The 113,594-nt window shown below is 40.0% G+C and overlaps 4 protein-coding genes across 4 annotated transcripts; all 4 read left to right on the forward strand.

The window, feature by feature from the left end:
* The first annotated feature begins 15,284 nt into the window (after positions 1-15,284).
* LOC144034019 (contactin-3-like) lies at positions 15,285-84,976 on the forward strand. The gene is made up of 23 exons (XM_077542532.1): positions 15,285-15,785; positions 21,304-21,440; positions 25,860-25,995; positions 33,359-33,534; positions 36,891-36,986; positions 37,063-37,266; positions 37,896-37,998; positions 38,272-38,456; positions 39,671-39,807; positions 42,710-42,839; positions 43,333-43,483; positions 43,749-43,876; positions 53,363-53,532; positions 55,815-55,932; positions 60,053-60,211; positions 68,508-68,657; positions 69,911-69,981; positions 71,011-71,245; positions 71,604-71,713; positions 73,201-73,387; positions 77,632-77,744; positions 78,925-79,093; positions 80,761-84,976. The coding sequence occupies exons 2-23, from the start codon at positions 21,386-21,388 to the stop codon at positions 80,856-80,858; spliced, it is 3,081 nt and encodes a 1,026-aa protein (XP_077398658.1). The 5' UTR covers positions 15,285-15,785; positions 21,304-21,385; the 3' UTR covers positions 80,859-84,976.
* A 3,316-nt stretch (positions 84,977-88,292) lies between these two features.
* exosc10 (exosome component 10) lies at positions 88,293-97,693 on the forward strand. The gene is made up of 25 exons (XM_077551434.1): positions 88,293-88,482; positions 89,254-89,390; positions 89,884-90,007; positions 90,105-90,209; positions 90,281-90,440; positions 90,567-90,675; positions 90,785-90,860; positions 91,733-91,843; positions 91,932-92,075; positions 92,611-92,801; positions 92,883-93,039; positions 93,169-93,317; positions 93,439-93,489; positions 93,615-93,726; positions 93,793-93,840; positions 93,932-94,007; positions 94,559-94,668; positions 94,748-94,840; positions 94,938-95,006; positions 95,088-95,193; positions 95,577-95,650; positions 96,948-97,122; positions 97,215-97,279; positions 97,378-97,445; positions 97,524-97,693. Exons 1-25 carry the CDS (start codon positions 88,360-88,362, stop codon positions 97,552-97,554), a joined length of 2,664 nt encoding a protein of 887 aa, XP_077407560.1. The 5' UTR covers positions 88,293-88,359; the 3' UTR covers positions 97,555-97,693.
* Positions 97,694-98,871: 1,178 nt separating this feature from the next.
* srm (spermidine synthase) lies at positions 98,872-103,986 on the forward strand. Its single transcript, XM_077555281.1, has 8 exons — positions 98,872-99,136; positions 99,449-99,569; positions 99,676-99,768; positions 100,139-100,292; positions 100,512-100,595; positions 102,584-102,729; positions 102,830-102,952; positions 103,177-103,986. The coding sequence occupies exons 1-8, from the start codon at positions 99,006-99,008 to the stop codon at positions 103,192-103,194; spliced, it is 870 nt and encodes a 289-aa protein (XP_077411407.1). The 5' UTR covers positions 98,872-99,005; the 3' UTR covers positions 103,195-103,986.
* Positions 103,987-107,954: 3,968 nt separating this feature from the next.
* Positions 107,955-109,645, forward strand: LOC144059757 (somatostatin-1B-like). Its single transcript, XM_077579002.1, has 2 exons — positions 107,955-108,179; positions 109,118-109,645. The coding sequence occupies exons 1-2, from the start codon at positions 108,072-108,074 to the stop codon at positions 109,349-109,351; spliced, it is 342 nt and encodes a 113-aa protein (XP_077435128.1). The 5' UTR covers positions 107,955-108,071; the 3' UTR covers positions 109,352-109,645.
* The last annotated feature ends 3,949 nt before the right edge of the window (positions 109,646-113,594 follow it).

Genomic DNA, 113,594 nt, shown 5'->3' on the forward strand with positions numbered 1-113,594 from the left:
AATACGCTTGTAGCTTTAAAGTGCAAGAGATCATTGCATCATCGACGAGAGCACAGAGAAAACATTCATTAGGAAGAGACTATTGAAAATCGATAGAGGTCTGCACCTTGGTCCTATACATATCTAAAACCCACTCACTGGCTATAGATTATTTTTATTGAACACATGAGAACAATGTGCAAAAACAAATGCCGGCAGCACGGATCTGAACTTCTCTCGCTTGCACTTGTGTGTGCACACGAAAAGAACACTGGAAAACAACTGCATTGCTTGTTCCATTAGACTTTAGAGATCACTCACATATATGCTTTGAATGCTCTCAAATGGAAATAAAGACAACACTAAAATGCTTGGTTATCTCACTCAGGAGGAAAACATCTCACTTATAGCTTGACAGCACTTGCTGTTCTCAAGAGGAGGGCTTCATAATAGGATTTATTTTCTTAGATTTCTTATAACAAAAAAGGGGGCTGCTTTTAGTGTGAAGATGCTGAAAAGATTTTTCATGTTGCTTAAAATAAAATCTAATCTATATCTGTGAATATTAAGAAAAGATCAGGCAGTCAGCCTAAAATGAGGCACAAGTGGATATGTGGAGCTTTTTGAAAGACAAAATGTGCCCAGTGAATGCATGAGACAGACAGACGGGTAGTCTTGGGTCAGCACCCTCATCGATGATCTGACATGTAAGACAACCTAATATTGACTTTTTAGCATTTATTTATTTACTTTTTTACTATGTGTGATATAGCCTATTTTGTGTTTAGTTTGTCGTACTTTTTTGGTGAATGGTGGTTGTTGTTTTTTGCTTGGTGTGAAGTGAAGGAGCTTTGTTTGTTTGGCTGCATGCGGCTGGCAGACGCCGCCGCGGGAGAGGTTGAACAGCGGACAGACCACAGCGTCATGCCATCAAACTGGTCCCAGCGGTGCAGTGCCCTGCTGATGAATGACGGTTAGCAGTTGGAAAGGTGGTGGGCTAAGGCAGCGTGATGTCTGCCTGCGCATGAGCAGCGCAGTAATCATCTTCCGGGATAGCAACGCTCACGTCAGCAAAGTGGTGGGGAATTGTACAGTGTTTCAATGTACTTTCACTCCTTTTTCTCCTGCTGATTAGCTATGCTTGAGGATTACTACAGTAACTTGAATGCTCCTCGGTTTATTAAAAACAATTTACTGGCTAATAAGTTTTTCCCATATGGCCAGCTGGTCTCAAAGATAAAAACAGTGTCTTTGGGCTGCAAATTCCCAAAGCTGTAACATGTGTGTCACCGGAGAACACAACAAAACAGGCGACCTCAACCTGCCATGTGAGGCTGGATGTTGTTTCAGTGGGAAACATTATTGAACAAACCTTAAGAAAGAGGACAGTGGCTGTTGAAAAACACCAGATGAGTGGCAAAGGGACATTTGTGTTTGCCTTAGGAGTTTTTTTTTTAGGCTTGGCTGGTTGATAGTAGATAGTTGTTAGTGACCCCCTGCATCTTGGGTCCAGACTATTCGAAAGCAACAAAATGTGTGGTACATCTGAAGCTGAATACAACTTCTGGACAGATTGCTGCTGTAGTGGGGGCGATGGTTAGCTCACTGTGTTGAGCACCCGCATCACATGTAGAGGCTCGTCTTCAGAGCAGGCGACCCCGGTCTGATTCTTGTACCCCCCCCCCCCCATTTTTCGTCAATTCTTCAGATGTCCTATCAATTAAAAGGCTAAAAAAAAGAAGGCAAAAAATATATACTGTTTTTTTTTGTTTGTTTGTTTTGATGCAGTAGTGTCCATCAACATTGCATTAGCAGGTGGAGTTGACTCCATCCAAGCCACGCAGGTTGGTGATGTCATCGACCCCATAGCAGTGGTCAGTGTAATGCCCACAGTTAGCTCGATGAACAGTCCACTGCGGATAAGCAACGTCATCAGGCGGAATCATTAAGAACCTCTGTAGAAGACCTCAGGAAAAACCCTTTAACAGTCTGAGGGTGAAAACCCTATACAGGCCCTTGCACTAACTAGACCTGAGATCCCATTCTCAGTGAAGAAAGGTTTTACTGTAAATTAACCACCAAGGAAACAAAATGGAGACTTACAGTAAAGGCTAGATTTTTGTGTCCAGGATCAATGACTCTATGGCTCAAAAAAGACAAATATTCACTGTTTTAAGCATCAGGTGAATTATTTTTCCTAGCCTTGCCAGTATAGTTTCTCTTGTTTCACCGCATGAGGATTAATATGCCATTTCCCATTTGCCTTTCAAAAGTTCACATGAATGACTTCATTTCCATGCTATTTAATAATAATTTATTAGGCAATTGAATGCCTAAAAAAATTATTTTGAATCTCTCTCTCTCTCTCTCTCTCTCGCGGAACAAGAGATAAAATATTTATTAGTAATGAATATTTAGGTGATAGTACATTTGCTTCATCATCAGCGACACTTTTGCTGTTTAAATATTTATATGTGCTTACATAAAGGGTGCAAACACACCACCTACATGTTTTGGATGTTGTAAACTACACTTGCCAGTCTCTCTGGGAGATCTCAGCCTGTTAAAAACATGAGGCAAACTGGAACGGCACCTAGTAGAGCACAGACCTCCGCTAAAGACAAATAATCCCAATTTGGACCCAGTACCACTCAGTCACAAAAGTCAGTATGGCATATTCGCGTATAGTGATTTACACATACAGGTAAAAAAAAAAAAAGTTGTTTGTTCCCCCTCTTAGACAGCTGAAATGGTTGTTTCAGTATTAAAGGGTGAAACCGCTAAGCTAAACAATCAAACTACAGTTAAATGCCTGCCTATTATAATTCACGTAATCACTTTTTTTCCCCTTTGGAACATAATACAGAAAAACTGAGCGATTCACATTTTCTGTAATGCCATAAGATGCCAACTAAACGCCCTGCTCCATCTTAAAGGTGCTGTGCTGGCGACGAAGAAGCTAGCTTAGCCATCAACTGATAACCAGCTAGCTTGACAGTGAATAGTGTGATGGAAGATTCTAGTAGCGGTATTACAAACTGGAGATGATGCAGAAAAAGTCTGGATCGTTATATTGGCAGTGGTGGTTAACACCTGATTAGCTGGGACTGGTTAGCTGCTGAATGTAAGATAAAAAGTCATTTGCGATATATGTATTTCAAAAATAAGCATATCTGTATATCACTGGAACAAACGCATAATAATTTGGCTAAAAGGAAAGTAGTTATTGGTATTTGTACAGGTTGCAAAGCAGTGAGATACAAACCAGCATCTCATCAAGACACAAATTCACAACCTGTCATAGATATAATTTGAGAAAGAAATATGATTGGTAAAAACAATTATCTTTCATGCATAACTGATATTAAAGACCCTCTGGCATTACCTGGAAATGGGCCAATAATTAATGCATAATCTAATGATGATTGTTTCATCCTCTGTTGTGTCTGAACTCTCATCAAGGCGCTGACAATTATTGGACAAATCTTACGATATTGTGATTTTAAACATGTGTCACACACAAATGCAAAATCTTCTACCTTTTAAACATAACATCGACTGCACTTTGCACTTGAGTTGCACTGGGCAACTTTTCATTTTTACAATAAAGAGGTTAGTTATTGACTACTGTTTGTCTTTGTTTCATCATATTGGGAATTCTGTGAATTTGCTGATGGCTGAAATGAGGATTTAAGCCGCTTGTAACCCAGCGTTAGCGGATGTCTATTCAGATGGGAGTGCATTCAATATATTTGAGAATAGGCAAGGCAGCTTTATTTATGAGGCACATTTCATACACAGGGCAACTGTATGTGCTTCACTTAATTAAAAAATGCACAATTTAAAGGCACAAGCAAACCAAAGCGTTTACTGTGTAAGGCATTTAAAAGCAAAGTAAAGAAAATAAGTAGTTTACTAAAATTATTAAAAGAATGTAAGAACAAGATTTTGGAAAAACTGATTATACAAATGCTTTTAAAGATGTTAATAATAGGTATGGGAAAAAGCGTTGTTTTTTAAATTTTGATTTAAAAGTTTTTACCACTTGGGACTGACCTACATTCTGTTGGCAGCTTACTACATTTGTGTTTACATTAACAGCTAAATGTTGCATCACCATTTTTGTTTTGAAATCTGGACTCCACTAATTGACCTAAATTTGCTGACCTCAGAAACCTTATATATATATTATTATATGTATTCAAGGATCTTTTGTCGCTGCGTCTTCCGGGTGGATCATCTTAATGATTCTCGAGCCCGTCAATCAATCTGCCGTAACGACGCTGTGCGAGCTCGTCCGTAGCTGCACATGCGCACTTCGAGTGTTTGTAGCATGAAGCCGCTGAGCTTCGGATTCAGCGATTCATCGGTGGAGCTCCACCGATCTCACCTCTTAGCCTATTTTGAAAATGGCTACCGCAAGAGGACATCCGTCTATGAAGTGAGTTGCGCAAACCTACAACCTGGTGATTTCTAGCCTAGCAAGCCACACAACTATCTTGAAAGAAACAAAGTGGGCCTGGACAAGCGGCCATTTATTTGGCCGCTTTTCGGCCCAGTTCAAAATGAATTGTGCAATCAAATTTGTTTATTTGCTATGGCATTCTTCATGAGCAACGTCACTCTTCAGCGGCGGTAATCCGTCCTCATAACACTCAAAATGGTGCACGCGAGAGGCTATTCAGCATTAATCTCAGTTTGAAATGACCAGAAACACAGAGTCATTAAAACCCCACCAACTGACGCCACTGGACGCATTTATTTAAAAAGAAGGCATGTGTCAAGACCAGGGACTAACAATGCCACTTACATGCCACAAGAATTAAAGCCATTGGCGGCCATCTTACGTTGCCACTCGCTAAAACCGCATAACTTAAACACAGTGATTTATCCGTGGCGTTTTCATGTTATTTTCTTTTTATAGGGTGAAAATGACACCGTTTATGGCATACGGTACATGGTTGTATTGTGCTGACTGGGAGAAGTGCTACATGCGCATTTCATCGGTAAGAATGTGATTAAACGGTCTGAGGCAGGCATGCACAGAAGGTTGGCCATATTTGTTCGCCAACTATGACAACTAGGTCAAAATAAGTACAAAGCCCCCACAAGTCGTTTTTCTAATGTCACACCTGCTCTTTGCTGATTGGTTCTTTCCCCTGTCTGGTCAGATTTGCCCTGCCTTAAAAATGCAATTGATGGTGACTGTGACCAGACTCATTTGCTGGTACAGCGATGAGTCTGGTTTCAGGCTAGCTGATTTCAATGTGATGTCCATGTTATTAAGACCAAAACATAGGAGTAGCAATTAATCGACTTTGAGCTATAAATGTCATTATGGAGTGGTAAAAATTGAACCTACTCTGTGCTTAAAAAATCTGATTCTGAACAAAAATCTGATTCTGAACAAAAACACATATCTCTTGAATCCTATTGGGGAAGATGTACACCGTGTTTGAAAATGGACAACCCATTGTGAGTTATTGCATGTCATAAGCTTTTATTTCCACCACTGCGCCGCACTTAACATCACCCCAACTCTATCCTGGAAGTGTTAAAGCCATTTTGATTTGCTTATCAAGTATGTGTTGTCACGAGCACAATCACTTCTGAAAGTGTGTGTTCAGATGGGAGGGGCGGGGGCGGGATTCACCAGCAATGTCACCTCCTTTGTGCAACAAGGCCACAGGCAGCATGGCACCTCATTCTGCACAATTTAAAGAGCTCTTTACGGCACGGCAAAGGCCTTGAAAGATTATGATGCCACAACAGTTTATTTTTTTAGACCCTCTATGCTGGCCTCAGATTTGCTACAAGCTATGAAGCTCCACTAGCTTGATTTCTGGTGCTGCACTGAAGGCCATTAAAGTGGCACACTATCAGGCGTGATGTAGCTGTTGATACGCACCATGAACACAGCTAAAGAGTCCTTAAGTCAGACACTAAACACCCAAATTACTGCCAGGGCAATGCAATCCTGCGAGGAATAAGAGCCTCTACTTTGTCTTTTTTGTGCCTCCTTCTGTGAACTTGAAGGACTCGACATTTAATTTGGTGGCTTCAGAAACGTGTTAAAGTGAAGATGAGGCACGTTGCTATTCAACTTTAAATGACTCACTTGTGTGAAGTTGCCTTTTTTGTGTAGCAGGTGTCACCGCAGAAATGACAAGTACTCCTCACACACCGGGGTGTATAATTGTATAATGCAGCCAAAGAAGCTTCTCAATCAGTGCATTTCACAAACAGCAATGGAGCAATGGGGTGGGACGGGGGATTGGAGGGTGGCGTGGGCCCTCACCAACTGCGACTAACAACTCCAAACTGTGACATTTGCTCAATAACACCACAAATGAAAGCCGCTGAATGGCCATTGAGCATCTCCTGCACAACATTTGTCTCTTTTGTCATTGAGTGCATTTTTTTAAAGGACAAGTTCAAGCCTCAGTCTAGTTTGTGTATTGTCTTTTTCGCAGTGTGTGGCCGGGATGCATGCATTGTTCTTAAATGTGGAATTACAGGATATTTAATTCTATAGTAAAATCACAGCATAAATATAAAGGAATCAATATGCAATACATGCCAAACGTTTGGACACACCTTCTCATGCAATGCATTTTCTTTATTTTTATCACTTTTTACATTGTATATTCTCACTGAAGGCATCCAAACTATGAATGAACACATGTGGAGTTATGTGCTTATGTACTACTAAAAAAAAAAAGTGGAATAATTGTAAACATGTTTTAGATTGTAGTTTCTTCAAAAAAGACACACTTTGCTCTGATTACTGCTTGGCATTCCCTCGATGAAAGGGTTTTCCGACAGTATTGAAAGAGTTCCCAGGGATGAGAATGCCAAGAGTGTGCAAAGCAGTAATCAGAGCAACGTGTGGCTAATTTGAAGAAATTACAATCTAAAACAGTTATTTTCAGTTATTTCATCTTTTTAGTACAGTACATAACTCCACATGTGTTCATTCTAAGTTCTGTTGCCTTCAGTGAGAATCTACAATGTAAATAGTAATGAGAATTATACTCTGGGGACTCATTAAACCAGTCAGTATTTTCTGAGTCTAATAAACAAAACTGCACTTTTCAAAGTGGCCTTTTACTGTGGGCAGTCTAAGGCACACCTGTGCACTAATCATGGTGTCTAATCAGTATATTGATATGGAACACCTTTGAGGTGGGATGGATTATCTCGGCAAAGGAGAAGTGCTCACTATCACGGATGTAGACTGGTTTATGAGCAATATTTGAGAGAAATTGTGATATTGTGTATGTGGAAGAAGTTTTATATCTTTGAGTTCATCTCATAAAAAAATGGGAGCAAAAACACAAGTGTTGTGTTTATATTTTGTTGAGTGTATATTAGGTCATGACTTGATGGATGAATGGAAGAGTCGATTGACGGGTTCTATATTGACAGACAGGAAGGCAGATAGATAGGCAGAGAAATACAGTATATACCACTACATTTTATTCAAGAGTGACCAAAGTGTCTACTGCAGAGAACAGTGGGCATTTATTCGTAGTAGGTACGATGACTATAAGAGGAGGATTTTTATTTGTGTAAATGTTTATGAATGGTGGAGCTATAAACACTAATGTCTGTTGATTGGTCGAGAATTGTCGCTTCCCTGTTACAAGGCGAACGGAACGCATAAGTGCCTCACATTATCAGTCCCTAAACCCTTGTTCTTTTACTCTTGGTTCATATCAATAATGTAGAGCATTCAAAAGCACAGTGCAGACCGTTCCCCTGGCTTCTGACTGAAAGAAAAGAAAGAAAAAAAAAAATATATATATATATATATATATATATATATATATATATATATATATATATATATATATAATGTTAAAGCTTTGTCAGACTTAGCAACAGTGACTAAAAGGAATGAGTGCGGGTGCTATGTGGTAGTTAGTGACACAATAAATTCAAATTCAATATATTGTAACCCCTCCTTGTATCCTCCACACTGAAATGCACTATGCAATATACGGTACGTTGGCTCATTAGTCCTCTCAGAGAGCCTTTCCAAAGCAGTCTGGCTAATGAGCTAATGTCCCCAGAACAGGGTAAGCGAGAACGGCAAGAAGAAAAACAAGAAGGAAAACACAAGTAACCCCATGAGCTCTTGAACATAAAATGAACATACATGATTTAATTTGACAGTCATTGATGTTATGAAAGTTATGCTTTATGCTGTGTGAAATCATAGCAGCAATAGGATTTAAGGTTTAGTGAAGCAGGATTTCAATGGAAGTGAACGCAATTTAGGTTTACCTGTTTGAAGCATGGCTGTTAAATATTTTATGACATCATAAAGTAGGTTATATATTGTCTGTCTACCAATAGATTCGATAAAGATTTCATTTCAGGACTCAATAATTTATGGCTCCATTAACTGTGCGGTTGAAATGTGTGTCAAAGGGCTCAGGGGATCAAATGCAGCGCTTGCGAGTCTGCAAAAACAAACAGTGTGGTTGGAAATGTATTTTCAATAAGTGTTCGCTTCATGTTAGTTAAAAAAAGAATGAAAAAGATTGTGAATCCTGATTAAAGTGAAGAAATGTCATTACAGTTGTACGAGTCTACTGATCAGAAACATCATAATTAAAATCTTAAGGGCCACCTGACTTGTGCTCAATCATGATTGTGTGACTCCTTCGCTTACTTTGTGCAAAATTGTTGTATGTTGCTGTCTGCGAACCAATCTGCAAAGTGAGCAATTTAGGTGCCGGCATCTCCCTCTGCAAAACTGGGTTAAATATGGGAACGCTGCCTTCTTGCAGATCTTGCAAACATTTGCACTTTTCTTCTCTCGCTCTTTCTAAATGGAACAAGCTGCTATTGCAGAACAATTCAAAATAGTCTAATGGCAATAATTTATAAAAAAAAGAAAGAAAGAAAGAAAACAGTGTGCCTTTTACGGCACATAACATGAATCAAAGGAACAATATGTAATATGTTTATCTTAAAATAACAGCTGGTGAATTGGGGTTTAAAAGGGGAAATTGGGTCTATCATTGCCATGGCAACCCCACATCACCTACTTTAGTGGTCTATAACACAAGTGGACCATCTTTATATTTTTTCATTAGTAGAATAGACTGGTAGTACGTGTGCCCACCATTGCTCAAATGAGGTCCTCTAAGTTGTTTTTTGTTGGTGGTGTTATTGATAATAGCAAAAGTTGCATCAGACATCAGTTCATCACATGTGAAGTTGATGTCAAAAATTGGAAAAACATTGCGGCAATATTTTTCCTCTAAATTCTGGGTGAGATATCTCTGTAGAGTACCATGATATTGTATTGAATTTATTCCCAACCGTCAAGTCTATTCATTTTGTAGCATTCTTGGAAACACGTCCAGTGCATGTATGTGGAAGTTAGTTTTTTTTTTTTTTTGGTCCCGTCAGTTTTCAACCTCACTCGTGTCACTGATCTGCCCAGGTCCCTCAGAATCAATATTGCTGGCCGAAGGACGGTAACTTAAACAATGATTGTTTCTTTAACGAATCAGATTCTCTTTGGAGGGCCAGCTCGCTGACGTAAAGAAATGAAATAAATGTAAAAATTTGCATTTTACTTCCGCTGATTGGTTAGTCAAAGCAAGCCATACAGGACTGCAGCAAAATACGTCCATAGCGATCTGTGCACATTTACACATTTAATATTTAGCTTCTCTGGCATGATGGATTTTATTTCAAGGTTTTCTGTTTTGTCATGTTGGTAGTTACATATTTATTGTGAACTGCACGCCAGATGATATACAGTATCTTACAAAAGTGGGATACTGGGACAACACTGAAAAAATGACACTTTAACATGAAAAGCAGAGAGTGTATACATCTTACAGTGTAAAAAACACAGCAATTAATAGCTGAACTTCTGTCAACAAATGTGAGTACACCCCTTAGTGAAAATGTGAAGAAATATGAGGGGTGTACTGACTTTTGTGAAATGCTGTACATGGCATAACTATCTGCTGTTACATTGCAGTTTTGTAACGTAGTGTTGGTTTCTGAAATTGTGACATGATTGCGATTGATTCAATCAAGTACACCCCCGCTGAAGACCAACCAGCCGCTGTTTTTTAAGCATGTGAGCATGTAGTTATACCGTCATATTTCATGTCATCATGTTGTTAAGACGTAAGGGCAACGCGTAGGAACATGACACAACTACAAAATACTCCTGAAAGCTAAAACGTCCTACAGCATTTCTTGAAGATCTTCTAACCATTTCTTTACCACTGTACATTCTTATTTATGGCAAAATACATTTCATAACTGTATGAGGGATCTATGAAGAAAAAAATCCTTGTTCCTTCTTTGAAGGCGCTGCATCCATTGGCAGTAAACACAACAGCACAGATAGTGGCGCACTTAGGGAAGGAAATGATTCCTTCAGGAGCTGCTATTAAGATGGTTACTCCGCGGGGCTCGGGACGAGAGTGATAAAATATTCTGGGAGGAAGATTTTCACAACAAGCGTCCAGGCTCAAGGGCATGAATAAATTACAGGTATAATTAAAGGAAATGTCAGCTGGCTTCTGTATGGAGCTATAATAACAGCACTACGCTCACATAAAAGCATCTTGAGTCTGAGATGAAGATGATCAATGCAAGTTGAGTCGGGGTCACATGAGGGACTGTGGGACATACAGCAACACAGTTACTGCAAATCCAACAACTGATGCTGACTTGTGTTGGTGGCAACAGTGATATAGAAAAGGGCAACAAGGCTGGTGATAGTAAAAAAAAGAGATTTAAGGATGTGTCTTTGAGAAGCTCAGACAAGGATGAGCAGGACAGTTGTATACGGCAGATTGTTAATAAAGGGAGGGACAAAGGGATGGAGTGCTTCCTTTTTATTTTCTCTCTTTTTTTTTAGTCATGGGAAATAAGTTGTTTCACCCAAAGCTGTCAGTGGATGCTTATCAAGAACAGCGAACCGTGAGTTTTCTGCAACTCACTGTTTCTTTAGGGCAGAGACTTTGAAACTGCAATCAATTGAGGTGAAGTACTGTATATTTTCCTTGCACCGTGCAGAATCCAGGTATATATTCTGTAAGGGATACAGAATCTACACAGCAAACAACACCCTCCATTCATCTTCAGATCCTCTATTCCGATACAGGGAGAAAAAATGGATTCAAAGTAACAAGGGAAAATATAGAGAAATCTCAGGACAAGAGCAAGCGTAAGAATATTGCAGGAAGAAAAGACGAGATACCGATAACGCTATCTATTCAGAATGTTGACGCCGTAAATAAACCACTTTCACAGCAGTTTTTTTTTCTTTTTTCAAACTTTCTGGCACATAACAAGCGTCAGTGTTACAGTAAGTGCGCTCGTAACATTAGGTACACTAGCACGAGCCAATAAAATCCTACACAAGAGTTGCACCAAGAATAACACAGATAATAACGCTCAGTTTCAATCAACATTGTCTAAGAGGTATTGAATTAACGTTGTTTAATTTAATGCCTAATAATAAAACCAAATATTTATTATTAAATCAACTGCAGAAAGTATGAGGCATCGTGGTAAGATGAAACAATAGTAAAAGTTTCAATCTAATATGTAGTCAATACCTCGTCCTTTGTGTATGTTTTTGTTTTTTCAATTCCCAAATTCAGCCTTCTCTAATCTCCACTGTAAATCCGCTTTACAGTTGCCATGTCTGCTTTGGTGGCTGAAAGTACACTAATTTTTAGAATAGCTAAAAGCAGGTCTAAGTTGTGGCGTAGGTAAATTTGAGTTAGACAGATATAGCGCTCCTTGGTGGATGTCATTGTATTTAATTCATAACAACAGCGTGCGTCAAACTGTCTGAATCATCATAGAAATAAATTCATTAAATGCATTGTATTTATCATATTTGTAAAACCACCTTCTTGGCCTTCCTGGATGGGGGGTGTCACACATGGACACGAACGATCTGGTTGGAAGGCGGAATTAAGTGGCCGCTTCATAGTGGTCGCCCTGGCCAATCTTAACATGATTCACCCATAGAGATCTTCTTGCAGTTCCTTATAAGGGTATCCTACCTTGTGCAAAAGAAAACTCCAAGCCACACGCACAATTAGATAGCACTGCGCATGAAACTAGAGCCCATCTTGGCAATACCTGTCCTGGGAAAAAATAAATAAAAATAGGTTTACTTGAGCTACAGAGCTTTTTTTTATTCTAGTGGGCAGCTAACCCAAGAATCACTATATAGGATATAGTGTTTATTGCAGTGGAGCATTATTGTGCAACTCTACACCACTGAAAACTACAATCATACAATAATAAACATAGAGTTGAATGAATAGGCCTACCTCTTGGACCTTCAAAACTGTGCACTCTGATTTTAGAAAAGGGGACTCATCCACAACACAAGTTGTGGAGGTGTACTTTTTATGGTGGCTTTTGAGTGAATATGTCCCATTCAGGCGTGACATTCATGATACCAGAAAAATAAGGCAAATAGTGTCTGAATTCCGCATGGAAAGCCTATTAAAACACAATTTCACACAAGCTCTTTGTTTTTACCATTCTGCATATTGCTTGTTATATTTTCACCTTGTCCAGATGGTCATACATGGAAGTGAAGAGAATAGGTCCTTCATTCTCCGCTAAAGAGAAACTAGATTTGGTGAAGTCCCTCGCCCCCTCCTATTCAAAATATGCTCTGCTTGCACACAAAGACACACACACACATTGTCTGAGTAATTTTATCACCCACTCTGCCGCTTTTGTGTTTTTAGTCACTTGCAGCTCATTATATTGGATTGCCGATACATGTACTGTGTGTGTACTCAGGTCCCGGTGGCTCCGTCTGACCTCCCACATTATATCTGGTGGCTGGCTACTCACATCTCATAAACTCACACAGACTCATTTCATGTCACATGGCATGTGCGAAATGAAAGCTTGTTTTGAGTAAAGAAGTGTGAAGAAACTTGATGAAATCCAGACAGTAAGAACAAATCATGGTCAGAGATGACCTTAAATTACCCCATAGAAAATTTTCTTGAAACAAGTTGATTTTATTCAGTGGAGAAGTTGTTAAATTAGTTGCTTTAACCCTGTGAGAAAAGAGGATTTTTATTATCATTTTTAGCTATTCAGTTTGCATCTTAGTTGATCTGTTAGTATTTATTAATTTTAGAACATCCGTTTTGGACTGTATTAATCTGATGAAACTTCTTTGGAATTTGGGAAAACTACCTTTGACCCACACTTATAACCACTATACAGACGCTCCCCTACTTACGAACATTCGAGTTACGAACAACGGTACATACGAACATTTCTGCGCGTACAGTATGTCGAAAAATGTTCGGAAAGAAATGCTGTAAGTTCGATTTTGTATTGCGCGTAGTGCTTCTTTCCGCCGCTAATACCGACGATTGGCGCTGTGAGAGCTCATTGGAGGCTGAGCAACGTGGCGAGGAGGAGGAGGAAGAAATGCCGGTCCCCATGAAGCAGGAAATAACTTTTGAAGCCGATTCCAGCGACGACAAAGAATCTCTCATGATATAAAATCCTCCTCTTCCTCCTCCTCCATCATCTCCTTAAGCATCGAGTACATCTTCCAAAAGTAAGTTAAACTTCATTTTATTTATCTTATTACGTACATGTACATACTGTGTGTGTGTCTTTCGCTCTCTCTCTCTAACATACGTAGTACAGTACAGTACTGTACGTATTCTCTCCATTTTATTAAAAGTTTTTTTCAGTACAAACCAATGCAGGTTACTTGTACAAGCCTTAAACATACTTATATAAACCTTCAATATACTTATATAGGCTTTAAACATAAATTATAATACAAAATATAGCACTGAAGCAACTTACGAACAAATTCACCTTACGAACGATCATCCGGAACGTAACTCGTTCGTAAGGTGGGGAGCGTCTGTACATATAATACCAAAGCTCAATGAATACCTCTTTGAAAACGTAAAAAAATAAAAATAAAATATATATATTTTTAAAAATCATGTTATGTCACATGTTTAAAAGCTACGAGCATTGGCTCGACATTTATTCTGTCAAAACAATGTACTGTACTGTAATGTGACATTTGAACTGAGGAAGAACAAATGCCAAATTAGCCAATGATAACAAGTTTACCCCCCCCCCCCACACACACACACACGCACACACATTTAATTATTGAACATCAAACGCTTGTACTTTTTAGGTTGGCACAAGTCACTTAACATTCACAACAAATTATTATCAACAATCCTCTTATATAAGGTTGTGGATATGTTGCTTCTCCAAATTTGTTGCCGTATTCATTAATGCACCGTGGATCATGTTCCTCCATTTTGCTTATGACCCTGTTTTTTTTTTCCTGCCTTAAAAGACCCCACTTTACATCTCCCCGTTTGGTACTATTTTCTAATGTCATGATTTGCAGAGGTTGTAACAAGCTTATTTTGACAAAGTAAAAGTATCAATATCCTTTTATTTTTATTTTTTATGTAGGGAGTAATAGTAAAAAAAAAAAAAAAAAAAAAAAAGAGAATAATAATAATAATAATCTGAAAACAAAATAATCCAGCCACTGTGCAAATTTACACAATGCCACATGCTGGACTTCCACTGGGCACGAAAATGGAGCGTTAGACAACGTTGGCTGGGAAAGAACTCACTGTTGCGTGATACTTCCAGCTAGTGGAAAATCCTCTCACTCGGTTTGAATGCAGCTGAGACAGCCAAGTAAGATTTGCAGAACTTGTCCAAATGGGAAAGACTGTCCTATTATAGGCCCACCACAGCAGTGGATTCTGCATGGTGGGAATTTGCGGAGTTTGCAAATAAGAACAATAACAGACCTCTTTGTGTGCGGTGGAAGAATTTCCCGCTCTCCTTCCATCTTCCACTTTGAAAAATTGTTCAAACTCCTGCGTGAGCCTTTTTTCCCCCCTTTTACTGGTTCTCCCTCACCAAGACATTCGGAAATAGAAAATAGTTTAAATGAGTTAATGGGATCATGCAATTGTTTAATTCAGTCCACTTTTGCATGGAAGCAGCTCAGTCTCCACCCCCAACCAAAAACATGTGATTAACAACTGGTGATGTCAGGGTTTAAACCTGAAAAATCTACCTATCCCACCACTCAGACCGCTGTCTGACTGACAAGCAACCACGTGGCGTGGTCTTGATGTGATGTGACGCAAGGTGGCGCAGCTCCCTGCCAGGTGCCTTTCTCACGAGCACCTTTAAGTGCGTGCACGTACACTCATGCTGCTGCTGCTACTGGTGCTGCTACATTGCCTCGTTGCCGTGCTGCCCACTTCTCCTTCCTGCTCTTCCTCCTCCTCCTCGCAAGGGGAGTTGACTTGATGCGCATAATAAATCACCTCTGCAAGATTGCCCCCCACCCCTCCTCTTTTTTCTTTTTTTGGTCCAAGCCCGATTTGAAAGCTGCGCGCGTTGGATCGGAGACCGTGGAATGATTTCAATGTGATTCAGCGCCACAAGCAACGTGGGTGTTGTGCGTGCATTTGAGCTGTGCATTTGCGCGCTCACGTGTGTGCGTGTGTGTGTGTGCGGTGTTTTCTTTTTCCTTGTTCAGTATTCATTTTTGTGTGTATGTGATGAGGAGCGGAGGAAGAGGCGGGAGCACTAGCTATGAAGCGCGTGTCATCTCGACTCAATTTCACCTGTATGAACGACCTTGCCATTGTGACCGAAATGTTCCTAAAAGGCTTTCCATGGAGGATACATGTGTCGCCCATTCCCTGAGAGCTGAATCTGCTCGCTGTTGGCCTCAGGACACTCAAAGATAAGAGGTAAGACACACGTACACATGCACGCGAACGCACAGCACACAGAGAAAAGGCGAGAAAACAGTCAAACCTGTGCGCGTGCATGGCTATTGTAAACGTGCATGTGCGCTAAATTATTTACACTGTGCCATTTGTCTTTTAATATTTATTGCACCTAATAAGTCTCACCAGCTCTTGTCTACCTTCTCAATTTGTCTCAATCAAGCAAGTCACACTCAAATGTATTGCATCATAACTATACTAATACTTTATTATAGGCTAGAAGATGATGATGCCCTCCTAACTGCAGACAATTCCATCACATGGAGTTCAGTTTTATTTTTGGTTTGGAAGGGCATGTTTAAAACCCTATCAAATATGCATTGATTACTATTATTTTCTTCTGGGTCAGAGAGTGATGCATGGAGTTATATTAGTAACGGCGTGGTTCAGGCTAATGGGGGTGCCTACCTGGCATGATGCTACACTGACTGCAGCCTCACTTGTGATCACTCTGTCAAATATGTGGCAGGAACCCAACAGCAACACATTTCACGCCCAACTCAGTCTCAGTGGATTGCATTACAAATGATTTTATGTTTGCTACAATGAAGGCCCACCTACTGCACAATCTAATGCAAGTGTTGGATATCTAAAAGTCTGCTTTTACAAAGATAATATACAGTTTTGATTGACACTGTCAGACGTCCTCAATGATATGTAACACATGCGATCAGAGGAGGCAGTAAACAAATATAATTATTTTCAATTTTAGTCCTTTGCTCAATACTCTTTTTGAATGGTAAAATGTCAATGGCTCCATTGTCAATATCAGTAAATTTCCTGTTCAAATCCCCAGGCGAGATGCGAAGTGCGGCAGCCAGTGGCATCATTCACCTCAGATTGCACAATACCTCACTAAATGGGTTGAGGAGGCTTGTAATTGCAAGTGCCTGTTTCTGTCGCTCTTCACAGCTCCAATATTGTTGTGTGTAATGTACACTTTCTATATGCTCTTATTCAGGCTAATGCATTTCATGTAGGGTTCACAAGATGCTAATCACACTTTTCGTATTATGTCAGCCAGATATCACTAAGTGCAGGACCATAGCATCATTTGGGGCCCAAGGTAAACACAACTAACCAGCAGCCCACACACACACACACACACACACACACACGCACACACACACACACACACACACACACACACACACACACACACGCACACACACACACACACACACACGCACACACACACACACACACACACACACACACACACACACAACTGTACTTAGCCTGCTAATAGTTACGATCAAAGATTATTCATATTAATGTTTTTCCTCATGAACTGAAAAGTGTGAATTGGAGAAAAATATCCCATTTCCTGAGCTAGATAAAGTCCTTAAAATCTTACTTTAAGAATATTATCTAACAAGTGAATCATGTAATCACTTTTACTATAATTGATAAAAACATTAATCAACTTTTACAATTTTAACTGTCTACTGTAAAGGTGTTTTCATTTTCTATTGAACACTTTCAAAACTTATCATAGTATAAGAATGGATACAAAAAAGGTGTAACGTATAAATTTGTTTGAAATTGCTCCCCCTGAAAATGTTTCTAAATAGCAAAATACATTTTTCTGCTATGCAGTGTGAATTTAAGAACAGTTTATTATATAAAAAAGGAAACCAACTGGTTAAGTTAAGTGAAATCTATTAAATAAAAACTGTAGTTTTCACAGAATACACGATTATTCCATAGAATTTTCAGCGGCATAGTCTAATACTGAAATATTTGTCAGTTGCAGCCCTACATTCAGCCTTGTTTTATTGTTTAATAAAACCCTTGCTTCAGGTCCCTGCAAAAAATTGCTCCTCAAAATGTGTAAATTGAAATCATTGATGTTGCCCATCAATGATTTCAAAGAAATAAGTTATTTCGAGCCTTGCAGTCAACTAAATTCTACCCACTTCCAAATCATCACTCACATATTTTTGCAACTATAGTGAACATTTGATCAAAAGTGATTTTTCAAGATGTTAATTCCTCTCCCAGTTTAAGTTTGCTGACAAACTAAATAGAAAATCAAGACTTACACAACGTGTATTTTAGACAAGCAAACAAAGTTGCCTTAACTGAGTGTCCTCCTAGCTTAATGCTAACATGAATGGAAAATGCCACTGACTTTCTAACATTAGTGACAATTTTCACAACCCTTTAGCAATGGTTCTTTAAATACATATGGTAGAACATCACAGTTGTAGACAGATAATATAATAATATTCACAGGCATATATACTTCATCCTCAATATAAAATGGCTAATATTACAGCAAATTACCGAGTAATAGGATAGTAGAAGAAGTGTATTTTTTTGTCTAATATATATATATATATATATATATATATATATATATATATATATATATATATATATTATATATGGCCTCCCTTCATTATTTAAAAAACAAAACAACAACACTTTTTTTTGGTGGGGACTGGTATGGATGTATGACATTTTCATTCATTTCAGTGTGGAGATATTAATATTGAGATACTGCATGTCCTTTGAGTAAAGCTAATATTTCAAGGCATCACTGTATTTTAATCTTAAATTTGAATTCTGTATCTCAAATTTCAATGAGGACCACATTAGCACCTCTCTGACATTTATTGAATTTGATAAGTCTCATTATACTGTGCAGATGTGCCTGTCTGATATGTGTTTCTTTAAATGGACCAAGGAGTGATGTGGGTGGGGTGAGCCAAAAAAACAACAACCTCACATCAGCTTAATTTATAGAGTGCTGTAGTTTTGACTGGCACTATGCATTTAGAAATGCATTTGGTAAACACACACACACACACACACACACACACACACACATGTTCAGTAGGTAATTGCAGACTGGTATGCCACCATGTCAGCTGAAATAGCTGTGATGAATGCAGTTTAGGCCTTCAAAGTAAGTAGACTCCCACTCTTCCAGCTGCACTGCTTGTTCAAGCATCACCCTACCTGGATGCTGGCAGAGTATGATGGAGGCGCTGGATGTCACCATCTTCTTTCTTTATGTCATTTAAATACTGAGAGGAAGGTATACACTCCTTGGTGGAGAGTGATTCACACAGCGAAGCTTTCACACCACCTTTCATCGCCATCATCGTTAGCGACATTATTCAGTGCAAGCTGAGAATGTGCGTGGTGTGTGGTAAGCATTGGCAACGGTGCACAGGCGACATGTGAATCGCTAGTCTGCTAATTTCAGTAGCTGGGTTTGACATGCACATTGGTATTTAGTAGAGGTGCATGTAAAGAGAGGCCCACGTGGCTATCCTTATCAAAAAGCCTCTCCGAGTGCACATGCAAAGTTGGCATGGAGGGTATTACCCAGTGTGCCCTCCACACATCACTCCTCAGTCTCTAGGTGCCAACTGACTGTACATTGTGCTCCCATCACTGAGTTACGGTGTGCAGGAAGGAAGGAAGGAAGCATAAAAATCCAATTTGGCCGACTTTGAAGGAGGGGGGAAAAAAGGCCGGAGCACACATGAAAGGTGGTGAAGAAAATCCTGGCTGAGACTCCACGTGTCTGACTTGACATCCAAGGCAGCTGACAAACAATTAGACCCTCTATAAGTAGTGCTGTGAACCAGGCTCTCTCGGGATTAGACCACAAATGAGCCACACATCACGGCTTATGTCTCCTAAATGGAAAGTGAGTGCATGTGTGGAGTCACGGTGTTGTTGAGCGTGTGTCTGCGTACGCGTGGTTGTGTGCGTGTATTCGTTTGTGTGTGTTCCCTGACATTTTAGCAGATTGCTGTTGATATCTATCTGTGGGCCTTAATATATCATGAACCTCTCCCAAAGAGTTTTTATTTTGTCAAATGCATGTTTGACAGTATGTCATGCTCAATAAACAGCTTACATGTGAGGGCAGACAGTACTAGTGCATTAATATGTTTCAGTATACTTAAAATATATTTAACATTTACTTGGTGGAGTATACTTCCAATAAGTGCAAGAAAAGTAAACTAGAGGTATACTTTCCTAATGTTGAGTACAGTAGACTTCAGGTATACCTAAATATACTTCTTTTTGGTAAGGGAAATCAGTCAAAATCCAGCAAAACAGCCAGGAGTGAAGGGGATTGCTTCTGTGAAAATGGCTGGGAGTTAATGATGCCAATTTGATGCCTTTATGCTCCTTGTTTTAGTATTTTGTGAATACATGCATTTTGAGACTCCTCCACTTCTGCCTTGCCTCCCTATGCATTGGGTCCTCCATTTTTGATAGCACCAATAACAAAAAATCTCACTTGTCACAGGAACAGGTGGCTAGCATACACAGGTTAATCGTACCTTCTGACATTTTGTGGAAGAGCATATCATTGTTCTGCCTGTCACAATATGTCACTGGTATAGATTTATGAACAAAATTACATTATTTGTGGTAATTCTCTGACGTGGTCAGTGAAATTGGATCATTCCACATTAGCTGGCACAGTGGTTGGTAATCACACAGAAAATTCCAATGTGTGGCAAATTAGGCACAACATTCAGGTTAACACGGCCTCCTACTGCAAAGGCAGAGTTCATAAGCCTATGAAAATGTTGCCATATGCCAGCCATGCCCGCTAGGCTGTTTGAATGACGCTCATGGCTGTACGCCCCTGGAACAGGCACAGGGAACTCAGACAGGGAAACACTCCAAAGGCATTACTATAATATTTACAATGTTTTGCTCGCACACATTAATTTTACAAGTAAATCATTACTTTGCGTCGAATGTAAAATACATATTGGTGAAGCTGGCGGGCTCCTTAATGCAGTCGGCAATGTGCAAAAACAGAATTTCATATCTGTGTGTACACCCCTCTCACTCACTCACTCACTCACCTTAATACAGTGTTCAGGATTTTTTGTTTTGTGTGTGTGTGTGTGTGTGTGTGTGTTTGACATTTTGTAATTGCATCATTACTCACTCCATCTGCCCCCACTCCCCTTCTGCCATAAGCAAGCGCATGGCAATTTGCAAACACATGCTCCAAGCAGACAGACACTTGTCGTTGATTACGGACCCGGGTGGAATGGCTTCCTCATGGGGCTGTCCAGGTCCACAGCAGAATGTGGGGAAGACACATTCTGCCACTGCGGGTAGATCTAATTGATTGGATAGCACCCCATTGTAAGGGCCAAGTCTCCTCAGGCTGCCAGAAAGTGAATCCGTCCGAGTGACAGATGAGTTGTGTTGTGGGTCGCTCCCCTAATAGTCTAACATTACCTCAGGTCCCATATACTGTACCTGTGGTATCACCCTATATGACACCTCTGTGTGCAATGTGATCACAAGTAAGAGCAGGAATGCAATGCGATGCATCTCTTATCGTATTTGAAGTTCCATTTCATTTTGTCATTGTCTGCGCTTCCAGATTAGGTTATGGAAACACGTGAAACTGCAAGCATCACATAAAAATGATTGGCTGCTGAATTTGGCATTTTAAAGCAAAATTATCTTTTTGAAACAGGTCAAGAGCTGTCTCGCCAGGATCACAAGTGCCAATTCAACGCTTATTGGATGAAAGTGTCATTTGCCCTTGGTTGCCAAAGATGTCGTTGCCATGGAAACAGATTCTACTGTTATCGATCATCGAGTGTTTGGCAGGTAAGCCACACTTGTATTTATTTTTTTTATAGGCGTAATGATTCTCTCCCATTTAGACATTTACAGGTGCAGGATGCTCACTGAAGCGATGGAAATCATGTGATTGTTGGAGAGGATGAGCTGACGGTGGTTTGAACTGGGAGGGGGGGGGGGCTCTGTGTTGACATGTACTCATAAACACTCACTGCTCTTCATCCTCCTCTTCGTTTCATTTAGCTGATGAGCAGACTTTTACCATTGTACAGTAGTTCTGTTTAGACCCACTCTGAGGAATGACATTTTTTTCTTTTGCTCAATACTAATATATACGTATAACACCAACAACTATTTTCACTGTGAGACAATGAGCTCTATTTTTGTGCCCAGCGCATATAGCATGAGGCGTGGTCTAACTGTGCTGAGGCGGCGAGACCTTGTTTTGGTATTTTTGGATACCTGTGCAAATTGGCACAGCGTGGCACATTTAAAAAAGGGTGTTTTGCCCCTTTGTGGGCTTCTTTTATTCCTTTAAAAAGGGATTACACCACGGTATCGTAAGCCCTTCCACAGTTAACTTTAGGCATATAATGATTAAATCTTACCTTTGACACCATGGCGGTCATTTTTAATGAAATATTAGGTGTTTTGCGGGTTAGTATTCTAATGTGAAAATAAAATGCCCGGTTCAGTAAAACCCCGCCTCTCCCCATGTGCTTGGCACGCCCCTGGCGAGCTGGCTGCTGCAGTCAACTGTTGAGGCTCTGCGTTTGAAAACTCCTCTGGATGGCCACGCAACGTAAGCCATCAATTCTTCAATAAGCATTTGAAACAAAATGGCTCCTTGCCACAAGAAAACGTGGAGGAGAGGAAAGAAAGAAACCCCCACCAAAGCGGGTCACGAACCCACAACTTGCTGCTTAGAGGGCAAGCGCACTAACCACTACTCGATTTATTCTGTGAGGTTCAACAGCGCAAAAGTTATACTTGTAGTTTACAGAAGTATCAGCCAAAACCTTTTCTGGGATTTTAAGACGGCCAATGGGCTCTTTGCACAAATCCACTACTTCCTGAACTCAGTACCACTCCTTCGTTTCCTGTCTTTGGTGGTATTGAGTTCAGGAAGTAGTGGATTTGTGCAAAGAGCCCATTGTCATTAAACTTTGGCATTGCAAATGTGAAGGATAATCCATTGCTTTGAATTCATTTGGACAGGATGTTTACTGATAAAGGCTACTTTTGTCACTGTCCCATGGAGGTCTCAAAGAAAGTGGGCGTGTGCTTAGTCCGCAGAGGTGGTGCGGGGGTTGATGACGTCAAAAAGTTCCAACAGCTCGTTTTCTCAGGTTGGGAGGGGCTGGTGCTTGGAGAGCAGAATGACCTAGAACTTCGCATAGAGAGGCGAATGGAGGAAAACACCACTTTGGTGATGTTTTCGGTGAGGAATTAGCATTTTAACATGGCTAAAAGCTCTAAGAAGTTGATTTTACACCTTGCTGTCCCGGAAGAGGAAACTGATTTGCTCGAGTCCATGCAGGAAGTCGAAGCACGCAATTGTTTATAAGAAATTGCCAGCAGACCTCTACGAGCAGATGATGTGAATTGGTATTGGAGACCACCTTCCAATCCAATCGTTCATGTGTATAGTCAGGTTTCCATCCAATTGTTTCTGAATTTTTAAGCAAATTTACTGAAAATGCGCAAGACGGACATGTGACTTTACGTTTCCATCTGTTTTTCTTTTGCGAATATTGAAAGGTGACTCCACCACCTACGACCATTAAGAGATTCTGTTTCTGTTTCGTCGTCTCCTCAAACATACCTTACTTTATCGTCCGACATTACGTTCGGACTACAAACATACGTGTGACGTACTATCCGGTTAAAACGTGCGACGTGTATCCGATCTCGCCAGCAGTTATTCGCAAAACCTGTTTCCCTTGCCAAATTTAGCGTTTTCCTTTTTTCGATACGCTTCAAAATCTACCCCCTCCTTTTTGCGAATTTTGGGCCCTTTTTCGATTTTCTGGCGTTTCCATTCAGTTTTATTTTCGCATTTTTTGAACATTCGAATTATGATGGGTGGATAGAAACACAACTTGTGTCACGGGCCAAGAGGGGTAATTTTGAAAATATAATGGGCGACACGGTGGCTGACTGGCTAGCACATCCGGCTTCCAGTGCAGAGGACATGAGATTGAGTTACTGGGTGGAGTTTGCATGTTCTCCCCGTTGCTGTGTGGGTTTTCTCCGGGTACTCCGGTTTCCTCCCACATTCCAAAGACATGCATGGCAGGTTAATTGAACACTGCAAATGGTCCCTAGGCGTGATTGTGAGTGTGAGTGGTTGTTTGTCTCTGATGCTCGGGATTGGTTGGCAACCAGTTTGGGGTGTACCCCGCCTACTGCCCGAAGCTTGCTGGGATAGGCTCCAGCACTCCCACGACCCTTGTGAGGAACAAGCAGTTGAGAAAATGGATGGATGGATGGATGGAAATGGATAATAATGTGTAGTTTTACAATGATTCAAAGCGTTTGATGCATGCCACTGTCATATTTACAAATGATATACAATGACATTTCAAAATCTGCACCTATAGTTGGACATGGTTCCAGCAGGCATAACCTTTGTGCAACTTTTAGCCACCAAATTGTCAGGTCTACCGGGTCTAGGTTAAAGGTAAACCTTAGTACACGAGAACGGTCATGGTGCAGAGTTGTCTGCCAAATTCCCAAACAGGCAAAACACTTTTGGACTGGCACGGAAATTTACGCTACGCCGTCAAGTATAGAGCCCAATGTTGATTATTGTGGTTGTAATTTGTAGTTGTGTTAAGTGCTCTGTAAGGCAAGGCGCGTTTATTTGTATGGCACCATTCAGAGTGCTTTACAGAAGCAAAGATAACCTGATGAAAAACAAGATTGCATTGAAATATGAAAATAAGATAAAAATCCATCAGAAAAGCAGGATAAATGACGATAAAGCAAAACACGACAATGAAAAATTGCATGCATTATCAAGTTAAAATCACTAAATAAAAGTGAGCTGGTGAAAAAGCAGCAGAGAACAATAACATTTTGAGGCCAGATTGGGTATCAAGTTTGTTCCATAGCTAAGAGAAACAGAGGGAACAGAATGCTGCTTCCCTTGTTTGGTTCTGGTCCTCAAAAACTCAATAAGCCTGTACTCAACGATCCACAGGGTCTGGAGGTCTCATGGGGGACTTAAAGCTATTGAATACTGCATATTTACAGTAGAAATTATGTATACTGAAAGGTGTTTTCAATATTGTTCCCATCCAATGTAGCCAAAGAAGGTAACCAAAACTATCTCTCAGTATGCAGTACAAAACCAAATAACTCTCTAACAGTGACAATCAAACAACATTATTGTCTTTCTCAAGGCACATTTTTTCATACAGCTCTTGGATGAGATATTGGATTTTGTTGCCAGCCTCATTATGAATTAACACACAATCAATGATGCTTTTAGATATCAACACGAATATGATTGTATTTATCAGGGAGCGAACTAGTATTTGAACCTCAGGGATGCTCAGCCACCCGTCGGAATGTTAATCATATAGCAATTTGCAATTAGAATCTTACCACAACAAAACAGCAATGCGGAAAGGTCAAACTAGTTTGAATACACAAAATATTTTCAAGAAAAATCAATCATGAAAACATAGCCAGACTTTGCACCTCTTCAAACCTCAATTCCACTACACATATTTCATTATAATGCATGATTTAGACTGAAGCATTTAGTTAATGAAACACTCCTTTGGTCATGAAGATTACAATAATATTCACCTCAAACTCTACTGACAGTATTTAATACTACAGTTGAAATGCTGATTCTATTAATGATGACTGAGCTCAATGCTTTTTGCACAATTTAAAGGTTTTCACATTCACATATTCAGAGATAGGCCCACATTTCGTGTATATATATATATATATGTGTGTGTGTGTGTGTGTGTGTGTGTGTGTGTGTGTGTGTGTGTGAATGAGTGTGTTTGGGACACGGTGTTACACATTTAAATATGTTGTATTAAACAATATATTATACACAATTAACGGTTCATCGAATTAATCCACCGATTATTTCATGATTTTTGAATTATGTGCCGAAAATTTTCAAGTGGGGCTATCGCCACGGCCAAAACGGATATGATAAGACATCATCAACTCATATCTTTTACCCTTCTGGCTTTGCGTGTGCATGTGTGTGCAGCTCTGAAGATGGTAAAGCTCACTACTCACTTGTGTCACTACATTTCAATATGATCTTGCGACTGCTGCTTCAAATGAACAATAAAAACAGAGCAACTGACTTACTGACAGCTTGTCATTAATAGCTTCAGCATGAAGCAAAAAAAAAAAAAAAAAAACCTCCTGCAGATTTTCTTTAATATACAGTCTTCCTGAACCTTCCAGATTGTTTGGACAGTGGGTTGTACCATGGCCCAAGATGGCGGATGGAGCCAGGTGATCTGTTTATTCCAGTGGACTCTATTGAAGAAGAGGCTACTCTGACTTGTGACGCCAAGAGTACCCCACCTCCCCAGTACAGGTAGAAGTGCATTCTATCATTTGTGTCAAATTGCATCACTAAAGTCATCGTCCTGTGTTAAAGACGGGATTAGAACATTTTCATTTGCACAGCACTCCGGGCTGTCAGTGCCACAAGAGGCTCTAGTTGAATGCTTCCTCACTCGAAGCGCTATCGCGCCACATCATGGAAACGGTTCATCTACACTCGGCCGAGCGCGCCCTGAACTTAATTTGTGCTCTGTGCACCCAGGAATAATTTACAAGATAAACTCAAATCACAGATTCAATGTTTCGATATTTCACACAGAAATGTAATTATTCTAGACTGAAAGAAGACACTCCTGAGTCTTCTTTCGTTGTGCCACATGTAATTGTTCTCAATTAAGGCATTTTATTTCCTATGTGTTTTTCCTTTCACTTTATACCACAGACGGAATTTATTCTTGTACTTTATGTCACAATATCACTTTTAAATGCTGGGTGCCAAATTGTTCATATTTTAGATAATCATTGTTATATAAAACCTTTTTAAGCAGACAGGTCTTAATTCTGATTAAATACACACTTGAAGAATGTTAAAAAAAACAACAACATAATTTATTAGTATTAGTTAATACCAAACTTTTGCCTCTCCAATTATATCACAGAAGAAGAAAAAAAAAGTGGGTTTATATCCGGAAGGGAACCACTGTAGCAAACTCGCAAACAGCATTAACATGCATTTCATTAATATTGCAATTCAACCACTTCTCTGTATTAAATATAAATGATATTGTATAGATTGGTGTCCCTTAAAAGAGGTCATGATTGGGTTGATTTACAGTAGCTACATTCACCTGACTTTGGTGCAGGGTGGGTTGAATTCCCACTCAGTGACAGCGTGAATGGTTGTCTGCCTCTATATGTGCCGTTTGACTGTGTTTGTGACCAGTCAAGTGTGCAGTCCGACTTTCTCCTGAAATCAGCTGAGATAGGATCAAACTCACCTGCAACCTTGGTGGATGGATGGAAAAAAAGCAGTATGGAAACATATTAAGACTTTGTTTTGAAAAATACGGCTTCATTCTTGTAAGAGTTCAACTTTTTATCCTGACAGCAAAAGAATGTCTGTACTTGTAGAAAAAAAATAAAAATAAGAAAATGTGCATAATTAATCTCAAAAGAATACAACTTTTCCACTCAAAACATGCATTTCTTACTGAAACATTAAGAAAAAAACTTTCCTCGAAATTAGGCGACTTTTTAATTCCTATGGCATTTATGAGTAGATATGGTAGCGACAAATTTGTGTTAGGATTATGAGGGCGTTCCTGAAGAAATTTCTCCCTCATAAGGGATCACTGGACCCAAAATACTTGAAAACCACTGCGCTGGACTATAAATGTCACCTGCGCTGTGCATTGAATTACTGCAGCACAGATGAGCTGAATGATAGTGGAGCACATTATGTAGGCTCATTATTTCTCACTGTGTGCTCGAGACCAGGTATCTCCATGTAGTGATTAAAGGTGTATGGAGCACGTTTCGGCGTAGTGTCTTGTCAAGCTGGCTGTGCAGGATTCTGCATGCCCTCAGCACCTCTCCACTTCTTCGCTTGAAGTGTAAATGGGCTCCTATTGCTCCGTCGCACCGCTTTCCTTCCCACCCCTTCTCTCTCTCTTCCTTTCCATCTGACAGTCGTGTCACTCAGGCAGCAAGTTGAAGTTTCCACAATATGAATATTGCACAGCAATCCATTTTTTTGGGGGGGGGAACACAACTTGCACAAAAAGCCATCTTGTACTAGGTCTAGAAGTCATTCAAGATTAATTCATTAATAGAAAGGGACTACATTGATCTTAAATTGATCTTCTTCTAGTGAAACTTTAGCTAGTCAGATGTCAATAAAATAAATAATAAAAGCATAGATTGGGCCAATGTGCACCGGCTGAGAAGGTTTAATCTACAAATGACTCATATCATCAGATCCATGCTCCTCAATGTTGCCCAGTTACATAAATGTAAAACGGAATATTTGCTGTTATGCATAAAATATTGAGACTAATCTCTTAGAAGCAAGTTATTATCTTAACAGTACACTCTGCTAAATGGCAGAGGCTTTGTTTCATTACTGTATCTTATTTGGAATGGTATTATCATTTGTATTAACACTAATTGGGCATTTCTCTACATGCAAATCCATCTTAGCATTTCAGTTGTCAGAGTTAATTGAAGTACTAACTTTTTTTAATATAATAATGCTGAAGGTGATTTCCCACACCACCACTGCCGCCATTTTGTGATGTCTGCCAGGTTGGGGAATGGCGTAGAGGACCCAAAAGCAGGGAGCAAAAGCAGCAAGGCAGGGAAGCAGTCAAAAAGGGGATTTAATTAAAGGGCCTACACTATGGTATTTTAAGCCCTTGCACAGTTAACTATAGGCATATAATGATGAAATCTTACCTTTGACACAAGCGCGATTTCTTATAAAATATGAGTTATTTCGGTGGCTATTTTTCTTACTCGGAAGTCAAACGGTCGGTTCAGTAAAACCCCGCCTCTCCCCCTGTGGCTGCCGCGCCTCCTCATGACGTCGTCCGAGCCAGCTGCTTCGCGCAATGCCCACGAAACATACAGATAGGTTTTAAACCGATTTTTAAAATGGACTCTAAATTTCACGGGCTGCTAGAGCTCTGCGTTTGGTCACGCAAGCCATCAATCTTGAATAAACATTTGAAACAAAACGGGTCCTTGCCGCAAGAAATCGATGCTCATGGGGCAAGCACACTATTCACTACACCATCCATTCATTTAAATCCATCTGCGCAAATGTTTTACCTTTAGTTTACACCAGTGCCAGATTTTAAGAGCCAATTGTCATTTCATTGCAATTTGGCATTGCAAATGTGAAGAATAATTGATTGCTTTGAATTCATTTGGACAGAATGTTTACTGATAAAGGCTACTTTTGTCATTATTCCATGGAGGGAGGTCTCAGAGAAAGTGGCCGTGCGTTTAGTCCGCAGAGGTGGTGCGGGGGTTGATGACGTCAAAAAGTTCCAACAGCTCGTTTTCTCAGGTTGGGAGGGGCTGGTGCTTGGAGAGCAGAATGACCTAGAACTTCGCATAGAGAGGCGAATGGAGGAAAACACCACTTTGGTGATGTTTTCGGTGAGGAATTAGCATTTTAACATGGCTAAAAGCTCTAAGAAGTTGATTTTACACCTTGCTGTCCCGGAAGAGGAAACTGATTTGCTCGAGTCCATGCAGGAAGTCGAAGCACGCATTTGTTTATAAGAAATTGCCAGCAGACCTCTACGAGCAGGGGTGGGGCCGCACGCAATGACGTCAAACCGTGCCAACAGCTCGTTTTCTCAGGTTGGGAGGGGCTGGTGCTTGGAGAGCAGAATAACCTTCACATACAGGGGCGAATGGAGGAAAACACAACTTTGGTCATGTTTTTGGTGTGGAATTAGCATTTTAACATAGCTAAAAGCTCCAAAAAGTAGATTTTTCATGTTGCAGTCCCTTTAAGAAAAGGACAAGGTACTTGGGAACGATAACAAAAGCAACAATGTCCAAAAACATAAGTCAAAGCAACTAACCAAACAGTAGTGATGGCAAAATCAAAACTGCGTTTCGTTTCATACCGGAACCCAGGCGGAACTTGTGATTCAAATCGCGTTCCTAAATCTGTCTCAGAATCAGGATGTCACGTGACAGTTGCCTTTTACGTTCCATTACATCTCCAAACGTCACATTGTTTCAGTAAGTGCCTTTTCTAAAATTAAATAAAATCTGACCATTGCACTATATTTAAAATGTGTTAAATCTGAAATAAATACAACCTAAGTATACTTCGTATGTAAAATTGCCCTGCTGATTCATCCCCCTACATGATAAAATGTCAACATCCTCTTGAACGCTTTAAACGCACCTGCACAATGGGCAGAGGCAAAGGTTAGTTATGCAAGTAACCCAGGTTCAATTACGGGTGTCATGTTTTTGCAGGTCATTCTTTTTTTTCCCTCTCTAATACTTTCTGTCAAAACTTGATGCCCTGTTGCAAAAAAAAGCCTTTGAAATATAGTTTTTGATTAAATGTGATAGTACTAGGGGTTTCATCAAAGCATTAAAGTCATGTTGAAAGGCAAAATTAAAAATAAACCAAGTATCAGCAACAAAAAGCTCATTTGTACTTCTATACTTATTTTGACGGGGTGGGGGTTATTCAGTTTTTGTTTCCCATGATATTGTTTCTCTCTCTTATGGCGTCCATTATAATTATACCCCGATTGCCAGTTGTGTAAATTAGGTGATAATAGACAGCCAATAGTTAGTTTCCTTACTGGGAAGCTGGCAACACTGATCTACTGTTTGATTTTAATATTTTAATACCAGATGTCGCTGTGGGGAGATGTTACAAACATTCTAAAAGATCGATTATTTTGGTGAATCAATCGTTTCAAATGATTTGATCGTTTCAATGTTCCATTTCTGCCATCCCTGCCAAACAGGAACACGGCTAGGCAAAGAAATGATGACGACAGGACAGGACATGGCATGGCATGGCATGGGTGTGACAACGACAATGACTCCACAAAGACTGAAAGAAAACAGGGAACTAAGTACACATAGTAACGAGACAACGAGACACCTGGACAAGACACACATGGCTTTGGGAACTGATTGGGTAACACCGGGGCCCGGGATAACAAGCACAGGAGGACATGATGAAACTTGACTAGACATTGACAAAGGGAAACAGACACACAAGGAAAACATGACCCATAAACAAAACCAAAGCACAGACCATGACAGATGTCCATTTGCCTATGTTGCCTAATCAGTAAGATGGCTCTTTCTTTAGCCCCTCACACTGTGAGGGGACTGGGGTCATTTAGGGTTAATCTAAATGCACACCAAATCATGGCATTCTCAACATCAAGCACCCATTGACATTCACTGGTTTAGATTTATTCCCTAAGAATTTCATGTTTTTTTTATTTTTTATTTTTTGAAGGTTAGGCTTGAAAGCTTTTGGAAAGTTTTCCATTTGTGTCGTCCGCATCTTTCATTTCCACTTAAAGGTAGCAGAATAGAGCAATGTAGCAAAGGAAAGAAGTTGTTATTTTACCAAGGGAACATTCATGAATACCGTCTGTCCTTGAACTTATCCATAATCTGTTTTTAAATAGCATCGAAGAGAGATGCATGGCTGTAGTAGTCGAGAAATTCCTCAAATTGTACGTTTCAAGAAAGTCATTGAATTAACCTTTTTAAATTACTTCAAATTGGTTATAGTGTGTCGTTTTGCTCTATTTGCACCTGTTGTATTCTTTGTTTACTTAACTGCTCAATGTGAAAGACGATGCATTGGAAGGTTACAACTTACAAGTACTGCAAAAGCTATTTCTGTATCATCATACGGATGTCTCTTACCATTTTTTTGTCATAATGAGAGGTCAAAGGCGGAATAACATTACATTATGTAAATATTATGTGACAGAAAAAAGGTGATTAACAAGCGATAGTGATGATAATGTCTAGATGCCTTTTAAACCTTAGTGTTCTGTCCCCCTTTAAATAGCAGATGACAGCTTTGTGTATGATATGGTAAGATTAAATTTTAATGGTCCCTATGGAGAAACTGAGATCGTTGCCTCAGCAGGCAGTGATAGTTGCAAGACACTGTGAATTAAAATTAATAGAAAGGGAATAAAACCACATACCTATTGTATAAATAAAACATTTCTGCTATGTTTTTACATAAATTAACAAGCGTTTCAAATTTGTGGCCTAACTGTGACATATCACCATTGAATGGATTTGGTTGAACAGGGAAAAGTAGTAAACAATGTGTTAAAACAACAATGGATGACTCATAATAAGGAGAATAGTGTCTCTGACGTTGCCATAGCAATCCCAGATCACCTTTAGCAATGGTAAAGGTGGTATAAAGGCACACAATTCCCCCGAACAAGACATTTGTGTTCCTCTTGAGAGGACCAGGATTCTTTGGGGAGGGGGCTGCGGCACTGAACGACATATTTTCATATATTGCTGGACCAGGCAGGTCACCTTTGAGCAATAGTGTTATTATTCAGATGACTTCTGTTGGTGTTTAGCATGTACATTTGTTAACGTCTGAAAGTGCCACGAGGTGACCCAGCAAATGTCTTCTGTATTCCCTCCGTGTTCAGTCATTCCAATACGTGCAAATAGCAACAAAAGTGCGAATGCTCAGGCTAGTGTGGAATAAATTCTATTTCACAGTGAAAGTGGGGAACCCTGGAGCACTTTTTCATGCTTTACCAAAACCATTTTCTATTATCATTATGGGATATATTCACAGTATAGGGATCGCCCACCAATTATTTTGACAGCTATTATCTAATCTTCCGGTTCAGGAAAATAGGACTTAAAATACTTCTTAAATGGTCTAGAATAGAAAAATAAATAAGAAGCAATACATGTACAGACGCTCCCCACCTTACGAACGAGTTACGCTCCGAGCGATCGTTCGTAAGGTGAATTTGTTCGTAAGTTGCTTCAGTGCTATATTTTGTATTATAATTTATGTTTAAAGCCTATATAAGTATATTGAAGGTTTATATAAGTATGTTAAAGGCTTGTACAAGTAACCTGCATTGGTTTGTACTGAAAAAAACTTTTAATAAAATGGAGAGAATACGTACAGTACTGTACTACGTATGTTAGAGAGAGAGAGCAAGAGACACACACAGTATGTACATGTATGTAATAAGATAAATAAAATGAAGTTTAACTTACTTTTGGAAGATGTACTCGATGCTTGAGGAGATGATGGAGGAGGAGGAGGAGGAAGAGAAGGATTTTATATCATGAGAGGGTCTTCGTCGTCGCTGGAATCGGCTTCAAAAGTTACTTCCTCCTTCATGGGGACCGGTGTTTCTTCCTCCTCCTCCTTGACACGTTGCTGAGTCTCCAATGAGCTCTCACAGCGCCAAGCGTCGGTATTAGCGGCGGAAAGAAGCACTACTCGGAAAAAGGCGCACATACAAAATCTAACTTACAGCATCTCTTTCCGAACATTTTTCGACATACTGTACGCGCAGACTTGTTCGTATGTACCGTTGTTCGTAACTCGAATGTTCGTAAGTAGGGGAGCGTCTGTACAGATAATAAAGGCTGCAAAAATGACACTTAAATGTTTCTTCAGTTGTCAAATTTCTTAAGCGTTTCTTATAGAGAAGCTTTGAGGATGAGCTTGTGAAATTCATGATAATAACGTAACCTTTAACGTCACAGTACTATGCATATGAATTGTGTTCCCTTCTCAACTTCTATTGAAGCGTCTTGCTTGGTTGTAGCAAATGGATGGTGCATTTTTCCAGGGACTGATGATGTCTTTGCCCCCACAGATGGTCACTGAATGGGACTTTCATAAATCTCAGCCTGGATCGACGGCGGCGTCTGTCAGGTGGCAACCTCATTATAAGCAACCTGGACCGCTACCAGGACGTAGGCGTCTACCAGTGTATGGCCTACAACACTGCAGGAGCAATCCTCAGCAGGAGAGCACATCTCAAGTTTGCCTGTAAGTCACTCCCTGTCACTTTGTGTCACTCGTCACTCAGAGGTGGCGTGGGCATCGCACTCAGTCAGCAAATAATGCAGCGGCACATGCAGCAATTATTTGCAATATTTATCAGACTGCCACTACCTTAGTGTGAAGCCACATTAAATGTTAAAGTGTGTGTGGTGGGGGGGGCTTTTGATGTGAAGACCTCTGACTCATCACTTTAAACTTCATAACTAGGAAACAACCCCAATGACTTGTTTACTGAATCCAATGTGTGTTTGTGTGTTATGAAAAGATACAGAATAATCCTGTTTTTCACACAATGCAGATATGTGATAATGAAAGGAAACAACTAGAAAAAGGATATTTAGCACTCATTAAGGACTCTTCTCATGCAGATCACCTACGCTTCAAGCCATATAACCATGCACCATTGGTTCCAATCAGTAAAAAAAAAAAAGGAAAAAATAATGTAAATGGTACAACCCTCTTTGCAGAAAACAATATTGTCGTTAGAACTTCTTAAAATTCACTGTAGGGACCACTGAAAAGGGCCTTAACTGTGTTTCAATGCAAATATAATGCGTTGCTACTATGAATCCACTGCTGCGAGCGTCAAGGATTATACAAAGCAAACTGTATAATTTCCATGTGATGTTCGCAGACATTAAAAGTAATGGTTACTTAAAACCAAATGATTCAGAATTAATGGAGCACTCATTAAAAACCTAACCTGGTATATTTCCATACTTACATTTACTTGGCATTTTTATCATGTAACAGGAATTTAGGCTGAAAAGGAAGTTGCAGGGTTGTTTCAAACTTTTCAGCCTTCCAACATGCCTGAAAGTTTTACTTTAATCACAGGGTCAGAGTGTTAAAATAAAGTGAGAACTAAATAAACATCTGCATAATTAATAAACAGACATAGGCATAGACCCATGAGAGTAATTTTTTTTATTGAAATACAGTTGTGTATTTTATGAGGGCACTGTATGGTGAGACAAAAGGCTAATGCCCATAAAATCCAAAATATTACGGCAATTGTTTTGATAATTTCAGAGGTCAAAGTTGACATGTGTCGCAATGTGCCTGTGAATTTTGGTGACAATTCATGGCATTTTTGTGTCATTAGGCAACATTTAGCTTTTTGACATTTACAGTTGTGTCCAAAAGTTTACATACCCCAAGGGTATGTAAACTCTCAAGCACAACTGTATGTTTGTGTAGCTTCTCAGTCATCCAGGTCATGGTAATTTCTAATGGTTGAATCAATCAACTAGACTGTTCTTGTTTGTGGAAGACATTTCACCATTTTATCCAAAATAATTCTTCCATCCTAATTTTAAAAAGTGTGGAGTCTCCCTATATAAACACGGAGGGCGTGCCCCCCGAGGGATGGCCACTATGGAGTTGTTGTTTTTGTCTGTCGTAGCTGGTGAATAACCATCTTGCATCATTCATCTGGCTGGTGGCAAAGCAGCTCGTTAAGGTGGCCAGTGGCCACTCTTCCCGTGGAATGAGACAATCCTCAGGGGAGGGATGTCGCCACATTATTTAGAATGTGTCGATAGGTGATGGTGCAAGCCTCCATCCTCGAGAGACATTAATATGCAGGAACAATCCACACTTAAACATTAGAATTAAGAAGCCTTTTGGATTAAAGCGGTAAAACATCTCCAGCAAAAAAGAAGATTCCGTTTGCCTCAATTCAACCGTTACAATTTTTACTGAAATGTTTAACAAACTGATTCAAGCTAGGCAGTTATTCGATAAAAAGCATGGATTAGTTGCTCCCGAAATTCCCAACGGCCAGTCCGCATAGTATCATCAAGAACAGTATACTGTACAGCACGGCAGCACATAAAATGCATGGGGGCCCCAATTATTATGAATACCCTACAGACAGTACTTACTTGCCCCATATATTTAGATAAATTCACGTAGCACTACCGTGCATCCATCCATTGAATGGCGCCTGCTCACCAGTATTATCATAGACAGCATTTACAGTACATACCCATACAGTAGACGGCAACGCCGTCGTGAATACGTTGACGCCGCAGCTATATTGGATCAGGCAAAGTGAAGTTATTTGTAAAGATGCCTCGTTCAGTTTCTCCTTGGAGATGTATCATCAAACCACAACTCATTGGATTAATAAGGAACCATCACCTTTGATTATATTATCCCATTCTAACTCAATCCTACTAATTATTTTCCGATTTAATTGTGAATACAATTGCCACATCCAATATGGCGGATGCTCTGATATATCGCTTCAAACGGGCTACCTTTTTGAACGGTGTCTGCAGCAGAATTAATAAGAAAAAAGGAAAGCAGAATCCAACCTCATTTTAGATGCCCAAAGGGTATACGTGCCTCCCGTGGTTTCTTTTTTCAAGTGGCTCTTTAGTAGTTTGTAGTACTTGTCGTACACTGGTCTTGTGCGCCAGCGTCCTTGGAAAAATGCAGCTTCACTTTGAAAAATGTACATGACTCTCACATGCCAACATTGACGTATTTCTCGCGTAGGCCTACCTATCATTATTTTTTCAGTAAGGCTGTGATGGCTGTTGCAGATAAGACTGCCCATCAATCAAACAAAACCACACCACTATTTCTTCATATTGTGACGCCTTGCAAGAATGTCGCCAGCAAACGGCTACTGTTGGCCGGAGCTGACGCCAAAAACAAGAACAGTTGACGAGAGGCGAGCAGTGGCAGCAATGAACACAAGCAGCCAACACGAACAAACGTAACTTACCTCCTCCACTGCGAGACCTGTGTTGCGTTTACTGACACTCGGACATAACATAATGGGCAACACCGGAACACACAACACACTTAGTTTGTTACTATATTTTCAATGTCTTAGTGTTAAACAATTCAACATTAGTATTTTAAAACACAAAATTAGATGCTATGAAATATGTAATAATAAAAAAAAGTTTATTTTTAGAGATCCATACCTCAAATGGGGGGGGGGGGGGGGCATGATCATCTTGGTGGGCGGTATGGTGCACGGTACATTTGAATATTTTACTACATGGTATTGAATATTGTGTATATATATATATATATATATATATATATATATATACTAAAACTCCGGTACTAGGTCTCCCAATTTTAGGAGGGCATTTTAAGTTTTCAGTTGGACTGAAGTCTTTAGTGTGTCTATCTGTGCCACTCTTCCTTTTTCTATGTTGCTCAGGCGTGGCTGAAGTGCAATTCCCCCAACAATCCTTTCTAATGGATTTGTTTCGGTGTGCTGCTCAAAGCTTTTACCATGTGTCTCTGTTCCACTCATACAGTCTTTATGTCAGATGCTGTCATCATGCAACCTTTTGTCTCCTCTTCCGCCACAGACTTGGATCATTTCAAAGTCCACACAAGAAGCGCTGTGTCCGTTCGAGAGGGACAAGGAGTGGTGTTGCTTTGTGGAACGCCCACTTCCTCAGGAGGTTTATAAAACAAACCAATCAGAGCTTGCTTAATTATAATGTTGTATCATGACCAATTTATCCCCTGCTGTCACAGATCTTACATATGCATGGGTCTTTAACGAGTACCCATACTTCGTCCAGCAAGACAATCGCCGCTTTGTCTCTCAGCAGACAGGAAACCTTTACATAGCCAAAGTGGAGCCATCCGACGTGGGCAACTACACTTGTGTTGTGATGAACAGCATCACAAAGGGCAAAGTTCATAGCTCGCCTACATCTCTAATCCTCAGGACAGATGGTGAGGAATAATATTGTGTTGTTGTTCTGATGTGGCATGGTGTTATTCTTGTCCTCTCCTTCCAAAATTCAGACCTTTTTGTGTTTCTGCAGTTGTTTAGCACTTTAGTTGAATGAGCAAGCACTAATGCCTCTGAATAAATAGTTGTTTGTCCCATGTATGGCAGGAAAACAATGGCCGTCAATTGCTTTTTTGCTCACTTTAAAAGCTCTCCCTGGTGGATTTACAGGCCCAGTTCTCTTCTGGTGCACTTTCACAAAAATAGTCACTAAAGATTGGCTTTGAAATGAATTAAACATAAGCCATACATCACTGGACCATTACATTGAGTGTTCCAGTGGCTCGACCAGTTACTTTCCACTCATTGCACAGTACATGTCTTCAATTCCTTCACAAGTTTAAAATAGACACACTGTCAAGCATTCAAAATCTATTCAACTCAAGACCAGATTTAAATTATTCCACATGACATTGTTGTGAATGCTCGCAAAGTGATTTTCTACATTGTGGTCATCCATGTATTTTTTTTGTTTTGTTCCTGTGTTGCTTTTACGGCCTATAATTCAAACCATATTGCTTGTAAGTCCTGAATAATGGAAAGAATGAGATCTTGTGCTTTTTTTTCATAGGAGTGATGGGTGAATACGAGCCAAAAATAGAAGTTAATTTCCCAGACAATGTACCCGCCGCAAAAGGATCAACAGTTACGCTGGAGTGTTTCGCTCTCGGGAAGTAAGCTGGATTCTTCAACGCTTGTTTTCAATCCTTTGCCATTGGATGAGAAACTAGAGGATAAAGAAAAGTTACTGTGGCAATTATATTTCTTAGAAGGTAGCATATAAAGCCGTGACAGGTCTGAAAACTTGTGATGTAAATCAGACTTATTTTGTTGACGGCTTCTGTCCTTTCGGCTCTGTCGAGCACTTTAGTGCACTGCTATTAAACACTCAACAATCTCAAACTTTCAGAGGAACTTAAATGAGAGTTTGTGCTGTCTCCTCACAGTCCTGTCCCAGAGATCACCTGGAAGAGGGCCAATGGAGTTCCATTCCCCAGTAAAGTCAAAATGAAGTACGCCAACGCAGTGCTGGAGATCCCCAGCTTTCAGCAGGAAGATACAGGAGGCTATGAGTGTGTGGTTGAGAATAAGATGGGCAAAAATACAGCCGCGGGTCTCCTGTCTTTCTACGGTACAATACTTTTGATTTTATATTTATAGTCAGTAGTCACACTTACATTTTGTACAGTAAAACTACAGTGAAGTTTAAACTTTGTATGTGTTATGAAGCTACGCTATTTGGTAGACATGGGAGTCATAAGTCTAAAGTCTTTAACTGGCTTCAAGTTTCAAGCAAGCCCCCAATTACTGTGGCTAAAATCCTAGAAAAAGTTGAGTCCTCTCTAAATTTTAAGCAAGTCATTGCTCAAGCTAAGTCTTAAATTTGCTGAGTCACAACATACTGATATATTCACACATTAGCCACTTTGCACTCAGTCTCTCAACTTACTAGTTTGTGTTCATTGCTTCCAAAACCAGCCTCTGTGTTGTCTATATTCTCTTTTCAATTTTTTAAACACATAACCGACAGGAAGCTCATGTAGGCTACTGTTTGACCAGCCTGCTATCGGTTAGCGTAACAGTGATGTTAGCTTACCGATCTTTTTGAGTTTACAGTGATGGATAAAGTTAGACGTCATAGTTGTTGTTTATCTTTGAGCTGCAAATCTTGCATGCTGCCATCTTCTTTTTCGCAATTTTACCAAAAACATCATCCTAAAATCCAGTTTTAACAATCTCCATGAGCATTGCTTCATGAGGTGGCCGCCACACTCTCGCACATACAGTAACATACTGGTGGTTTGCCCGGTTTGTACGTACTACACGCACACACAACACTCCCCCCCGCCCCCCCCCCCCCAAAAAAAATAATAAAACAAATAACCTAATACCTTATGGTCTTCATTTTTTTCCAGTATCATTAGTCTCATGTGCATAATTACATTTATCAAATTATTGGTAAGAATCCAGATCTTAAACGTGGCTGATAGTAATAGGGTCTGAGTGAGATACAGTTATAGGAATTGTAATTTGGTAATTTAATGGTTGTACTAAAACACAGTTTTACTGGTGTCGTCTGAACGAAACTTTGCAATCTTCTCAGATAATATGTCCTGCTGGGTTTCATTTTATGACAGTTATTACTGTTTTATTTTGGGCAGCATACGTTTGCCTGTGAATTGCACTTGGTGTGATATTCCATGAGAAAAGAACGAAAAGCCTTAATTAAAAGAACTATGGAGGGTTATGCTCAATATGAACATGCTCTCTTTTGACCTGTTTTCAATGTGGTGAGACAATTTTGCCCCATCAAAATATCTAGGCCTTGTGTTTGTGTCCCCCCAGCCAAGCCTCAGTGGATTCAGACCATGAAGGACACAGCCCTGGCCATAGAAGAGAATTTGGACTGGGAGTGTCGGGCCAGTGGCAAACCTAAACCCATTCACACGTGGCTGAAGAACGGCCAACAGCTGCTCTCCAGGGTAAATGTGCATCTTGTCTTTACCGGTGTTTTATTCTTAAGGCTTAATCTTTCCCTTCAACTCATCTTTTGATTTTTTTCCCTCAATGCCTGCCATCAACTCATTGCTGCTTTTCCAAATGCAATTCAGAGGGCGATGGAAGGAGAGTGTAAACATGTCACCGAGTGATGAGACATGGTTCTCTGTCTACCTCGGCAGATCACAGTGCAGCACTGAGGTCCCCACGGAGGTTGCTCCATTTCATCGGAATGGAGTCACTCGCAGCTCTTCATTATTAATGCTGCATATTTAAGACCTGCCTGATTAAGGGACTCTGAGCTTAATCTAGTTTGAAATATACCTTGCTAGCGCAGCCTATGTACGCATACGCGAGAACCACAGCTTTTAGCTTGATTGTCTTTAGCATTACAGAGATTTATTTACCTGAGCGTTGAAAAACGCCTAACGTTAGGCCTAATTTAATGAGATTGACCTCAACACAGCATGTCTGATAAGAACATTTATTTCAAGTGGACATGTTGCTTCATCATTCAACTGAATGTCTTTTAAAGTATTTAAAGGATACGTAAACATGAAATAAGCTCACTGGACACATGATCAGAAGCAAAGCTATCAGCATAGGTAATTGGAACATATTTAGCGGGGCTTCATGCGCTTTTGTTTGTTTGTTGTTAGTTTTTTGCTTTTTCCGTGACTGGGCTTGGTCCCTATTCCTTACAAGTAGTGGTGGCAGGAGGACGGACAGGTGCTCTCTATACCAGCACGTATTCTTAATACACTTATTTCCGATAAGTACAGGTAGTATTATCTAGTGGCTCTTTGGTGGAATGTTAAGGTAACTTTTTGCAAGAAAAAAACCCATGTATATTGACTATATTTACATGCAGTCATTATTCTGGTTAAAGTAAAAATTCAGTTTTTTGAAACATTTGGGATAACCTTTTTACATGTGTGATACTCCCATATAGGTTACATGGGCTATGTTTGCATGCAGTCAATAAACAATCAAGGTAACACGTTTACATGAGTGACAGACAGAGTTACTCCCGTTCACATGGTCATTTGTGTTCGATTGGAATATCCCGTACGGACTGCGACGCGCAGACAACGTATGTACGTATTATGTAAATAACACCATTTACGCTTTTGACTTAGTACGTTCAATAAAAGTCATGATATTTAAGTCACTCACCACGCTAAATAAAGTAGTCGGTTTCCAAGTCGATACTACATAGACCAAGATTCCTTGCGAATTAAAATAAGCGAAGAAGAAGAAGAAAAGCCACAAAAAAAAAGAGAGCATGCGCACAGTGAAAAACAATGTGCCGTTCAATCGAGGTATTCCGAATCTGTTTATATGAGCAAGAATTCTGGTTATAAAAGGGGTCATATTTGGGTTTTCAAAAACCCGAATAAGAGCATATTTGGGTTATTGCGCGTGTTAACATGGCCTTACAAAACCCAAATATTTCCAATATTCGGGCTTTAAAAGGGCTATTGCCTGCATGTAAACGTAGTCATGGTCATTGTGATCAATTGGAATATCCTGACAGTACGGCACACATACGTCATTATGCAAATAGATGTCGCTTCATTTTTTTTTCTTCCTACAGTCAATAAAACACATCATATTCATGTCACTCACCACACTAATAATGTAGTCTGTTTCCTTCTCACTCCAAAAATCTGGTTCTTTGTTGTGCCGTAATGTTTGTTTACCTCTGCTCGAATATTTCCGGTGGGTTTCGTAACAGAAGCACAGACTTATATACACGTACAGTATATATGTGTGGTATAAATGAGTGCTGTCAAAGGTAAAGCGTTAATCACAAACAATTATCGCATTAATCATGTATTCACGCAGATTAATCACACTATTAATTTTGACCACAGATGATCCTTTAGTTTGACAGCGGATGGCTATGTTAAAAGTAGCACAAGTTGTGCTTGAGCAATAAACATAACTACATGCATTAAAGTCATTTAGTATTTAGTAAATGTTTGTGTATGGCATTCAGAATATTTGTTTATGTCAAACAACTGGGGTCTTTTTTTTTTCATTTTAAACTATGCAAGTAATTAACTGATTAGAAAAAAACATAACATTAAATAGCAAAATAATTAACACATAACAGGTGCTCTTCAAATTTGGCGGGCAAAAAATGTTGATAAAAACAGCCTTTTTAATTAAGCGATTAATCATGATTGATCAAAATTCTAAGATGTGATTAATCTGATGAAAAAAATTAATTGTCTGACAGCTCTAGTATAAATACACACTGTGGAGTTTTCGTCATGGAGACAGAAAATGATGTGAAAACACAGCGTAGAAATCAATGTATTCAAGTTAGGCTTGTGGGACGGCGCCGCACGTACTGTACAAGTAGCTTCTGTACTCAAAAGACCAAGATTCCTTGCTAATAGAGCAGGTCCAATGATTGCATGAACAGTCACGGAAATGCTGGCCAATCACAGTGCAGACACACCTGTGCAGGGTTATTACATGTTGACTTTGCTCTTTATATTGGTTGTTGTGAGAGATTCATTTAACAAAGTGTCTCATCATTTAAAAATGAATATCTGAGTAACTGCATGTCCGAAGCAAAAAAAATTAAATAGACTTTATGTTGGAAAATAAGAATTACAACAACACATTCAAAAGGATTTATATTTTATAACCGATTTTATAAAGCTTCTCTACTCTCGCTTGGGAGAGTTCCCTGGGCTCTGTCTTTGGCAACCACAAATGCAGTTTCTACCTGGATTGATTCATTCCTTATTTGTTAATCCGGTATTGATCTATGGCCAATCCAATGCCTATTAAACTTTGCCAGAGTTCGCTGAGCAAAGCAAAGGCTATCTTAAGTGTCAGGCAATAATTACTTTCTTTCATCCCTCACAGGATAGGATTCTGGTGAAGGACGGCACTCTCTCTGTGTCTGTGCTGACACTTTCTGATGCCGGAATGTACCAGTGTGTGGCCGAGAACGAGCACAGCATTATATATTTTGCTGCTGAACTAATGGTTTTAGGTAGGGTGGCATTTATCTCTCCCTTAAATCATCAAATCATTGTTTGCTCCAAAAATTTAAAGGTCATTTTAGTGACATTCTAAAAGGTTGTCTGGCTTAGCGGATAATGGGGTCAGTCAGGATGATTCGTGGAGGTCAAACACATTTAAAATATATTTTCTGATATTTACCTGCCAAACGAGGACAGAAATGCCACAACATGATTGTTTGAAGTGTAACACTAATAATTTATTACATGATTAATTTTCTTCTGTGGTGGCATTACACAACAAAACACAACACCCTTGTGGGTTGAATCCTTTTGATTCTCGCTGAGCTAAAACTCCTACGAGATTTGCTGAAGTCACGGTGATAAAATTTAAAGTTGTGTTTAACTTTTAGGGGATCCTTGTCTGGAAAATTTGGATTAATTGTACATTATTAAAGCAAGGTTCTACTGTATTCTTGGCTTGCTGCAGTCTTTTTATGAAATCTGCTGTTTGTTTCCTATCAGCCTCTCCTCCAGACTTCACAGGGACTGTCCTCAGAGCTTTGCTAAAGGCCAAGGCAGGAAGCACAGTCACATTGGAGTGTAAACCCCAAGCATTTCCCTTGGCGAGTATTTTGTGGAAGAAGGGAAACATTCCTATTCTCACTAACAACAGGTAAGCACTGAAGTACTAAGGTTTATTCAGTGTTTAAATCACTATATAACCTTGAAAGCATCCTCTCTTTTAGAGGATTCAATTAAATTCCCTGTTGAAACATAAACAGCCAATAAAGCTGATTCGGGCATACGTGAAGTGCTCATTGACTGGGCTTAGACCATGGACTCCAGTCGGGACTCTTAACTTCATGTCATGATAAAATCACTTGGCATTAATTGATGCTGGCTCAAAAAGTGCTGTGTGTGTTGTTGCACTCTGCTAGGATCACCCTTTCACCAGATGGAACACTGAGGCTTGCCAATGTGAGCAAGTCTGATGCAGGCAGCTATACGTGCTTCGCTAGGAATAGATTTGGCATGTCGAGTACAACTGGAAGGCTCCTTGTCACAGGTAAACTCTGTTTAGCACTGCACAAGTCAGTAGACATTCACACCCTCAAAGACTTCTCCACTTTGACTTTTGGTTTGTTTAGATCTTTCCCATATCACCTGATGGATTACATTTTATTATAGTTAATGGTAAAATGAGTGGAAAAAGAAGTAACTGTTTTTAATAACACGTGAATCATTTACCACCGAGTATTCTTTCAGTAGTACACTTTCCATCAACCAATTGACTTTTGCAGTTTAGTAATGGGGGCAATTGTAAGTAATATTAAATAATGACTATTTCAAGGTAATGAAATAAGTATTTGCCAAGAGGCAGACAAGGATCAGTTTATAAAAAAAGATCCCAAAAAAGAGAAAAAAGGCACCATTAGAAAAGCTCTCAATCTGGGGAGTCATAAACAAATAATCAAGTTAAAGATTAATAATATGCTTCAGATCTTGGGAGGGACACTGATTAACAACTTATGTTTCGTGTCAAATTGACCCGTTTGGAAAATCTGCGGGGTGAGGGGTGGGGTTGCAAACTTAGGTTTAGGTTCAACTTTTCTGCCGGCCTTCATTTTTTTATTTAATTTTTGTTTTTTAAATATTAAAAATCTTGCATTGTGTTATGTGATATTTTTTGATAGGTCACATTGACTCAAGAAAATAAACACAACAGGAGGGCTATGCTGTCCTTACATTACCGATACCAGTTCCATATTCCGTATCTATTCATTTGTCAAAGGGGAGATATTTTACCTAAGCTTTCTTTGCAAATGGAACACCCTATGGTCACTGACTTTTTAAATTTACATTGGTTGTTCTATGTGGTTGCATTTTGTCACAGTTGCTATAAATCACTTGGAAAATCACAATGTTTCCCTTAGAGGAGGTGAAACAACCCATTTTCTAGCAACTAAAGAACCGGCTTTGAATGGAAGACAGGAAAATGTTAGTGAGGATTTGTTACTGATGCTGTTATTGTTGAAGACGACTTAGTGTCATTATATCCGGATCCGTCAATTTCCCATGCTCCTCGTTCCTCTACATTTGTAACCTTTTTCTACCATCTCTAATTAGGGAGACTAATAGTACGACTACGTTGACCACCAAATGCGTTAACATGATCATATTTTTGCAGTTTTGTTTTTCCTCTCAAAACTGCCTCATCTTGCGCCACTCTTGTTGGCTGTCTGTGACACACATGCGCAATAGTGGTAATCCAGGTCTTCCATGATGTAAACAGAAGCGCTGTGGCTACTGGAGTTTTATGGCTAACCGGTGACGTTGTTTGGAAGAGAGTCCAAAAATGAGGGTGACTTTCATCAAAAATACTTCATCCAATGCAAACCTGCATTTCATGGTAGCACAGCGGTGAAAAAAAAGGAAAGCATGTTGTGGCTGATGCCTAGCGGTAATTCAATTACTGACAGAGGTACAGTCGTGTCTGGAAGCTAGCCTTAGTTAGCACACACACGCAGGTTATAGTGTGTGTTTGACATAACATTGTAACACAATTATGTCATGTTTGGTTCCGCTAATATTCGGTATTGTGGCATCTACTATAGATTACGGAGGTATTAGTCAAGGAACTTCTCTTCATGAACAACCAACACAGCACCTGTATGGCCGTAGTGACGCCGAAATACAAACAGCACACACACTCGCTCTCTCTCTGGTTCTCACACTCGTGAACAGAATGATGCATTCAGGAATTCTGAAACAAGAGCACTTAAAGTAACAGAATGGCAATGCAACAATAAAATATTCATTTCTATACTAGATTACAATGCCAAAACATAAATTCCTCTTATTTTGATTTTGTAGATTAATTTTTAATACTTTATATTGTATACACTAATGAAACAATAAAGGTTAAATAAAAACAAAAAACAATGTTTATTTTAGTTTTAGCACAGTGTCTTTTCTTAATTTTACTCATCTAATGGCCAAATAATTTCAGTAGCCGAAAATTCTGTGCATCCCTAGCAAGAATGCATAGTGCACAGTTTTTGGTTCCATTTAAAAATTCACAAAAACATTTACAGCTAAAAAAAATTATTGCCACAGTATAATTCAAGTTGCACCGTAATTTATAAACAGTTCAGGCTTGCTAGTAGGTTGCATGCTGCAAAGTTTAATCCAGGTTTACTAAAATCATATTAATTGTCTTTATTTTTACTGTGTACATACCTTACATATTTCAAGTTGTAAGATAATGATGGCTGGATTGGCTAACAACCAGTTCTGGGTGTACCCTGCCTACTGCCCGAAGCCAGCTGGAATAGGCTATGACACCCGTTTGTGAGGAATAGGCAGTTGGATGGATGGATGGATGGAGATAATGATGGTTATATAAGAGCAGTTTCTTGCTGGTGCGATTTGCCGCAATTTACAAATTATCCGATTTGTCGATTAATTGTGACTATCAGTAACTAGTCTAAATAGTTGTTTTGTGGCACCCCTATCCCTTCTACTATGCCATCCACCTAACCTCCCTTCTCCTGAAAAATGGGGAATCAATGAGAATTCACTGTAAATATGTGATAATTAATATAATTAGTAAAATGTTTGGACATAAGCGCACAAGCCAATATAATTTAATTTTAAAAAATTGTAAATAGTAGTTCATCAGATTCTTTCATTTAACAAAAACAAACATTAAATAGAATATACCCAAAAAATACAATAGTAAATGTATACACACAAGAGAAAAACAGACCAATGACTTTATGACTTCGCCCATGTCCCTTGATTTAACCAATCAAGTTTTTTATTCAGAGAACAGGAATTTGAAAATAGAGCAAGCAGAGGCACGTGTGATAAGGGGCCAGCTATTAGAACAGTTAAAGAAGGAACATATAGAGTTAACAAAACAATGTGTGCTTTAATACTAGAAAACAGCAGTGGAAAATGTGTTCAGTTGTTGAAGGATAAATAGATTGTACACTTTGTTCCTCTTCATTGTCCATCATGTGTTTTGTTTTGTTTCACCTCTGCCTCTTTCTCACTCCTGGCCCTCTTTTGTGCAACTGTGCCTTTAGTTCATTTGGAGACGTGACACAATGAATCGACTCGATAGTTAAATGTTCTGCAGGTTTCCTATACGGTTTATGAATGTGCTGCATGCTATTGTCTGCAGTGAAAAGCTGTCAAGGTCCGTTATTCTTTTAAATTACCAGCACATTTTTCAAGGCTATAATGCAGGCAGTGACACGGGGCCATGACCTGGACATTGATTATTACCAGCTTAAGCAGTGAGGGGACACTCTTTCGATGTCATTTTTTTAATCCTTTGGCAGGCTCTATAAGGTACAGAGTGAGAGCAAATCTTCTCTTTGTTGTTCTTCAAGTCATTTCAGCAGAATTGATTTACCTTTAAAAAAGACTCAAGAGAAAACTTTTTATGAACAAGAAAGTAAAAAGCACTTTAGATCATACAGAACCGTGCAGCAAGAAAAAAAAGCATTCTGGTTTCATCATGGTGACGATGGATCAGGGCATAGCCATTAATTAAGAAGTGGACGAGGCAAGTTGTTATGTAGTAAGACAACTTAATCATTCTCTTCTATTCATATTCATGCTCTTCTCTGTAATTTCCAAATAACTAAATAACCAAGCATTCAAATTCTGGGTGCATTAAAACACAATCACAGTAAAGCGCAAGAAAGATAATGAATTGAGTATCTTAATGAGTAGTTAAAAACAAAACAAAAAGAAACACAATGGCAACACTAAACATAAAATTCAACATCATCGGTGCCAGCAATTATACTGTACATAGAATGAAAACGTTTTGAGCCGTTGTAATTATTATTTTAGTCCAGTCAAGTCCAGTTCCTTTGATTTAAGATCTCAAGTGGGAATACTTTTTGATTCCCTTAATCCACCATGAAAGCAGACAAGTTATCTTTGCGCTTCAAGCAAAACAAGACATACATAGACATCACTTTAGATTTGCATAAATCAAACACTAACTAAGGCATTTTTTAAGAGTGCCACAGCCCAATTGGAAGTCTGAAAACTTAAAACAACTCTAAAAAAAACATATGGGGCTCGGTTAAACAATTCCCAGATATATACTTTTTTTTATAAACATCCATCCATTTGCAAGGTTATACGCTTGCTAATATTTGGTATATTTGGGGTTTGAGTTGACCAAGCATCTTACATCCGGTTGAGAAAAACATCTCCCAAAATAACTTATATACAGTATGTAGCGATTATTTGGGTTGCCATAATGGCGAATGAGAAATTTAGACGGTACTGAGGGGAGTTGTAATTTCCTCAGCAACCTCTGGTGGCACCATATTAACTTTGCTTGTTTGTAAAAGCAAAATAAACAATAAAAAATCCTATTATTAAGTATTCATAATCTGAGGTTGCTACTATAGTTAATTATGGAGTTCTTTGTTTTAATAAGAGAATTTCTAATTAGTGGACCAGCTCTACACCCTCGGCAGGATCTTTGAGGGTGCATGGGAGTTAGCCCAACCTGTCCACATGTGCATTGTGGACTTGGAGAAGGCGTTTGACCGTGTCCCTCGGGGAGTCCTGTGTGGGGTCCTTCGGGAGTACGGGGTACAGAGCCCCCTGATACGGGCTGTTCGGTCCCTGTACGACCGATGTCAGAGTTTGGTCGGCATTGCCGACAGCAAGTCGAATTCGTTTCCAGTGAGGGTTGGACTCTGCCAAGGTTGCCCTTTGTCACCAATTCTGTTCATCACTTTTATGGACAGAATTTCTTGAGGGGTTCCGGTTTGGTGGCCTCAACATTGCATCTCTGCTTTTTGCAGATGATGTGATGCTGTTGGCTTCTTCAAGCCGTGATCTTCAACTCTCACTGGAGCGGTTTGCAGCCGAGTGTGAAGCAGTTAGGATGAAAATCAACACCTCCAAATCCGAGACCATGGTCCTCAGTCGGAAAAGGGTGGAGTGCTCCAGGTCGGGGATGAGATCCTGCCCCAAGTGGAGGAGTTCAAGTATCTTGGGGTCTTGTTCACGAGTGACGGTAGGTTGGAGCGGGAGATCGACAGGCGGATCGGTGCAGCATCTGCACTGATGCGGACTCTGTATCGGTCCGTTGTGGTAAAGAAGGAGCTGAGTCGAAAGGCAGAGCTCTCGATTTACCGGTTGATCTACCTTCCTACCCTCACCTATGGTCACGAGCTCTGGGTTGTGACCAAAAGAACAAGATTCCGGATAGAAGGGGCAAAATGAGTTTCCTTTGCAGGGTGTCCGGGCTCTCCCTTAGAGATAGGGTGAAAAGCTTGGTCATCCGGGAGGGACTCAGTGTTGAACCCCTACTCCTCCGCGTTGAGAGGAACCAGTTGCGGTGGCTTGGGCTTCAATTTGTCAACACCTCTCAACTTCTCTGCCAGATGCTGTTATAACAATAGATGTGGAAAAGGCCTTTGATTTGTGTGGCGGTGTCTATTTTACAATCCAAAGAAGTTTGACTTTGGCAAGAAATTGTCACATGGGTGAAACTAGTGTTTTCATCCTCAAAGCCTTGGTGAGGACAAGCAATACCCAGTCAGCATACTTTCCTCTTAATCGCTGCACTCGCCAAGGTTGTCCCATGAGTCCCCTGTTGTTTGCCTTGGCTATCAAGCCCCTCTGCGTTGCGCTTTTGTTTCGACCCCCGTATTAGTTATTTTCAGAAATAGGGTGGAACAAATGTCCCTCTTTATTGCATTTTATAAAACGAATTCTAAGGCACACCAATATCAGACACCATTAAGTACATAGAGAGCACAAGGAGTAGAATTAATACATTTAGATTTTAAACGAAACATTCAATAGAGTCAATTATGAATACTTGTAGAATTTAATACTGAGAGCTTTTCAACTAAGGTATGCGTATGAATGCTTTTAGGGTGTATAGGTCATGAAGCAAAGGTGTCCAATATCAGCACTGTGTTATACTCCATATCGGCAGAACCTCTTACTGCTCTGCTGTTAAACAATGGATACATTACAGCGATATAACTACCAGGAGAGAAAGGAAGATATTTCAGTGTGTGGATCACACAACAGTGGCAGTGAGCAATAGAGCGTATAGCAGTGAGGTGTTGGCTGGTTTAGGTGTTTCTAGTAGGACAATCTGGGCAAACCTAAGAATGGTAAAATCAGAAATCACGTACATAGGCAAAATGTCACGGGTTAAAGTTTGGTGGAGGACCCAAACGCAGAGAAGCATGGCAAGGAAGCAGAGGTCATGTAAAAAAAAAAGAAGAAAAGAAAGGAATTTAATCATTCAAAACAAAAGCAAACTCCAAATGACAATGAAACAAAACATGGGGGGGGGGGACAACAAGGCAAAAAAAAAAAAACGGGCAGCATGACAGGAGGAAAACGACAATGAATCGATGCAGACAGAGGGGAGACAGGAGACTAAATACAGACACACACTAATGTTACAACAAGACACACCTGAGGCAAGACACAAGTGGCAGAGGGCACTGATTAGTTGACACAAAGAAGGGCAGGATTACACTTAACACGACCAAGGGATACACACAAGGAAAAACCGAACCCAAACATGAGACAAAATAGGATAGGTAGAATAGAGTTTAGGGTTAAAAGAGAGAGGCTTAAACTGTTAGGAATAGAGGACAAGGAAGGAAGAGATGTAATCTGAAGAATGACTAAATAAAATTGGAACCACAGTAGGGTACTGGAAAAATTGGGGGTTGACAATAAGGGTGAAGATAATTGGACTGAATGTGTTAATAGGGTTGGTTAATGACGGATTCTATGGTATGGGAAGGGTGCAAAAATTGCAGAAGAGGTGATAGAAAATGAGTACAAAGATGGAGGGTTGAAGCCAATCAATATAGAGAATGAGGGGTTGGGGGAGCACTAATGGTGATGATGAGATATCTGAGGGACAAGGATGACCAAGTGACAAAAGGAGGTTGCAAGGAAGAGGGTGTGTGTATTAAAATTGAAGAAAAGCTTGATGAATGAAGTGTCTGAATGTTGGGAACATGGGGAGTTAAATACATGCAGTATGAATGTGTGACTATATGTCAGGGGGGGACCTGTCAGTTTATGCATTTCTTTTTATTTTATTATTATCATTATTAAGTACGGGTAATAATTGAGTCATTTGGACGTTTGGCAATTATTACTATTTAGTTTTTTTATTTCTGACCACGCCTAATAAAATAAGCAAATACATGTGTAACTCACACTTGGAGAAAGGGCAATTTTCTTGTCATGTATCTTCAAAGCAACATTTTTCAACAGAGCAATTACACAAAATTGTGTGATGTTTATTTATATTTCAGAAGTTTTATGTCAGCCAAACAAGGCAATATTAGCGATGACATGCTGCATGATATCGCATTATTTGTGTTTTTTCCGAAGACCTGCTGAACACTACCCTGCTTCGTGTACTACATTACAAAGTGTGTTCTTGTCTTCAGCAGCTGTTATGTCACCAGTGTTTTTATTTGAAGACAGCCAATAAAGCAATTCAAATTGTCAATGCAGGGAAAATAATCATTAATGAAATACTGTAGGCCTGCTGTGTTTGAAACCACAAAATACATATTAACTTACAGAATAGCTGTATTAAATATATATAAATATAAATATTTCGACCTCTTTCACAATGCAACCCTCAATTAGTGTATAATGAATGAAAATACAACTTTTAGAATAAGTCAGCTTTTAATATACACATGTTTTAGCTGGACTCTTTAGTGAGTGAATAAACATCGAAGCAATGACTCAGTCATGAAGGCCACCATACAAGTACTGTATGTTAAAGATTAATTTATAGCTAAACATACACCAGGGCACCTAGCAAACACCGGTAACTTAATAAAACATATGTGTTTAAACTTTATCAATACAATATTGTGGCTAACATTAGCTCATCCACATTAGCAAAGGAACGTGTGCGCTAATATTTTTGATGAATACCATTCAGAGAGCAATTATGTATAGTAATGTGTTTAAAATGTACATTTGCATTCTTTGAAATTTGAATAATGAAATGACCTTTTTAGACTTCCTTTAAGAAAATAGCGCAAATGAGTGTCACCCTGGTAACACAGGGTCCAGGCGTATCTACATAAAATGAGATAATCTATGCATCCATTTTCTATTCCGCTTGTTCCTCATTAGTATGGTGGGTGGCTGGAGCCTATTCCTAAACTTTGGGTGAGAGACTGGATACAGCCTAGATTGACAGCCAATTGCAAGGTTCATTTTAACAAACAACATTCTACACTCACATTCACACCTATGAGCAGTTTAGAGTCATAAACGAAAAAATCTGGAATGTGGGAGGAAGCCTGAGTACAGTATCTGGAGAAAACTCGCATGACAGAGAACATGCAAAAGATTTAAACCATGGTTCAAACCCAGAACCTCGCTGTGAGGCATATCTGCTAACTAATATTTTACTGTGCTGCCAGTCTTACGTCGTGTGTGTAAAATAATGGCTGGACACTGTGGACAGTGTAAATGACAGTCATCATTATTTTGTTAATTTGTGTGAAGGGTTGATGACTTCTTATAAATGTCAATTTTGAGGAAATGGGAGTGTTTTGAATGAAGTTTTGACATTTATACTTTTCTGTAAGGGTCACCACTAAAACAGCTGTGGGCACCGAGACCACTGCAGACTGGGATAATGACCCTTGAGGAAAGAGTGAGAGCTCTGAGTGCTCCAGCACGTTCATTGATTTGAACTGAAAAGCTTTCATTTGTCTTGTATGCCCTGTCTGAATTTGAAAGCAATCAGATAAACCACCTTGAAGGAGAAGATTAATATATGACATTTGTTGACATTTCCTGGTGGCGCTGTGACTAATTAAGCAAAGCGGTCTCTTCAGGGCGGCACTTTAACTACGCACGAAATGCTCGGTCTGGCTATGACCTTGTAGAGTTAAAGAGGTTCATTTTGTATGACGAGTCATCAAACTTTATCACATGCCACGTGACGTCTACATGCTTTGATGAAAATGACTTTTCTTTTTTCGCAATTTAGCACCTATCATGGTTTCAAATTCTGTGGCAATAGGACATATTCCCTATGAATGGGATCACCAACCTTTTTGAAATTGAGAGCCACTTCTTGGGCACTGTTTAATGCAAAGGGAAACCAGTTTGATTTGCACTTCGGAAATAACACATTTGCTCAAATCACATTTTTAAATGTTATTTATTTATGATATTTACCAATGTGGAGACAATGACCATGTTAATGATTTCCCACTAACAAAATGATTTATCAAGGTAGGAAATGAATCAATACTATTGTGCAACACAATTTTTCTGCAAGTGATTATGTATTGAAATGATCACTCTACAACGTTTATAGGAAATCACTTCGTGCCATCACTGGTGAGCTAAAAACAAGTTTGACACACATATTCTGAGGTTTTAGGATGACATGGATAAAAGGCACCAACACCACCAATAGTTCTTTGTGATCCCAGCTGTCCAGAATAAAAAAAATTGTTTGTTTGTTTTTTTTCTGTGCTAGATGCAACCAGAATTACCCAGGGCCCAGTAGACATGGAAATCATCGTAGGTGAGAGCATCGTGTTACCTTGCCAGGTGACCAGCGATCCGGTCCTGGATGTTTCCTTTTCATGGGCCTTTAACGGACAGCTCATTGCCAATGATGACGGTCACTTCGAGCTCGTGGGCGGGGTGAGTGACCTTCGTCCGTCCGTATCCTCTTTAGAATGTGTGAATGGGTTGCTGGCACCTCTATTCCACTCTTGCTTTCACTTCATCTATGCTGTTCATTTGAAGAGGAAGCTTGACATTGAGATAGATCTTTAAAAAAAAAAATTGGATATTCGTGTGATGCTACTTGATTCTTCTTGAATAAAGTATATAGACTGTGGGATGTGGATACACTTGATTTCATTTTACTCTAATGAATGGATTTGTGTCGCTTGCTCTGTCAAAATACACCTTTTGTTGCTTTGTGTTCATTTCTTTCTCACTCAGCTCAGCTGCTCTTTTCCGTTCGGATGCTACTTTGACATTGTCTGTTGCACGCAACAGAAAGCGGAAACAAATAATTAAAGGCGTCTTTAAAAAGAACGAAAGCATGGCAAAGCCCCAAATGACAGTACACTTTCAGAACACATTCACACGCTTCGAGATTAATCATTCTTTGTGTGCATGTGTGTGCGTGTGTTTTCTTATCTGAACAGAGACTTCCTTCCCCAGAAATGCTTGAATGTCCCCAGCTCAGAGAGATTATCAACTTAACTTTGCTGCTTCAAGGAATCTAATTTCCATAATTAAACCATGTTGGCACAACTTCCAAATTTTCCTTGCCAATGCCAAGAGAACAATTTCCCCGCTAATTTACCATTTGTCCTCACAGATGTATTCCCTCATTTTTTCCACTGCTCTCTATAAACCACCAAACCTGCAACAGTTCTAACGTGAAAGTCCAACTGCTTGCAACAGATCCTTGAAACTCATGGGAATGACTTTGCAAATAGAAAAGGAAGCAGCAACATTGTTAACATAAAATTTTAATTTGTCACACATTTACAATAATTAATCTTTTTCATCTAAACCACAAGACTCTTTCTGATTTGATCTTTCCTATCATATTTTGTGCCCAACCTGAGCTCTCAATAGATGTGTGCGACATAGTTTACTTTTAGTTAAGGCCAAAATGAAGGTTTTATTTGGTAAATGGGTGACCTTTGGCTGGAAAAGACATCATATTGTGTTGTGTTAAAATATTTTTTAAGGCTACAGTGTTTTCATTAATAATAGTGATACAATCAACATTTTCAAAGCGTCAATGGAAATGAGTTGTCCTTGTCCGCAGGGCTTACAATCAGCCTGTGCTACCAAAATAAAAAAATATTGCACCTGTTAAAATTAACCATGTAGGTGAAACAAAATGCTTCCTGGAGAAATTATGTGGTAGTCATGCAACTAAATAGTGGAGAAAAACTAAAGTTAAGGTACAATATGACAACAATAAAGAAAAACTGAATGACTATAACAGAGCAATTAAACAGTCATCTAAAATCATAAATGAAAACAATAAAGTAGCTTTCTCCATTGTTGACAAATTTATCAATCACCATCTATAACATCAGAAATTCTGTGTCATGAAAAATGTGATCAACTGACCTCATTTTTCAATAACAAGATCACCAAATGATTCATTACCTTTCCTAATGCAGGCGTGTTCAATGTTCATATTTAATTTATAGTTGATTACATTTGTCTAATGTGCTCTAGACTGACAATTAGGATTGTGTTTTTAAAACCAAGTGTCCAATTTGTAATAATGATGTGGTGTCAAAAAAAAAACAACAGCAACTTTGATCATCAAAAAATGATTCATACTCACATTCACACCAATGTACATTTTATAGTCATTGCTCGTGAACCTAATGTGCGTTTTTGGAACGTAGGAGGTCAGCCAGAGTAAAAACCAAGAACTCACAAAGGGAGACAGGCATGCTACCCATTACTCCACCCTGCTGGACATGGTGTGGTATTCAATTTAATTTATGAGCATGATGCCTTTTATGGCAACATCACATACAGGTTTAATTTGTACTCTTTATGTGGGGATGTGCCAACAATCCTACCAATCCTTTCTCTAGATTATGATACAATGATCCTTTTAGAGTTATACCAAATATTTCCTTTCCTCATCAACAACAACAAAACATGATAACATGTATTTCAGTCTTTTGCCACTTCCAGCCAGAAGCTACCTATTAACCAAATCACAATTCACATCACTGTATTCCTGAATCATGTTGACCTTGATGTGATATCTCTCTGAAACGGGCCTTCAAAGTAAAATATCTGCACTATCTGCATAACCTTATTTGCCCCTTTTATTTACACCACCTTAAACATGCCCGCTCCATCCCTTAGTAAGATATCACACGCTCTAATCTTCCATGCAACATAAAGCTTTCTTTCCTCCATGCCAGAGAGCCGCGGGAGATCTGATGATCAGAAATATTCAGCTGAACCACACGGGAAAATACATCTGCGTGGTGGACACGGATGTGGAAAGTCTCTCAGCTGTGGCTGTATTGATCGTGAAAGGTAAGAGAACATCTCCACTCTTCTGGATGCGCTAATTAAAATGGGGTTCAGCGCGCAGGGTCTTTTTGGAAGCTCTGGAAGGCAGGAATTAAAAATCCCACCCAACTTTTTAAAGTGTGTGAAAGCCACAAATTGATCCAAAATGCTATTTATGCCCTGCGTGTTGGCAAACTGCTTTGTTGCAAAAAAGATAAAGCACAATTTATCTTAGAGGAGACATTATCCGTGCATGCTTCTCTCTGGGTGCGTATTGTTCACTCAGGCTTTTAAGCTCAAGGTTTGGTTTCAGCTGCTCAATGGTGAGCGGCTAAATTGCCCACATTGTCATCAAGATTACTCCCCAGGTTTGATGTGCAGTTTTTGTTTGTACTTTCACTCGCTTGATTACGACAAATACAACAGGCTTGTTTTTCTGCCAGCCATCTTTCCTCTAATTATGGCCAATAGTCTGCATGCATAACTATAAGGGCACCATTTGTCATGAGCTACATCAGGCTGTACAGACATTTTTTGTTTAATAGCTGATTTGTATGGCAGCTGGGTGAGAGGAGGTCGGCTTCTCGATTGGATCAATGTGCCAAATTGCGGCGCAAATTGACACTACACAAATGTGTTAAATGCCAAACGAGTGGAGAGAGGCTGTTCGGCATGTGAAAAGGTTAGAAGCATGCACACAACACGGCCACAACATTAGGTACGTAGGACGTATATTATAGTATATAAGGAATACAGAGGAACCTCGAAAGTGAATAGGCTCACCATCACCAAACCATAGAAACTGTAATGGCATAATTTCCAGTAACATTTCACAACATCATACACAGACATTTTGAATATTTAAATTTAAAAAAGAGGTATACCTAGCAAAGCGTCAGTGAGTGTATATTCGTGAGGTTGTTGATCCAGCTGAAAGACATCTTGGAGGGAAATATGTGTAATAGCTGTGGGCTAAGTGGAACTTAGGCTCGTTCTTAATAGAAACAATGAAATGCATGTCAAGTGAAGTGAATCCTGCCTGTGACTCTGCATTATTTATACAGAACATCCTGCTGATGGCAGCTGTCACCAATGTGTCATTCCACACGCATCAAACGGCTTCAAATGTTAGGCAGCAAACCATGAAGCTAGTGGCAACCAAGCGATGTGTCATTTCAGATATTACTTTCCAGTACAGCTGCCAGCTGATATGCTGTGCGGAAACCTTGCTACCTTTAAACCTTTGGCCAATAATAGTGATAACAATAAGAAAACGCAAAACAAAAAAAAAGGCTCTTAAAATGTTTTTAATACAAAATGCCTTTGTAATGCCCACAAGGGGGAAATCCCAGTTTTACACCATTTGTGAGGTCATAATCTCTTGTATTTTGTTCTACATTCCACTGATGATTGACTGATTAATTAATTAGGCTATTGAAAGATGTGTCTCAACACTTTTGACCATAAAGTGTACATTGAACTGGGGATGCGAGCATTAGGAGGCTGGCGGAATCGTGAACATTTTCTTCATTTTAAGTGAACGTAGCACAAGGTAATGTTTTTTGCAATGTTCTCATGGCACTGAAGGTCAATGATCTTTTCTCTTGGCACTCCAGAATGATTATTGCTTCCTCCCTAGCTCCTCCTAATTATTCTTACCATGGGAGTGTTTTTGATACCACTCTAGTTAGTACTTCACAAACACTACACTGTGGCATGTTGGCCCTTGGGAAGGTCAGTGTTTAAAGACAATACCATGTTGATGAGTTCTAAAATCGTTGTCATTGTCCCTGTCCTCAAGATATGGTGACACTGTAATTTGATCATCTCACCCAGGTTGTAACATTGACTTTGTAATTTATTTACTACAAACAAAGTAAGGTATTCTCTATTCTGCCAAATAGTATATGTTTGCCCCAAGACTTATTTATATTCATAAAGCTCTAGAAAATATGCCCTGATTAAGTAATTAGCACGCCTTTTTGGGGGGGACGGTGTCTGCTCACTCTTGCTTCATCCAACAAAATGTAATTTAAGAAGATGGAGAATTGAACATTGATTGTTTTTGGTTCCCCATTATTATTTATTAGCAAGGTTATACATTGTTATTTTTCTTATCAAGAACAACTAATGAGTTTTACTAAGATCTCTACTTGAAGTATATGTGTATGCCAGTAGAGTGTAACACTATGTTAAAAGGAACAAGTTTGCTCTATATTATTTATTTGGTTGTTACTAACATAGCTATGAGATTCATTTTTCAAAAGTATTTTCCAGTTGAATACATTTTGTAGAAACTTTATTTGGACGTACGCCACCATTGTCATTTACGTCGCAACGCATTCAGTGCGTAGTGACGTAGAACGGCGGCAGGCTCTCTGCCGAGCAATGTAAAACGGCGATAAAAAAGCCTCGGTAGCGTTCCTAAAGAAACAACATACGATCGGGAGAGTCACCCTCCCCCACGCCGTGCTCTCGTCATTCACCAGACGCATTACAGAGTTTCGATCGTCCCTTTAGAAACACTATGGACTATGGTAGGAAATGTATTTAGTCATTTATTTATTTTTAATTTGGGCAGTTTTGGTCCATACTGCCAGGATGAAATGTTATTCAAATGAGGGGGCGGTCCTAAGTGCGTCTTGGGTTGGACTCCGCCGTTGCAAACTGCCTTTCATTGGTCGAGTAAGCGACGATGAAGGAAGTCTCGCCGGCTTGCATTGGAGAACTCCAGCAATGGATGACTTGTCCACTGTCACCACAACTTGCGACTTGAGTTGCTCGACAACAAGTCCGCTGAGCAGCTCACTCGACCAATGAAAGTTTGCAAAGTCCAACCCAAGGCACACTTAGGACCGCCCCCTCATTTGAATAACATTTCAACCTGGCAGTATAAACCAAAACTGCCAAAATTAAAAATAAATAAATGACTAAATAAATAAATGACTAAAAGTGAAAATAAAAATAAAATATAACAAAATATAATTCAAAAATGAAATACAAATGTATTAATTTATATATTTTTTGGTTGTTGTTTTCATATCCATTTATATAAATTTTGGGGGATTTGATTTTCGAATTATATTTTTTTTATATCCGTTTTTATTTTCACTTTTAGTCATTTATTTATTTAGTCATTTATTTAGTTTGAATTTTGGCAGTTTTGGTCCTCACAACGGAGGCTTACCTTGCTTTATTTATAGGCATTTCACATTGAGAGGCAGCCGCCATTCTATATCACTGCGCACTGAATGTGTTACGACATATATAACAATGACTGCGTACATCCAAATAAAGTTTCTACAAAATGTATTTAACTTGAAATGATATTTGAAAAATGAATCTCATTGCTATGTTAGTAACAACCAAATAAATAACATAGAGCAAACTTGTCATTACAGTCGGGGTTCCTTTTAATATTGAAATACTGTATCCCATTGAGGATGCAGGATGACTGTTTTCACTTCAGTATACCGTAAAATCTATTGTTTGCTTGTTAAAAAAAGATTTAACCCCTTTAATAATTAGAGTATATAATTTGCTTCTGTTTATGAGCCACTTTAGTATGTGAGCTAGGACTCGGGGCGTTGTTATTCTGCGGTGCACCTCATAGCTCTCTAGTGGTCTATTATTTCTGATGAGCTGACACCTTCAGTAGAACAGGAAACAGTGGATGAGGATGAAGCACTCCTCAAAAGAAGTAGTAATAGAAATAAATGATTAAATGCTGATCCTTCTCAACTCTGAGACTCTTTTTCATCTTTAACTTTCATTTTTGTTATGTGACTCCCGGCATCTACTCACGTCTGCTGTTTCATCGATCAATTACCAGGAGGACCATGAAAGGGAAGTATTGCAGCTTGAGTGAATATTGGGGGATAAATTGTGAATTCAATTTTAATTCCTTGTGAAGGGCATCACCTCTATTCGAACTCAAAACGTAAGAAATATTTCCCCTTGCTAATATCGATTTAAAGGTGTTAAGGCTTTCGATAAAGGGCTGACAATCACTGGGAGAAATGTTTTATTCATGCCAACGCATTCCTTGGAGCTGTGTGAGCGCATGCATGTAAACGCATGTTGTACCGCCTGTGGCCGCGCGTGTGCGCACCTCTCAATGCGTGTGTCTTTGTGATCGAGCCAGGTCCGCCCAGCCCACCAGACTCTGTGACAGTGGAGGAGGTGACAGACAGCACAGCCCAGCTGGTGTGGACCCCTGGACGGGACAACGGGAGCCCCCTCATCAATTATATCATTCAGACCAGGACGCTTTTCACTGTGGGCTGGCAAAGGGTTAACACTGGTAGGAAAACTTTCAAAGAAATGTTCATTTAATTGCACACCTTCTCAGATATGTCACGGCCCTCCGTAGGGAGAATCAACTGCCGTGTGGAAAGAGGACAGAGATAGAGGTCAACTGCATGGGGGCAGGGGAGGTGCTTGCTTAATCGATGTGGTGGTCAGTGGGGCTCACCAGAACCACTTCACACCTGTGTCAGTCAAGCCTAAGTCCTCTCATCTTCTTCGGGTTTACACTTTATTGTGCAGGGGGCAACTAAAGTGGTGTTTAAAATTGACTTTGCACCTCGCTAAATCTGGGGACACCTACTGAAAATCAGGCCAATTATGAGCAATTTCCCTCCCAAGCAAATTAAAGTTAGCAAAGCCCTGATATGTTAAGAAGGATTGTGTTTCCCTGATATGATCATAGAACAGTCAGGGCCGACAATTGTAAATGATAAACCTGTTTATTATTTATGCTTGCAAATCATTGTGTATTTGGTCAACACTGAGTTCAGCCGAGCTACAGACTCTGTGAAATGGAACGACAGCCAATCAGAAGCGACATGAAGCTTGCACTGACACAAACAGAGGAGTAACTGGTTGTGTTGAGTGTTTGTATAAAGTGTCTCACAAGGTGATTTTTTTCTTCTTGGTCTTGTGTGGGGTCTCTGTCATTAGGGGGGGAGCGAGACGTAAAAAATAGTCACTTAAACTTATATGTAATGCTGTTATAATGATTTATAATAAGATTTAAGAGATTTATTGTCATATGCAAAAACACAGTGGTTACATTGAGCAATCAAATTCTTACCTTGTGAAAAGTTCTCAGTGAACATCTGCCAATTCTTTTATCTTTAATGCTCGCTATACATGTACATGGACCCGTGGATTATCAGCCTCGATTGTGCAGAAGATATACTGTGTCCAAAATGGTTCCTGTTATTCTTTCTTTACCAACGCCCATGCAGGAGTGTGACTTAAACAATGTGTTAGTATCCTCCTGTGTGTGACTCCACGGTCTTAACGGTTTCAACTGCTAAGTGTGCAAGGGTGCAAATAGATAGGAAGGTCATTGCAAGTAGAAAGGTCATAGCAATTTAACAGTCTAGGACCTTGGTAATGAGAGCCTTATACAAACAGAGTACTTGAGTAATTGTCCAGGGTTAAACATCTGAGTTCCAGGAATTAAACAAATTGTCATTACAAAAGCACGTAATTGAAATATTATGTTTTAGATAAAAACACTATCCAAAGGAGTTTGAACTTCTTTATAATGCTGTTCTGCAAAATAATGGGGGTAGGGGAGGGGGTGCTCTCGAACTCTGTGGAATGGACGGGATCGTTATCAGGCTTATGGAGAGCTCAGGTGTGTTGGAGAAGAGAAACATCCAAAACCTGCAGGACTTTTGCCCTCCAGGACCGAGTTTGGACACCACTGTCTTAGTGTGTGAATGTGAGGCCTTGTAAAACGCTTTGGGGACCATATGGTATAGATAGAGCTTTATATAAATGCAGTTACCATTGAAGTCGGACTCACCTCCACACACGGCTTGGGTTCTGGTACCAATCCTCTCGAGAGGGGCTGGACCCTCTTCCACTCTGGAGTTGCCCACGGTGAGAGGCGCAGAGCAGGTGTGGGCATACTCATTGCCCCCCAGCTAGCCGCCTGTACGTTGGGGTTTACCCCGGTGAATGAGAGGGTAGCCTCTGGGGGGACGGGTCATGACTGTTGTTTGTGCTTATGCACCGAACAGCAGCTCAGAGTACCCACCCTTTCTGGAGTCCTTGGAGGGTGTGCTGGAGAGCGCACCCCCTGGAGACTCCCTCGTTCTACTGGGGGACTTCAACGCTCACGTGGGTAATGACAGTGAGACCTGGAGGGGCGTGATTGGGAGGAATGGCCCCCCCGATCGAAACCCGAGTGGTGTTTTGTTATTGGACTTCTGTGCTCGCCATGGACTGTCCATAACAAACACCATGTTCAAGCACAAGAGTGTCCATATGTGCACCTGGCACCAGGACACCCTAGGCCAGGGGTGGGCAAACTTTTTGACTTGCGGGCCACAATGGGTTTGAAATTTTGACAGATGGGCCGGACCAGGAGCATTTGGACCTCATAGCACAGTAAAAACACACAGATAAATGTACAACCCAATTTACTTATAATTTGCATTTAGGACTGCGTTTTTCAAATGTGCAAAATCCACATATTTAAAACAGCTTTTCCAATAGCTTCATTTTTATTGTTTTAGCTCAACTTTTGCTGTGTTTTTATGCTTTGTAAAGTGACCTTGGGTGTTCTGAAAGGTGCTGTTTTTAAATGAAATGTATTATTATTATTATTATGATTATTATAAAATAGCCCTAATCCAGGTAGTACGTTTGCCTCAATGAATATGCAAGATGCGGCATTTACACACTATTTGGCAAAGTGGGAGGAGAAATGTAAATAGATTATAATAGCACATACACTGTGATCTGTCAAACCTGGTGACTGCATCTATTATTAATAGATTTCAATTCAAGGCGTAAAGTTAAAGAATTTTTTTCCATTGGCCCACCCATTTTTAACCCGGGCCCACAGTACGTGTGACACATGCGGCTGCATGATAGCCGCTGCTGCCTGTCACGCGCTGAGGACAAAGCGCGTACATCCAATCCGTCTCTGACCACTTTTCCATCTCCGTGGGGGACGCATAGCACACGGTGTTTGTGCAGCAGCTCAAAAAGAAGCCAAAAGCCAACGAGGAAACGCTCATAGAAGTGCTCGACGCACGCCCCGGGGATGTATTCACCAATATCAACAGTCTCCTGCATGCGCGCTCCTCACCTCACCCATGACAACATGTAGAAAGACTATCTTCAGCTGTCAAAAGGATCAAAACACGCAACAGTGCCACAATGTTGACTGATAGACTGAACTCTTTGTCCCTGCTTTCTTTCAAAAAAGAATTGACCGATTCTCTGGACTATCAGGACATTATTGCTGCGTTCAACACAAAACCGTGCCGTCTCCTGCTGTAAATGTCCAAATCCAGGAAGAATTGTATTTTATGAATCAGTTATCTTGAGTTAAGCTTACTGTCATTCTCCCGTTTATTTTAATAAATTGCAAACGTTGTTAAGAATGTGCCCTGCGTATCTATCTGTCCCCTTTCTGTGCGTAAACGAGCTTATCAGTGAGACCCTGACCCAGCGATCATATTTTCCGGGTGTGTAGAAGTTACACAGCAGTGACTCTGGTGTAAAACATAATCTGCACAGGAGTCTGAGGGAAGTGGATCCCAACACCAGTCATCCACTGCTCGTACTGCTGCAGCTGGAGAGCGCGTTCTCCAGCTGCACCCGTCACTCACAGCAGTCCTTCACTTTACGTGAGACCGCGCCAGCGATTTTATTTTCTGCGCCCTCGTAATTAAAGAAGCGAAATAACGCCATAAAACCTTACCTAAATCTAACCTCCCAATTCCAACCCTTAATGCTGAGTGTCAAGCAGAGTGGCAATCGGTCCCATTTTTATAGTCTTTGGTATGACCCGGCCGGGAATTGAACCCACGACCTCCCAGTCTCAGGGCGGACAATCTAACCACTCGGCCCACTGAGCTGAACAAAAAAAAAAAAAAGCCTTTTTTTCTAGCCTTATTGGATAAGTTCGGCGGGCCGGATTGAAATGCATAACGGGCCGTATTTGGCCCGCGGGCCAGGGTTTGCCCATATCTGCCCTAGGCCGTAGTTCGATGATCGACTTTGTAGTCGTGTCATCAGACTTGCGGCCGTATGTGTTGGACACTCGGGTTAAGAGAGGGGCGGAGCTGTCAACTGATCACCTGTTGGCTCCGATGGCGGGGTAAGATGCCGGTCTGACCAGGCAGGCCCAAACGTACTGTGAGGGTCTGCTGGGAACGTCTGGCAAAATCCCCTGTCAGAAAGAGTTTCAACGCCCATCTCCGACAGAGCTTCTCCATTGTCCCGGGGGAGGCGGGGGACATTGAGTCCGAGTGGACCATGTTCCGCGCTTCAATTTTTGAGGCGGCCGATCGGAGCTGTGGCCGTAAGGTGGTTGGTGCCTGTCGTGGCGGCAATCCTCGAACCCGCTGGTGAACACCAGCGGTAAGGGATGCCGTCAAGCTGAAGAAGGAGTCCTATCGGGCCTTTTTGGCCTGTGGGACTCCGGAGGCTGCTGACGGGTACCGGCTGGCCAAGCGGAATGCGGCTTTGGCGGTCGCTGAGGCAAAAACTCGGGCATGGGAGGAGTTCGGTGAGGCCATGGAAAACGACTTCCGGACGGCTTCGAGGAAATTCTGGTCCACCATCCGGCGTCTCAGGAGAGGAAAGCAGTGCACCGTTAACACTGTGTATAGTGGAGACGGAGTGCTGTTGACCTCGACTCGGGACGTCGTGAACCGGTGGGGAGAGTACTTCGAAGACCTCCTCAATTCCGTCAACACGCCTTCCTTTGAGGAAGCAGGGTCTGGGGACTCTGAGGTGGGCTCCCCTATCTCTGGGGTCGAAGTCGCCGAGGTGGTTGGAAAGCTTCTCGGTGGCAGGGCCTCGGGGGTGGATGAGATCCGCCCGGAGTTCCTGAAGGCTCTGGGTGTTGTGGGGCTGTCGTGGTTGACACGTCTCTGCAGCATCGCGTGGTCATCGGGGACGGTGCCTCGGGATTGGCAGACCGGGGTGGTGGTTCCCCTTTTTAAGAAGGGGGACCGGAGGGTGTGTTCCAACTTTAGAGGGATCACACTCCTCAACCTCCCAGGTAAGGTCTATTCAGGGGTGCTGGAGAGGAGGGTCCGTCGGGAGGTCGAATCTCGGATCCAGGAGGAGCAGTGTGGTTTTCGTCCCGGCCGTGGAACAGTGGACCAGCTCTACACCCTCAGCAGGATCCTCGAGGATGCGTGGGAATTCGCCCAACCAGTCCACATGTGCTTTGTGGACTTGGAGAAGGCGTTTGACCGTGTGCCTCGGGGAGTTCTGTGGGGGGTGCTTCGGGAGTATGGGTTACCGAGCCCCCTGATACGGGCCATTCGGTCCCTGTACGACCGTTGTCAGAGTCTGGTCCGCATTGCCGGCAGTAAGTCGAATTTGTTTCCGGTGAGGGTTGGACTCCGCCAAGGTTGCCCTTTGTAACCGATTCTGTTTATAACTTTTATGGACAGAATTTCTAGGCGTAGCCGAGGCGTTGAGGGGGTCCGGTTTGGTGGCCTCAGCATTGCATCTCTGCTTTTTGCAGATGATGTGGTGCTGTTGGCTTCTTCAAGCCGTGACCTTCAGCTCTCACTGGAGCGGTTCGCAGCCGAGTGTGAAGCGGTTGGGATGAGGATCAGCACCTCCAAATCCGAGACCATGGTCCTCAGTCAGAAAAGGGTGGAGTGCCCTCTCCGGGTCGGGGAGGAGGTCCTGCCCCAAGTGGAGGAGTTCAAGTATCTTGGGGTCTTGTTCACGAGTGAGGGTAGGTTAGAGCGGGAGATCGACAGGCGGATCGGTGCAGCGTCTGCAGTGATGCGGACGCTGTATCGGTCCGTTGTGGTGAAGAAGGAGCTGAGCCGAAAGGCAAAGCTCTCGATTTACCGGTCGATCTACGTTCCTACCCTCACCTATGGTCACGAGCTGTGGGTCGTGACCGAAAGAACAAGATCCCGGATACAAGCGGCCGAAATGAGTTTCCTCCGCAGGGTAGCCGGGCTCTCCCTTAGAGATAGGGTGAGAAGCTCGGTAATCCGAGAGGGACTCAGCGTCGAGTCGCTGCTCCTCCACGTTGAGAGGAACCAGTTGAGGTGGCTCGGGCATCTGGTTCGGATGCCTCCTGGACGCCTCCCTGGGGAGGTGTTCCGGGCCTGTCCTACCGGCAGGAGGCCCCGGGGACGACCCAGGACACGCTGGAGAGACTATGTCTCTCGGCTGTCCTGGGAACGTCTTGGGGTCCCGTCGGATGAGCTGGCTGAAGTGGCTGGGGAGAGGGAAGTCTGGGCTTCCCTGCTAAAGCTGCTGCCCCCGCGACCCGACCCCGGATAAGCGGAAGAAGACAGACGGACGGACGGAGTTACCATTGAATGAGTAGTGAGTGTTATGACTCATTCAAAAATATTGGTCTTTTCAATTCAATCCAATTATCAATCCATTTTCTTTCACCGTTGAGGGTTCCTGGGAAGCTGAAGACTTTCCTAGGTAAATCTGAGTGTCAAATGGTGTACACAGTGGACTGATTGTCTGTTAATCAAAGGGTGGACACTGTACAGACAAGCAAACATACTCGTTCATATCCACAACTGCAGATAATTTTAGACTTTTTCAATTAATCAGGCTGAGGGAAAAATGTAGTATGCAAGAATGGAGGACAACATGCAAACTCCACACAGAAAGGGCCAAGCGGTGAATTTGAATAAAGAAACTCTATAGTCCAGTGAATCCGGTATGGTAGACATTCCAACCACATACATCCATCGGGCTTGCCTCTCGTTTCAATATAAACAACACTGTTAATTCCACAATTGATTAGAAATATCTCTTCAAGAAACCTGGGATTTTTTTCACCAACCAGAGGATTTTAGTGCCACCACCGAAACATAACGCTCATCTAGGAATAGTGTTTCTGTACTTGTAATTTAAGATGACAAAATCTGCCGAAAAAAATCCCTGTTGATGGATGCATTTGCGTTTCTATCATGTGAGCTAGCTTTTTGCCCTGCAATGCGTTTGTGATTATGAAAATGAACTGGCCCGTGTGATTGGATTGTTGGATGCTAACTCTGTCAGGGACCTTCAAAAGAATGGGGTGATGGAAAATCATCCATTGCAATAATTTATTCCAGCACTTGATACTCGGAAATCAAATCACAGTGTATTGCTTGTTCTAAGGATGGTGTGGAACAAGAGTTGAGTTTGTGGTAAATACTGAGGAGGAAAAAGATCTAACACGTTTAGAAATAGCCTGGACGGGCAAGAAAATGTCCCAGGATGCTCCATGGTCCAAGTCTAGGGGAAAAATGAGAGAGAAAAACAGAACTTGAACTCTGCCTACAGGTACCTAATCAGGTGAACACAGGCTCACATAATTGAAGCTCATAAATTCACAGTTGGGGGAACAAACAGCTGCTCTTCTGCACTGCAGATCAATAAATCTGAACTTCCAGTGACCATTCACCAGTCCAGACTCCAATCTGCACCTTGCCTCTCAATCATCCTAATTGCCCTGAGATTATGGAACGCACAATTGGCCCGCAAATCCCAGTTGCAGTCATTAATAGTCTTTTTCACGAGCCAACATAATGCTTTAAATAAATGGCTCATCTGCATCAGTGGAGGTCCCCTAATGTCCCCCTAACACGAGAAACTGGTGATGGTTATTCTCACACAAAGTAATGCACTGCAGCTATCCCGGGTGGCCAGTCAGTCACAGGGCACATACTGTATGTCGAGTTTTTTGAAGTTTTGCCTCATTCTTTGCCTTAACTCGAAAACGGGAAACAAAAGGAGGACTGTAGGTGATAAACTCAGATGGCGTGTCTTCTTCATAGACTAGCTACTAGACTAGTAGTTTTATTTGAATTGGGGTGTCATAATTAGGAAAACAATATTGCCATTGATGCATAAAAGAAACTTAGATATTTATTTATTTATAGATAATTAGTTTCTAAACATACATTAAAATAACTAAGGAATAGTATGGCTATTCGCCAAACACTAAACAATATAGCCTACCCACATGACATGACAGATGCACAAGCTAAGCTAAATATTCTTTAGGCAAGCCACATGGTAATTAGCATTCACTATTAGCATTTAATGCTAGCATTAGAATGACAAGCTAATTGTTGAGCTAATAGCTAGAGTAGAATGAAACTAACATTTGAAAATCGTTGAAAAGTTAATGGCTAAGCTAATAGCTAGGATAAAGACAAAGCAAACACTAGGCCTACACTCACATTAACAATTTAGAGTCTCCATTCAACCTACATATTTTTGGGAACGTGGGAGAAGATTGAAGTACTTGGGGAAAACTCAGACAAGCACAAGGAGAACATGCAAACTCCACACAGGAGGGCCTGAAATGCAAATCCTTATCCTTTTGCCCGGGCGGCTGCATGGCATACTAATCATTGCGCCCCACCCTACTGCCTGCACTTTTGCCATAACAAAACAAACATTATTTCACTTAATTAGTCAGGTTTTTGTTTTATTGTTAATTAATACTACGTGACTGTTATGAAATCACTCCTTCAGAATTTGTCAAGTTTTCAGAACATCGCCATTTGTATGATTTCCCTCTGAATTTACATGAAGGAGTTGTCTTAAGTGTGTTGTCTGTGTGTTTGTAGTTCCGGAGATAATTGATGGGAGCACACTGACAGCCACTGTGGTAGACCTTAATGCCTGGGTGGAGTATGAGTTTCGGGTATTGGCTAGAAACAGTGTCGGAGTTGGAGAACCCAGCCCTGTGTCAGTCAAGACAAGGACAGAGGATGCAGGTACACAATGTAATCTTCTAAAATCATTTGGTAAATTACAACAGGAAGAAAAAAAATTGGAATATTTTTCAAGTGTGTCTTTGTCAACATAAGTTTGTCCAATTATGCTTATATGCAACTTTCTTGTCAGTTTGTATTACAGTCTGAATTTCTTTTTTAAGATGCATCCTCTCTATGAGGGGTGTCAAATATACAGCCTACGGGCCGGATCAGGCCCGCAAAGGGATTAATCCGGCCCGCGAGACGATTCTGTAAAGTAAAAAAAAAAAAATAAGTGTAATGTCAGACCAATTAATCAGCCAAATAATCAGCCGGCCTCAATCAAAACATACAAATTCGTAATTTCACAAGCAGTCCTCAGATGAGCAATGCAACTTGTACACGGAATCGTCCTGGATGTCATAATTTTGCACACAACGTGAAGTTACGGTTTGTTTAAAAAATAATAATAATATATTAGGCCGACATAAACGTGTTAAATATGACAAATTCAATTACTGCGAGCATATGACAAGCATTAACGTCCTTAGAACTTCATTAACTGCGTCACACAATGCCTTCTGGGAACAATATATATGCAAAACATGTATGATGATTTAATACATCGGGAACTCATACAGGCAAAGTGTTGCCACGTTCCATTTGCATTCGTGTTATTTTTGGGAACAATATGATTACAGTTGAGTTCCGTAATTTAGAGCTAGCCCACAAATAGCGAAAATCTGCGTATAATTGACGGCAATTGTTTTTATGTTATATACCATTTTTATACCGATCCGGCCCACTTGTTATACATGTTCCTCTATGCAATTCCCAAGCTAATATGAGTTTGACACCCCTGCTCTATATAATTAGGGTGTTTGCATTTACGGCATATTAAAAAAAACATAATTTGTAATGGACAGAACTTTAAAACATATTTGTCAAATTTGATTTGATTTCAACCAAATTGGCTGTGTACCCAATAATGGCAAACTTAGTTTTAACCAGATCTGATCCGGATGATAGCAATTAAAATTCCACATTGAAAATCTCATTAAACACAGTCAATGTCTAATCAATGTCCTAAGTCTCATCAAACCAAATCATGAGTATGTTATTACATTTTATTCCCTTAAATCCACTGATTGTTCTTATTCTGGTTAAATCTTTACCCCCTTGAAGCCTTGGCATATGTCTCTGCTCTCTGAGTGCTCTTGTTCTTTATCAAGAGTTTCTTATGTGGAGGTGTTGACAAGTTTTCTGTTGTGTAGTCCCTGATGCAGCGCCAGGTGATGTGGGCGGAGGGGGCGGAAGCAGGTCAGAGTTGGTCATCACATGGGAGGTAAGTCATCGATCTTTTGTTGTTGATTTTTATTAGATCATAAACCCCAGAAGTGGTGACACTAACGGCATCAAAAATGTGAAGGCTTTTGTCTGTTTATTATTGTTCAGCCAATTGTATAATGCAATGCAATGAAGTAGCACAAGTAGCATGCATTCATTGTAATGCTGATACAGTAGGTTTGAAAGTGTACTGCTGATTGCATTATGAGCAATGCACCAACAGATTGCACTCTTATTCTATATATTCAATATACAGCAACAATGAGAAAATTAACGTACGTAATTAAATTGACTTTCTGTCAATACGCATCCATCAGCACCCTATAGTTTACCATTCAAAAGCCAATGTCTCGTGAAACATTTTCATTGTCTTTGGGGGCAATTATGGTTGAGTCCTCTGAAATCTGCCTAGCAACAAGTGGTCAGCCAAATGCGTGATGCAAATGTAGGTAGAAAAAAAAAACTGAAAAATTCTGTTGATCTACTTTGTTGTATGGACAGTTTTGTTTCTATATCATATTTATGTTTGAGATTCATAAGTTGTATTGCTGATGTATAACATTGAAAAAAAACAGCCTGTGCATTATTTTTCCTGGTATAAAGCCCCCATTACTATACAGTAAGTTCCTATCAACATATAAAAGACTGCACTGGTTGATGCTACTTGTTTCTTGTTTTAATTGTTAGACCCCAGTTAGCTACATATGGGTATAAAAAGGTGAATTCAGTTTATTAGAAATTCCTCATTCCTGTTCAAATGTTGAGTGCTTCAATCCCATTTTTATGACACGAGGGCTCATAAATTTGTTAAGCACCGTACATAAGGCGAAATGACGTTTTTATTTCAAAGATACACTGTTGTGAGCTTCGACACTTTTAAGACCATTTTCTTCATTCCATATTGTCAGGTGGGTCTCAAAAGCAATTTGAGGGTCACACAAACTGATCACGTCGGCCCAAGGGCGGGATGAACGTGAGTGGTTTGTATATGTTTTAATATCACTATAGTTTTGTGTGTCAATCTCAGCCTGTCCCTGAAGAACTACAGAATGGTGAAAGCTTTGGTTACATCATTGCTTTCCGTGCCTTTGGAGAAGTCAGCTGGACCCACGTGGCCACCTCTGCCCCTGGCGCTTCCCGCTATGTGTACCGCAATGAAAGCATTGCGCCCTTCTCACCGTTCCATGTCAAGGTTGGCACGTATAACAGCAAAGGCCAGGGTCCCTTCAGCCCCGTGGTCACCATCTACTCTGCAGAGATAGGTAAGCCAGTGAGCGCCAGACAAATGTTTGAGGAAAACGATCATAGAAGTGTTTATTGTTGAAGGCACTCAAGAACACCATGAAGCACGCTATGCGTATAATCTTTAAATCAAGAGTTATAAAGTGTAGACATTTTGGAACACAAAGAACATTGCTTGGAATTATCACATATTTTGCAAACTCGGAATCAACTGACATTTACATTCACGCGCTGCGAAAGGTTCATTCTTTTGGATTATTGCCATCATTTTGAGATGCTATGCTGCCAATGTAATTCATGTTTAGAGAGACAGATTTATTCTTTGCGCTGATGTAAGAATGCAGCGATGCTAAGTCCGGGTCCTATTGTCTGCTTCAGAGCCAAGTGGGCTGCCAGTTGGTGTATGGGCCAGAAGTGTCTCAGCCTATGAAATCGAAGTGAATTGGCAGCCTCTCTCCTTCACCCCTGAAAGGGTTCTCGGCTATGAGGTACATTTTACCCTTTTTATTTGAGAAACAGAAATGGCATGCAATGCAATTCAAAATTTGTCATCAACCTGGTTATTGGTTGCCCTGGAAACGGTTGGTTTAGTTGGGCTGCTGCTCTAGTTGAAATTATATGGCGCTTTGTAACATTGCGACAGGCATCCTGACAGACTGTTTGCACCAGAACAAAAGAAAATTGCCTGCCCGCACTTTTCACGGTGGCTGTCAATTACAGGGTAACATGGTCAATACAGTGTCCACACAGCACTGGATGTCAAAATGCCAAGAAGCGCCAGCGCCACAAATAAAGCTGTATACGCTCTCAAAATTTTTTTGTTCAAAAACACTAAGAATCTGTTGCACAAATATGACAGCTTGATTTCCAGCCTAGCACCAAAAAGCTTGTCTTGAATTCAAAAACACGTTTGAATATATGCAAACAGAAGTACACCATAGGCTGGGTGACATTATTCCCTATGTGTAATATTAATATTTGATTTTTAATCCAAATGTACGAGTATTATGCCATGTTTTCATGAAAGCTAATAAGTTGCATACTCTTCAGATTATGAAAAAAATATTTTCAGTTTGTGATGATATGGCTTTCTTCCATAAAAAATAAAAAGTCATATTTGCTTAAAATGTCCATCACATAAAGTTTTTTTTGGTGCTATTCCATATCTAAGGGATGAACGTATCAAGGGGGGCAAAGGGTAATTTTATTACTTTCAGTGTTATAGTCTAAAAATGTGAAAACATTGAGTATGTGCTTTGCGTGATAATTGTCACAATTCAATATGCGAGTATTTATTAAAAACATGGTATGCTTTTAAGTTGACCCTTTATGATACTAGAGGATGGATTTTTTTTAAGTGCTTATTTCATTGTTAGTGATATGTAGGAAATTAAATGTATGTGTTAAATGATATTTTATTGGTAACATTTCTATTCCACTATACTGTATCTACACAGATAAAAATGTCCCAGAAGGTTTTTTTTTTTTTTTTTTTTTTAGAACTGCACAAATAATTTAATTGTAATAATGTCTTGATTAAAAAGCTAATTTTCATAATAGCGTTTTGGTCCTTCTGAGATATGGTTTGGGGATCCGACGTGACACAATTGGACCACTGCATCCATCTCATTTAATGGTTTAATATCTCTGAAAATCTATTATGTTTATCACAGTCGTTTTCTACTCAGACATACTGCGCTTCTCTTTGCTGGCAAAATAACAAGTTACGCCAAGTAAAGTAAAATAAAGGCTGCCCGATCAAACATCTCAGCGGATAGCTCGAATGCTGTGATCTCTCTTCAGAAGATACAATCTCAGATAATCATTTAACAGTACCACATGCCGACACATCCAAAACAAACAGTCCTAATGGTTTTGTGCCACACGCTAAATGAGATGCTTTCATCCATTATTTTCCTGGGACTTGGAGTTGTATTAGTTTGATTCAATCAGTGCCATTGGATGTCCCACATAGGTGGTGTACTGGGAAGATGACACAAAACCAGAGACCATGGGGAAGGTCCGCGTTCCGTGGAATCACACCTCGGTTACAGTTAGCGGCTTGGCAGGGCACACGCAGTATTTCCTGACTGTCAGCGCCTTCAACACAGCGGGCACCGGCCCCTTCCTTCCTGCAATCAATGTTACCACAAAAAAACCTCGTAAGTCTTCCCGACACCCTGCTGTTCTGCTGCTTGATTTTGTTTACACTAGGATGATTATCTCGAGGTACAAACTATGGAGGGTGCTGTGTGTTCTGTTTGTCCCTCCGTGTTGCTTTTTGATGTTCTCAGCTATGTCAGGGAAGACAAAGTCAATTACTGAGTACATTCATTGCATTCCCAGTGCAAGAACAACATATTCTCTACAGTATATGGCCATTAGAAAAGTGTCAGACTTGGCCGAAATGTCCCTTCTCCTGTCCCCCGCTGGCCTGCACTCACACATGACTTTCTTATATGTTACATTACTGCAAGTTTCCTGACTCTGGATCCGTTATTTGAGTTGCTCTGTTTATTTATATTGTGTGAGTTGGTCATTAAAGGTGCATTTTGCAGTTTAAAAAGGTAATATTAAAGCTTTTTCTACATCATGCATACTCCAGCAATGCCCAGATGAGTATGAAGAACCCTGACTCTTTAACTGTGACTATACCTATCAGCTTTACCACTGGGAAAGAGTACTTTTGTACATTTTTAACTCACTAGCAGTTAAATTCGCACTACAGGACTAGATGAGTTACTCTTCTCAGACACATCTGTTTTCTCTCTCAGTCAGTGTTAGTTTGACGTTCATCCTGACTGGGATTTGATCAACAGTTCATAGAAGCACCTGTAGAGCAGAAGCACCAACTGTTTTAGGGTTTGTTCTCTCTCGGCCTGGATTTCCCAACCCTGACAATGTGATATCGTGGCACTACCCAGTGAGCCATTCAGCCACCACATCTCTCAATTATTGTAGATAAGTTCAACGTGATCAAAACAGTTTCATTTCAGTTCAATAAATTTATTTCATCCTTTAAAAGAAAATAAATGAAAGGGGACAGTAAGAAGTAAAAACTTGTTATATCTGCCCCTGATCAAAAATAAATAAATAACACAAAATGAATGACAGCGAGCGGTCAAGACGCTTTCAATGTAGCAATTCTATAAAATAATTCAACAGCATGTCATTGTGCTATACAGACGCTCCCCACCTTACGAACGAGTTACGTTCCGGACGATCATTCGTAAGGTGAATTTGTTCGTAAGTTGCTTCAGTGCTATATTTTGTATTATAATTTATGTTTAAAGCCTATATAAGTATATTGAAGGTTCATATAAGTATGTTTAAGGCTTGTACAAGTAACCTGCATTGGTTTGTACTGAAAAAAACTTAATAAAATGGAGAGAATACGTACAGTACTGTACTGTACTACGTATGTTAGAGAGAGAGAGCGAGACACACACACACAGTATGTACGTACATGTACGTAATAAGATAAATAAAATGAAGTTTAACTTACTTTTGGAAGATGTACTCGATGCTTAAGGAGATGATGGAGGAGGAGGAAGAGGAGGATTTTATATCATGAGAGATTCTTCGTCGTCGCTGGAATCGGCTTCAAAAGTTATTTCCTGCTTCATGGGGACCGGCGTTTCTTCCTCCTCCTCCTCGCCACGTTGCTCAGCCTCCAATGAGCTCTCACAGCGCCAATCGTCGGTATTAGCGGCGGAAAGAAGCACTACGCGCAATACAAAATCTAACTTACAGCATTTCTTTCCGAACATTTTTCGACATACTGTACGCGCAGAAATGTTCGTATGTACTGTTGTTCGTAACTCGAATGTTCGTAAGTAGGAGAGCGTCTGTATATATTTTTCCAGTAATTGTGCTTTTATACATTAAAAAAACACAGATAGACTGAGAAGATTTTGTTTTGCAATTCAGATTGTTCCACAAACTGACACCTTGAGTTTAAATGCATTGTTCTTGAAAAAATGTCTGCTCCTCTTAATTTGTACTCACTTTCCCTTTTTTTTATTAAATTTTTATATTGAATGGTAACATTTCATGATGGACTTTATACATTACTTTAAGGCGGTTAAACTCCATCAATTCATTACATTTTACTTTTTTTTTTGTAAATAATGGATTAGTGTGGTCTCTGTATCCACAACCGAAAATGACACAAATAGCATGTTTCTGTAGAAGAAAGACAGGTTTGGTATAGGTTTTGCCAGCACACCCCCACACTTTTTCTTTTTTTTTGAGAGAGCGCAGTATTGTTCACACTTCGATGCAATAGGTCAGGTATGGAACAATCAATGAATTATATAACAATAACAAAGCATGTGTATCATTTCATTTTTATTTCAACAAGTCCAACGTTGTATTGAAGTCCGTCAACTTTAACCCAACGAGTTGAGAACACTATTTTTAAAGAGAGTGTTTGAAGCATGTTACTGTTGACCACAGTCTCTGACTTCATGGGCCCAAACTCCTTTGGTTTGAATGTCAGTGTTTCCCAGTGATAGGCAAGGAGAAAAGGAGGAGGAGGAAAATGGCACTCTCTCAAACTGGAAAAGTGTAAAGGTGGAGTTTATCCAACACTTGATTTTGTCTTACTTTAATTGATCAACTCTACTCAACTATTCTGGACACCATTTAACTCAGAAAATGTTAAAATTACATTTCGGGAGTAAAAAATAACTCCTAAAAATGTCTTCAATTTTTGCTGTGTTGCACCGTAACACATGCATGTGCTTAATTGTGCTTTAGGAGTGTCACTCATTATTTGACATACACTGTACATTGTGCGCTGGTGTACATAAAATTCCATGGACTTTATTGACTGTGAAATATGTCTAGTGGTTGGATAAATTTCTATTGTGCATGGTGGCAGTTAATATGAATAACTGGTGAGAGGAGCCATCAAATGAATTGCTGTATATCACACATATTCCAAAAGTGGATTGCTGTGTTTTACTAGGAAGGTGCATCTGTCACTCTGTAGCACAGTGGCTATTAAGCTTTTAACAAAACAAAAAAATGCCTTTCAAGTATTACTATTTTGACGAATGTTAAAACACAGTGGTGCAATAGACCTGTTTATCAAAAGCAAAACTGTGGTTTCATTCCTACTCTAGACTTTAAAATCTAAAACTTTTTCAAAACCTTCCCCAAAGGCCATTTCCCTAAAATATTGTTCACAAATACAAATCTGTCTAAATCTGTGTTAGTAAGCATTTCTTCTTTGTCGGGATAATCCATCCAACCTCACAGGGGTGGCATATCAAGTTACTGATTAGACAGCATGAATATTGCACAGGTGTGCCTTCGGCTGGTCACAATAAAAGGAAACTTGCCTGACGCTAACCGCACCCGGTATCTGCCATCTGCCCTGAACAACGAAAACCAGGATTCATCGGTAAAGAGAGCACCTCTCCAATGTGCCTATAATGCCATCAAATGTAAGCATTGGCCCACTCAAGTCGGTTGCAATGCGACCCTGATGAAGATGACAAGCATGCAGATGAGTTCCCCTGAAACGGTTTCTGACAGTTTGTGCAGAAATTCTTTGGTTAAAGCCGCTGTCCGGGTGGCTGATCGCAGACAATCTTGGAGGTGAACATGCTGGTGTGGTTACATGTGGTCTGCGTTCGTGAGGCCGGTTTGATGTACTGTCAAATTGTCTGAAACGCTTTTGAAGCCGGCTTATGGTAGATAAAGGAACATTCAATTTATGGGCAACAGCTCTGGTGGTAGACATTGCTGCAGTCAGCATGCCAATTGCACACTCCCTCAAACTTGCGACATCTGTGGCATTGCGTGATAAAACTGCACACTTCAGCGTGGCCTTTTATCGTGGCCAACCTAAAGCACACCTGTGCAATAATCATGCTGTCTAATCAGCATCTTGATATGCCACACCGGTGAGGTGGGATGGATTCTCTTGACATGGGAGAGATGCTCCCTGACAGATTTAGACAAGAGAATATGGATGCAAATCCTTGGCAATGAAAGTCGGAGCAATCATGTGAATCGCTTGACACTCTCCAAGTTGTGTGACAGTTTTGATATGTTCAACTTGTTTTGATATGACTGTACAGTGGTTCTCTGACAGGCAGAAGAAGTTCCAACTGGCTGGGTTTCCTGCTTGTCTGGGTTAGAATTGTGTGATGTAATTTCTCCTGTTTGTTGTCTTACCAAAATATTTTGGTTTTGTTTTGTTTGCTCGTACACTTTTACTGCAGTGGTCCAAATGTGAGTCCATAATTGAAATTTGTAAATCACACCACAAAGTGTTTTGTTGCCACTCTACTGGAATATTTTGCTCACTTTTTTTTCAGCCCTTGCCTCATTGGGATTAGAATATGTCTTGTTATTTGCGACACTGTCTAACTTTGCAAATATATCGTCACAGCACCGTCTCAACCACCGCTGGATATTGAATGGACTCTAATTGGCTCCCAACTTTCTCTCTACTGGGAGCCTGTAGTGGCACTGGAGTCCGAGTCAGAAGTTATAGGTTACCAAGTGAGTTATTACTTATATCTACACTGCCATGTACAATACTTAACAAATAGATTTTAAGGTATGTTTTTTGACTCAGCTTTGCTAAATAATGACATTGGTTCAGCGTGGGTTGCGTCTCAGTGGTGGTGGGAATGTGAGTGTAAATGCAATAATCGCCTGTCTCTTTATGGGCCTTGACTGGCCACCAGCCTTGAAGTCTGCTGTCAATCTCCACAACACTGAACAAGATGAGCTGGCGTGTAATTTAAAGTACCTCTGATAAGGCCCCAAAATACATTTCCAATGTTCTAGTAACCTTTCCTTAATATTTTTTTTCTTTCTAGCAGAAGCCTGGAGATTTTGTAGCAGCACTCACTGCTATTTCAAACTGTACTCAATTCCCTGCACCTTGTCAAAGGCACCAGTTCCAGCTGAAGAAAAACAGCCCCAAAGCTTGATGCGCCCGCCCACATGCTACACTGTAGGTGTCATCATTCTTTTAGTGATGAGTGGTGTTTTGTTTGCACTAAACATACCTGTTGAAATTATGGCCCAAAAACATCAACTGTTCAAAATTTTGCAAAAACATACTTTGTACTTGAAATCTACCAATTGTACTCTGGGAAATGCGTTATGGTCTGATGAAACCAAGGTTGAAGGTTTTTAGCCATAATTCCAAAAGGTATGTTTGCTTCCAACACAACACTGCTCATATCATTGAAGAATAATGAATGAAGAGCATGCCATAGGGTCGGTGTCATGCGTTGGGGCTTCTTTGTTCACCTGGAATTGGGGCTGGTGTCGGAAGGAATCGTGGACAGTTCAAAATATTAGTCAGCATTAGCACAAAACCTTAAGGCTTCTGCTAGAAAGAAATGTGAGGAGAATCCTACAAAAACATCTGAAACTGATGTATTTTATTTAGTCAGAGAACTTAAGCTACATGCACACTCCCACATTGGTTTATTCTGGACACAGACACATCACAGTTGTAAGAGGCTGTGCACCACATTATTTTTATTTCCCTTTTCAATTTTTATTTTAAATTGCATTGTCCATGCTATATTAATGACACTCTCACAAAAACATTTTGTAGTCCTCTTTATTTCCTAATAACACAAAATCCTTGACTATAGGCTGTGTGGACTTTTTATATTAGCAAGTCTATAATGTTCATTTTGCCTACCTTTTTCCTATTCAGTTGTCATACAGAAGAAGTCAACTCAAATATGTAAACACCTTCACAACAACCAATTCAACAGCAGAGCTGACTCTCCCCGAGGTCGATGATGAATACATCATTCTTATTCAGTCCCTGAGTGAAGGAGGCCTGGGCCCTGCTTCAGATGCCATTCGAGTCCACCAGCTTAGTAAGTATCTTCTTTCAATTTTAAGAGGTTCAAGGAAACAGCCTTTGCTCTTGCATGGAAGGGAAACATTGACTGCAACACTTTTATTTGCCCACAACAAATTCAATGTGTTTTTTCAGTGCCTTATGTCTTGTACCACTGAGCACGCTGACCATGACATGAGGATAAGCTGGGTCATCAATCCCAAAGATATTCTATTTTCCTCTTATTTTGAGTCACTGTCAAAATGAATTAACTTTTGAAATGTGGTCCTGAGTAGTTCACACAACATCGCTTAAGTCCCCATCCCACTACGCGGGCTCAAACCGCTGAATATTGCTGCACAATTCATCTCTGTCGCAAATTGACTTCCTCTCTTACCACATAAAATTACTGTCCTGTGTGACTCCACGGGGGATTGTCTTCAAATGTAGATGCTCATTTGCATATAAAGCTACAGTTTTATGTTCCGTTCACAAAAAACAGCAGTTGAGAGAAGAATAAGTTTAAATATTGTATGACAAAAATTGATTTCTTTGAATATATGAGCGCTCCTAAATAAAGTATGTGGCATGGGAAATGTGTTCATAGACATTCCTAAGCATTGTTGCTTTTTTCTTCTTTTTTTTATAAATCTGATTTTTCTGTCTTTATTATGTGATCATGGGAAAGAAGGCATTTTAATCCTAGACTAAACTGTAATGGCTGTAGGAGAGTCTTGGGACCACACTGAATATGAGAAAAGTGTGTGAATAGAATTCTAAGAGTGAAACGTAATTTTAAAAGAACAAAGTTATAACTTTCTGAGTAAAAAGTTTAATGTTATGAGGAACATTTGTGGTTTATCATTATGACCATAATATATCACAACCAGGGTTATAATAGTTTTAGAATTTTCATTATAGTTAGTTTCAAGAAAGCTTTTTTCCACCACGCTCCATCAGCTGAGTCTGGCAGGTCACTGCCCCAGCAAAAATAATAATAATTTAACTCTCTGGATCTGCACCTTTTATCTAAATTGGCACAACATTTGAATGGGTTATTCCTTCACCCATACACCGACCGAAATTAGTGGTTGATGTCTGGGGTATGATACAATTCAATAAGGGCAAATGTTCAAGTTTGATTCAGCAGAATTACGATTCCATTTGATACGGTACGGCTGTAGCTTTTGTCATTTATGTGTCATTTTATTGTTCATTAATTATGTAACAAAGTGTAATAGCTCTGCAAAACTCAAACTATTCAAGGTCATTCGATTCAAATCAGCAACATCAAACTGATTTGTACCTATTTATACCTTTCTCATAAAAGACTATAAAATACGATGTGATACGAGTTTCCAATTCAAATTGGTTTTCATTACATCCCTAGTAGAAATGTGTGTGATCTAATGAAGTAACCAAGCAACAATTGCCTGTCAAAATGTGTTAAGTGACAAACACATACTGCCAGCAGCTCATGTTTCCTCTTTATGCAGATTGCCACTATAGAACAGCATTTAGCATATTAACAGAGCAGCAGGATAGGCCAGCCCAATATAAATCTGTCAAAAGTGTCATTTTCAGTTCTTTTAACCATCTGTTATTGTATCTTCCAGTTATATCTCAGAGATATCACATTTAAACAAGAACTGATGGGCTGAGATGGCTTTTTCACACCCGTTTATACCTGTGTGTGTGCTACAGGTATGAGCGCTCGCGGCTCGAGAGCCTTGATTGCGGACGCATCGCTGCCCTCCCTGCTCCTCGCCATCGCAATATCAACATTCAGGTCGACACTGTGATGCATTTGCTCTGTTTTTAAAGTCTTTTTTAGTTTGGAGGTGTGCTAGTTTTGCGGGTACGAGGATGAGAAGTAGAAGCATCGTCCGTCTCCATTTCAGCCTTTTGTTCTTCTTCTCTAACTCTAGAATGATGCAGATGCCTTACTTCCATTCATGTGCCACAGTAGTTTCAGCCTCCCTACCATTATGGTCCCAAACACAGACTCTCATTAATGAAGATCTTTGTGTATTCCGGACAACTGCGATGAGAAGTAATGTTTTGTATTGTGGGTTTTTTCCTCCCTCTGTCTGAATTGGCAAGCAGGAGCACAATCTTTCACACGCGTCCGTGCCTTTCAAGCTCATTGACAGAGGAGAACGACACTTACAGCCATCTTCATCTTTACTTGCTTGTTGCCGGTCCCGTCCCAGATTCCAACTCATAAAAGTCAATTTACCTTGTATGATTTGATTATGGAGCGCTCCGTTTAGCATGAGAGCTCCTCAAGGTTTTTATGCTTCAGAGCAGTTCTTGTTGCTTTCCTGCAAACTGAAGGATTGGCCGTTACTGCGCATTTACCAAGAATGCATGTGCAGGGAGATTGAGTCAGAGGGGTCTACAAGTACCACGGCAGTGCGAAAACAATCAGACTTCTACTGTAGTTTTGGCTGGAGGTGCAAGGATCAATACATCACAAGGTAAGTCAGACAAATAGATGGCACTTTATTTTATAGCACATAATAGATCAATATTGAAAGACCACAATTAAATGTTATGACCAAAATAATGACTAGTTCATCCACCGATGTATTTTGGAGCCTGTGTATTAGGGGCGGGAATCTTTGAATGTCTCACGATTGGATTCCGCTTTTTGGGTCTGCAATTCGATTCAGAATCGATTTTCGATTAGGAACGATTTTTTATTCAAAATGATTTGATTGACAATGATTTTTGCTTCAATCTATAGATGTGCAAGGAATTGTAATGATCTACTCCAGTTTGACTCGCTAATGCTAATTATCGCGCTACTCGCAGCACTTTTATCACTCAAAAGAACGGCTCCACGCTGAGAAAAAAACAACTTTTATTGGAATAACTTGATCGTGACTTTTTCCTGCCTATAAATTAACAGTGTATTAGACCTCGTGGAACCACACTGCCCCTCGGTGGCCAAATCGGGTACAACATGAACAGTACTCCAAATAAAGGTACACACAGACAAAGGCAAGACAGTATAAAATAATTGAAATCAAATCCATTTTGGGACACTTAAAATCGATTCTGAATCGTACTAAATGAGAATTGCGATTCTTATAAGAATCGATTTTTTGGCACACCCCTATTGTGTATACTTTGGCCAAAGTGTCGTTGCTACAATTTGTAAGCATTCAGTGTCTGTTATGTCCGGTAAACAATGGTCAGCATAATATAACCATTTGAAAGCCTTGGTTTTACTGTGGGTATTCTGTATCATCTATGGACTACAACGGGAACAAAGGAGAGAAGAAGGACAGAGAAAATTAGGCAGTTAAGCATTTAGAGGTCATGTTTTTTAATTTTTCGCCATCACGCCATAATAACTTGGACAGTTTACATTTCCCATTACTAGCAAAAAAAATTAAGTTCTGCATAATTATCAATTAACCAATTCTGTCTCGCATGCACCATTATTCCAGCCATATTAACCTTTCTTAATAACTGTTTTGTTAAACTCGTGGCATCATTTTACTTTGAAACCCCTATTTTATTATTACTAAAGACGGGTCTGGACCTACAAAATATCACCACATATACTACACTGACTGTGCTTACACCGAGCACAACTTACTATAAGGACCCTCTATGATGTAATAGTGGTCATGGACATATACAGTATTTGTCAGCTTGGTAATAAACAAGCCACAATTTTTCGCTGGCAGTCATAATTAACAGAGACCAGGCCCTCCACAGGGCTATATTGTTTTGGTAGTAAGGTACAATAACGTGAATCTCACCGATTTGCCGAATTTGAATTTTGTTTTGGGTCCTATGCGGCTTCACACTGGCCGTCTTCGGCGGAGAGCAACGATTACACGTCACTGTGGTCGCCTTGCATTTCAGTCTGAAATGCTTCCAAACTGCCATCTTTCCGCACCGTCCACCGAATAGCTTCCTTTCCGTCTCAGACTTCCTCCATGTGACGTCAATGTTTTGTGCCCGCTTGTAGTTTTGCTTTTCAGACTCACAAATTCCGAGCTTCGTTACATCCTCTTCCTAAACTCTTTTTCAAAGATGATGCCATGAGTGACGCAATAAATAAAATGATGAGCTGACTAAGCCGTGTAATGGGCAGAAAATAATCAACACAGACTTACCTTTGTGGCTGATGGGCTTCCTTTTGCACCAAAACATTACAGCTAACAACTTTTAACAATGCAAATCTAATCCAGTGCATCTAACCTAACTATTTCCACTGGTTATTGTCTAAAGAAACATCCAAACTTTCAAACTTGAGACCACATACTGCAGCGTGGCACTCACCAGAGGAAGAAGTGGAGATTTGACACTTTTGCAACAATTTAAGTGTCAATAGATTTATTGTCAAGCTATTTTAAAGACTTTAATTTGGTTAATAATGTGTAAAAATAACGCACGATGTGGGGACAGACCAATCATATCAATTTGTGAAAAAATATGAAATTGCCCACGGTATTTGGACACACGGGTTATCTGTCTGACAGTGGTGATATCATCAGGTGTCATTTTTTGGGTTATTATTTCAAAATAGTTTGTCATTGGCCCCGTTTTACTTTTGACATGTTTCCTAGAAAAGTGAAGAGTATTTTTGGTTTATTTTGGTTTTAGAATAATGATGGAATTGACATGCCCTGACTTAACCCCCAGACATTGAATAAATTACAGCACAAAATGTCATTTCGATGGCAACATTTAATGGTTGAAGTGCAACACTTTGAGGCATGCAGTGTGTTGTGGCGGAATACAACGAATAATAATAAGCATAATATAAGGATTGGCGTTTAGTGCAACGTCCTACTGAATTCTTGCAAGAACACATCACAGTATTTATATTCTCTTTCTCACCCTTCCAGACAAATCACAAGGCCATATATCTTGGAATTATAGCCGCTTACATTGTTAGGCAATGTGAAGGAAGACTATCAACAGCAGAGTACAATTCACACTCCAATTATAAAAAGGTACTTTTCCATGCATTAACGTTAGTTGTCGGCCACAAGTGAAATGGCAGAGTTCCCTTATCGTGTCGATTTGCCAAAGCAATTTGAAAATGCCACTTTGAGTTCTGGGAAAACTGTTGCAAGCCTTCTCTGTTTTCATTCCTGACATTTTTGTTCAATTAATAAGACATAGAGTCAGCAGATTAATCAATGGTGAAATCCATCTGGGCGGCGCCGTTGCCCAGCGCCTCGGTTGTGCATTATCAGTGTTTGCAGTCAGCAGGAGGAGTTTCAATAGCTGCCAAAAGAACAAACAGGAAATACATGCCAATCTCGCCACCGGTTTATTTGGCAAAATGTATGTTCAGCTGTGTTTATCACTTTGTGAATCTGTCCGTTGTTGTCCGTTGGATTGGCTTCTTTACAGTATGTGTGGTATTTGTCGTCATTGTTTGTTGTATTCGAGCCAGTCATACCTACTTGATCTTTTAAATGTCCTTTTAATGGCCAGAAGTTAGATATATGACAACATGTGCCATGACTTGATGAATGGAGAATCCTGACGGATGTCATTATTGAGCAGACATTAAAATAGATTCATAAATTTGAGCAGGCTCGGAGGGAAGTGATGGCGCACAGGACGAATGTGTCAGGATTTGTGTCGCTCATTATGATCCTAAAGGAGCGCAACATTACCCAACACTTCAAGTTGGTATAGCATGTAAATCTCAAACAAGTTCAAGTGCAAAGGGATACATTTAAGGCCATGACTTTTGCATTAGAGGACAAAATGTTTCCTTCCATCATTCACATTTGTCGTTTTTGCATCTTTGGATGCAGTTGTTTTGTGTACATTATTACATTAAGGAATGTCATATTAGCAATGTTTACATGGGAAAGATCTTTCAGTTTTTCTGATTATAAATTGAAAAGTAAAAAAAATAAAAAATATTTCTAACGTGTGTTTTGGGTACAGCGAAGCAATGGCGACACCTTTGTTTTTGTAAAGTAGCAGTGCTGTGGCGATGTTTTAATCAATTAAGTGTGAGCGCTGCCAAGCTATTGCACTGTTTTGTTTTTCTGACCTTGATTGTTTGGATTTTGTTTTCTTTAGCAATTCTGCACAAAGGTCAAGTGTTGATTTGGAAGAATTAAGGACATGGTGGCAAAATTCTGTACATGTTGAGAGTTGAAGACTAATCTTAGAAATTCTCGGTTGAATTTGAAAAATACATGAACAGAAAGCAACATTTCTTTGGTCGATGCCAAACACAGTGAGCCTTTCGATGTCTTTCATTTTTGATCAGAGGCACAAAGCCACAAAACTGATGACAAAGCGACAAAATGACAAGTTGCGCCCCTCCTACGTGACAACGCTTGGCCTTTCTGTTCACTCTTGTATGTATTTTGCCATGCAAGTGATCTCTGTGAGATCGTGGCAGGAGCGTTTTCACATTGAAAAGTCATTTGCTGATATTGATATGCTGAAGCTGTGCATGTATAATATTGTTTGGTGCATTTGTGTTTTCTAAATGAGGCGGTTAATAAAAACAAACAAAATCAACTGAGATTTGTGACTGGATTTGTGTTATACACTATACAGCATTGTACATATAATGTGGCAGTCATTTTCGGCATCAGCGGCTTTATTGTCTTTTACTGCAGGTCACATATAAGTTGTGCCTCGTGCGGGGACACAGAAGCTATAAAGTGCAGAATATTATGAGATTTCGTTTGCCATTTTTTAATTAAATGGCAGGTATAATGTCCTATTCATTGCTAGGAAAAGCACATTGACCTGAATGTGTTCATTTATAAATTGATCTCAGAAGGGAATTCATGACACACAATACAAGACACTACAGCATCTTTCATTGGTTGGTTTATGTCATAAAGACCATTTGGAAAATAAACACAAGTTCATCAATATTATGAATTAGGGTGCAAAAGTAATGTTTGTAACTAATGCAACATATTCTCAAGTAGTTGATTATTATTGATTTTTCACAAGAATACATGGCATTCACCATTTAATAATCACAGCTATTCTATAGAATGCCTCCTTTTTCAGGAGTACACCAGTATTGACACATAAACAAGTGACATACTGTAGTTGTATATAGCTTCTCTTTTGTCTTCATTTAGTGAAAAACATGCTCTATAAATTGAGATTACACCACTGACTTTGGATAGTACTCCATTTTTTGCCTATTAATCTGCATGCTGAACTGTCTTGTGCTTTTAAGGAACCTACCCAGCATTATGTGCAACCAACTTCTACATTTGGCAAAATGCGAAGAAGCACTTTCTTCCACTTCAAGTGACTGATGGAGCCCAATGCAGGAGACCAAGATAAAACAACTGTAGAAGTATTAAACATTTCAAATATATTTTCGTTTTACGCACCATATCTTCAAGCACTGCCAAAGATGACAAGAACTAATGTTTAGGCTTTGTTCTTGTCTACATAATATACATGATATACATGTAACATACATACATGTAACTTTTATCTAAAGATAACTAAAATAAAATTTGCGGAAGATCAAGTTCAAATCATCATGTCATCAGCCCATTGTTAGCGGAATGACTCACTCACAGACCCGTTTTCAGAAATAGGCAGATAACTGAAGAATTGTACTTAGTTTAATTTTACACTTGATAAATGGGCAGGCCCTCCAGACACAACTAGTTGTATACAAGATAGTAAAAAGTCCATTTTTACTAATACTATGTGTCTCATTTAACTCACAGTTTTGCAAGTGTACGATTTCATTAATCCACCCCAGAATTGTTGGCGTTCACATCATTAGCACTAAAACAACAGAATGTCATGGAAAGCAACTGTGAAATATTGATTCAGGCAGTGTTGCAGAGATGCTTTTAAGATAATAAGGAGTAGAGGACCCTGTGGCGAGATCAATGTGGAGAGGAAGTGAGGAAAAGAGAGGTTTCTCCCCACACACCACAGATCATCCATAACGAGCTGGGGTGTCGATACTTAGCAATGGCTCTTCACCTTCTTGTATTGACCACTGCATCACCGCGTCAGGAAACCGAAACTTCATTTTTGCAGTGCAGACAGCAGGACATGGTGAAGTCACTTTTGCACTCCCCTTTCTATGTATGCATATTGCTGAATTGCATCTAGAGTTGATTCCCTCTTCCAGGTGTATCGGCTGAAATGGCACACACAGTGTATCGCCTCTCATCAGTGAAGATGCTGACACTGAATCACATTCCATCCATTTTCCATGGCGCTTGTCCTTATTATAGGATGCCTGGAGCCTACAACAGCTGACTCTGGGCAAGCGGCTGAGTACACCCTGAACTGTTGCCAGCCAATCGCAGGGCAAATAACCATGAACATTCACACAGTGGCGAGGAGTCTATTTGGTACCAGGGCCTTCAGTGGGGACCACTATATCACGTTGCAATTTTAGAAAGAGTTGATAATGTACAAACCCCCCAATAGAATAGCAATTCACAATTGATATTTAATAACATCACAAAAATCTCACAATGTAATATTAAATGTATCAATATATGTTCAGACATACATACGTATACATATGGTTTGCAGCTAATTGGCTTGCAACCAATCAGAGGATGGGAAATGCTGACATTGATGGTGTCTGTGGAGGATTAAAAAAAAAAGAACTCTAATGAACTGTAAATGATTTTAACAAACAGTTCCATTGCTACTATAGTTCAAGTTTGATCTGCCAGCACTACAGATTCTAAAGTCTCCGCAATTTATATTGTTACCAACACTCTCAACAATCTGTTTGACCAAAAAAACATGTACCTAGTCTACAGAGACAGAGCAGTCCACCACTGCATTTACACATACAGAACAGAGTATAAATACGAATATGCTATATGCAAATTGAAACTCCACTTCACAGCTGTGCAACAGACGTGCCTTCTACCATTTCACTGTGACGCCATGACTGAAAAGAATAGAAACAGCTAGAAAATGTCAACACTGCCTCCCTGTGGGTGCAGCATCTTAGTGCAGTCAAAGATGCGTCCAAAGTGCCCCTTCCTTCATTAAACAGAAAGAGCTTGAAAATGCAGTGCAAAACATGACAAAGTCATATAAGTAAGTAGAACATATTTAAATGGCGGGGGGATGCATGCTGTTACTAATGAATTATTTCATGTACATTTTCATTCAAGATTACGTGAGACTGCAGTTCCGTTTTATTCCTGCTACACGCCACGTCGCTAGATAGCGCTGGGCCCACATTTAGGTTCGATTGATTAGCGGCGTAAAAGAAGGAAACGTGGAAGTGGTCAGCCACAGCAAGTGTGTCTCACATGTACAAATTTACACTCGGCAATGGACTCTTCAAATCAGAACGACGCCGCAAACAGTTGCTTACAAAGCACTAATCCTGACGCCCGAGAACAAGAAGATAAAGAGTTCTTACCTGGTTACAAAGACGTCGATGCTTTCGTCAAAGTAAGTGTGTTGTGTGTGTGTTTTTATTATTATTAATATTTTTACGAAACGAGTTACGAGTCGAGGCTAGTAGCAACGTAGATGTATGCAAGTTAACTCATTTTGCTTTCACATCAATTTCAGTAATAGACATTTTAATGCAGTAGTAGAACAGTATTAAAATGCATTAAAATGTCTATACGAGTGGTTCTCCGCTGTCGTCAGACAATCGAAATCGTGATCTACCTCTATAAGAAGTTAACGGCAATATTAAGAAAATTTATTGTTCAGAAAGTACGAATTGTTAAATACTGAGGATGAACATGAAAACTGTACAAATTAAAAAGCGGTGTTAATTTTGCTGTGAACGGCTCTGATTGGTCAATCGCCGGAGCAAATAATTCTTGGCCTGCTGTGCAACTGCTATTTTACTGTGATTATAGTTGGTTGGCCGTGAAGAGGTTATTTTAGCATTATGTGTAGTCTGCCGTGTTACATCTCAACTGGCTTCCAGGTTAACTGGCAGTGGCTCCGGTAGCTCTGGTCGCTGGGGCAATGTCAGTCCAGTAATGTTTCCTGCCTGCAGATTTGTCACAAGCTACATTGAAATTTTCTCAAATAAATATTTTAAACAAAACCGCTTGTTTACAACTCGACTGGCTGCAAGAAATTGTAAACATTGTACAAAATTTGCAGAATTTGCATTTGTAGTTCTCATGCGATTCACGGCATAAATAACGCTAAATGGCAAGTTGTGAGTATGTAAATGTGTGTTATGTCTCTCTTTTGCAGTATGGGTTGGGTTCAGTGTTGTTGGCCACCAAAGCATCTGGTGGCTTGCCTCAAGCTGGGGATGACTTCGATTTTTATCGCAGCTTCCCCGGTTTCCAGGAGTTCTGTGAAGTTCAAGGAGATCAACTCTTGCTGTGGTAAGTTGATCAAGAATGATGGTGCTCGCTTTGGGACAATAAATGCCTAAATGTCTAACTCTGAGCAGATATTCTCTGTAAAATACAATCAAAATGACTCTTTGTGTAAGTATGTCAACATTTGCTTTTTTAATGTATGCTCTCCCCCAAAAGTAAACTGGGAGACAAATTCTTGTATTTTATATTAACTGAAGTGAGAGACGTCAATATTTCAGTTTGTTTTTCCAGGCACTTAAGTCTGCATCTGATACACAACTAAGAAGATAATATTTTTCATATGTTTTTATGAAACAAAACAATTGTTAGGTGAGCAAAAGAACTGGAACAGATAGACCTAAAATAGAATAAAATAATAAGATTAATTGTTGGTTCTAAATCATTTGCTTGCAATAATGAGCTCTGTCAAACGCATGACGTCAAACAAAATTCAGTACTTGTGGAAAGGAGTATACAGTATATCAGGATATTATCCTGACATGTTTCTCTGTGTTAGCATGAGTCAGATCATGCAACATCACAACTGCCGATCTCGCATGAGAGACCGTGATAAGCTCACCGGGCTGGAGGAGAGGTTCGACTTGGTTGTGGACTCTAATGATGTTATCCTGGAGAAAGTGGTATCTGCTACAATTTTTTATCTGTGACACAGATTGCTTTAAAAAAAAAACAAAAGTGTGATACAAACTAACTTGAGAATTTGTGTCCAATTTCCAGGGGATTCTTCTGGATGAGGCTGATGGTGTGAACAGGAGCCAGCAGCCTGTCATGCCTGCAGGTTTTCAGCCTCCAAAGATTGTTGTTTCCAGCTGGAATCGCAAGGTTGGCTGATTCGCCTCTCATCGTCCAGATACGAGTCTCTGCCCCTCACCAACGATGCTTGTATTGATCAGGGTTCGGGCTCTGGAGGTCGGTCAGGGACATTCAGGCTGCTCCAAGCCAAGAATATCCCAAGGCCTCAGCTGAAATTCAAGGAGAAAGTCGACAACAGCAATACTCCGTTTATTCCCAAGATTTTCATCAAGCCTAACGCCCTGAAACCACTTCCCTCATGTAAAATGCTGGTCACATATAATCCCATGAGAAATATTATGGAAAAATGTTTTGTTCCATAATTTTCATACAATCTTTCAGACTCTTAGCATTTCTGACCATTTGTCTTGCTCCTTTTGATAACAGATTTCACCACCAAACATATCCGTAAAGAGAGACCAGAAGATCTTGATGTCCCGGCAGCACTGGCCGATCTTATCCACCAGCAGCGAACACAAGAACACATAGAATACATGTAAGGACTTCACCGACATTGATTGTTTTTGCCTTTTGCTCTTTTTTTATTTTTATTTATTTTTTATTTTTTTTTAACCCCTGAGTCTCTTAATCTTTTTCCATGGTAGGTTTGTACACCCTTACCAGTTTGAATTGGATCATCTTACAGTGCCTGATAGTCTTCTGGCCAAGACGGAGCCGAAGGTACTGAAGCATTTCAGGCCATATTCTCATGAACACGCACACACAAAAGGGATTCTGGCCATTGGTCCACAAGAAAATTGTATAAAATGGGTGTAAAACGAAAGTTACGACTGTAACTGCGGTTCTATGAGTCCCGGATGACCGCCATCTGGCGGTGGGGAGGGACGAAATAGAACTCTGTACATGGTACGGCCTAAAATTTGACCACTGTCCCGAGAATAAAAAATTAAAAAAAGGTTAGGCTGGAGCTCAAATTGCTCAATGTTACATTTTCTTGGGGGAATATATATATATATATATAATTAATCCACAATCCCCTAGTACTCATGTATAATACCAAAAATGTTATAAAAAATAAAGTATCCAAAAATATCTGTTAATATTTTGATATTAGACTGAACCCCTATAGCAAATTCATGTTTTTTAAACGAGATTTCTTCTACTTGATGGGCATGCCCTTATGAGGGTTTTTAAATGTTTAGCTTCCTGAAGCTCGTATCCCACTGAGGGGGTAAACGTTTGTCTTTGCAAAAGTGGCGAATGTGTGTTCCCATCATGGTTCGTTCAAGGTTTACAAACGTTCGCCTAGAGTTTTAATGTTTTTTTTTTAATGTTTTTGTGAATGTGGTCATGTTTAGGGACCTTTGTGAAATTGAATGAACCCTGACGAGAAACCAGCATTCGCTAGTGTTGCAAACTTTTGCCCCTCAGTTGGATAAGGGTTAAAATCTGCAGATAGGTCATACAGTAAAATAGTGCTTGACGGCCAGTAAACCTAAATTGGTTTAAAATTCCACGCATATAATTTTAAGCGTGTGTTCATTTAATCTTACTACCGGTTTGGTCTCAACTACATTTGTCTACATTTGTAGATGTACAAACCACTGGAAGAGACAAGCTACTCGTTCATTGAAACACTGGAGGATCTGGTGGCCCTGAATGAGAAGCTAAATGAGGTGTCCGAATTTGCAGTTGACCTTGAGGTACGTACACGTTCAAAATTGATGCCATCTATTTAGGCCCGGTATAGCTGCCAGTTTGCCAACTGACATATCCCCAAATCCATGACAGCACCATTCATACAGGAGCTTCCTTGGAGTCACCTGTCTGATGCAGATCTCCACCAGAGAGCAGGACTTTATCATTGACACGTTGGAGCTCCGCACTGAGATGTACATCCTGAATGAGGCCTTCACCAACCCCTCTAAAGTCAAAGTATTGAAACTGCTTCACATTTTTGTTGTTGTTGTTTTAATGGTGTTATGTTTGCAGCGTTACTTTTTAAAGAGGGAAGATTCATCAATATGAAGCTTTGCAGGGACGTCATAATAATCATAATTGATTTCTGCCTTGACATAATTTTAGGATTCTATATCGATCATTATTTGCGATTTCTTTCCATAAGAGGCAAATGTTTTTTTTAACCAATTGCTGTATAGTGAGTATTTTTCCTTTTTTTTTCTATCCCTTATGTTATTTTGTCAGTGCATTTTAATGCTTGCGTCCTTCATGTGGCAAAATACATGTTAGCCATACCCGCCCGTTAATCACTGACTACTGAAATAGTCTGAAAATGATCCACTGGTAAGAGTTGGAATCCTCCCTTGTCTTAGTTTCTTCACTTCATTGAGGGTTGTGTACAGAAGTCATTGTGTAAAAGGTGTGTGTCTGTGTTTATTGAATGCAACCTAATCTGTGTGAATACATGTAGTTATAAGTAGACTGACTTAATTCTCTGAATGGCCGTCAGGTGTTTCATGGCGCAGACTCGGACATCGAGTGGCTCCAGAGGGACCTTGGCTTGTATGTGGTCAACTTGTTTGACACGCACCAGGCTAGTCGAGTGTTAAACCTGGCCCGAAATTCACTTGACCACCTGCTCAAGCACTACTGCAGCGTGGATTCAGACAAGCGCTATCAGCTTGCTGATTGGAGGATCCGGTGTGGTGCCCTTTTCAGTTTGTTTTTGTTCTGTGGATGTTGTAGTTGTCGTAAACTCAAATTACTAACTTGACTCCATAGGCCCCTGCCAGATGAAATGGCACACTATGCCCGCAGTGATACCCACTATCTCCTTTACATCTACGACTGTATGAAGGCTCAGCTCTTGGACTTCAACCACGGCCAACCTGGTCTGCTGCAGAATGTCTGGAACAAGAGTAAAAACGTTTGCCTAAAGGTTTGTAAGACTCGTTGCTCCTAAGAGATTGAAATGCCACACACATTATCTTCTTTACTCCATGTCTTTGCTCTCATATTTTACATTTCCCATGTTCACAATTCTCACTCTTTTCCTCCTCCCACACAGAAATATGCAAAGCCAATATTCACAGACGAATCCTATCTGGAGGTGCAGAAGAAGCAGAAAAGGTCTTTTAACACCCAACAGCTCGCTGCCTTTAGACTACTGTTCGCCTGGAGGGACAAGCTGGCTCGGCAGGAAGATGAAAGCACCGGGTAGGATGTTTGGAGATAAATCTCAACTGCTTCAGATAGGTTTTTACAGCCCAAGTGTTCAGTGAAAATCTCACTGTGCTGTTCTCAACACAGTTGCTGTTTTTTTTTTTTTTTTTTTTAGATATGTCCTGCCCACCCACATGATGATCAAGATATCTGAGGAGCTGCCCAAGTTAGTTGACTCAGACTCCCGCTTGAACAGTGATTCACTTGTTCAGTCAATTCGCATTACTCTGGGCATTACTTTTTGTGTTTTATTCATAAACTCAGCACAGTATTTTGTTATTTTCTACTCAGGGAGCCTCAGGGCATCATTGCCTGCTGTAACCCAGTGCCCCCGCTGGTGAGGCAGCAGGTCAATGAGCTCCATTTAGTAGTGCAAGAGGCTCGAGAAATGCCTCTCCTCAAGGTAAGTCTATCCCTTCAACTATTGCTCTGTTTGGGTAATGTCATCACTTTGGGTTTCTGCACACAGGCTGAAATAGCAATGCAAAAACCAAAAGGACTCATACCAATAAAGAAGGTGAGACATTTGTCAGTCAAAAAATGAGCTATTTGGCTGCAGTAAATACTGAAGGTTTGGAATGATTGCGATTTTGTTGGTCATTTTTCAGACAGAGGTTACATTGTTTGGTCCTCACGATACTTCCAGGGTCCATGAGTGCAATGAACCCCACTCTTCTGCTGTTGGTGAGCTACACTGTATATACATGTTTATTCAAATAATCTTTTTTTTTTTATCTCAGTTTCTGTCCACAAGAAAGTTTTAGCAGGCTGTGTCGTCACTCAGCTAACCTGACAGGATTTTTTGGGGGAAATTTTGCAGCAAGCTGAGCACCTGTAGGGAGGCCACACAGGCCAACATGGAAAAACTTCACCCATAAACCCAAATTTCACCATAATGATCAACATTAAAATACAGTTGTGTAGTGAGACAGCGGTTACTTTCCAAAATCGTATATTGAATATTGTAAGCCATTGTAACATTATGCATTTTGAACATAAACACTGGCCATAGGGAATATTGCACATACAAATTTAATAGAAATTGTACCTAATATAATGATTCAAAACCAACAGTACTTAAAAGATTAGTGGTAAATATTTTGAGTATGTAAAAGTGAAATATAATTAAACTGTATTTAGGGTGTAATTCTTTGGTGAAGCGACAAAGGGCGGCTTCGTACCACACTGAGAATCATGGGCTTAAGCAATTAATCAGTCACTTCCTTTCACCACAGAACTGCCTGTTAAACAAGGAGTGCTCTTCACTGATGATCACCCCAACTCTGACACTGATGTTGAGAAAATAAGAAGTCTTGTGGCATCTGCCAAAATTACACTGTTTGAGGTAACCTTAAGCTTTACTCGAAATGTTTTAATATGAAGCCAAGACAGCTGGCTTGACAAATATTTGTTCTTTTTTGTAGGAGCCAGAAACAAAAGAAATCCAAGAGTCCCTTTCTGTGGCTCAAATAAAAGCTAGACGAATTATCGAGTCCTTTGAAAATCCTTTTAGAATGGTAAGAGTTGACCAGACGCCATCCCCACACGAATCATTTTGTATACTATCTAAACCGACGCACAGTATTGCATTTAGTTGTTCTTCTGTGATTTCAGTACTTGCCTTCCAGTGGCGTGCATGTTAATGAGAATGCAAAGTTTGACCCTTCTTCAAAGATATTTGAGGTACAGCAAAGAGATCTGTACATGCAGTCATATTTTGACACAAATGGGGAACGGACTTAGCCAACCAGTCTCGTTTTTCAGATCAGTAAAAGGTGGAAGCTGCAGAGTATGGAGCAGCAGCAGAGGGAACTGGAGTCGGCGAAGAAAGCCAAGGAGGAAGCAAAGAAACGGGCAAAGAAAGCAGCAGGTGACGTAGTGGAATTTGCAGGCTTTCCATCGGTGCATGAAAGTTCTTCCATTTCAAACCAATTTGATTGTTATGGAAACAAATTGAAATCAAATGTGGGCATAACTTGTAATGCTGATATGGATGGATAATTGATTTTGAAAAAAATATGCACACAAAGTGGGCAAGTACATATATATGAATACTCACTAACTTCCGCAACGAATCCAGGCTTAGTCTTAGTCTCCTAATTGCCATGAGTTTGTCAGTAAATAGCTCAGAACATGTTCTACAGAAAATACACCACTCTTCACTTTACAAGCATTTGAAAGTCAATTTTCCATCCTTCACCTTTAATACTACTCATTATAATGCAAATGACTTGTTACTGTTGATTTCATCAGAGGAAAGACAGAAGGCTAAAGAAAGCTACAAGGAGTCCCTGCAGAATGTGTCCACTGTGCGCCAGAAAGCCATTGTGAGTACTTTTCTCTCTTGCTCTTTGTCTATTCACTTACACTGAAGGGGTAGGCTGCACTTTGTGTTCCTTTTGAACCACTTTCTAAAGGTCACCAACATTTTGCTGAGTCGTGGCTTTCTTGAATGTCCGCTGATACATGTGATGACTCACAAATGTGAACAATTTTTATTTACGTGCCTGTTGCATGTTGCGTCTGGGGGACAACACTCAGATTGTAACAAAAGGGCACTTGGGTTAGTTTCTCTAGATGACTAGAGCAGTGGTGTCCAAACTCGGCCCTCGAGGGCCAGAGCCGCGCAGGTTTTGGATGTTTCCCTTTTCCAATACAACTGATGTATGACCAGCTCGTCAGCAAGTTCTGCATAAGCCTGATAATGATCATGAGTTTGGGCACCACTGCTGTAGAGCAGAGATTCCCAACCAAGGTGCAGTAGCACAGTTGTGTGCCACAAGAGGTCATCAGAGTACTGTGGGAATTGTTCCTTTGTGTGCAAAAATTCTTCTTCTTTTTTTAGATTACAAATCTATAATTGTTCATCCATCTGCGTCTGTGACGCTTAGTGACAGGAATAACAATGAAATGCTCTTCTTCCACTAGACCGAAATCTGTATAAACTTATGTATCCACTGGTTGTCATTCATACAAAATAACTCTTGGTTTCATGTGAGTATAATTGGCTTTAGGTTCAATTAAACAGATTTCACAATGCTTAAGTCTATTTGTGAGTAATTTTAGACAAGGTAATTACTTTTTCAGTATTAATATTTTTGTGTCGTTTGTTGGTGTGCGGTGAGATTTATCTAATGTAAAATTGGGTGGTCTTGCTCAAGAAAGGTAGAGAAACACTGCATGAGTTTGCCTTTCTGTCTAAAAGTCAACTCCCAGGCTGCTGTACATCTGATCGTCAAGGTTTTTATTTTTTTCCTGTTCCTTCTAAATGCCTTTAGTCTTTAGTGCACTGAACAGTATGTCTTCATTACTGGATGAAAACTCAACCATCAATCACTTGTATACACACACACACACACACACACACACACACACAGTGTTCTGGGGTAACGTTGGTGTATAAATGTACTACTTGCTGAAGAAACATTCACTAAAAGAGATGTAATGGGAAAACCTGCTATCAGTAACATTCTCTGTACAGTGTAGTGATGTGTACTGTAGATAGTTATTGTTTATGGGACTTGTACACTAAGTGCACTGTGAAACCCTGTTGTTGGTTTTACAAGTACAATGTATCTCATACATACTGTCGTGATTATAATAGTGGTTCACCCATTTGATCAGGAATGTGCGAAAGTGGCTGGAAACAAACGTGAGCGGGTCCCCAGTGAGGACGGAGAATCGACTCCCAAGACGAGTAAGAAACTAAAAGCTGCAGAGAAGAAAAAGGCCAAAGCTCCTCCCCAGGAGAGCTTCAAGCCTTTCGACTACAGCCAGTCAGACCTCAAAGTGTTTTCTGGTATGGTGTTTTTCTCCTTTGTATTAAAAAAAAATATATAACTGGGTTATGCTATTCAACACAACTTAACCACAGAGTTGTTTTTACTACAGGTAGTAAATCAAAGGACAACTCGCAGTTTGATCCAAACAGGCAATCCCATAACTCGAAGAAAAAGGTATTGTTTTTTTGTTTGTTGTAATCATAATTAGTTTAATACAAATGTGTATAATACACTTGTTAGTGTTTAGTGCATTTCTTTCCCTTGTATTACAGAAAATGGCTGGGAAAAAGACAGGGTCTGAAAGTAGAAGTATGTCATACCTAGCTGGAAGCTCAAACAGGTGAATAAATCTGATATTGTAAATAGAGTTTTAGTTTTCCTCAATCACTTCATCATTATTTCCTTTTCTTCTTTACAGAGGATTTCGCCACAACTGGCCCAAAAGATAATGTTTCATTTCAGGCCCTGGTATTTTATTGTTTTTATTTTTAAAAAATGAAAGTTTTTTTTTTCTTTTTTCTTCCCCATCTGTGTATCCTTGTAAATATGCAGACCAGTGCACTATTAAAGATGGTGTTATTTCATAAATTGGATTGGTTGTCACTTTGTTACAAAAATATATTTCAAATAACTTTAACCTAGCAGGACAATACTTTTAGCTAGGCTGATCAAGTTGTACATGAAGGACCACCACACCAAAACCTCGCCATGGCCGTCTCAATCTCCAGGGCCAAACCCGATTGAAAACTTCTGAAATGTGATCAAAAGGAAGATGGATAGATAATTGGTCACAAGCCATCAAATAAATCTGTGAATCTTCAATTATTGTGTCAGGAATGGCATAAAGTCACCAGCCAACAGCAATGTGAAAGACTGGTAGAGAACATGCTAGGACGCTTTAAGGCTGTGATGACATCAGGGCTATTCCGCCACTTACCAGTGAACATTTCCCAAGGTAAAAGTAATTGGTAAATAGTTGTATATAAATAACAATGCTTTGGTTTTAAAATCTTTATTTTAGGGATTTTTTTGTGCTTGGAGCTTAGGTTATGTTATATTCTGCCTCTTTGGCACACATGATTAAAAAAGTGACTGACATGAGCTCGGACCTTATATATCACTGACCTTTAGCACACTTTTACCATAGCTACTTGTTTAATCCAGTTAAGACTGGAGTCACCTATTGTTACAAGGGCTAGGCAAAGTCCACCCTCCTGTGTGGAAGAGGTTAAGATATAAGAAGAGGAATCATTTTGGACGGGGCATCTGGCAGAAAAAGTTCCATGGTTGTTTACTTTATTGGCATACTGTACATGAAATTTCTTAAAAATAACAGTTTTCTTGTAGTTGATATAGCTCGCATCAAAGATAAAAGAACGAGAACCGGAACTTGTCCATTTTTCTAATGTAATGAGTCGCACACACATTTGGATGCGTTTAGTAAGATGACGGGGGTCAACGGGGACGGATTATTATTACGACATGGCTTCAACCCGTCAACCCTTCTTTCAGATGTTATTGTTGCAAATGATGTGATCGATGTAACCTGTTGTAATAATGTGTCCGAAAGGAAAAAATGAATAAAACAAACCCCGCTACAGACGCACGTACACAAACACCCTATTCCGCTATCACGTTGAGAACTGCGCAGCCGCACTACAGTCTCACATGGGCTTAGGGGCGGTGCTGGTGCAAGTCAAGCAAACTATGTGACGAGCACTCATATCTCCGCACCCCATTGGATAGTTTAACTGTGCGGCGTGACGTCAGGCGTCTGCTATTCGTTCTGATGCGAAGCAGCAAGTATGGCTGTCAGTCATATCGTAAGTGTCAAAACGTTGTCGCGTGTCACGTTGGCTCGTTTATAAACACGTTTACCTGAGCTCGCGGGGCTACCGGCATGGACAATATCAGGGACGGCTGGTTTAAGGAGACGTGCACATTATGGCCCGGCCAAGCCACTAGTCTCCAAGTAGACGAGGTCCTCTATCACAAGAAATCCAAATTTCAAGACGTGTTGGTGTTCAAGAGGTGTGTTCTTCACTACTCCTGCAATTTGCTAACGCTGCTAGCTCCTGTGGGTGCTGTTCTGACAATGTGCTGTAGTATCATCGGGATATCTAACGACAAGATAACAAAGAAGCATCTTACTAAAATAACCACGATTGGTATTGTCATACGTGAAAAAAACTTTGTGGTAGACTATATTATTTAATTTCAGGGTGTGTACGTTCCCGAATCAGTTTTTGCTACACGTATGTGTAGGTGGTGTGAGTTAATCAAAATGTTAAAGGTGTAAATCACGTTTTTCTGTAACACCGTTAACTGTGTAACTTATTTCAGTAAAACGTACGGCAACGTGCTGGTACTGGATGGAGTGATCCAGTGCACGGAGAGAGATGAGTTTGCATATCAAGAAATGATAGCCAACCTTCCCCTGTACAGCCACCCTTGCCCCAAGAAGGTAACATATGCATTTAAACAAAAATATCTATTTCATGTGATTTTATCCTTAGACTATCCTAAAGCATTGCATAGACATGCTAAGTTTGTGTCACCTTTTTTTTAAGGTCCTCATTATTGGGGGTGGTGATGGTGGCGTGCTAAGGGAAGTGGTGAAGAATCCGCAGGTAGAGTCGGTGGTTCTCTGCGAGATCGATGAGGTGAGGACAAATAACACTCAGCAAACTTGCGCTCAATAGTAAACACTACTCAAGTTAGGATTGTTGCGCTTCTCTACCAAGGAGCGGAATTTCACGCTTTACACAGCTATCAATAATTGTTGTTCAATCACAACTGGTTATTTAAAGAGTCTCCTCCATCATGCTCGTCACATTTTGACATTATGAGACAGAAACAACACCAAATATTTGATCAACTTTACCTCACCATTGCAAAGCTTTGAACAGGATGTTTTCACAGGGAAGTGGCCAGTAAAAGTTACCCGAAAGTTGAATACACGTAACTTATTCTAATTATTATTATTTTAATAGACCATGTTCACTGCAACTGCCACATTTGTCTACTGTGTAGGATGTCATTGATGTCTCGAAGAAGTTCCTCCCAGGCATGGCCAAAGGTTTCTTCAGTCCAAAGCTCACCCTCCATGTTGGAGATGGCTTTGAGTTTATGAAGCAAAACCAAGATGCCTTCGACGTCATTATTACCGATTCATCTGACCCTGTTGGTAAGTGTAATGACAACTCTTTGCATGTTTGTGCCAGGGGAGGAGGGGGCAGTCCTGAGAAGGATCAATTTCCCCAAAAGACATCTTCATGCAGCTCATTTCACTAAATGTACGCATAGACATGTGAACCCCTTTAAGACCGTTTTGTAATTATAGGCTTTACAAATAAACTTGACCTCACTTGTCTGATTCTTATTATTTTTTAATATCATGTTGCAGGCCCGGCTGAGAGTTTATTCAAGGAGAGTTACTATCAACTGATGAAGACAGCATTGACAAATGGCGGAATTCTGTGCTCCCAGGGTACTTTTTATTTCACTTCCTCTAAGGGTGTAAATAGTGAGTTTGCGTTGAAAAACCTTTTTTGTATTTCTATAAAATAAATGAATGCATCAAACTCAATCATTCCACTTTAAATATATCGAAAAATGTATTGAATCCGCTTTTATCAGAGAAATATCTTTGAAGGCTGCATTTACTCATTGCATCATACCCTGTGAAACTGAGGCATATCGAATCTATTATCCTACTGAATCGAATCCTTTCGGAACAGTAAACGTATCATAAATGCATAGACGATATGCGTCGGTTCACCGTACCTTTTTCTTGTCTATTGCTTGGATTTATCAAATGAATGCGTAATTTTTTCCCCATGGTTATTCCTTGATCATTTTCCTCACTCTGATGGAGGACAAAAAAATCATATGGATCCAAAGGACTGAAATGATACAGCTTGAAGCTACTCAGAATGTGTGCCGACTCCTCCTGTTATGCTATATGCATTGCATAAGCACACATGCACAAACAGATCATATAGCCATGCGAGAGCATAACTGCAGCAGTACATTTCTGCCAGAAGGGTGGAACCGCAATTACACTACACTGAGGAAAATTGAAATTCAGTGTCACCCAGGTCTCTTATATTCTTGGTTCAAATTTCATTTTATGTTTGTTTTGGAAAATAGCCCTAAAAAGGTACGAGAAGTCAAAATGGCACACGGTGGCTTTGTTTAGGGCTACTTTTCAGAAATGGGTCATTTGAGCCTTTTTTTTGGTGCAAATTTCAGTGTTTTTTTCCTGGGCTGGTGGGTGTGAGGGATGATGGAGGCTGGGGGTGCTGCCAGTGAAGCCCACCAAGCATCATTTTTGACCTGGGCAAACAGTGCTGCAAAATGTATTTTTAAGAAGCAGTGACATGCATGCCAGCGTCTTCACACGTTTGATGATTTTTTTTTTTCTAAATCGATGTATCTGTTAAGGGGGCAGCACGGTGGCTGACTGGTTAGCACGTCCGCCTCCCAGTACAGAGAACGTGAGATGGAGTCTGGGCTTCGACCTTCCTGGGTCGAGTTTGCATGCTCTCCCCGTGCCTTTGTCGGTTTCCTCAAACATTCCGAAAAACATGCATGGTAGGTTAATTGAAATATCTAAATTGTCCCGAGGTGAGATTGTGAGTGGGGTTGTTTGTCTGTGTGTGCCCTTCGATTGGCTGGCAACCATTTCAGAGTGTACTCCGCCTACTGCCCGAAGCCAGCTGGGATGGGCTCCAGCGAGCGACCCTTGTGAGGACTAAGCGCTTAAGAAAATGGATGATTCATCTGTTAACCATCCATCCATCCATCCATTTTCTTGACCGCTTTTCCTCACAAGGGTCGCGGGGGTGCTGGAGCCTATCCCAGCTGGCTTCAGGCAGTAGGCAGGGTACACCCTGAACTGGTTGCCAGCCAATCACAGGGCACACAGAGACAAACAACCATACTCACAATCACACCTATGGACAATTTGGAGTGTTCGATTAACCTGCCATGCATGTCTTTGGAATGTGGGAGGAAACCGGAGTACCCGGTGAAAACCCACGCAAGCACGGGGAGAACATGCAAACTCCACCCAGGAAGGCCGAAGCCCGGACTCGATCTCATGTCCTCAGCACTGGGAGGCAGACGTGCTAACCAGTCAGCCACCGTGCTGCCCTCATCTGTTAACCATTAAGTGTAATTCATGTATAATAAGTTTGTAAGTTATAAATGTTTTGATTATAGTTTGTGGTACATTTTGGTTCATAGTATTAATATTGGCAATTGTAAACTTTTTTTAGGGAGTGTTTATCCCTAACCCTGCACATAGCTAGAATCTTTTAGCTGCATGCTCGGGCCCTAATTCCAGTCTTGGTTGCAGAACCAAGTAAAAGTAGTAGTTTACCTTTTCATCTTTCAGCCTTTGTGTGAAATTGGACAGAAGTATGCCAAAAGCGCTGGTGCTTATTTTACAGACTGTTCTTGTCATGTGCGCAGGAGAATGTCAATGGTTACATTTGGACCTGATAAAGGAAATGCAAACCTTCTGCAAAACATTGTTCCCTGTGGTGGACTATGCCTATGGCACCATCCCAACATATCCCAGTGGTCAAATTGGATTCATGCTCTGCAGTAAAAATCCTGTAAGTCACCCCCCCCCCCCCCGCCCAATCCACACACACACACACACAAGATACAAATGTGCTTGCTGCTTCCCAGTGTCTGATTGAATAATTATTTCAGGGGACACATTTCCAGAAGCCAGTGAAAGAACTGTCAAAAGGAGAATTGGAAAGCATGAACCTGAAATATTATAACACAGAGATTCACAAAGCAGCATTCGTCCTTCCTGAGTTTGCCAGAAAGGTCAGTGTCAAAAAAGAAGCAAAGCATACTTTTCTAGCGTATGAGCAGCACGCAGCACGACTTACGGGTAATTATAAATAAGCAGTAAACATATCTTCTTGTTTGAATGGCAAGCATCTAGAAAGAAATGACTTTTACAGGGTTTAAATGTAAAATATGCCTTGGCTCAATAACGGTGGTCAAACCCATGATCTTTCCTACTTTGTCTTCATGGTGATTGACAGGTACTCAAAGAAGCTTGATTGGCCACAGCAGAGCAGCGTGTTTGTCCTCCACCTGCTCCTCGAGCCGCAGATGAACAAATGCAGCTCCTCCTCCTCAGCACGGTGAAGACCCCCCCCCCCCCCCGAAAGTGTAGTCTCCTCAAGATTCCAAGATTCGTTTACGAGACGGGGGACAGTTGCCATCTGTTTCTTTTCATCCTTCATTCCTAAACAAACACTGGTGTTGTTTATTTCCTCATGTCTTCTATTAACCATGTTCATTCTGAGCTCGTCTCATGAGCAATCACTGATGACGCCATCCAACCCTGACCTCATTCTCAAGGACTGTACCGTTCAAATTGCATTGTATCATTGCATGTAATTGCAATGTATTGCTGCACTCTCAATGGAAAGGCTCTTTTCTCGTTGAGAATCCAAACACATCCTCATGAATTCGTAAGCGAGTGCTCCTCAGTGGGTTCTTTGTTGAATCTGGTTCGGTATGTATTACAGTAACAGTCAGATAGAAATGGTCCCTTCAAAACAAAACAAAAACCTAACAACTGCTTGATGCTCTGCTTTGTTATGAATTATGCATTTCATATTTAGAACTGAAGCTGCGACGTGAGTTAAAAGGCTAAATTATGCAGTTACTGGGGTTTGGCTAACGATAGGAAGCTTGTAATGTGTTAAGACTGACAGTGGGACGCCATTATACAGTATTACAGTGTTATTTTTTTTAGCTAACGTCTGAAGCCGATTGCTGTGAATCTTTAAGAAGAAACTGCATTTTAAAAATAAAATAAAATAAAACTCATTAACTATCATAAATCAGTTTTTTTTTTTAAATAATCAGTTGTGACTTTTTCTTTTCTACAACACTTTAGTAGGTCTGGTTGTATAGCTTCATCCATTTTCAAAGGTCCTTGAAATGGTGTGTCTAATATCAAGTATTTGCTGTTAAAGTTAACTCATTGATTAATCACCCCAAAAATATTGCATTAAACATGTATTAACGCAGATTAATCACACTTAATTTTGAGCGCAAGATGTGATTAATCAAAAAAAAATTTAAACAATCGTTTGACAGCTCTAATATATATTTTATGACATTTCTTTGCGCTAAGATTTTTCAGATTTAAAACCTGTGCCTTGGCTCAATAAAGTGGGGAAACACTCACAGGGCAGAGCATATCTGATAATGCTTCGATCAATAGGTCCTAATACTTCAATGTTAACTCTTGGCTTGGTCGATGTTAAATGTTCATTCCTTTCTTAAAGGAAGTGACTTCTGTTATGGTGAGGACTGATGAGTGACACGGCTTGAGGTGGGCCCTCTTTGAGCTAGTTAGTCTTGAATCGACTTTGCATACACTTTAATATTGAAGAAGTGTTCAATCACCAAGATGTAGACTTCGCTGCAATTGAAGAGGTGTTACAAAAAAACGTATCATGTAGGAGTTAGAGCCATCTTCTGCAGATCGCATGTATTTGGACCGAGTGACAATTGCCCAGTAGTGTTAATACTTAGTAGTTTAAGGGTGCTTGAGGTCTGAAGTAAACCCAGGCAAACTTTATCAAAAAAAATCCTTGGTGGTGTTGCTGTCTCTGTTGCACTTACACGTTCTAAACACCAGATGGCAGGAATGAATTTGATTTTGCGGCAAATTTATCATTGCGAATGAGGGTTAGGCGCACGAATACACTACGAGATTCTTCATGGCATGCTTTGACTATACTGTAAGTTGTTGCTTTTTTTCTGTGTTTTTTACAGATGTAATTGTTTTTTTTTTTGCAATGTAGTTTTATCCATGCCAGCAAATGACAGTGCTCCTATTTGGAACACTCAGAAAAGGTTATTAGACCTCAGAGAAAAGATTGATTTTTAGAAAAATATTTTTTTTAACAAAATAAAATTAACTATATATAGGGACAAATTTACCAAGACAACCAAAGGCAGTCAAGAATAGCAGTGGACTTAAAAAAATGCATCATCAGCAAAGATGATTCATTCATTAATTAATCTAAATAAAGCAGTTTAATGTGTGCTATACAATTAAGAAGCAACAACTTTGTTTCTTCAATTCAAAACTAATGGAGAATATGCACAGTTGGTAAGTTGTATGTTTTCCTCCAGTATGACAAAAAAAAAAGTCCAGCACTTACTCCAAAAATATCTGACCTTTTTTTTTCTTTAATTAGTCTATTTATTTTTCACAAAAACATGCTATAAAAATAAAATTCACAACTCTTTATCGTGTTGTATAGCTTGAAATATGACCTTCGCCCTTAAAGTTATTTTACAATCTCAGATATACTATTTTCTTTATATGGCTATCAATTTTTACATAAAAATACAACTTTACCTAAAAATATCTTGTTTTTTTTCTAAAAAAAGCAACTTTTTTTTCACCAATATCTACCACTTTTCTCCAACATGTTTTTTTCCTAGACAACATGCCTTTATTCTTATATGATTGAGACATTCTTTCTTGTAACATTTTGTCTTTTCTCCAAAATATGCCACTTTATTTCTCCAAAATACATGACTGTCTCTGCAAAATAACATCTTTTCTTGGGAAAAACATAATTCTGCAACAACAATTTTTTCTCACAAGATTGTGAGATCATGAGATCTTTTTTCTCCAATATACAACTTTTTTTGCTCCAGAAATATACAATTTGCAACTCATTGTCTTTTTTTTCCTTTGTCTTTTCAAAGTGGCCCTAATACCCTTTCATATAGAGCATACATTATATATTCTTAAACTGGAAGTCATAAAGTGCAAGTACAACACACATAATTCATGCCGACAGCACTGTCGGCCGTGCTGTCACCATTCCATATTGAAGTGTTTAGTGGTGTTAATACTGTCACGCAGGACCAGAATAGCCAACATATGAAACGCAATAATCAAATCAGCTTACGTCATGTGAACTGATGAGCGACGGTGTCTCGGTGACGTCTCTTACATGGTATAGAAACTTTTTGTGGACATTTCTTGATCCTTCATTTGTTGTTTTTTCAGTTCTTGTTTAATCTCCCGATTTGCTCGGGGCCTTCCAGAGATCAAGTAGTGAGTGAGCCAAACATGTTAAAAACGGATCTGAAAGCACAGCCAATCAATTGATACACACCGACCAAGACCGACTGGAATGGAGGGAAGCTCTGATCCCTGCCAGCGGCCTTGTCTGCATACGTCACAACTTTGCGGTAATTGTGCTGTATCACACATTGAAGAATGGCGTTTGCAAATATGAGCAATTATTCATCATCACACCTGCCCGTCTCTAGTCAACAGTAAGTACTTGTTGATACAGTATGTTGGGGATAATGCATATCTGCAATATTTAAGGATATGAATTATTTTTGTCCAAAATTTTGGAAGGAGAACAATATTGTTAAAATCATGAACGAGTCTTAGTTACTAATGTTGCTGTTATATTAATTTAGGTTAGGCTTTGTAAGAAACTATGCAGTAACTTAAAAATATCTATTATTTGGATGGGAGACCACTTGTAATTGCAAACAAGCAGGTTGCAGGTTCGTTATGAACCTTTCTATCTATCTTGTGGTAAAGCATTTCAGTGTTCTGCCTTTCACTATGCGCCACCGGCATGGCCAGATGTTCAGTACAAAGATACATTATTTCTAGTCAATATTGAGCACATCTGTGGCACACCTGATGATTTGTCACAGCTGTGGCACAGTGGTTAAGAATCACGAGCCTACGTGTTATTACCGTTTAAGACCTGCAGTGCGGTTATAGAATCTTTGTGCATATTTGCATTGTTTTTTTTCCCCTTAAAACTCACCTATGTGCTGTTTGGGGGCTCCCACTTATGGCATCTTGATGCCAGGGAATTATGTTGTGTTTAAGAACTTCTTTAGACAACATTAGTCAATTTCCGCCATCTTGTGGCATCTATTGGCAAATCCAGTTATAGTATAATTTCTCTCTCTCTCTCCCTCATTCGCCCTCTCTTTCGCCCTCTCGCTCTATATTTTTTCGGCCATCCTCGGGTTCACTGTGCAGTATTCCTTTCCTCTTGGACTAAAGCAGTCAAGGCAGATGGCGGCCTCACAAACATAATGTGGCTGCACAAGAAATTTTTCTGATAGAAGTTATTCACTTCAATAAAAAGACACTGAATTGCATCCAATTGCTACTGATTGAGCTAAATATTTCAATATGCCAGCGGCTGACTTTGATAGCTGACGTTCTTTTCAAAGCACAGTCAGCACCCATAAGAGCGCCGTTGTTCATGATAGTACATGAAAATTGGATTGTTAGAGTGATGCGTTAGGTTAAACTTGAGCTCCATCTCCTCGCTGAGGGAAAATTGTCTCTGTCGTCCTTTTGAAACGTTTCCTCGGGCCAGATTTTGTCGTGCATTTCCTCAAGTCGGGTCCCGTGTCAGACCATTCGATTGTCATTTCAAGGTGTCACAGAGCCCATCAGCAATGGCGCCACATCATTGACAACAAGTCAGCCTGTGGCCACTTGGTTATGAATACGTTTGAGTGACCTTTTGATTGGCTGTGTAAAGTAGTCTTTTTAAATTCTCTATCGCCCAAGATTTTTTATTTTTTATTTTGCTGCCGCAGATGGACCACATGTCTACCTTGTCAGAAAGGTTAACTGTTCACTCCTTCCATTTGTTCTGCTTTGACCCTTCCCCACCCCCATAAACTCCCACACACAAACCCACTCCGTCATACTCCCACCACCTTCCACGTCACCCAACCGTATAAAAAGAGTGAGGGGCACAGAGGCAAAGCAGTACCTCTCCGATTTCCAAATCTTGGTGACCACCAGCTGAGCTACTACCTCTACTACTACTTCCACTCCCGCCGCTCCATCTCCTGCTCTGGATCTCTGGCTGGTCCCAGCGGCTCTCTCCAAAGTCCCAGCATGCAGATCCTGGTGGTGTTAGTAGCTTTCATGGGGGTTCTGCTCAGTGTCAGAGCAGCCGCCGTGCTTCCTGCCGAGGACAGGAGCCCCATGCAGGGGCTGAACAGGGTGAGAATCAAGCGCTTTTTTCTTCTTCTGTCATTAACCAATTTTAGTGTGTTAACTGCATACAACGTTCGGTATACCTGCATATTTCTGTCTTATTGAGAGATTGTTTTATTTATTTTTTGCTGTCAGAGAGGTGCTTATGGTTATTATTGTTGATTTGTTTGCCACTTTTTACAGTCTCAAAAAGTTTTTTACATAGGAAAAAAATTTGTATATTGATACCTTCTTAAAAATAATTGCCTAAGTCATTTTTTTCAGATTTTTCAGGAATCACAAAAAAAAAGAAGAACCATTTGCATCATGAGGAGATGATTTAGGCACAAAAAAAAATGATAGGCAATTATTTTAAGTGTGACGATATGCAACCTTTTACAGGTAATACAAGAGAAATGAATTGAAATCAATCAAAAATAAATCAAACAAAACAATTGAGTCTTACTGGTGTTATATATATATATATACGTACATATGTATCTAGGTCTATATAAGTGTATATACCTATATATATTAATTGTATATAAACATGCACATATAATATACATACACTGTAAATAAGTGTGTAACAAATTTGCTACATTATACTGAGAGCTGTTCCTAATATTTAGAAGCAGTTTTTAATCAGAATAAATACGATATTGTTATTATTTTTTCAATCTGTAAAAAAAATAAAAAAATAACATTGTGAAGGTGTCAAGACAAACAGAGTAAATGTCTTTGTATAAACAAAATTCTGGATGCATCTTTTGAATTAAAGCCTATTATATACAGCAGGTGTACCTAATGCAGTGTCCAATACGGATAGACAGATCGATTGCTGAATAGATGGATTATAACAATTTCTTGTTGCAATTCCTCTTTGAAATGTTCCAAAGTCAACAGTGTCACATGCAAAAAGTGCAAAAGTAAACTAAATAATCAGTGTTACTGTGCTCCTATAGGGACAGGACCTCAGCAAAGAGCGCAAAGAGCTGATCCTTAAGCTGGTGGCCAGTTTGCTGGAGGGGGCGTTAGACACCAACATGCTCCCAGAGGAGCCGTCGCCCGAGGAGCTGGAGGAGCCGCTGGGGTCGCGCCTGGAGGAGAGGGCCGTCTACAACAGGCTATCACTGCCTCAGCGTGACCGCAAGGCACCCTGTAAAAACTTCTTCTGGAAAACCTTCACCTCGTGCTAACAGAAAAAAAACAAACAAACAAGCGGGCCACCCCCTGCCAGCCCCTCATGAACTGTAGTGGACCTCAGCTGTGCACATCACTTCCACCTGCATTGATGAACTTCACAGGACACACTGTGTGACTTATCAACACGTGTACTGTATTTATGTACCTATTTATTTATGTATACCTTATGTATGTATGTATTTATGGATGTGCCATCTTTCTTTTCAGGCTAAAGAATAAATCTTGTAATATTTGGACATGGTAAAATAAATACATCAGTCTTTTCACCTGCTTGGGAAATAGAAGTGTTGGATGGAAAAATGTGTGCCTCAAAGCTTTATTGCTGCTTACAATTGTTATATTTTAGGCTTACAAATATACTATGTAAACAGTTGTAGTCTTAAACAAGTGAAGCAATGACATTTAGTACTATTAAAAAACATACAAGACTGTGCCATTATCACCAAATGTGATCAATAATATGCATTAGCAAAATGAATTTAATTCAATCAAAATGTGACCATATTATAGATTTAAAAGATAATGTTTTAGGATTCAATAAGGAATCTTTAAGTCTGTTTGCATTAGATCATTCATTGATGCAGGTCCTCAGTAAGTACCGTCCAATTCTGACGGCCGTCGTTAATTATTCACGGCCATGCGCTTTAGTGACTTATCACAGGTCGTTAAGCCCGAGGAAAATAATTCATTTTCCAGTTTGCGGAATGTCGTCACGTTTGTAATCCTGCTGTCAAGAAAGATCAGACAGAAAGTTTCTGCCCCATCGCCTTGCTATTTATTACATTATATAGTTCTCCATCAGACAAACTCTCTTATGAGCTCAATTAACTGTAATGTGAATGTACATGATTTGCAAGCAAAACCTCTCAATGGTGATTCATTACCGAATATGTCGTGTTTATTAGTGGCCAATCCTGTTACCCGCTATACAAATAACATTTAATTAACTCACAAGCACTTTAAGTACAATCATTCTGCAGAATAAAACCATCTGGTATTTCTTTTTTTTTTTGTATAATAGTTAATCTGTACAAAGAAAGAGCCAATCCTTTGCCTACTTTATATTATAAATGTAACTATATATTAAACCTAAGTTTATTACTGTTGTTGGAGTTTACAATAGTACAGTTGAAAAAAATAACCAACTTTTCATTCATTTTCAACTGCTTATCCCGTTGACGGTAGTGACAAGGGTTCACCCTGGACTGGACTGGTTGCCAATCAATCAACACAAACAATGAATCACACTCACATCCATCCACAACTATTTAGTGTATTCAATGAACCTAACCTGCATGTTTTTTTTTCGATGTGGCAGGAAGGCATGCTAACTCCACTGCACCATCTGATCAAAAGATTTGAACCCAGAATCTCTTTACTATGCAGACACAGACACTAAACATGCTCCACCAAGCCAACTTTCTGAATAAATGTTTTTTTTAAATATGCTACCAAGGAGGAAAGGCAAGTACAGCGCGTTTTCCCTACATTACTGGATCACTTTGTGACTACCCAGAATAGGATGAATAAGAGATAATGACTCAGAAATGCGTTTGTTTCACAGGTGCAAAGGTTGAGTTAATATTGTTCACAACGCTGACTGAATCGTGACTGGAACATTAAAGGTTGTAGTGATCTAATTCTTCTGTTAGTGTAGTGTGGGCTTGCAAGAAAAGCGCTTTAATGACCCATCTTGCAAAATCTAAGGAGACAGTCACAAGATGGTAAGTGCTCAAAGACATGTAATTACATCCTCTGGCTGTTGCCTGGATCGCGACACCCGTGAGGTTATTTTTCTTTCATACCGGCAAGCGTCAAATCATATCTAACTGAATTGATCGCTAACACGTGGGAGTCGGGAACCTGAATCAAAGCGGTAAAGACGTTGCAAAAGTAGACTTTCCTTCAGAAATAGATTCTAGGAGATGTTATTGACTGCATACATTCTGCACGGGTTACAACAGTGTGGCTTTGTGGTAAAAGAAGGTGAGCGCTGGTCTGGCCACCTTCCGTGTGGCACATTCTGAATCACAAAATATGACAACTGAGATCCCAGACTGGTGAGCAACTGAAAAGTTGTACATAACAAGAATGGGAAAGAACCCAATCTACAAAGCTTCAAACTTGTGTCCTCATCTTTCAAATATGCATTGAGTGTTGTTAAAAAGGAAAGCTAATGTAACACAGTGGTAACCATGACGCTTGTCCCAGCGTTTTTGGATCATTTTATCAGTTTGAACATTTAATATATTGTCTTTTGTAGTTTATTCAATTCAATGTATGTTGAACGGTATCTGCAAATCATTGTATTTACATGCAGGCAATATTCGGGTTATGGTCGGAATTTGGGTTTCTGGAACAATCGAAATAACACGTTTACGCGTTTGAGTTACCCCTGTATACATTTGGAATAACTCAATTAGGGGGCGAAGCACGGACGGCGTCATGGCAGAAATAGACGTCATTTCCGCTTCTAACATAAAACGGTCAATAAAATACATTATATTCATGTCACTCACCACGCTAAATAAAGTAGTCGGTTTCCTACCCGCTCCAGTAGTGTAGTTCTTGTCGGTTCACGCCAGAAGCATGGACTTACTCGTTTGGATAAAGCAAAACTATGTGTGTGTCATCTAATGTTCCTACATGGACGTGTATTGTTGAACACTGCAAGCTGGAGATAAACATTGTTTAAGCATTACCAGTGATGTTGCGTCTGTCTCACATGAATAGTTAACGTGCCACAAGTGTCATAGAGGCACAATATAACGTGAAAACGCCGCAGAGAAATCAATGTATTCAAGCAAGGCCCGTGTAGCGAATGGGACGGCACTGCACATACAAGTCGTTACTACAAAGACCGAGATTCCTTGCGAATACAAATAAGCGAAGAAGAGGGAAAGGAGATGAAGAAGTGGTTGTGAGCATCCGCACAACTAAAAACAACGCCCCGACCATTCGAGTTATACCGATTGCGTTTATATGAACCAGTATTTTTTTCTCCCCCCAAAAAAAAGAAAAGAAAAAAAATAGAAAATATATATATATATATATATATATATATGAACCAGTATTCCGGTTATGAAAGGTTTTTTTTTAAACCCGAATAAGAGCATATTCGAGTTATTGCGTGTGTTTACATGGCCTTTCAAACCCCAAATATTGCCAATTTGGGGGTTTTACAAGGGTTGTTGCCTGCATGCAAACAGTCATCTAAATGGTGTACCGCACGATACATGTCACCACACTTAATTAATATTCATGAGTCTAGCGAGGGGGTCAAACTCGGCGGGCAGTCATGCTACACACATGTAAACAGTCTACGAGTGTCTACTGAGCTAAACCTAATTCTGTTCAAGGATGATGTCCCTGATGCCAAATTCACTGGTATATACGTTGAGGAACATACTAATGTTCAATTGAAGAGATAGTTTGAGTGTAGAGAACTAAAAAAGATGGGAAAAAGAGCCGACCTGATCCAGAGGTAAAGTTTTTTTTCCTTCTCAATACATCAACAAGCACCATATGCCCTGTTTGTCATATCTGGTTGTCTTACGTCTTTGACAGTTGTTGGGGGCACATTTTTATTGCTTTTTGTGTGTGTGCGTGTGTGTGTACCGATCGCAATTCTACTCGGAAATTCTTGGGCACAACCAACAACACTCGCTATACCTCAATTCTTTCAATTATTTTATCCTTCCCGCTTATAAAGGCTGTTTGCTTAATTCAGAAAAGGCCCTACAGATACATTTTCATACATGTCACAGCATGCCACGATTTATATGAAAGGCAATTTTTTTTTTTTTTTAAATCCGGCGGTAAGCAAGACATGTCTGAACAACAGTGGCAAAGCCATTTTAGCATTTTTCCTAGTCATTCATTATTGTAGTCCGGCAGTCGGGGTAGTGCCAAACAAACAAAAAAAAAGGAAATCGCTTACCTCTTCAGGACGGCGGTAGCCGGCAAGGAATCAGGATTGTCATCCGTAGGAACATGCATGGCCCCCAACAAAATGTTTAACACATATGAAGGTGAAAGGCTCACTTTGCTGCCGTTAAACTGCTCTTTTGGACGTCCGCACAAGTTAATCCCTGTTCACATTTATCCCTCTGAATTTTTGGCTTCGGGAAACGAATAAAAATAAACATTCTTCATATGTGGACAGTCGTAGTGTTGGAGTCGTTTCTGCAAGTTCCATAACAGCAGTTTTTACTCGGCATGTTTTTTCCCCCGGAG

The sequence above is a fragment of the Vanacampus margaritifer genome, chromosome 1 (assembly GCF_051991255.1).
Source record: "Vanacampus margaritifer isolate UIUO_Vmar chromosome 1, RoL_Vmar_1.0, whole genome shotgun sequence".
NCBI lineage: Eukaryota > Metazoa > Chordata > Actinopteri > Syngnathiformes > Syngnathidae > Vanacampus > Vanacampus margaritifer.

Excerpts from the sequence above, each read along its gene's own strand:
- LOC144034019 (XM_077542532.1), top strand. The coding sequence starts at position 21,386 with ATGTCGTTGCCATGGAAACAGATTCTACTGTTATCGATCATCGAGTGT. Across the intron at positions 39,808-42,709 it reads GCCAACAGCTGCTCTCCAGG|GATAGGATTCTGGTGAAGGA; the intron begins GTAAATGTGCAT and ends CATCCCTCACAG. Across the intron at positions 43,484-43,748 it reads CCTATTCTCACTAACAACAG|GATCACCCTTTCACCAGATG; the intron begins GTAAGCACTGAA and ends GCACTCTGCTAG.
- exosc10 (XM_077551434.1), top strand. The coding sequence starts at position 88,360 with ATGGACTCTTCAAATCAGAACGACGCCGCAAACAGTTGCTTACAAAGC. Across the intron at positions 92,076-92,610 it reads CCAACCCCTCTAAAGTCAAA|GTGTTTCATGGCGCAGACTC; the intron begins GTATTGAAACTG and ends AATGGCCGTCAG. Across the intron at positions 95,651-96,947 it reads CTGTGCGCCAGAAAGCCATT|GAATGTGCGAAAGTGGCTGG; the intron begins GTGAGTACTTTT and ends CCATTTGATCAG.
- srm (XM_077555281.1), top strand. The coding sequence starts at position 99,006 with ATGGACAATATCAGGGACGGCTGGTTTAAGGAGACGTGCACATTATGG. Across the intron at positions 99,137-99,448 it reads GACGTGTTGGTGTTCAAGAG|TAAAACGTACGGCAACGTGC; the intron begins GTGTGTTCTTCA and ends AACTTATTTCAG. Across the intron at positions 100,596-102,583 it reads CGGAATTCTGTGCTCCCAGG|GAGAATGTCAATGGTTACAT; the intron begins GTACTTTTTATT and ends TCATGTGCGCAG.
- LOC144059757 (XM_077579002.1), top strand. The coding sequence starts at position 108,072 with ATGCAGATCCTGGTGGTGTTAGTAGCTTTCATGGGGGTTCTGCTCAGT. Across the intron at positions 108,180-109,117 it reads CCATGCAGGGGCTGAACAGG|GGACAGGACCTCAGCAAAGA; the intron begins GTGAGAATCAAG and ends GTGCTCCTATAG.